This window comes from Aotus nancymaae, unplaced genomic scaffold (genome assembly GCF_030222135.1).
Source record: "Aotus nancymaae isolate 86718 unplaced genomic scaffold, 86718_ANA_hifiasm-v0.15.2.pri h1tg000006l, whole genome shotgun sequence".
Classification (NCBI taxonomy): domain Eukaryota; kingdom Metazoa; phylum Chordata; class Mammalia; order Primates; family Aotidae; genus Aotus; species Aotus nancymaae.
The window spans coordinates 69,928,501-70,058,007 of NW_026988417.1; the positions used below are offsets into that span (position 1 = coordinate 69,928,501).

At 40.8% G+C, this 129,507-nt stretch overlaps 1 protein-coding gene across 7 annotated transcripts; it reads left to right on the plus strand.

Annotated features, from left to right (window-relative positions):
• The first annotated feature begins 22,664 nt into the window (after positions 1-22,664).
• On the plus strand, positions 22,665-121,615 carry SEPTIN11 (septin 11). Of its 7 annotated transcripts, XM_064368154.1 has the most exons (12): positions 22,665-22,825; positions 23,200-23,277; positions 28,216-28,303; positions 78,216-78,330; positions 87,765-87,960; positions 93,721-93,907; positions 97,807-97,968; positions 101,627-101,723; positions 102,897-103,065; positions 111,590-111,722; positions 113,709-113,896; positions 117,477-121,615. In XM_064368154.1, exons 1-12 carry the CDS (start codon positions 22,740-22,742, stop codon positions 117,490-117,492), a joined length of 1,515 nt encoding a protein of 504 aa, XP_064224224.1. In that variant the 5' UTR covers positions 22,665-22,739; the 3' UTR covers positions 117,493-121,615. The 7 variants fall into 7 exon arrangements, with proteins under 7 accessions (XP_064224224.1, XP_012302347.1, XP_012302342.1 ...); XM_012446924.2 differs by lacking the exons at positions 22,665-22,825; positions 23,200-23,277; positions 28,216-28,303 and adding an exon at positions 33,436-33,614; XM_012446919.2 differs by lacking the exons at positions 22,665-22,825; positions 23,200-23,277; positions 28,216-28,303 and adding an exon at positions 33,550-33,614 and having other exon boundaries at positions 119,752-121,615.
• Positions 121,616-129,507: the final 7,892 nt, after the last annotated feature.

Here is a 129,507-nt window from a genome sequence, read left to right on the forward strand (position 1 = left end):
AAAAGCCAATAGTGCTCCAGCTGATAAACTCAGTTCTGTAATAATAAACTCCCCATTTTTTAGTTGGCCATATGTCTATCCAAAATAAAGATTTTATTTCCTAGTCTCCCTTTGCAGCCAGATGTGGCAGTGCGATTAAGTTCTGGTCAATGGAATGTAAGCAGAAGCGTTGTGTGCAACTTTTCACAGGAATTCCTGGAGAGAGAGGTTGTGCCCTTTTTTTCACCTTTCTTCCCCCCAACCCCTACCACTAGCTGGAATGCAGATATGACGGTTGGTGCTGGAATAGTCATCTAGATTATGAATGAAAACTCCAGTTTCAGAAATAGTGGAACAACAAGATGGGAGGAATCTGGATATATGATGATTGCAGTCATACCAACTTTGAGCTGTCCCTGGTTAGGTGTGAAACAAACTTCTATTTTAATAAGGCACTATTTGGCTTCTGTCACTCTTAGCTGAATCAAATTCTAACAAATCTAACCATATACTATGTGCCAGGCACTTTCTCAACTGTCCTACTTGTATTCTCATTTACCAATAATACTTTCCCTGTGAGCCTCCCCCCCGCCCCCGTAAACCACAATGCATACAGATCTGCCTGTTTACAAGCCACAGTGCCCTTGATGCAAATATGTATTGCAACAAATAACATTTATTGAGCCCTTACTATATGCCAAGTACTGTCCTATGAAAGCATTTTACATGCATTAACTCAATGATTTCCCATCAAACCAATAAAATAAGTACTCTTACCCCCACCCCATTTTGAGATGAAAAAACTGAGGCTTAGAAAAATTAAATAACTAACCTGAGTTCACCTAGATTGTACATGGGAGACACTGCCTCCAGAGCCCCTTTCTGTAACTGTGCTGCCCAGATAGCAACAAATTAACAAAACCCAGAATGAATTAATAATGATAAAACTAAAGTGACTGTAATTTACAATAAATATGCAAGAAGAACTGAAATAAGAACCTACATTACCTCAGTATAACAGTGACGATGATGATGATGCATGATAAGAAAGTGGCCTTTTGAAATTTGGAGAAAATCCAACTATCAGCACCTGTGCATTTGCCAAGCATTTTTCTGGCTGCCAGACTTTTTAGTAGAGTGTGAAATTAGAATTCTAAAATGTGTGCCAATTATAGTATATACGGATCAAATTTCAATAACTTACTAATAAATACCCCTTAGCTACATGAAAAAAGGAAGGTCTGTGGAATCACACATTGTTCACATGTATGAATAAAGATGTGCATTTGTTGAAATTAATGTACAGTCTGTCAGGAGGGTCTATGGACCATACCTTGAGAATCATATTTATAAAATGCTTTATGCGAAATGAAGAATCTTATGTTAAAGCCATAGCCCTCTGTTTCTACTTATATATGAGATATATATCACACTAATATTAGGCAGGGATTAGTCAGGGTTCTCTAGAAGGACAGAACTAATAGGAAATATATAAAGGGGAGTTTATTAAGTATTAACTTATACAATCACAAAGTCCCGCAGTAGGCCGTCTGCAAGCTTAAGGAGAAAGGAGAGCCAGTCCAAGTCTCAAAACTGAAGAACTTGGGAGTCCAATGTTCAAGGGCAGGAAGCATCCAGCACAGGAGAAAGATGCAGGCTGGGAGGCTAGGCCAGTCTCACATTTTCACGTTTTTCTGCCTGCTTTATATTTGCTGGAAGCTGATTAGATGGTGCCCACCAGGTTAAGGGTTGGTCTGCCTTTTCCAGCCCACTGACGCAAATGTTCATCTCCTTTGGCAACACCCTCACAGACACACCCAATCCAATCAAGTTGACACTCAGTATTAACCATCACAATACCTGTTTGAAGCTTAGGGCATTAAATGTTCTGAGATGATTAAATTCAATGAACACTTATTGTATGCCCACTACTTGTGACTGCATGGCATCAGGGATAAAATGATGACTAAAAGTGATCCTTGCCCTCTAGAAACTTGTAATCTACTAGAAGAGGCATTAATAAGACAAGTATAACCCAAGGGCAGATGTGCCATAATAGAGGTATGTTCTAAAGGAAGAGTGAGGAGAGTGATTATTGGTTCCTCTGGATGTTGGGGAAGACTTGAACTATCATTAGGATTCTGCCAAACGGAGAAGAGAAACCAGACTGAGAGAAAAATAGCAACAAAAGCACAAAGTTGGCCAGGTGTGGTGGCTCATGCCTGTAATCCCAGCACTTTGGGAGGCTGAGGTGGGCGGGATCACCTGAGGTCAGGAGTTTGAGACCAGCCTAGCCAACATGGCAAAACCCCATCTCTAGTAAAAATACAAAAATTAGCTGGGCATGGTGGCGGGTGTCTGTAATCCCAGCTACTTGGGAGGCTGAAGCAGGGAGAACTGCTTGAACCCAGGAGGCAGAGGTTGCAGTGAGCCGAGATCATGCCACTGCACCCAGCCTAGGCGACAGAGTGAGCCTCTATCTCAAAAAAAAAAAAAAAAAAAAGGACAGTTACGGAAAATGTGTAATAGGCTTAAGGAGTGCCAAGTAGTTGAGGGCAATTTATTTACAGGCATACCTCAGAGATATTGCATGTTCAGTTCCAGGACATTGTAATAAGCAAGTCGCACAAATATTTTGGTTTTCCAGTGCTTATAAATGTTATATTTACAATATACTGTAGTCTATTAGGCATGTGATAGCATTATGTCTAAAAAAAGTATGTATCTTAACTGAACAATGCTTGCTAAAAAGATGCTAATAATAATACGAGCTTTCAGAGAGTCAAGATCTTTTTGCTGGTGGAGGTTCTTTCCTCAGTGCTGAAGCTGCTGACTGATCAAGGTGGTGGTTGCTGAAGGCTGAGGTGGCTATGGCAATTTCTTAAAATAAGGCAACAGTGAAGTTAGCCACATTGATTGACTCTTCCTGTCATGAAAGATTTCTCTGTAGCATGTGACGCTGTTTGGTAGCATTTTACCCAGAGTAGAATGTGTTTCAGAATTAGAATTGATCTTCTCAAAGTCTACCAATGCTTTATTAACTAAGTTCATGTAATGTTCTACATCCTTTGTTGTCATTTCACCAATGTTCACAGCATCTTCATCAGGAGCAGATTCCATGTCAAGAAACCACTTTCTTTGCTCATCTGTAAGAAAAAACTCCTCATCTGGTCAGCTTTTATCACAAGATTGCAACAATTTAGTCACATTTTCAGGCTCTACTTCTGGTTCTCTTGCTATTTCATCACATATGCAGTTACTTCTGGATCAAATCAAAATTACTCCTGGATCCATGGGCTGTGCAATAGATATTGTGTTAATAGGCAAGAAAACAACATTAATCTCCTTGTATATCTCCATTAGAGCTCTTGGGTGACCAGGTGCACTGTCAATTAAGTCATATTTTAAAAGGAATCCTTTTTTCCTAAGTGGTAAGTCGCAACAGGGGACTCAAAACATTCAGTAAAGCGTGCTGTAAATGGATGTGCTGTCGTCTCGGCTTTGTTGTTCCATTTATAGAGGACAGACAGAGTTAGCATATTTCTAAGGGCCCTAGGATTTTTCGGATGGTAAATGAACATTGGCTTCAACTTCAAATCACCAGCTACGTTAGCCCCTAACAAGAATCAGCTTGTTCTTTGAAGCTTTGAAGCCAGGCATTGATTCCTCTCTAGCTGTGAAAGTCCTAGATGGCATCTTCTTCCAACAGAAGGCTGTTTCATGTACATTAAAAAATTAGATTTTTTGTGTCACCACCTTCAATGATGTAAAGTAGATCTTCTGAATAACCTGCTACAGCTTCTATATCAGCACTTGCTGTTTCACCTTACATTTGCATGTTATGAAGACAACTTCTTTGCTTCGGCCTCATGAACCAACCTCTGTTAGCTTCAAACTTTTCTTCTGCGGCTTCTTCACTTCTCTCAGTCTTCATATAATTGAAGAGAGTTAGGGCTGTGTTGTGGATTAGGCTTTGACTTAAGGAAATGTTATGGCTGCTTTTATCTTCTATCTAGACCACTAAAACCTTTTCCATATCAGCAATAAGATTGTTTGTCTTTCTTATCATTTGTGTGTTCAGTAGAGTAGCACTTTGAATTTTCTTCAAGAACTCTTCATTTACATTCACAACCTGGCTGTTTGACACAAGAGGCCCAACTGTCAGCTTGGCTTGCGCTCGATCTCTCTCTGTCTCTATCTCGCTCTCGCTCTTGCTCTTGCTTTCTCTCTCTCCTCTCCCCTCTTTCTTTCTTGCTTCTTACAGACAAGGTTTCTCTCTGTCACCCAGGCTGGAGTGCAGTGGCACTATCATAGATAGCTCACAACAGCCTCAAACTCCTGGGCTCAAGGAATCCTCCCACATTGGCCTCCTGAGTAGCTGGGATTGTAGGGATGTGCCACTACCCCCAGCTAATGTTTTATTTTTTTTACAGAGATGAGGTCTCACTTTGTTGCTCAGGCTGTTCTTGAACTCCTGGCTTCAAGCAATCCTGCCACCTCAACCTCCCAAAGTGCTGAGGTTACAGGCATGATCCATTGTACCTTAGCTTTCTACATGCCTTTCCACTAAGCTTAATCATTTCTAGCTTTTGATTTAAAATGAGACATGAGACTCTTCCTTTCTCTGGAACACTCAGAGGCTACTGTAGGGTTATTATATGGCCTGATTTTAATACTGTTGTATCTCACAGCATAGGGAGATCTGAGAAGAGAAAGAGAGATGGAGGAACAGCTGGTCAGAACACACATAACATTGATCAATTTCACCATCGTATAAGGGTGTGGTTTGTTGTACCCTAAGATAATTACGATAGTAACATCAAAGATCACTGGGCCAGGCGCAGTAGCTCACGCCTGTAATCCCAGCACTTTGGGAGGCTGAGGCAGGTGGATCACCTGAGGTCAGGAGTTTGAGACCAGCCTGGCCAACGTGGTGAAACCCCATCTCCACTAAAAATACCAAAATTAGCTGGGTGTGGTGGCAAACACCTGTAATCCCAACTACTCAGGAGGCTGAGGCATGAGAATCACTTGAACCCGGGAGGCAGAGGTTCCAGTTGGCAGAGGTCACACCACTGCACTCCAGGCTGGTCAGCAGAGTAAGACTCTGTCAAAACAAAACTAAACGAAAAACACAAAGATCACTGATAACATCACCATTACAGATATAATAATAATGAAAAAGTTTGAGAAATTGTGAGAATTACCAAAATGTGACATAGAGACACAAATGAGCACAAGCTATTGGAAAAATAACACCAATAGACTTGTTCAATGCATGATTGCCTGCCAAAAACCTTCAATTTGTAGAATATGCAATATCTGTGAAGTGCAATAAAGCAAAGCTCAATAAAATGAGGTATGGGCCAGACATGGAGCTCATCCCTGTAATTCCAGCACTTTGGGAGGCTGAGGAAGGAAGATTGTTTAAGCCCAGGAGTTTGAGACCAGCCTGGACAACATAGGAAGACCTCATCTCTACAAAAAATTAACATTTAAGAATTAGTCACACATGTCTTACATCTGTGGGTCCAGCTACTCAAGAGGCTGAGATGGGAGAACCACTTGAGCTGGGAGTTTGAGCCTGTAGTAAGCTGTGGTCACAATGCTGCACTCTGCCTGGGTGACAGAGTGAGACCCTGTCTCAGGAAAAAAAAAAAAACATCAGCATGCCTGAACTTTAAATTACACGCTTGCACTACTCTTCTAATGTTATATACATTATCAAAGCAAACATATATAGAAATTATACAAGGAAATAAGGGAAAAAACAATTGTAAAGATATTGCTAATCATGATGACTTCTCCCACTATAACCAGCTAATATACCGAGCCATAGTGGGGTGTGTTTGTTTATTTGTTTTTAGACTGTCACCCAGGCTGGAGTGCAGTGGCGCGATCTTGGCTTGCTGTAATCTCCGCCTTCTGAGTTCAAGCTATTCTCCTGCCTTAGCCTCCCAAGTAGCTGGGATTACAGGCACACACCACCAAGCCCAGCTAATTTTTGTATTTTTAGTAGAGATGGGTTTTCACCATGTTGGCCAGGCTAGTCTTGAACTCCTGACCTCAAGTGATCCACCTGCCTTGGCCTCCAAAGTGCTGGGATTACAGGCATGTGTCACTGTGCCCAGCCCCTTAGTGGGGTTTTGCTATGGCTTAGTAATGTTGTAGCTATTGTAATGTTCTAGCACAACTCGTTACTCATGTGTTTGTGATGATGCTGGAGTTAAAAAAAAAAACAAAACACCTGTGCTGTGAGTTGTATAAAAGTCTAGCACATACAATTATGTATAGTACATATGCCTGTTATTGGTAATAATAATAATTAATCAGTTACTGGTTTATGTATTTATTATACTATACTTTTAGCATTATTTTAGAGTATATTTCTTCTACTTACATGTAAAAAATGTTTACTGTAAACAGCCTTTAGCCGGTCTTTCAAGAGATATTCCAGAAGAAGGCATGGTTATCATAGGAGATAACAGCTCCATGCATGTTATTGCCACCGAAGACCTTCCAGTGGGATGAGATGTGGAGGTGGAAGACAGAGACACTGATCATTCTGACCCTGTGTAGGCCTAGGCTAATATGTGTGTTTCTGTCTTAGTTTTTAACAAAAACATTTAAGAAGTTAAAAAAATGTAATAGAAAAACTTATAGAATAAGGATATAAAGAAAAAGACTTTTGTACAGATGTATAATTTGTATTTTAAGCTAAGTGTTATTACAAGAGTCAAAAAGTTTTTTAAAATTTAAAAGTTTATAAAGTAAAAAAGTTACAGTAAGTAAGGTTAATTTATTATTGAAGAAAGAAAAATTTAAAAATAAATGTAGTGTAGCCTAAGGGTATAGCATTTATAAAGTCTACCATAGATAACATGTTGTATACGGTAATGTCCTGGGCCTTCACATTCACTCACCACTCACTCACTAACTCACTCAGAGCAACTTCCAGTCCTGCAAGCTCCATTTATGGTAAGTGCCCTATACAGATGTGCCATTTATCTTTGATAGAGTGTTTTATTATACCTTTTCTATGGCTAGATATGTTTAGATACACAAATATTTGCCATTGTGCTACAGTCACCTGCAGTAATCAGTACAGTCACATGCTATGCAGGTTTATAACCTAGGAGCAACAGGCTATACCACATAGCTTAAGTATTTAGTAGGCTGTACATACCATCTAGGTTTGTGTAAATACACCATGCTCTGTGATGTTCACACAATGACAAAATTGTCTAACAACGCATTTCTCAGAATTGTCCCTGTTGTTAAGCAATGTGTGACTATATTACTGCTATACTGCTAGTGTTTCACCTTGAGAACAAGTGACTTACGACTGTACACTTGATCTTTCTCCCTGGTTCCTTCTAAAACCTTTGGAATTTCCGGAGGGATAGGAGTTTTTTTTTGTACTCATAATAAGCTCCTTTTACATAGACCTGAATTTACGCTAAGGAGATGAGTCAAGATAGACTTTTACATAGTTTCAAGGGAGGGGCTGGTTATGTCAGGAAGACCTGGCACATGATTAGAGGGTTGAAGCTTTCAGTCCATCCTTCCATATCTGGGGAGCGTAGAGGGGCTAGAGATTGAGACCAATCACAATGGCTTAATCAATCAATGGTTTAATCAATGGTCAGTGGTTTACTCATAATGGTTACCTAATGAAACCTTGAAGAAAACTCTAAGGAGGTTCAAAGAACTTCCTGGTTGGTAAACAGACAATAGAAGTAGGGATTAGGGACATGGCACACCCCCACTCCATGGGACCAAAGCTGCCACCTCCTCTCCCCCAGACCTTACCCTTTGCATGTCTTCCATTTAGTTGTTTTTGAGCTGTTTCTTTTATAATAAAATGGTACTTGTAAGTATAGCCTTTCCTGAGTTCTGTGAATCATTCTAACAAATTATCAAACCTGGAAGGAAGTTGTGAGAATCCCTGAATTCGTAGCCAAGCCAATTGGGAAGATGTGTGGGTGACCCATGGAACTGCATCTAGCATCTGAAGTGGGGGCAGTCTTGTGAGATTGAGTCCTTTAACCTCCAGAGTCTGCACTACCTCTGGGTAGTTAGTATCAGAATTGAATGGAACTGTTGGACATCCAGTTGGTATTTGAGAATTGTGGGAGTGTATAGGAAAAGTACTTAGCATTTGCAAAGTGGGTCATTACTTAAAACATTTGAGACACTACAGGAAAGTACTCAGTACAGAAACGCTAGTCCTTGAAAATAGATAGAGGGTAGCAGTTATGCTACTTTGAGGCATTTCTTCAAATGAGAGATAAAAATGTCCCAGCTACTTGGGAGGCTGCGGCAGGAGAATCTCTTGAACCCAGGAGGCAGAGGTTGCAGTGAGCTAAGGTCATGCCACTGTACTCCAGCCTGGCAACAGAGTGAAACTCCATCTCAAAAAAAAATTGACATTTTTAGAGTTGAGTTGTACTAGACTATACAAATGTTTCCTTGGCATACTTTTCAAAAGACGCTTTCTCTTCTTAGTAACTTTATCAAAGATAATGAGGCCTGTTTACCCAAAATTATTTGAGGGCAAATCTGTCTGAAGGCTCTCTTTTACCATATGGCAGATATATCTCCATCAGGAGAAAGTTTGCAAGGATCTTGAAACAAGCAGCTGCTGCTATCTGAGTAAGTGTGAATGCTGGTATAAATGTGACACATTATATTTCCTTCCACAGATATTTTTATTACATTGATTCTTTTGAAAGAGTTCATTATTTCTATACTTTCTCTGCACCTTCCTTTGGCCTCCTCCTTTTTTACCCTCCACCCCCAGATAGAAAGAAGGACATTCTTAGAAATTCTCATATACAGTGGCAGAAATACTCAAGACTTAAAAGGAATGAGAAACAGTCTTTTATGGAAAAAATTACATCATTTCAAGAAGATGGGAATAAAAGATATTATTTCCTGATGTTTAGGGCAATGAGTGGGGAAAACACAGACCATACTTTTAGATTTGGACAAGAATGAAACTCAGAGTAATTCATGTGGCATGTATAACCTAGATATTTGTAAAATGAGTATAAATAAAGAGTTTTTTTTAAGCAGCAGCAAAAATAACGAAGAAATGAGCTAGTCAATGTGTGTGGATATAGGGTCTTCCTTCTGAGGAGTAATATCATTTAGGAAATTGTGACTTTGATCTTACTAGGTCAGAATCCCCACATATAACATTAATTTACAAGTTAAATTTGTAATAAAAGATTTATTTCACTCCTAGATGCAACTGGTGAAAGCAGTGTTTTTAGTGTTATTTCAAATGAGAATATTTACTGTACTTCATTGAATTAGTTCATTAAATCATGGTAAAAACTGTATGATTTTTTTTTCTTCATTTTAAAAGATTGCAATTATAGTCTTATGGTAGGTTTTATAGACTGCCTTTTGTGCTATAGAAAACATGTAATGTCACCTTCTTAATATTTTTAAATGACAGGAATCTCAGTTCATATCACCTTCAAGAAGCTGTGAACATGAGTAACAGTATGTAGGTAATTTTTAGTTTGCTAATTGAATAACACTTTAATCCATCCAAAGTAGTTCCTAGACTATAACAATAAGTAGTTCATTTATTTTTAATTGCTAATTTAATTTTAGCTGTAAGACTTTTATTTAGGGGATGACTTCATAGAAGAAAGTATTTGGCAGCAAGAAGGGAATCAAATATGTAACAATCTTCTAGATTCCATGAGGCGCAGGGCTTATGACATTATCTATAAGAAACGAGGCCATTCTGTAACTTTAATTTTCAAAATGTAACATATATTACACTGATAATAAAATAAATATGTATCCTTTCCTTTTTTTTTTTGAGATAGAGTCTCATTCTGTTGCCCAGGCTGGAGTGCAGTGGCTCGATCTTGGCTCACTGCAACCTCCGCCGCCAGGTTCAAGCAATGCTCCTGCCTCAGCCTCCCAAGTACCTTGGATTACAGGCACGCGCCACTACGCCCAGCTAATTTTTTGTATTTTTAGTAGAAACAGGGTTTCACTGTGTTAGCCAGGATGGTCTCAATCTCCTGCCCTTGTGATCCACCCATCTTGGCCTCCCAAAGTGCTGGGATTACAGGCATGAGCCACCGCGCCCGGCTGTATCTTGTTTTCTTAACGGGTTAAACATATTTATATAAAGGGCTGTGCTCTGTAGTTGAAGGAGTATGCTATGGAACTTTTGGGGTTTGATTCTATGCCCTGCTGTGAAACCATCTAGCTCTGTGATCTCAGTCTTACAAGTTAGTGTAACATTTCTGGATTTCAGTTTCCTATCCTAGGGAACAAACTCAGGAATCCCTAATGCACCTCCCAGCTCCAGATGTCTGTGATTCATTCCATAACCTTCAGAGATGCCTACAACGTTAATATGTTTTAGTGGTTGTAATGAGCACGGATTGTAGTCACACCAGATGGATCTCCAGTTCTGCCGTTTACTTCGCTGTAACCTTTGGCAGGTAATTTTTCTGAATTCCAGTTTATTCAACTTTAAAACAGGATTAATAATAGGAGAGCAGACACCGTTGATGTCCTGCTGCAGAGCCCCTCGCCCCGCTGCGGCTGTAGGGGACAGCTCCATGCCCTGTCATCGGATCAGCGCTGCATCTGCGGTAATCTCCTCCCCTGCCCCTGGGCTTTTTCAGGTGTCACAGGAACTTGTACAGCCCAGAAACACCAAAGATGTAATGCTCTCAGGTGAAACCCTCCACCAGTAAGAGACAGAAACTTTCTCTCTCAATGGGACAATTCAGAGTCACAGTTCACACAGTTCCTCAGTGGGTCCTCAGCAGGATTGAGGCCCAGATGTACACAGCAGTAATCTGCTCATTACCACTCTGTGTTGGTGAATTAATTTCTCACTCCCCTGTCTCATGTTACCTTCTACATCACTGTACTTCCTGGGATCACCTCCCAAATAAACTACTTATATACAATTCCTTTCTTGGGTTTTGCTTTTTGGAAACCCCATTTGACAATTGCTGTGATGATCAATTGAGAACATAAAGCACCTACTAGGTCCTATAATAAGGCCCCAACAAAATATGATTATTATATCTGACAAATTGTGTTTCTATAGTTAAGTGATGCTTACATCCTGCTAAAGCATATTTCGTAATGTTTTGAGGTATATCAGATGCAAAGAAAATTTTGTAAGTGGGGAAACTTTAGGTATGATTAAAATTTTGGTATAGAAAAATATTTGCTAAGGATTTTTTCTTTTTTCAAGTTCCTCCCTTCTCCTTTTTGTTGTTTCATACTGAAGTCATGATTCTAGTTCTATCTGAAGCATTAATTGAATACTATTTATGGAAGTAACAAGAAGAGTATTAGTAATATAAGAGACAACCTGTGCTGGCCACAGTGGCTCACACCTGCAGTCCCAGCACTTTGGGAGGCTGAGGCAGGTGGATCATTTGAGGTCAGGAGCTTGAGAACAGCCTGGACAACATAGTGAAACCCCATTTCTACTAAGAATTACGAAAAAAAAATTAGCCAGTCATGGTGGCGCATGCCTGTAATCCCAGCTACTCGGGAGGCTGCGGTATGAGAATCATTTGAACCTGGGAGGTAGAGGTTGCAGTGAGCCAAGATAAAGCCAATGCACTCTAGCCCAATGAGTGAGATTCTGTCAAAAAAAAGAAAAAGAAAAAGAAAAACAAAGACAACTTGTGTGTCATTGACTACTGCTCAGTGATTCTACAATTGCTCAGTCATGAATGGGTCATTTATTTGAGGTTCTCTAACATGATAATTCTAAAAGGAGAATATTATATACTTTGTATTTTCTTCAGTGCTGGGATTGAATTCTTATCATCATTTCTTAATCTATACCTTTCCTAGGCAAATGCATTTTGAAAGTATGTTGTTGTTTGTTAATATGTCACTACTTGTTTAAAATGCATTCTTGGCTTGTAAGAAATTCCATGTATAAGCACATGGCTTATCTGAAAGATCTTTGAAAATGATGAAATGGAACAGAATGAATCTTGCAGCAACCAGCGGTAGGTATGTCAATACTATCCCTTCTTAACTGTACATACTAACAGAAAAGACCACTCTAGCATTTTGTTATTTATGGACATGGCCTTAACTCCTCAGCTTGCTCCCAAGCCAGGAAAGCATCTCCTGGTGGTGCCAGGTACATGCAAGGGGAATTATTTTTCTTGATGAAAGTGTGGTGACCTTGGAACTCCAATATATTGATGGTGGAAAGAAATATTGTTGGTTCTTTCCGGAAAATAACTCTATGTGTTAAGAGTGTTAAAATATTTATACCTTTGATTCAGTAATATCACTTTCAGAAACTTTTTAAAAAAATGATTAGAATGGCCAGGTTCAGTGGCTCATGCCTATAATCTCAGCACTTTTGGAGGCCAAGGTGGGCGGATCTCTTGAGGTCAGGAGTTTGAGAGCAGCCTGGCCAACATGGTGAAACCCCGTCTCCACTAAAAATACACAAAAATTATTCAGGCCTGGTAGCACGTGCCTGTTGTCCCAGCCACTCAGGAGGCTGAGGCAAATGAATCACTTCAGACCCAGTAGGTGGAGGCTGCAATGAGCCGAGATCACACCACTACACTCCAACCTGGGTGACAGAGCAGGATTCTGTCTCAAAAAAAAAAAAAGAAAAGAAATTTAGACATATATGTGTAAAAATGTTTATCGTGTTATTTGTAATAGCAGGTGGGAAGAATGAAAAGGGGGAAAGAAGAAAGAAAAGAAGAAAGGAAGGGGGAGAGGGAGGAAGGAGAGAGAGAGAAAAATGAAAAATAAAATTAGAATCAATGTAATATTAAATAACTAGGTAATAATAATTCATTAAGTTTTGATGCCCTCATATGATGGACAATTTTGTAGCCATGAAGATAATTTTATCTATAGTTACAGTTGACATTTTTCATGCATAAAAACGTTTATTGCTCAAAAAAAAAGTTAAATACTGCCTATGGAAACAATAGGCAAATAATATCAACAAGAAATTTACAAAGAAAGAGAGAAAAGAAAATGGCCAGTAAGCATTTTAAAAGTTTAATCACGCCTGGGTGCGGTGGCTCACGCCTGTGATCCCAGCACTTTGGAAGGCCAAGGTGGGCGGATCACTAGGTCAGGAGTTCAAGACCAGCCTGGCCAACATAGTGAAACCCCACCTCTACTAAAAATACAAAAATTAGCTGGGCATTGTGGCATGTGCCTGTGGTCCCAGCTTCTGAGGAGGCTGAGGCAGGAGAATTGCTTGTACCTGGGAGGTGTAGGTGGCAGTGAGCCGAGATTGCACCACTGCACTCCAGTCTGGGCGATAGAGCGAGACTCTGTCTCAAAAAAAATAAATAATAATAAAAAATTATCACTAATTGTCAAATAAATTTAAATTTTTAAAATTATAAACTATCATTTTTTACTGTGAAATGGCAAAGATTTTTTAAAAATATATCCAGTGCTGCCAAGAGGGCAGAGGCCTTTCTGGAAAACAGCAATATGTATCGAAAGCTTTAAAATGTGCATATGTTCCTATGTAGTGTATTGGTTTGAAAAAAATAAATCATAGGCTAATTAAAATTTCTTGGCTGGGCACAGTGGCTCATGCCTGTAATCCCAATGCTTTGCCTAACCAAGCTGCACTTCAGGAGGTAGAGGTGGAAGGATTGCTTGAGGCCAGGAGTTTGGGGCCAGCCTAGCAACATAGCGAAACCTCATTCTCTACAAAAAAAAAAAATTAGCACATCCTGTGTTCCTAGCTACTCAGGAGGCTGAGGCAGGAGGATCTCTTGAGTCCAGAAGTTTGAGGTTGGAGAGAGCTATGATCATGCTAGTGGATACTCCAGCCTGGGCAATAGAGTAAGACCCTATCTCTTAGAATAAATTCTGAAAATTTTCTATGAAGCAATGTTTCTATCCCAAGTTAGATACTGAAGGATAAAAGGTAAGTGTGGTGCACATTGCTATGTGAAAGAAGCCATTTTTAAAGGTTTCATAATGTATAATTCCATTTCTATGACATCCTGGAGAATGCAACACTACAAAATCTGTAAGGAGATCAGTGATTGCAAGGGGTTTAGGGAGGACTGAATAGAATTATGGGGGATTTTTTAGGATCATAAAACTGCTCTGTATATACCATAATGGATAATATAAGTAATGGATCATGGCATGATGCATTTGTCAAAACTCATAGCACTTTAGACCACAAAGAGTGAACTTTAATGTATGCAAATTAAAAAATAAAGTAGAGAGTTGAGGATCACAGGATGGAATACAGACTATGACAAAAGAATCTACGATCTTACAAGTATATGAAATAACTTCACTGAAAGGGATGGGAGGAAAGGGTGCTGAGCTAAGTAACTTTGGAAATGAATGTAGTCTGTACATTAAAGGCAAAAAACCTGTACATAATGAAGAGCATATAGATACTGTGCCCTAATTGATAAAGTCATTTCTTATTGGGTATATGTTAATTCTGAAACTACTATACATGCATACTAAAACTGAAGAATTAAGAACATGAATGGTGGATAGTGAGAGCCAGATTTCTCACTATTGGACTCAGAGGTTACAGACAGGAAGGCTAGATTGATCTATGTGGTAATGTATTTGAGCTGGGGACATCAGTATGAACTTATAGATACAAATGGTGATAGAGCCATCCCTGGATATCCAGAGGGGATTGGTTCCTGAACCCCTGCCCCATCCCAAGGATATGAAAATTCACAGATGCTCAAGTCGCTGATATAAAATGGTATAGTATTTGCATATAACTCACGCACATCCTTCTGTATACTTTAAATCATCCCAAATTACTTATAATACCTAACACAATGTAAATGCTATGTAAATAGTTGTCATACTGTATTGTTTAGGGAATAATGACAAGAAAAATGTCTACATGTTCAGCACAGACACATCATTCTTTTTATTCTTTCTGAACATTTTCTCTTTCTTTTTTTCTTTCTCTTTCTTTCCTTCTCTCTCTCTCTCTCTTTCTTTCTTTCCTTTTCTTTCTCTCTTTTTTTGTTTGTTTTGAGATAGGATCTCACTTTGTTGCCCAGGCTGGGATGCAATGGCATGATTATGGCTCACTGCAGCCTCAACTGCTTGGGTTCAAGCAATTCCCTCACCTCAACCTTCCAAGTACCTAGAACGACAGACATGTACCACTGTGCTCAGCTAATTAAAAAAAAAAAAAAAGTGTTTGTAGAGAAGAGGTCATGCTGTGTTGCCCAGGCTGGTCTCAAACTCCTGAGCTCAAGGGATCCTTCTGCCTCTGCCTTCCAAAGTGCTGGGATTACTGTGAGTCACTGTGCCCAACTTCCTTCTGAATATTTTTGATCCATGCTTGGTTGAATCAACACATGTGGAACCCAGCGATATGAAAGGTTAATGTACATAGAAATATTTATAGATAAATGCTTATACACAGGTTGGTATACACATATATTTTCTTCCTCTGACAGCTGAGAAGGCCTAGAAGCAACCACATCCCTGTAGCAATGAGCACACTTAGTGCCCAGATCTTGGTTTCTAATACCAATCTTCAATAAAATTAACTAGAGAGCCTGAGAGAAATGGCAGGACTGAGACAGGGGATGTACAGAATAAACCTGGAGCATTTTGCAGTGCTAGAAAGTAATCAAGTGCTCAAAACAAGTGAACAAGCAAACCCACAGTGATGGTGGTATGTCAAAGGGACGACAGGGCCAACTGAAAGAGCTTCCAAGGGCCAAAGGTGGAATAATTTGAGCAACAAAGTAAGTAAAGTGGTATTGGATCATAGCCCAAAGCAGAAAATAAATATCCATGAGTCTATACTGATATAAATAAATGATTGAACAGTTCTTAATAAATAAGTGGGAAGAATGGACAAATCTCCCATGATACAGGAGAATACCAAGTAATTTATATATATGCTCCACTTTCAAAAAGGTGGAGCACAATTCCTATTCATTTAGTGTAGGCTGGTCGTTGTGTCCTCTTCTAGGGAGCACTGTATGGAAATGAGTAAACTTTACAGGGGAGAAACCTGACACACATTAGTTGAGCCAGGTCATCAAAGTTAACATCCACAGTGATGAGTCATGTTGATAGCATATACCCTTGATATGATGTGGTGACAATGTCACATTGCCTCTATGATCTTCCTACCACACACCCAATAAACTTAGTCTAATTATGAGGAAACATCAGACAAATCCAAAGTGAGAGACATTCTACAAATACCTGACCAGTACTCTTCAAAACTCTCAAGGGCATCAAAAGCAAAGAAAACCTGAGAAACTGTCTTAGCTAGGAGGGGCCCAAGGAGACATGACAACTAAACATTACAGGCTCCCCTGTATATGGCATTCTAGAAATGGAAAAGGACATTAGGCTAAAAATGAAAGAAATCTCAACAGTTATTGTTAATAATAATATATCAACATTGGTTCATTAATTGTAATAAATGTACCATACTAATTTTAGATGTTAATAATAGGGAAAATGGAGTATGGGTTATATGGAAACTGTATATACCATCTTTAAAACTTTTCTGTAAATCTAAAATTTTTAAGTATAAAAAGTTATTTAAAATGATAGTCAATTTTAGGACAGGCACAGTGGCTCACGCCTGTAATCAAAGCACTTTGGGAGGCTGAGGTGGGTGGATCACCTGAAGTCAGGAGTTCAAGACCAGCCTGGCCAACATGGCGAAACCCTGTTTCTACTAAAAACAGAAAAATCAGCCAGGTGTGGTGGCACATGCCTGTAATACCAACTACTAGGGAGACTGAGGCAGGAGAATCACTTGAACCTGGGAGACAGTGGTTGCAGTGAGCCGAGGTCGTGCCACTGTACTCCAGCCTGGGAGACAGAGTGAGACTCCATTTCAAAAAAACAAAAACGATAGTCAATTTTTAAAAAGCTTTGAAAGAGGAAAAATATGAAAAGGACCTGTGGCTTATAGAAAACAGATATCTGCAGTATAAATCCCCTTCAAAGTAGAATTTACTACCCAGTTGCTGGGAGTGCAGTGAGCACAGTCTCAGCTGTCAGCTTTTACAGGGTCTGCCCCAACTGTAAAGAGATGCCCCTCATCAAATCACAGCTTTCAGAAGTAGCCCACATCCAGTGACTGAGCCAAGGTGCAATGATGTGGCCATTTCTGCTAGAAGGGGACAACTGATGATGGGCAATATTTGCTCCAGAGCTCCCCATTGGGTTGGCTCAAGCTTTACTGGGTCCGCATCATGGTTCATGTTTTCTCTCTGCTCAGCCCTTCCTTTCACAGGTTTGATGCCTAATATTTTGTACCCCAAACTCCATTTTCGCATTAGCTTCTAGAGAACCAGACCTGCAACTTGGCTTGTTAGAGAGCTCTCCTGCTATCCACTGGACTCTAAAACATGAAGGATAGGGGGAGAAAAGGAAGAAGAGAATATGGCCCTTGCATGGCAATGAAAGAAGGAGTTCTAAGGATGGCAGATGAAGGTAGATATAAATGAATGGATGGCAGAGAGGATATCCTTTGTGGAATACCAAGTGGAGAGTTCTCTGAACTACCATCCTGGACTGGCTTGCCCAGGGTTTTGATTCACTGTAGCCTTAACATAGAACCTTGGCAGCTGGAAATTTGAGCTATCTGTTTATTTTAGCTGCTGGCCTTTTACCCAGGTGGGGATCCTATCCTCCACATCTGCTCCATGGAACCATATAGCAGGTAACTGATTCTGGGCCCCCTGTTTTAACAGAAGACTTTTACTTAGTTTTAAAGATAATTTCCCTCTGAGCCTTATCTGAGCCCAACTTACGCTTTAATATTGAAACATTTACCAAATGTCTTCTCTGTCATCATTTAAATCAGCTTACAGACAACAATTTATAACCTTATTTTATACTCATATTCTATTAAGTTGGTACAAAATTAATGGCATAACCACAATTACTTTTGCACCAACCTAATAATACAAATAGCATCCTGGTAGTACTCACAATGGCTTTTGCCTATTGCAGTGGACGAATGCTAGTGACCTCTCCCTCTCAAATTCATATATTTAAATGCTAATTTCAATGTGGTGGTATTTGGAGATGAGGCCTTTGGGGCATCATTAGGTCACGAGGATGGAGCCCTTATAAGAAGCCAGAGAGCTAGCTATCCCTCTTTCAGCCATGGGAACGTACATGGAGAAGTTGGCAGTCTACAGCCTGGAAGAGGACCCTTACCAGAGCCCAACCATACTGGTACCTTGATCTCAAACTTCCAGCCTCTGGAACCGTGACAAATAAATTTCTGTTGTCTATAAGCCACCAGTTTATGGTATTTTGTTATGGTAGCCTGAGCTAAGACTCTTATCCCTTTTGGAAATTAAGTATGTTTGTGCCTTGGGATTTTGGTGGGATCAGTCAAGGTGCACACACACACTAGCCAGAAGGTGGGTACACAATCCAAGCCAGGCCAACCAGACTTTGCCACAGAGTGTCAGTAAGCTGGGAAACAAAGCTGACTTCTGCTATTGGTAATGCCTGAAGGGGTGGTTCTTCTATCTGTGGCCTGATTGTTCAGCTCTTCCTATGTAAGCTTCTCAGACCCTTGCAATGAATATCTGTTTTACTGGCTTTAGCCAGTATCTATGTCTGTCACTTGACTCCAAAACAAAACAATAACAACAAAAAGACCCTAATAGATATATTTCTACTTTATAATCTTCACACATAGCAATCCACACACATAGAAAGAATTTCTATAACACTCCCAAAATGTAGAGGGAATTATTATGAAGTACTGAGGAAACTTAGGGGGAAGGAGCCGAAAAATGAAGATTTGTCTCAAATTCCTGTGACATCCACCAATCCCATTTCCAGGAATTTATTCTAAGGAAATAAACAAGCAGTGAAAGATGTATGTGCTAGGTCATTGGCCACAGAGTTGTTTATAAAAATAAAATGTAGAAATAATCTAGATATTATGGGTAGTAACAGTCATTAAAAATGTAATGAAGGCTTGTATGCATTAATACAGAAAGATGTTCTGATATACTTTTAAGTAAACAGGTGATTATAAAACAACCTACCACTTTCGTTTTTTCAAAAAATCTCTATATATGTAAGTACACATACAAAAAATCTAGAAGTGAATATACAAAAATATTGGTAGTTGCTATCTGAATGGTGAGTTTATAAGTGATTTTTATTTTTCTCATTATATTTCTCAGAAATTTCCAAATTCTTTGCAAAGAGGTCTTAGTAATATGTAATCAGAAATAGTCAGTGAATCAAGTAATGTTCTTGAAGGATTTTCAATAATGTAAAAATGTTAAGCTGTAAAAAAGAATAAAGTTCTATTTTTAGCACCATCTTAATTATATAAATATATTCAGTGTTTTGTTTGAGAAGAAAATACATCAGTTTATTAATGTGTTTTTCTCTGAGATTGGCTTATTAAAGATTCTAAGATTTGTATAAATAAATAGTGTGCCTATATTATATATGATTTATCTAAATATTAACAAATTAAAAGAAATAATATTTAAATCCAGATACCAATATGAACCCTGTTATTGCATAGGACCAGAGAATGAATTAATAATACATTTAAATTCAACCCCTTTCTATTAGGAAATTTCATCTGATTGAGGAGGATGACAATAAGAAGAATCAGAGAGAAAGGTGATCAGATCCAGTTTGGGATCCAATTTGGGGTTAACTCTAAAAAGAATTGACGAAACTGGCCTCTTTTTTTCTCCCCAACCCTCCTGCTAGGGCCAATCTGATTCATGTCGTTATCCTTCTAGCTCCCTTAATTATTATTATCATGAATTTGCTCCTACTGAAACTAGAATATCATTGGACAACGGTAGCCATGTCAAACCTTTATAAGGGTGTCAACCCTTCCATTTTTCTAAGTTAACTTATTGGGTAGAAATAACTGTTTACTGAATGTCTACCATATGCACAGCCTTGTAAGAAAAATGAAAAATTATAAAATATGGTTAGGCAAAAAAACTAAATAATAGTTTAACGTGACATAACAATTCAAAGTCATTCCAGGATAGTACCCTCCACACCAGAGGCAGGATGACAGTAGCAAGTGTATGGGTTTAAGAGTCAGATTAGCCTCTACCACTGTTTTGTTGATGTGTGACTTTGACATGTGTTACAGACCCAATGAGCATCAGTTTTCTCATATGTAAAATGGAGATAATAATAACTATCTGTGATGGTCAGCCTCCATGATAGTTTCTACTGATCTTGCCTTCTGGTATTCACACACCCCACCCCAGCCACCTCCTGCGTTGAATGAAGCTAATACGATAACCAACAGGCTATTGTAGAAATGATACAATATGATTTTCTAGGGTGAGGTCATGAAAGATCTTGTGTTTTCTACCTTGCTCTTTGCTGTGTCTTGGATCACTTGTTTTGGGAAAGTCAGCTGCCATGTCATAAGGACACTCACTTAGCCTTATGGTGAAAACTACATGGCAAACAACTGGAATCTGTCACCAACATCCAGTGCCAACTTGCCATTCATGTGAGTGAGCCATCTTGGAAGCAGATCTTTAGCCCCTTCCGCACATTCAGATGACTGCAGCCTTAGCCAGCATCATGACTGCCATGCCATCAACCCTGAGTGAGAACCACGTAGGTAAGCCACTTCTGATTTCCTGACCCACAGAAACTGGGATAATCACTGGTTATTGTTTTAAGCCACTACATTTTGGGGGTAATTTGTCATGTACCAATAGCTAACGAATACTCTACATTATGATATATTAGTGTTTTTTATTTCCTTTATCTGCTGCTCCAACATCAGACAATTGAGAGGGCAGGGTATGGGACAGCATCTTTGGGAAAGAGGAGGGATGCTGAGAGTTAGAGACAGAGGTGCAGTTTGTATATGATGGGGCATAAGGATATCCTTGGTGGGAAGATTTGGTTTTCTCTGGAAGCAGGAAGCATGAAATAGCAAATAGAGGAAATGACAGGTAATAGAGGAAACAAAAACAGGGTTAGACAGCATGAATGTACAGTGATCTGACCTGCAGGGTTCCTATCTTTCTCCATCAATGCTCTGCAATCTAGAGGTAAAAAGGATTAAAATAAACTGCAATTGGGGAAAAACCAACGGAAAAGTTCAGTGGCCAAGAGCACTGGCAGGGAGGACCGCTGCCCACGGTTGTAACATGTGAATTTCTTCTACCTGAACACAATGATAGTGATTTATATTGTGAAATTACCAATATTTGGTATAAAAAATGGCAATTTCATATAGTTCAACCCATATTCATTTTAAAGAGTAAATGTACATCTTCCTGAAGGAGTTTGTGATGGTTGAGATCACTGATGAGAAAGAAGCAAGTTTCTTAAGAAAGCGTATCTTGAGAAAAACCCCTACAGATTAAAGGGGATTTTTCTTAAATAGTCTCTATTTTCCCAATACCTGGAACACGAAACTCTTGTTTTCTTTTTTTTTCTTTTTTTTTTTTTGAGACAGAGTCTCTCACTCTGTCACCGAACTGGAGTACAGTGGCGTGATCTTGGCTCACTACAACCTCCACCTCCGGGGTTCAAGTGATTCCCCTGCCTCAGCCTCCCGAGCAGCTGGGACTACAGGCACGCACCACCATGCCTGGCTTATTTTTGTATTTTAATAGAGATGGGTTTTTGCCATGTTGGCCAGTATGGTCTCTATCTCCTGACCTTGTGATCTGCCTGCCTCAGCCTCCCAAAGTGCTGGGATTACAGGCATGAGACACCATGCTCAGCCCACATAAACTCTTAAAATCTTTTGAAAATAGGTATACATGCACATAATTTTAAAAGGAAGATACAGAAACATAAAAGGAGAAAAGCAAGTCTCCATCTGCACTAATTGTTTTCAGCAGCAAATAACAGAAACCTGACACCTGACTTGTAGGGAAATGTATTCGTTCACTTACCAGAGATGAGAGATGGGGTTCAGAGTTAGTCAATTTAGCAGCTTCACAGTATTATCAAGAACACAGATTCTTTCTGTGTCTCTGCTCTCTACTGCCTGGGCTTCAGCCTAAGGCTAATTTATTTCATAGTTGTAAAATGGAAACAGCTGGGCTTCATCCTTCCTTATTTGTGTCCAACAGGAGAGACAAAAACTGACTTTCTGTGAATTTCTCCTTAGAGTGAGAAATCAAATTCTAGAAGCTTCCAGCAAACCTCTCCTCTGCTCTCCTCTCATTTCACTGGACAGAATTGGGTCACATATCTATCTGTTCTTTAACAAATCACTGTCAGGGGAAAGGAATCATACTTATAACAATCAGAGCCATTCCGGGATAAAAAGTCCATTTTCCAAATGCATTTGTGTAAAATGGTTGTGGTTGAGTCATTCACAATGTTCATCACCTTGACCCACACTGTCCCACGTGCTCCTTCACAAAGGCAAACACTATTCCCCATCTCCTGTGCTTCCTTCTGAAGATGCATGTTCATTTAGATGACTTTGTCTTTCTCTCACCTATTTACAGAAATGGTAGAGCAGCATACATGTTGTCTTACACATTGCCTTTTTTTCCCCATAGGACACTATTAGTAAATGTTTAATGAACAAATGCTAAATTCAGAAGCATATATTTTGTAAGCCAGATGGGTTTTATCCTAATTATGCATTTTCGTGTTTGCCTTTTGTACTCCTAGCTAAGCATTAAGGTTTTTTTGTTTGTTTGTTTGTTTGTTTTTTAAGTTCCAGCAATTTCAGTTTTGCTAAGGGGAAAATAAGGAAGAGTCTTTCTATGGACCAAGGCCAGAGCATTAACGGAGATCAGCAGACCCTAGGTGCCAATATAGTAGTGGTAGCAGACAGAAGAGAATCCTGGGGGTAGGTAAAATAATAAAACAACAACAACAGTGTCTCCTATGTACCAGATTGGGCTAAACATATATTCAGTGAGAACCAAGTTGGGTCTCCTTGGTCAGCTGTCTTTTCACAACTAAATTCTCCTTCAAATGCTAGACTTTATGATTTTTAGTGTTTTAACAATGGAGGTGATTCTCTCAGACTTTGTGAGTGGAACTCCAAGAGCTATATTAAGAAAGATAAGAGTGCTAAGGAGGCAACATAGCATGTTGATGAGAGATGTGGGTGGTGGAGTGCAGCAAACTTATGCTTGAATCCTAGCTCTACCACTTGTTAATATCACAGTGCTAATTAGACATTGGATAATGTGGATAATTTTGTTTTGTTTTTTGTAGAGTTGGGTCCTTGCTATGTTGTCCAGGCTGGTCTCAAATACCTGGCCTCAAGTCATCCTCCCGCCTGGACCTCCCAAAGTGGGTAATACTCTTATTGTCTCTGTGCTTCAGTCTCCTCATCATAAAATGGAGAAATACCAGAGGATTGTTGTGATGATTAAATGAGAGTTGCATACAAAATACTTTGCATGGCACCTGACACAGAATAAGCATTCAACAAATCCAAGCAAAAGTTTGATGGCATGTGATAACTTCTAAAGAAAGAGGTCCACTCTTACAGGTTTTGATATAACAAAAACAATATTGGTACAGCAATTTAAGATTTTTTATTGATTTATAAGTTGTATACAACAATGCATACCCATTTTAAGTGTACAGACAAATGAATTTTGACAAATTCATTCACTCATATAACCATCACTATAACCATAATACAGAACATGTTTATCACTCCAAAAGTCCTTCTTGTGCTCTTTTCAAGTCAGTACTCCTTATCTGACACCACAAGGCACCACTGTTTTGCTTTCTATAACTATGGTTTTGTGTTTTTAGAATTTCATGTAAGTTGAATCATACCATTTATAATTTGGGGGTCTGACTTCTTTCACTAGAATAATGTATTTGAGATTTAGCTACATTTTTTGGGTATGAAAATGTACTGATCTTACATATATTTTGATAAACTTATCTTTATTTTCATGGTTTATTTTATAGGAAAGTAGTGTTCAATTATGTAAATAAAGGTACCACAATTTGTTTATCCGTTAACCTGTTGTTGAACTCTTGGGTTGTTTCATTTTTTGGCTACTATGCATAAAGCTGCTATGAATATTTTTTGTGGACTCATTATTTCTGTGGTGTAATTCTTTTTTAGTGTAACTGTAGAGTCATATGGTAAATATATGTTTAACTATATAAGAAACTGCCGATCTGTTTTCCAAAGTGCTTGTACATTTTACGTTTCCACCAACTGCAATGGTTTGGATGTGGTTTGTCCCCACCGAAATGCATGTTGAGATTTTATTCCCAATGTGGTGGTGGTAGGAGGTAGCCTAGTGGAAGGCATTGGGTGATGGAGATGGATCCCTCATGAATAGAGTAATGCCCTCCTAAGAGGTGATGGAATTCTTGCTCTGAGAGAATGGATTAGTTCCCATGAGAGCAAGTTGTTAAAAATGAGTTTGGCTTCCTCGGTTTCTCTCTTTTATCCTCTCTCACAATGTGATCTTTGCACACACCCTCTCTTTCTGCTTCCCATCATGAGTAGAAGCAACATGAGGCCTTCACCAGATGCAGCTGCCCAATCTTGAATCTTCTAGCTACCACAATCATAAGCCAAGTAAACCTCTTTTTAAAGTAAATACTCAGCCTCAGGTATTCTATTATAGCAACACTAAACAAAGACAGCAACAAGGCATGAGAGTTCCAGTTCCACATCTTCCCATACAACTGGAATCATCAGTCTTTCTAATGTTCACCATTCTACTAGGAGGCATACAATTGTGCTTTAATTGCATTTCTCTGATGACTAATGATGTTGAGCACCATTTCATGCACATTTGGTCAAACATATATCTTCCTTTATTACGTGTATGTTCATATATTTTGACCATTACTATTTTTTGCAAATAGCACAGGTATTTTTCCCCAGTCTGTGGCTTACCTTTTTACATTCTTAATAGAAACTAAATTTTGCTTCTCTTTTGTGGAGCAAAAATTTGAATTTTGATAATGTCCAGTTGGTTAGTGCTTTCTGTGTCTCCTCTATGAAATTGTTGCCTAACCCACAGTCATGAAGACTTTTTCTTTGTTTTCTTCTAAACAAAGTTTTACTGCTTACATTTAGGTTTATGATCCATTGGATTCAATCTTGTGTATCAGTGAAATAAGATTTGAGGTTCTTTTTTTCTATATGGATATCCAATAGTCCCAGCATAACTAGTTGAAAAGACTATTCTTTCCCATAGAATTATCTTGGCACTTGTGCCAACAATCAATTGACCTATATGTGTCTATATGTAGACTTTCCATATGCTCTTCCATTGTACTATATGATTGTACATTGGCCAATTCCATCATGTCTTGATTATTGTAAATTTTTAGTTAAGTATTGAAATTGTATAGTGTAAGTTATCCACCTTTGGTCTTTTTCAAAATTGTCTTAGCTAGTGTAGATCTTTTGTGTTTTCATATACATTTTACAATCAGGTTGTTACTTTCTATTTTTAAAAAGGTTTGCTTGGATGTTCTCACTTATAAGTGGGAGTTGAACAATGAGAACACATGGACACAGGGAGGGGAACATCACACACCAGGGCCTATTGTGGGGTGGGGGACTAGGGGAAGGATAGCATTAGGAGAAATATCTAATGTAGATGACAGGTTGATGGGTGCAGCAACCATCATGGCATGCATATATCTATGTAACAAACCTGCGTGTTCTGCATGTGTATTCCAGAACTTAAAGTATAATAAAAAAAAATTTTTTTTTTAATATTGGAAAGGAAGAAGTAAAACTGTAAAAAAAAAAAAAGCGTGCTTGGATTTCAATTGGGATTATATTGAATCTGTAGATCGATTTGGGGAGAATTACATCTTAACAATATTGAGTCTTTCAATCTGTGATCATGTTATATTTCTTCATTACTTTAGGCTTTCTTTAATTTCTCTCAAAAGAGTTTTATAGGTTTTTAGAGTACTGATCTTACATATATTTTGATAAACATCTTTATTTTTTGATATTGTTGTACAATAATTCTTTATCTGGTTATTTCATTATCATAATGAACCTATGAGGTAAATATGAGCTTCATTTTATGAGTTAAAAAATGGGGCTCAAAGAGATAAAAAAGTTGGCTTAATATCATATGATTGGCGAATCTCATTTCTGGAAATGTGTCTTGTAGATATACTTTCACATGTTCAAAATGACTAGCACAAGGTTATTATTGCAGCATGGTTTATAATGATAAGAGATTGGAAAAACCTTGAGTTTATCAATAAGAGGTTATCAATGATACATCCTTAGAAACAGTAGGCAACTGTATAAAAGAATGAAGAAGATAACTATATATCTATATAAAAGGAACTACAAAATATATTAAGTAAAAAAGGGTACAGAATGTTATATGTAGTGTATTTTTCTTTTGTGTACAATATGGGGTAAGGTAGGAAATAAGGATACATATTTATATCTGCTGCAAGTTGCTTAGAAAAACTCTGGAAAGATACATGAGGCACTAATAAAGTATTACCTCTTGGGAGGCATGAGGACTGGACAGACGGTGAATAGGGTGGAAACTGCATTCTACACCATTTTATGTTTTTTTAAAAACTGTGTAAGTATATTACCTCTGAGACTGCTGATTTCCTCCTAGTGTCCATTCTTCATTTCTTCCTTTTACAAGTAGGACTTCCCCCCTGAGTTTTTGGAGGGCATATCCTAGCCTCCCCTGAAGCTAAATACATTCATGTGATTGAGTTTTTGCCAGTGGAATATGAACACAGGTGAATTATGTTATTTCTATGTTACTTCCTTCAATAGAAACTAGTATCTTCTACTTTCTTTTCTTCACCCTTTCCATGGGCTAGAATGTGGATATGGTGCTGGTGAGACTGTTTTGATCAGAGTAGATGAAGTAACAATCAGAAATAATCATCTAGGCTGGGTGCAGTGGCTGATATCTGCAATCCTAGCACTTTGGGAGGCTGAGGCAGGCGGATCACCTGAGGTCAGGAGTTCAAGACCAGTCTGGCCAACATGGTGAAACCCCATCTCTACTAAAAATACACAAAAATTATCCGGGCATAGTGGCTTGCACCTGTAGTCCCATCTATTTGGGAGCCTGGGACAGGAGAATCACTTGAACCTGGAAGGTGGAGGTTACAATGAGCTGAGATCGTGCCACTGCACTCCAGCCTGGGTGACAGAGCAAGACTGTCTCAAAAACAAAACAAAACCCATCTATTGTTCTTTAACCAATGATTCTTGGGATATTCCTATTATAACAGCTTAGCCTATACCCAAACAAATACATCAACTTAAAAATTTTGCATAGTCCATGAGGTTTGGCAGTGTAGGAACATGAACACAAGTGTCCCGACTCCCAAGCCCATGTTTTTCTCTGCTGATGAGTAGGGAGGCAGCCTTGCAATGGCTGGTTCATTATCTTTCTAAAGGGTGGAATGATGATGCATGAAGCATAATCTGCCAAAATTCATGATACCAACCAACCTACTGGCACTTCTGCTGATTCAGGTGGGACTAAATAAAACAGAAAGAAGTATGGTGAAATATAATGCTAATAACTTTTGAAATCTTAGCCTGGAAAGGGATAATTAGTGGCAAAGCAAATTGAACTTGGGAAAATTAATAAAATGAACATAATCCAATAGGTACATGAGATAGCAAGGAAATTATGACTGCAATATTATAAGTCAAGGAAGTTTTACCTCATTCAGAAGGAACAAGTCTACAGTAAGGGAGATGAGGGTGCAGAGTAACCCCTGCATCAGAGAGTTATTCAGCTGGTAGAAATGGACAATAGTAGAAAGGTAGATAGCAAATAGGATGAGACAAAAGGTGAGAAGGTGTAAGTGACATTGCTGTCAGAATATACAAGTGCGTATGATTCTCTTCTAATTCAGTGGCAGTATCTAGTATTCGGAGGGACTTCCACCACATAAATTTTCTAGGCTCATGAAAAAGAATAATAGCTGTCACCACAATGACTGGCCACAGGGAGAAAGGAATTATCTGAGAAGGAGTGATGCCAGAGCCAGGGGAACTGACCCAGCTCCAGGGCTGGCTGCCAGAGAGTGGCCAGCAGGACAAGTCATCTTACTCTAAGGTGCATGTCACTTCATAGGACGTACTTATTGCAATCAGATTTTTAAAGAGCATGCTTTAAAGAGTAGCACAGCCTATGAGAATGGAAATGTCCTTGCAGGCTTAATTTTTGTCTTTAAAAAGAATACCAAGACTTTTTTTTTAAATTTATTTTTTTGTTTTTCAAGTAATACTTGCCACAGGAGGAGGAACAAGAAAGGAGGGAGGCTACTGCTTGGTGCTGATGACATAATGCTATCAAATGGGAAAGAAAAGGTAAAACTTGAGTTTTAATTTATTTGTCTCCTCTCCCAAGGAGACTAATGTTTTAATGAAAAAAGGTATTATAAACATGATTTAAAGGCTCCTAAAATCCAACATGGTAAATAGGCAATCGATTGCTTTAAATAAGTTTCCAGGCATAAATGAATTATCCATGAAAGGTATTACATAAGTGATCATAAAGGTGATTAGTCACCTTCGGGAAGCCAGAGTAAAATAAGAAATGCCTACCTCTAATGATTTTTTAGTGGATTCCTTAGGATTTTCTGTATGTTTGTGTTATCTATGAATATAGCTTTACTTCTTCCTCTCAAATGTAGATGTGTTTTACAATGTTTTGTTGAACAGTTTTACATATCATGTTGCAGAAGAAGTTCAGGATCTGTTGTCAGTTAAACTGTCCAAAATTAAAGTGGCAATAGCTAACTTATCCCCTGTTTTGTGTGTGTGTGTTTGTGTGTGTTTAAAACTCCATCTTGGTCTATTGCCCAGGCTGGAGTGCAACAGCACAATCTTGGCTCACTGCAACCTCTGCCTCCCCATTCAAGTGATTCTCATGCTTCAGCCTCCCAAATAGCTGGAATTACAGGCACATACTACCAGGCCCAGCTAATTTTTGCATTTTTAGTAGAGATGGGGTTTCACCATATTGGCCAGCTGGTCTTGAACTTCTGACCTCAAGTGATCCGCCCACCTCGGCCTCCCAAAGTGCTGGGATTACAGGTATGAGCCACCGCACCCAGCCCTGTTTTTATTGTATCCCTTATAATTAATCATTTTTATGGTAGTCAGCGTGATCTGGTCTTGGGGTTCTTTGATCATAAACCACAGAAACAAAACCTAGATAACTTAAGCCAGAAAATAAAAAAATGATAGACCTCATAAACTGTAACAATTTGCCAAAAAGTAAAAAATAATTTATGGGCTACATAAACTGTAACAATTTGTATTGTCTTTGTGTCACTTGATTCAAGATTTAAATGTAACAGTATCTAATTGGCCAGGCTTAGATCACATACTTAGAGTGTATGTACTATGGTGATGAAAGGAAGGGTATGATGGAAAGTCTCTTCAGGAGCCTCTTATTAAAAATTAATATTTTGGGGCACGAGATCTTGCTATGTTGCCCAGGTTGGAGTGCAGTGGCTGTTCCCAGGCTCAGTCATAACACACTACAGCCTTAAACTCCTGGCTTCAAGTGATCCCGCCTCAGCCTCTTGAGTAGCTGGGACTACACCATGCCATCACAGCCGGCAAGGTTCTTTTTTTAAATTTTTTAATTTTTGAGATGGAGTCAGGCTTTGTAACCCAGGCTGAAGTGTAGTAGTGTGATCTCGGCTCACTGCAATTTCCACCTTGCAGGTTCAAGTGATTCTCCTGCCTTGGCCTCCTGAGTAGTTGGGATTACAGGCATGCGCCAGACATCCCACTAATTTTTGTACTTTTAGTAGAAATGGGGTTTCACCATGTTGGCCAGGCTGGTCTCAAACTCCTGACCTCAGGTGATCCGCCTACATTGGCCTTCCAAAGTGCTGGGATTATAGGCGTGAACCACCACGCCCAGCCTGGAACCTCTTTTTAAACAGGCATTTACTTTTTACTCAGTTGGAACATTCATTGGAAGAGCTCTCCAAATAAATTGGGGTTCAATTAAAAAGGGAATAGACCCTGCATTACTATCAATGTCAAATATTCACTATAAAATGCAAATTTTCTTTGCTTAAAGACTTCCTTGACTCTTCATTACCTTAGTATGGCAATAAAAATTACTCATTTCCTAGCCTTTACCCTTATCTCCAACTCAAAATTTATTGAATATACCAGACCATGTGATAGAAACTAATAGAGAAATAAGCACTCTTAACCTTGAGACATTCAGTCTAGTGACAGAGGCATGATCGTATGACCACTTCTTGATTGCTCAACGTGTCTAAAGCAGAGTTTACTGGCAATAGCTGGGGTGGCCATAAGTCCTTGTTTTTCTTATTGTCCTAGAATCATTACTATCAGCACAAACCCTCTTTTTCAGTCTCAAAAGTTTCTCAGTTTGGACATAAATTATAGGTCATTCTAATAATAATAATAATACAGTGTTTTCTCAGTTAACTCTCAAAACAATTCTGTGAAGGAATGAGATGTTACATTCCTATTAGATAATGTGAGTAGAGCTTAATAAAAAGACTATTTGCAAAGGTATGTGCAAAATGAAGGGAAACCATAGAGGTTTACTCTGGGTCACCCTAGGGAAGGATACTGGCTGCATCCTTTGGTTGAGGGATGCAGCCAGTCTGCCATGGTGCCATAGCAAAGCAGGGGATAAATAACGGTACTCCTTCCTCTTTGTTCCATCACTGTTGCTTCGCATTGCCTTAATTCAACTGGAAGCTAGAGGGAAAGAAAGTCCATTGAGTTAAGGCTCCAAAGGACAGAGAGCAGGATGGAGAGTGGATCTGCCTAACAGAACATGTCCTCCACCAGGACTCACTGTTACTACCTGTTTTACAATAGGAAAAAAAAAATGAGATGAAAAAAGTTTAACTTACTGAATATAACAAAGCTAAGAAGTGATCATCTGTAGCTGAAGTGCCAGGTTCTCCCCACTCTACCACTCTCTCTCTAAGGACTCTACATTCTAGCAATGCCAGAACACCCGCCCTCCCCATAGCTTCCTCACATCCCAAATGAGATGATGGAATATGTAACATTAAGTTTTGCTGATTAGAATAAACTAACCTACCCACCCAGGTAGGGCATTCATATTCTTATAATCTAAGCAGATGAGTTTACAGCATGCACATTCACAAAATAAATAAGTAAAAAATAAAAATTTAATAAATTCTACAGTCTGTTCTGGTCAATATAACACACAGTTCCTTTGCAATTGCCCTTACATCCAGTTGGCAGTGTGTGGCGCTCTCTTTTCCCAGGCCTCACCTGAGGCCTCTGGTCCATGGACAGTGCGGCTGCTGTCTGATCCCCCTTACGGAGAAAGAACAAAATGTCCACATATCAGAGCTGCAGAAGTATTTGTATTTGTCTTCTCCCTCTCTTTGCACAGCACCCATCTGTGTGTAATCTTATTATTATATATTTTTTGACACAGGGTCGTCTCACTCTGTCACCCAGGCTGGAGTGCAGTGGCGCAATCTTGGCTCACTGCAACCTTCGCCTCCCAGGTTCAAGCGATTCTCCCACCTCAGCCTCCATAGTAACTGCTGGGACTCAGGCAAGCGCCACCATGCCTGGCTAATTTTTGTTATTTTTTCTACAGACGAAGTTTCAACATGTTGGCCTGTCTCAGCCTCCCAAAGTGCTGGGATTACAGGCGTGAGCCACAGCGCCCGGCCCATCTATGTGAAATCTTAATTCAACACTTATTGAGCGCCTACTGTATGTTTGGCATAAAATTATGGTCCCTAACGTCAAAAGATTTGTAGTCTAGAAGGCAGAAATTGTCCAAAACTGAGGAGGATGGTGCTCTGCACGTCTGAGTCCGCCCACACACTGAACAAACAGGCTCTGTGTCGCCGCCCCTCACCCTTTTTTCACGGCCAGACTCTTTTCTGGCGGTTCCACGGCTGTCCTGCCAGTGGAATTCAGTCGGGGTGGCCGAGCCCCTGGCCCACCTACTGGAGCAACCCAGCATCAGTTCCACGGCAGCCCCACCGGAGACAACTCACCCTTAGGCCACGGCTGAGCGGGTGTAGGAGTCTTGAGGCCCACCTGAGGCGGGGCTAGCGGGATGGCGAGACTCAAGGACCCGGGGGGAATCAGGGTGTATGAAGATTCAGGTCAGACTCTGAGGCGCCCCAGTCTAAAGAGGCAGTTTGTCTTTTCCCTAATTCAGGAGGCCAGGCTGTCCCTGAGGGCGTCGTCCGGAGGGCAGGTCACAGCCCTTTGCCTACTCACCACACTTTCCCTGTGCTTCCACCTAGCTGATTCCCCATCCTGTCCATCACTGTCCTGTCACCTTGTTGCCGTGGGCCCCCTCTCCCGCCCACGAGGGGCCGCGGGGATCCATAGCTCATCTGGCACACCTTGTCCCCCGCCCGCACGCACTGGGACCCCGCCATTCCGCAGGCCACTCAGACATGCAGGAACACCCCAACATTCGCTGGAAAAAAATTCTTCCCCACGGCGGCGGAGTCCCCAGTCCCACACTACCAGAGTCGCACCCACTCGAGCCACCTGCCTGGCGCCGTCGCCGCGCCCTCCAGCCTCAGCCCTAGCGCGCACGCCTCGGGGTCGCCGGGTCTGTCGCCAGCCGAATGAAGTAGGCTGATCCCCCATGTGTGACCACTCCAGTGACACCCGGAGAACGCCTCGGTCCCCATGCTCTAGAGCAACCAATGGCTGCCTTAATTCTTCAGCGGAGGCGTTTTTTCTTCCTCCCAAGCAGGCGGCGGTTGGGTCGCCCGCAGGCAGCAGCGACTACTACGGCCACTTCCTCTCCAATGCGATCCCCTGTCGGGCCCCGCGCCACAGTGACAGCTTCCAGCTGCCTGTCCTTGAGTCTCTCTTCTCAGCGGGAGCGGTGGGCGACCGAGGTGCGGTCGGGCGGGCCCCCGCGTGGGAAGGAAAGACTTGTGGAAGGGCAACTCTTCCCTCGCGGGGGCGTGGGGGGCGCTTGGCCGCACCTCGCTCGCCCACTGCTCCGCCAGGCGGTCCGCAGCCCCCTCCAGGCCGGCTCCTCCGAGTGGGGCGTGGTAGACCCGGGTTAACTTTCCGCCCGGTGCTGTCTCTGCGACCCGTCTTCCCCTAGCCGCCCGTCGTTCTCCCGGCGGCCTCAGTAGCTGCCTGCTTGGCAAAGCGCGTGGCGGCCCCCGGGGCTGGGAGCTCGCGCCCAGGTTTTTACTCGGATTCCAGCACCTGCTGGAGCGGGGGGTGGCGGCCAGCGCCCAGGCTGGGGGCATCTCCTGGCCAGTGGAGAGGGTCTTATGGAGGCGGGAGAGCGAGACCTGAGGGCGGGCCCCGTGGAGCCAGGCTAGGAGCCCGCCCACCATCCTCCCGCCCACCACCGCGGCCCGGCGCGCAGGCTCACACCCCTTCCTGGGGAAGCGAATGGTCCCTTCCAGGCGGGTGGCCATGTTGCTCTAATAAAGCGGGAGGGGCGGCGGCGTGGGGGGGAGCAGATGCCGCTGGCTGAGAGCGGGACTTTGGCGAGCAGAGCGCAGCCGCGAGGGAGGCGCGAGGGAGGCGAGCCAGAGCCCGAGCGCTAGCAGCAGTCTGAGTCGGCGGAGAGCACCCGCGCGCAGCCGAAGCCGGTGCCGCAGCCGCGATGGCCGTGGCCGTGGGGAGACCGTCTGTGAGTGCCGGGGCCTCGCCTCCCTCGCCTGCTGGCGCCGGGTGGTCTGTTCTGGGGCTGGTGCGGTGGGGACCACAGGGGAGCAGGGCGGGGGCTCGGCCCCGCGGCGGCGGCGGCGACTGTGGGTGTGTGCATGAATTTGGGCGCGCGTCTGGGGTCGGGGGGAGGAACCCAGGGGCTCAGCTACGTGATGCCACAGTGAATCGCCTCGTAGCGCCCCGCTCTCTGGGGATGCGAAAGAAAAAGGACCCCTCTCCTCTGTTCCCTTTAAAAGGATTGTTTGAGGGGCGGCATGTCTCAGCCGCCTCCCTCTGCCCTCGCACTTCTTCCCTCGTGACAGCCAGAAGGGCGCGAGGTTCGGGGCTTTCCTCCCGACTCCCCCGCGCCGAAGGGCGCTCAGGGCATGGGAATTGCAAGCTGAAGCGCTGCGTGTGGCATGGCAGTAGAAGCGGGTCAGAGGGGTGGGATTTCCGTGGTGGCCTCCCCAGCGCATTGTGAGATCGCAGACAGCCTCGGGCATCCACCCGGGTGAGTGGGCCCTGCCCAGGATGTGGACAAAGCCCCGGATAACACACACAAAGTTTTCAAGAGGCTCCCTTGTGGTGTGGGTGGAAGGACTGAAATGTTCTGCGGCTGAAAGGCTGGGGGCGGCTGTCCGAGGAGGCGAGTACGCGAGGAAGAGGAAGGGCGGGCGGGTGCGTGGAGAATCGAGTGCCCCACAGTGGGAGGGAGGGGATACCCTTGCCCAGAGTGTGTGGGCCAGGGCGCCCCGCCTACTGGGGTACAAGATTCGGTCCGCGCCTCGGGGCCAGCCCGGAGGGTAGCCGGACTCCGAGGGTGCGGTTCAGTGGCCGCTCCGCATCCCTGTGTGAAAGGCGGAGGAAGGGGCGGCGGCGGCCTTTGCTTTTAATTGAAAGGAGCCGAGCTGGGTGGGAAAGGCGGAGTCCTGTTTTCCCTTTCCCCTTTTCTTCGTCGGTGTTCACAGTCCACTCTCGCCTTACTGGCTTTGGGGGAGCTTCGGGCGAGGTCCTTCCCCGTCTACCACCTCCTCTTTATTCCCTTTCTCTTCTTCCCTTTCCCACAACTGTGCAGCTGCAGGTGGTGGCTCGGGAGATTTTGTAGTTACAGAGGAAAGACTTACTGAGATACTGGAAGCTCCGAAACCCCAGAAATGCAAGGATGTGCTCTCAGGCTCTCGACTCTTCCCACTCTCCCCGACTAACTCCTCTCTAGATATGCGCCTTTTGCACCCTACCCCCTCGAGAGAAGTTCATGGGTCTCCTTGCTGATTCTAATTGGATTTGGTGGCTGGGCTTCCCGCGGTGCTTTCAAAGCCGTTTTTGGCAGTCAGAAAACACAGTGGTAGTATCGAATCTTAACTGTCTTTTTAGGCCTTTTCAACTCTACGATTTAATGACATGCTCTTTTAAGAATTCTGATCTCTTGCACATAAATTGTGCTCTTGATAATTAGTGATCACACGTAGATTATTGTTACTGAGGGAATTTGCATAGTCTCTGGGCTAGTCCTTTTATTTTTGGTGAGAAAATTGAAGTCTATAGAGGTCAAGTTTATCTGATTAAATTGTTCTCCCCCGTGCACCCCATTATGCTTGTTACCAAGGCATTGATTCAGACAACTAAAATAGTAATACCTGCTTTAGATACATTGACAAGCGTTTAGGAATGCAAATATTCTGTGGAGGGGGGGTGCCTTTTTCAGTAATATCTATTGTTGCTGGTGTATTCTTGAGGGATGGAGGAGGTGGAAAAAACAATCAGCTGCACATTTTCTACAAATTAGTTAATATATGTCAATTAAATGGAAACAATATGTGGAGTTAAGCTTTAGTTGTGTGGCTGTAATCATATCCAGCACCAAGTCGGCCAACCATATGTGAGCTTAATCCCACAGAATTCTTATGTTAGACCTCCCTCTTCAGATAATAGAGGAGTTTTTTTTTTTTAAGTTATGTGTACAGAGGGAGTGACTTCTTTCTGCGCACTCCCTGTTGTCACTAGAATTAAAATTAAATTACTTACAGTCCAGAGACAGAAGCCTTTTCTTTTGGAAACCGAACGTATGGGTGGTCAGGAATTGACTATAAATTTGAAAAGTCTACAGAAAATGTGTGATCACGTTTCACAGAGAACTGTTGAATCCTTTAACTTTGTTCATTGGGTTACTGTCTTAAGTGTGGTCTCTTAAGTGTGGTCTCTTTTAAAGCAGTTATGGCTTTAAAACAAAGTCAGTGAATGGGGAAGATGCTTCAGACACAGCTCCAGGGAATCTGCACTGCATCTTTAGTGTTCTCTGCCTCCCGCATTTCTTTACTTATTCTGTGATTTCCCCAAAAGAAAGGAAGGGTGCCCTGAGGGAAAAGAACCACTCCAAAGTTGATTTATGTGTGAATGGAGTTTCCCTAGTTACTCTTTTAATTAGATTTTTTTTAAAAAGTTGTTTAGGACAACAGGGGCATATCTCCTTTCCCTATAAACTAACTACCTCTCCCCTCCAGACTAAAGAAAACTGTAATCTGAATAACTTATCCGAAATTTTTGATATTCTTGAAATGGGAACATCTGAGTGTGATATCCCAGGTAAATATGACATTTTAGTGGGAAAAAAAAAATGCTTACATGTTAAATGCACTATTTTCTGTCTTATGAAATGGTTATATTCTGTTACAAACCATTCAGATGTCAAGGCTGAATTCAGATATGTTTCTTAAGTGGATTTGTTGTTGGCTGCAAAACAAAAGCTATGATTTAGTGTGATACTGTTTATTTCAGTTTTAATTTTGATCCCTAGCTTCTCCATTTCCCCACTGATGGTTTTTGGGCTTAGTCCTAAGGACCCTGAAGCACATCTGCTGTTTGCCTAGTATAACTGATGATTAGCAGGAACATTTTACCCCCAAGGGATGTGTCTGCATTTTGGATGAATTAGTATTTTTGCGTCCAAGTCCCGGGACAGCTATTATCTTTATTTTAAACAGAGCATGGCAATTTACTTTACTTGGGAATCAGGCTTTATGTAGCTGATCGACTGTCTTAAGCTGTGGTGGTCATCAGTTTATAGATTCTAGGAGCTGAAAGGAACTTTAGAGGTCGCTTGGGTTAGCCTGCTCCCCAGTGCAGAAATATTTCTTACTTTATCCCTAACAAAAAGTATGTGTTTAAACTTTTCTGGTGGTGCAGATTTCCCTATGATATTCTTCAGTAAATGCACTTAATTGCTCTTTTATCTGTTGAGCTGAAGGAAATGGAAAACCAAGTTTCCAGTTGCTCATTTAACACAATTTATTAAGCACCTGCTATGTGTCAGGTACCGTTCTAGGTGTTGGGGATATAGCAGTGGACAAGACATTTTCTTCTTACCTGGAGCTTTATTATTTGAGGGATTTGGTGTATTAAAGTGACCAACTTCAATGTAAATGTTTAAATCATTTGGGAGACAAGGAATTATATGCCTATTGCTGACTCAGCAAATGTGATTCAGGTGAAGGATCATATCTGTCTGGAAATAACTATAGATGATTCCCAAAGATGAGGTCCATTTTCAAGGGCAGGGAGTGTGGGAAGGGGAGGAGTACTGCCAATAAAATGTTATTTTCTCAAGTTATAAAATTGCCATTTTTGTGACTTGAAGATGTGGCCCCAGATGGATGTCTGTGGTTAGTGTGCCTGGAGAAGCATGAATGGAGCCAAGAAAGGTTCTGGGGAGGGGAAGGCACCTAAACAGTAAAGAGGTTGTCTTCTCAGGTTGGTTTTCAGAAATTAGAACTCTTTAGTCAGTGATATAAATTATACACACTGAGGCTCTATAAGCAATTATTAAGGAATGCAAGAAGTGTCTGAGGTACAATAATCTCTCCTTTTTAAATATTTTGAAAGCTGTAGATTAATTTTATCTTTTAAATTGTCTTCTTTAAAAATTATGTGTCTACATTACAGTGAAAAGTAAAGCCAAGGAATTGATTAAAAGAACAAAACTGCCTGTATCCCACAATCTTGATATAACAGCTCTTAGGTGGTTGGTCTATTTCATCACTTTTTTTGCGCAAACCCATCATGTATAAACTGCTACCTAGAAACCAAACTGTGTGCCTAAATGAGTCCTGTGTGACTATTTGAATACTGTTAGAATGAAGGAAATGGATGCTTAGTGTTTGGGCATGAGCCATCCTATGTCTGTGAAAGGAACAAATGATTGTAGGACTCTGCTGTTCCCTTGATTTGGATGGCCTACTTGATTGATTGCCAAAAGACCAAGTGTTTATAGTCTACCCAATGACGATGTCACACTGATCATGATCATCTTATTTAGACTGTAGAGCAGGCCACAGAGTTTCCTGTGCCTGTGTTTCTCTTTATAGGACTCTAAACTTGGTTGGGGTTAGATGCCGCTTTTGGATTTTATTGTTTTATTGGGATCCATCTTTCATAGTCTTAGCTAGACCTGTCTCAAATGGGGTCAGCAAAGCTGAACCATTATTTAAATGAAACCCAACAGATCGAAAGCTTCTTTCCTTTTTCCCAAGGAGATATACTTTACAATAAAATTGATACCCTCCCCCTTCCCCTTTTTAAATCTAGATTGACAGAAAGCTCCCAACTAAACAGTACTTCCCCTGACCCACTCATGCCTGCTGGCAGCCCATCAATGCAGCTACTGTTGAACATAAAAACAGTATTTGGGCTAAGGTGATACAGACTTCTAAAAGGAATTTGCTGGGCGATCTAAAATAAAATTCACATTGTCTGAGGCCTGGCCTGAGATAAAAATCAGGAGTCTGTTCCCTGATATGACAAAACCAAGGCACTAGAGCCACCTCTTTTTAGGATCAATGCCAGTGAATGTGAGCACGTCGCTCAAGGCAAATGGCACAGGAAGTCCATTTGTGTGGACACATTCTGCCCACCTGCTGGACTGTGACTGGGTGGGATGGAGTGTGAAACATTGAGAGAGGGGCAGGCTGTGGTGGAGAGGTAGGAAAGAAACCATATTCTAAAAGCAACATCTTTGGTATCTGACAAGTAGGAGCTTTGTTCTTGTCTGTATGTGATTTTTTTTTTGCATTTTTATTGTGCAAAAAGGAAATGAAAATATATATAGCATAACACTAAAATTTACCTGCTTGTTTTTGGTAGTTTTTGATAAGTAACATTCCTTTGGGGAGAACTGATTTTTTTTTCTTTTTTAGTATTTCTCTTACAGAAGTGGAAGCACAATAATAAGATAAGTTAGAAATTGAAAAACAATAACATCCTGAACAACCTAACACATCAGTACTCTTTCTTGGCTTTTCAACCCACTGTTTTACCAGACATTTCTTGTGTACCTTCTGTATACAGGTGCTGAAATTATGATGGTGACTACTTGAGTGCAGCCCTTGCTGCTCTCATGAAATATCTCTAAAGGCTGAGTAAGCAACAGGATTTAGCAAGGAAAGGAAGATGGGGAGGTGGCTGTGGAAGTGTTCCAAGCCCAGGGAACAGCATGTACCAAACTCTGGAAGTGAGGGGAGAGACTCTTAAAGAAATCCAATGTAGCTGGTACTTCAGCGTTAGGGTCGGGTAGGGAGAGTGGACAGACAAGAGGCTGAGGGTGTGGGAAGAGACTAAATTGTGTGCTGCATTCTTATAGGCATGCATTTTCTGTGTAGCTCTTTAAATGGTTTATATTCCATCCACCCTTTGCCCGCAACTTAAGATATCTCAGATCCTTGAAGTTGATTGAAGGAAGACAAGGAAAATCTGCAGGAAAAACTAATTCTTTAGGATTCAGTAGGAGACATGAGAAAAGATCAGGGGAGTTGATTCCTTTCATGCCCAAATTGAGCTCTTAAAGAATAGAGGAAACGAAGACTGATGGAGGACACAGATAAGGAGGGTCCAGTGACAACATATGACAGTGACAATGCTGGATCTTCCTCTGCCTAGTTTTGTGCATTCAGCCTTTCCTCAGGATACACAACTAGAAGTTATTTTCCTCATTGAATTTTATGAGAACAGGAGAAATGCCTGTTAAAAGCCAGGGTTTCCTTAAGATTTCATACTGTTTTCATTCATCTAATCTCCTTGAGTACTGTCTTCATACCAATATAAATTTTGTGAATCTCATTAAGGTACTTGTTAAATTTACTCCGACTTGCTGTTGCGGGGCAAAAGGCTTGGCCAAAAATTTCTATGCACAGGAAGCTTGTTCAGCATCTTGATTTTAAAATTTATTCTATTCAAATTACTGTCAAGACAATTCTCACTTCATACTCACAAAATACATGAGAAGTAATATAGAGAAGGAAAATGAGGCAGGAACAAGTTGTCAATTAATCTGGTACAGAGATTTTTGTGGGAGAGCTAGACTTTGGAACCAAAGGCTCTTAGACCAACAACCATACAGAAGACCTCTCATCTGATTCAGTCAGTTAGGCTAAATTATGTTGCAGTAACAAATTGGTCCCTTGTTTTGGTGGCTTACATAGCAATGGTTTATTTCTCATGCCGGGTTCTTGTCTGTTCCATCCTCTGAAGTCTGCTGCATGCTGCATTGCCTCCAGGACCCAGGCTGAGGGAGTGTCCTCTATTTGGGCATTGACAGCCAGGTGGCAGAGGACAAAGAGACATGCTGAACCCTGAGCTGGCTTCTCAAGCTCTTAGATGGGTCACTTCTATGCAGATTGTATTGGCCAAAGTAAATGGTCATTCCTAAATTCAAAAGGATGAGGATAGAGAATCCTCCTGCAAAGGATGGCTCTGAAAAACACTTGGCTAGGCTTCAGGGCCATGGGCTGGGGAAGTAAATCTTCCTCTAGGGAGGGCAGTGAATATTTTGAATAATAACAGTTGGCTAGATTCCTAGTTAAGGAATCTACTATGAAGCCGAGTCTTTATTTTTAAAATTGTATCCCTGTCTGTAAGGATTTTTCTCCCTCTGTTTGGCCTGCTATGATTCTAGCTGGGCGTAGTAGACTGGTGTGTGTGTGTGTGTGTGTGTGTGGTGTGTGAGAGCGAGGGAGACAGAATGAGAGTGAGTGAGTGAAGAGATAGGCAGCCACAGTGAATTGACAGTGAATTGAAGGCAGAGTGTGATTGCTCCTACTCGGTGATGAGCTTCCAGGGATGGCACCATCAAGTAAGTGATGGCTAGTAACCTTCTGAAAGGCCTTCTGTGCTGCTCTCTGGTGGCCTCAGCAGTGGAACTGTACTCTCTGGGAAGTAGTTGAGGCCATTAGGACGTCCAGCTGCTTGACAGAATGATTTCCCTTGGGACCTTGGCCCTTTGGACCTTTCCCAGCCATCTGTCCCTAAACGCAGATGAATCAGATGGCACCCTTCTTTCCCTTGCTCTGTTTTTCTCTCTACTGAGAGGCCATAGTGTGTAGCATTTGGGTGAAGAATGTGGACTCTGGAACCAGGCTGCTCTGGTTCTAGAGTATCAGTTTTACCACTCAGCAAGCTTTGTGTCCTTAGGCAAGTTCCTTCCCTCATCTGTAAAACTGTAACAGTACTTCCCTCAAAGAGTTACAGATTAAACCGGTTAGTAGGCACATAGTGCTTACGCTGCTGCCTGGAACATTTGTCCTCAATAAAAGTTATCTCTGGGAAATGGTGCTGAACTAGTAATGGTTTTATACTGAAGACCAGGCTCAAACCAGAACTGCCACCCCACCCCACCCCAGTAGGAGCTGAGCAATTGCCCCTTCTCTTGCACCCCTGAACCACACAGGCTTCCCATTCTCTAATCAGAGCACACCTTAGAGGCACAGATCAAGCATACCCTCCATGATGCCTCCACCCATGAATCACCAAAATTTTGGTGATTTTTATTTATTTGAATTGCTGGCAATACTTATGTGTCATCCACATAGTGCTCTGGAGTCCCCACTCCACATTTCCTTAAGTTCCTTTTAAAAAAAGTAACTATCAAATATAATTGTGAACGTAAAAAACAAAACAAAACAAACAAAAAACTTTATTACCTACCATAAGCAATATGTTCTGCTAACCCTTGGCCACATTCATGTATTTTTAGTCTATGTAGCCAGACTTAAGGGAAAAGACTATATGTCATGTACCCTCCATCAATAAACATTTGACTTCAGATAAATTGGACAAGACCTATTGGCTAAGACATGTGTCTGCCTGGCTGTTGCTGTGTCAACCTCCAGTAGGTGTAGACCTCACACCTCCACTTTCTGTCCCAGGCTTCTCTGCCATCGCCACTTGGGTTCTGCGTAACTATACAGACCTATGTGCACATCTGGATGTCCAAAGAAGTTGCCATCCCGGGGGGCAACCCCCATGATTGTTGGAGCATAGAAGGTGGTGGGGTCTACATGGCTCCTCAGTCGACTCTCATAATCTCTCAGGGTGGCACTGCTTGCTTCTGAATCTGTAGTGTCTACTTTGTTCTATCATTGGTTTAATTTACCCATTTCAAGTCAATTGCATTTTTATATTCTAGGACCTAGATACAGAGTGAGTGGGGGAAATTATGGTTTTGGTACATGAACTGTGAACTTAGGACAAAGCTTAACACTGTTTTGAAAAAATATCAGAAAGTTTTGGGCTTATACTGTCTGTATAGATTGGAAAAATGGGGTAATAAGAAACAACTTTAATTAGCTAATATTGAACAGTTTTAAGGATAGGAATTAACCTAAGTATTTCCCTAAGAGTGATTATTTTATTTTATTTTAAATTTTTTATTTTTGTGGGCCCATAGTAGGTGTATGTGTTTATTGGTTACAGTAGATATTTTGATGCAGGCATGCCTGTGTAATAATCACCTCAGGGTAAATGGGGTGTCCATCACCTCAAACATTTATCTTTTGTGTTTCCAACAATCTAATTATACTCTTAGTTATTTTTAAATGTACCCCAAGAGTTTTTAAGAGAATTGTTCAAATAATCACTGCACTTTGTGTAAGCCTAGCCCAGAGGCAGTTTCTGAGAATGTCGTGGAAACTGCATAAACCAAGCTGATTCATTTTTAGATTCCCCTTACATTTGTCACCTTTGCTTTCATTCTTCGAGGTGTTTGGTTTGACTTACATAGGTAGGTAGTCTAAGACTAGTACTTTGGCCTGATAGAATAATTTGATAGTTTGTCTGTTATATGCCTCTTTGTTTTCAAAGCCTTTTCCAATCCTTAGTCAACTTCTTAACCACTAGGGAATGTTGGATTGTCTGAAGTTGAAGCACAGTTTTCTCTCTGAGCCCTCTAAAGAATTTAGTCTTTTAGTTGTTGATAATCAAATTTGCTCCTTCAGAAACTAAAATTCCAAGGTATTTTATGAAATCAAGGCACATAATTAAGATGAGGTCCCAGGTATCAAAATTACTAATAATTAATTTGCCACCACTAGCTGCTGCTCCAAAGCTGACATTTAAACTATGTGAAAAGGACCAAGTCTAAATTGGATTTTATAACCCAGTCAAAGCTGAGGGTGATGAAGACTTTCATTGATTTTGTGTAATGGGATTTATATAAGGATATTGGAGAGTTGGGGATACGGCTGAATATTGCTAAATCCCCTCTTTCTTGAAGAACTTACATTTTTATTCCTCAATGGCTTTTCCTATTTCCTGTTCATTAAGTCAACAAATATTGAGCTCCAGCCAACACCATGCATGAGTGACGATGTGAAAACCATATCCTTCCACTCTCCCACCAAACTAAACCAGAACCAAAATTTGTCTTTGGAGAATGGATCTCCTTGTCACTAAGGTTCAAACTCTTGGAATAAGGTTTGAATTCAGGGGCCAGTTATCAGGATGTCATTCCCACCTCCTCTCTCAAATCATTTGTGATGGTGTACCATCAACCAGTTGGATATTTGAGGACCTTCTCTGTTTCTTGCCCTGTACTTTATGTTGTTGGAAAGCCTACAATGTAGCTGGGGAGGGAAGGCTGAGACTGGGATCATGCTGAACCTCCATGACTGGGAGGATCTTGTCAGACTCTTTTAACCAGTATTCAGCCCAGTGCTTTTTCTTAGTAAACATGAGGAACTTGGCTTAGCATTCAGAAAGAATAAGGCCCACTTTATTTCCCTTCTCTTTCCATTTTATAATGTGATTCGAGGACCCTTGAAAGGTAACTTCCAGCTTTTTTTCTTCCCAGGCTATCTTTCAAAATTTATTTTTTTAGTTTAAGGCAAGGATAAAAAAGACACACCAAAGGGAATTGGGAAGTTTTATTAGAATCCTGATGGAATGTTTTCAGGCTCACTGACAGATTAATTTGTGCCCTCTATTTCCGCTACAAAACATTCTGACTGCCCACAACATTCCACACGGTTTTGACTAGTAGACTAGTACAGATGCTCCTCAGCTTACAGTGGGGTTATGTCCTGATAAACACATTATACTGAAAATATCTAAGTTTAAAACGCATTTAATACACCTCACTTACTGAACATCAGAGCTTATTCTAGCCTACTTAAATGTGTAGAACACTTACATTAGCCTACAATTGTGCAGAATCATTTAACACAAGCCTGTTTTATAATAAAGCGTTGAATATCTCAGAATAATTTACCAAATACTGTATGGAAAATGAAAAATAGAACAGTCGTATGGGTACTTGAAGTATGGTTTTTACTGAATGCGTATCACTTTTGTACAGAAAGTCAAAATCGTAAGTTGAACCATCCTAAGTGGGAACTGTCTGTACTGTCTGTGTTCTATTTAGAGCTTCACATGCATTTCTGCACCTGCCAACTGAGTTGTATGCTTACTGGGTCAGTTGTTTGTTTTCAAACCTACTTATACTAGTTGTAATCATCATGATCACCTAATTTAATTTAATGCTTTATGAATCTATGAAATATAAGGGCAAAAATTGAATTGCTTCTAAATGAGATGCTTTGGAAAGTTTTAGCAAAGGTAAAAATTTTGCTGAAATAAAGCTGCTGTGAATTAAATATATGTAAGACAATTACAAAAAGGTGGAGAAAAAAATATAAGAATCTAAAAAGAGCCTGCATTCAGATTGCATTGAAAACACTTTTAAATTCTGTCTCTACATTAAATAAACAAACTGGAAATTATAGTTGACGCCTGTGGGTTTGTGCTGGAAAGACAGCCTTATTGAAATTACTGTGATCTATTATGATGAAAAAGCCTTGGCCTTTTGTCAAAAAATTGGTGAAAGAATGTATGTTTAGATATTTTAAGGTGAAATTAAATGTTTCGGCTATAACTAGTGTTTTAAAAATCTCAATCTTTAAATGCCTTTTAAGATAAAATGTCCAACTCCTGCTTCTAATAGTCTTAGATTAAGGGAGTTGTATTTAACAAAACTCTCCTGTATTCTAACACATGTGCCCCCTGGTCGAGGATCACTGTGTGTATGGAATTATCCCCACATGGGAAAACGGAAAAAAGGTTGAGGAGAATTACTGGTTTGTCCTGGGTTGAGGTGCACATATCTCACTTGGCATTACCTATATTTAATTCCTTTTGCACCCTGATGTAACTGGTTATCAGTTTTTTTTCTTCTGATACCAGCTTTAGAGATAAAAGGACATTAGAAATGTTGCCTGTTTAATCAGTTTCTCTTATGTTAGTCTAGAATAAGGGGAAATACGATTTTGGAAGCAAAATAATTTCATTTTGGAAAGGCAAAGTTATTTTAGTGATCTCTTAAATTATTTCTTTAAGGTGCACATACAGACACCGCCCCCCCCCACCCATCCCCGCCCCACACCAGATAATGGATAACTCAAAGATGTACTCAATCTGTCTGGGAAGGAGAAATTCTCTCATTATGTGTAGAGAAAAGCTGGGACCACTTGGTTCCTGGGTCTTTGCATTTATTCAGGTGCATTGGCTTTTTGGCCCACGTGGTGCATTCCAGCTATCCTTTGCTAATCTTCCATCAGCAATTTGATTTAATTTTTAATCCCAACCATGAAAAAAATTATGTGTTAAAAAAGCAAGTAGAAAGTTGTTTTTCTATTCCAAAATAGAGGGAGTGGGAGGAGAAAACTTAACAAATTTGAGGTTGAAATGTGTGATTTCAGGGGTTTGTTTTTTTTTTTTTTTTGGTCTTTAAATATACTTCTGGAATGTTTTCACTTGCACATTGGTTTTGGCACTAAACCCATTGCACACACTGCTGTGGTTTCCTAATTGAAATTGTGCAATTCCACATATTTTTCTGTGATTGCATTTCAGTGGGTAAAAGTTGATCTTCACAACAACTTTTGAGGTGCATTGGTTGGATATTATTCTTGACCCAACACCTTCACCTCCTTTTTGATGGATCAAGACTCAGACTTCCTCAAAGTAACCACTGATGATCTTAAGGCCAAGTCTTCTCTGACTGTTGTTTCCATCCTCTTCTGCCATGTGGAAATACCACTCCAGGCTGCAGAATACTGCTGTCAGATAGAACTTTCATGATGATGGAACATATTCTACTATTGCATAGTGGCCACCACAGGAGCCAAATACAGCTTTTAAACACTTGAAATGTGGCTGGGTTAGCTGTACAACTAAAATTTTTATTTTTTTTAATTTTAATTAATTTACACTTAAACAGCCACATGTGGCAAGTGGCTACCATATCGTACAGGGCAGCTTAGGAATATAGTGCAGAAGTAGTTATAGTCTGATCTTTCTCTTTTTTCTAAGAAAAACTTTTGTTGATTTAATGAAAATTCCAAACATACACAGAAGTAGAGAGAATGGTATAATGAATCCTTCTGTCCCATCACCCAACCCAGTTATCAATTCCTGGCCAATTTTTTTTTTGCATTTCCCCCTCCCATTTAAATTCATGGCCAATCTTATATCATCTATTTACCATTCTCTCTAGCCTCTTCCCTCCCCTCTCTAACCTATTCCCTCACTTCTCCCAAATTATTTTGAAGTGACTTTCAGGCACTGTATGATCTCCTTTTGCCAAGCTGTTGGCATCAGGCGGAGATACTTGAGGATCTTCAAATATATCTGTGATTTAAAAAGAAAAGATGAAGTATATGGATGGTAAAAGTTATGATTTGACAAAGATGAAGTCATGAGTATACAGATAGGTGATACTCCGTATGCATGAGCTGTTTCATCACCATCATCATCATCATCATAAAAAAATCCAAGTTTGAATTCAGATGGAAGTTACTGTGCCAGCCCTCACTTACCTGTTCTTATCTTGAACTTTGGGTTTATGCATAATTTAAAACACTTAAAACATTATTTCTGTACAATATTTATCATTGAGCTTTATTGACTGCCAGCAGTGCTGTAGAGTCATGGGACGTTTAAAAGCTCAAAAGAAACCTAAGGATCATTTTAGTCTAGTCTCCTCAGAAAGCTTAGCTCCAGAGAGAAGTGACTTGATTTGAGCTCATATCAAGTGGCCCAGTGCTTCCCGTCATTTACCATACTTGCCAGAACGACTGACCCACTGAGGTAAAACTTGGCATTGCTAAGTCATTTCTACCTAGCTTTTAGAATGATAGATTCTTATGACCTCTTTGAGAGCAGAGATATTATGCCTAAGTCTGCTTGCTTGGTATTGCAGATACCCTTGTTAGAGAGAAATGTTTTTGTCATTAATAGTATAAAGGACATTTATCAGGCGGGGTGTGGTAGCTCACGCCTGTGATCCCAACACTTTGGGAGGCTGAGGCCGGCAGATCACCTGAGGTCAGGAGTTTGAGACCAGCCTGGCCAACATGGTGAAACACATTGAAGGAAATAATGCTTGCACCAATGATATTTAAAAGTGCGTTTTTTTTTTTTTCCCCCACAACATAAAGCAAGAATTGTTGCTATGCTTTTGTGGTTTAATTTAGGAGTGAATAATGATTTTCTCTCATGATAGAGTGCAGAATATGTATATTCTAAATTTGGAGCCCTATACATGGGATCTTAGGATTTAAAGGGAATGGTTTTGTGATGGTAAAAGGATCTTATATCATCAGAAATGCTCTCAGGGCTTGGCTCAGCTGTCTATTGATAGAAAAAGATAATGTGCTTTAGAAAAAGAGCTATGTTGAAATTTTTACCAACATTCTGATGAACAACTGCAAGCCTTCAGCTATAAGAGGATGCCATTTCTTCTACATGGTTCTGTCTTTAGTAGAGTCTGCCCTTTGTGTTCCCTTAGGCTTTTGTTAGCCATGTTCCTGGGAGAGAGGGAAAGTTCGTTTTTCATCCCATCATCTGTGTTGCAGTTTAGTCCAGTTTGCTTTATTCCATGGTGAGTAGAGAGAGTAAGTAGTTGGTTAGCGCCCTACATTTTAATGTTACCACAACTCAAGGTTTATGCTAGTTTTGCAAATAATTCTCTCATGAAATCAATCTTTTCTCCACTTGACAAGAGACAGTTGAATCCACAGTAGGGCTAAGAAGATGATTTAGGAAGATATTTGGTCAAATCAGTTACCCTGTGTTTTCCATGTAGGATAGAGACAGGAAACTATTAAGGCTTTTAAAATGACAGTGACCTGATTAGGCAAATACAGCAACTATTTTCAGCAAAGAGGCCACAAGACGAGTATAGCTGAATTTTTTTTTAGTGTATAAAGTTTACAGATTTTGCAATGATTTTATAATAGACCAAATTTAAATCTAACAATAATACATCCTGAAAAAGAAAATTAAAAATTCATGTAATCAGCCAGGCATGGTGGCTCACACCTGTAATTCCCAGCAGTTTGGGAGGCCAAGGCAGATAGATCACTTGAGCCCAGGACTTTGAGACCAGCTGAAGCAACATGCCGAAACCCCATTCTACAAAAGGATACAAGAATTAGCTGGGTGGTGGTGCTCACCTGTTGTACCAGCTACTCTGGTTGCTGAGGTGGGAGGATCGCTTGAGTCTGGGAGTTTCAGGTTGCAGTGAGCTGAGATTACGCCACTGTACTCCAGCCTGGGTGACAGAGGGAGACCCTGTCTCAAAAAAAGTTTTGTAATCTAGATCTCAATTAATGATTACACTTTATTATAGTGAGAAAAGTACTTAACCTGGCCTGTAATCCCAGTGGTTTGGGAGGCCGAGGCAGGTGGATCACTTGAGGTCAGGAGTTCAAGACCAGCCTGGCCAGCGTGGCAAAACCCCGTCTCTACTAAAAATACAAAAATTAGCCAGGCATGGTGGCTTGTGCCTGTAATCCCAGCTACTTGGGAGGCTGAGGCACAAGAATTGCTTGAGCCCAGGAGGCAGAGGTTTCAGTGAGCCGAGATTATAGCACTTTACTGCAGCCTGGGTGACAGAGTGAACTCCATCACAAAAAAAAAAGAAAGAAAAAAAGAAGTGCTTAACGTGATATAGCTATGACATTAATAATAGAAATTTCCCTAGCTTTTTCTCTAGTTAATGGCCAGTGGTTTATATACAGTTTTGGTAAGCTTCAATTAGGTTCTGTTTGAATTGTTGATGGCATGTTAAGATGGTAGTAAGGGAAGCAAATATGTAAGGTATCTATGGATGAACTTCATTATTTAGTTCATTTATTTGAGGGAGAAAAAGTACCAAAAAGGCAACTCACATTCTTTAGTTAAACTGCTGGAAAAACACGTGCCACCTCTTGGCTCTGACTAGGAAATGGGGGCCTGCTGCTTCTACAGTCTTCAGTTTTTCAAAGAGAGACGGACATTTGGAATTTGATGTGAAATTTCCACATCTGATAATGTTGGCAGCTAAATGTTTTAAAAATACTGTGTGGGTCACATAAACACATTTGTAGGTTGAGTCTGCCAATTTGCGATCTGATTTCCATTGGAAATAAATTTATTTGTTTTTCTTGTATTTGAATAAAGGAACCATTAATAGGTTTTTTGGTATGCCTTTTAGAATGATTTAACATTTGAACAATTTAAGCTTTTTTGTATTTGTGTGGAAAATGTGCCTGCTTTTAAAATACAAGCAAAGCAAGTGCTTGAACTCTGATATTAACACGTATAGATTGGTTGAAGACAACATCAAAACTTTTGAATTGTTTTTGTAAGAGGATCTCTCCAGCACCGGTCTAGCCATAAGGGAGCAAACTGGGAGAACCAAAAGTTGATGTGTGGTGTGGGCAGGCCCACGGCTGAGGGAGTGGGAGGGATTCTAGAGTGTGTGGTAGCCAAGCAAATGTGGCTCCGCAAAAACGTGCTATATATAGTGAATGGGGTTGGATTTTCTATTTTTGGTTGAGTTCCAATGACAGTTAGTGGCTGTTCCTACAGGCCATGAAATTATTTATGAATTTGGCAGTGGGATGATAAAGAATGCAAGTGGTTATAGGTAGAATAAAGTCTGTTACCAAATTCCAATACATGATTCGTGCTAGAGCCAGAAGGGCCTTCAAAGGTCACCTAATCAAGGACCTTCCTTTAAGATGAGGAAACTGAGGCCTGGGGAATTGAGGCTTAAATTTCCCATTAATCCTTATTGAGGCCTAAGGACTTAAGTTTCTTGTTAATCCTTCCCTGTACAGCTGAAACCCAGCATCCTCCTTTCTTTTTCTCTCTTCTTCCTGCCTACACAAAAATGCATTTTCCAGGAACTATTAGTGACAATTAGAGTCTTAGAAAAACAAAAAAAGGCACATGTTTTATAAGCACACTGTTTAGAAAACATCTTTTTAAAAGGTGAATTTAGCCTGTGTTTCCAATTATTGGAACATTTTTATTGATAGAATTAATGTTGTTTTGTATGAGTTTTGAGACTCTTCAGAAGTCTACTCTTTCATAACCTTTTTAAGAAGCAAAAAGCCAGTGAGATCATTAACAGTAAAAGAAGAAAGTATGGCAAAATTGCTCTTAATTTTACAGAATGTCCTAGTGGTGGGTTGAACCACATGAAAGTTGATATCCAGCCATTTCTCAACTACAAAAATGGTAGCTTCATGTGATTCAAGATGGTAGCTTGAACAAAATGGTAATAAAGAGTATTGAGGTATCTTCCTATTCTTAAAGAAATCCATGGCATTTTACATGATCATTGCATATTCCACCCCTCTCAATTTATTCTGCTCAAATACTCTTATGCTGGAGCATTTTTACTGAGGAATGTTGAATTGGAAGTTAAAGGTTCCATGTGTACATGTGGAATAGTCTTCTTCCTACATGTTATGTTTGGCTTGAAACATAGTCTTCTTGCCTTGAAGAAAAGACTCCCTAGCTAAAGTCAGATGCTGGATTTGTCTCTAATTTTTCAGGCCAACAGAAGCAAGCTGGCAGTGGAAGTGCTTTCATGCTCAGTCTTGGTCAAGAGCACAATAGTTTCATATGTAGTTCTTAATATTACGACTTGCACTGAGGATCTGGGACTCTTGAAAACATTGCCTTATTATAATTATATCCTAATTCTGATTTGGGAGACAGGGTGAATGAGCTTACAGAGAGCAGTATTGAACTTTAGACCTTTTATTTTGCTGGTTTTCTAAATTGAATCCACAGAATATTTGTTTGGCCAAACCAATTTTTAAAAGAAGTGGCATTTTAGCATTTTGGATATTATAAAAATAAGTATAAAATATGAGCCATTTGAACCTCACTTTGAAAGTTACAGAGAAATTTGAGAAAATGTTGGGAACTCTGAATCATATTTCAGGCTCCTAACCAAATGATTTAAATCTTTGACTTAGGGCATCAAGGGAATAAGAAATGTATCCATGCTAATTTTTCTTAAGAAATTAGAAAAAAGAAATTCACACAATCCATTTGATAGGAGTAGGGTAAACTCTACCAACTTCATGGTACGTAAAGATTAGAGTGTATCACAGCTGAATAAACACAACCAAGGAGCCATCACAAACAGCAACATAGTAATGGGATTTGTCTCTACTACTTTAAACCAGAGGGTTAGTTAAAAATTCACTTCTGACATTTCTAGCCCTTTTCTGACTATTAGTTAAAAATTCAAATGCTTTACTCCAGTTCTTAAAAAGCATTTCATGATACTTATTTATGAACTGTAGTTCTAAAGGGCCCTTTTGTTGGGTTTTCCAAAAGAAAAAAGGTATCGGAGAGACTCAATCTATTTTTTCTCTCTTATTTCTGCAAAAATCCTCTTCCATCCTTCTGTTCCCTTTAGAATAAATAACGGCTCAGCTCCCAGCATGGCATGCATGCCCTTCCGAGACTTCATGCTTCTCTTCCTACAGGCTCCATTAGGCTCCCTGCTGGGCCCTGTGTATGTCCCCTTCCTTTACCTCTCTGCTTCTGCATTTCACCTAAATGCCTTTCTCTTTGGCCTGTTTCCAGTCTCTCTACCTAGTCATCCTTCAGGACTCAACCAGGCAGAGTTAGGAGGACTAGTTTTCTAAATACTCACTTACCTTAGGCTTCTGTAATCCGCAGATATCATGTTGTACCATAATAGTTTTCACGCCTTATTAATTTTTGTATCTTAAACACAGCATAGAGTAGTGGCTAGCACAAAGGAAGTTATTCAGTAAATACTTCAAAAGTAATTGTGCACTTAACAGGCTCAGGTCTCTTGCTATGGAGAAAGACTTAGTCAGAAAACATTACTGTGGCAAAACATCCTAGGAGATTGCAGAAGAGAGAATTTAACAATCTCCTAAATTTTCTCCAGGAATTCTTTTTTTTTTTTTTTTTTTAAGATGGGGTTTCACCATGTTGGTCAGGCTGGTCTTGAACTCCTGACCTCAGGTGATCCGCCTGCCTTGGCCTCCAAAGTGCTTGGATTACAGGCGTGAGCCACCACGCCCGGCCTCAGGAATTCTTATAGTTATCAGTATTTAGTGGTTGAGCATCTGACAACAGGAGGCTTTGAAGGGCTGAGAAATGAAGACATGGAATGAATTGACTTAAGATTTTAATTTTCATTTCACCTGTTTTCTAGTCTCAGTCCAATTTTTCTCAACCCTGGGTTGCTCAGACCATACCAGTTGTATTGGACAGAGTGTAATATAATTTACTCCTATCAATCAGAAAATACTGCAGTGACTGGTGATGCTGCAAATGGTGTAGGTAGTTCTCTTTGATGCTATATTCAGGATCTTCCCCGGGCTTATTTTTGTTAGTAATTGAAATTATGTGTATAGCAATGACTCCTGAAGCTGTTTTGTATGGAAATTAGTGGGTTTCTTTCAGCATTTTCATTTTCATTACTAGCTTCCAGAAAACTACCAACATGCTTGATGAAAGTTCTAGAAATAATAATGTGAGAGGTGGTTATTCATTAGATATCTTTGTCTTGTGGAAGTGGGGAAACAGGAATCATAGGAAGAATAAGTATTTACATTTTAAAAGTTTATATATGATATCTCTATGTATGTCTTATATAAACATATATAAATGCCCAGCAGAATTGACATTGAATTGATAGAGGATAACATTTTAAATATTTTCTACTATGGAATTGCTTAATATGGGAAAGACTATACTAGGTGCTTACATATTATCTCAGTTGAAACCATTAAAAACCTACGATATATTAATATACCAAACCTATGAGATGTTAATATTACATACATTTTACAAATAAAGATAGCGTCTCAGAAGTAACTTGCCCCAAAGTCATTCCCCTAAAATGTGGCAGAGCTGGAGTCTTTACTTCTGACTCCCAACCAGTGTTTATCACACTAGTCCATGCTGCTTTATTTTTAATATTAATTATGGAGAGGCTTTTTTTTTTCTTTGAGCCTATCACCTAAAATATTGAGATTTGAGTACTAAGTTTAAGAATAGCACATAGACTTCATGCAGACATGTCTGCAATGTATATTGGTGAAAGCAAACACTGATTTTTAACATTTATATCTTTCTATACGTTGTGGAACAGAATATTGAGGAGGTTGCTTTAGCTAAGTACTTTTGAATTGCGACCTTTGAATCTTGTTTTAAGCACAACACTTATGAAGATGCCAAGACTTTATAAACTTCTAAGAAGGGTAGTATTCACTTGAGAAAGCAGGAAAAAGGAAACCACTTTAAAATTAAAACAACTTTGGGGCTATTCATCGATACACTGTTCATCTTTAAGGAACATGGTGAAGGTCTAGGTATAAAATGCCACGTGGATGTCACAAATGCCCCATACAGCTCTGCGTGGTCTTCTTAAAAACAGACCTTTTAAAATATGAGGATGTTAGTTACTTTTTAAAAAGCACTTGTTAACTAAAGATGGCCAGTGGTTCCACCAGATACCGTAAGCTCCAGGTTATTATGATCCCCAACTACCATGAGTTAGTGAGGGTGAACATCTTTTTATATGGTTTTTGGCCATTTATGTTTATTTCTCTGCAAATAACCTATTCAAATCCTTACCTTCCTCCACTACCCACTCCCCACCCCACCAATTGGGCTATTTCTCTTTATCTTGTTGAGGTTCATCCTTTATTGTATATGCAGATATCTTCTCCTAGCCAGTCATGTATCTATGCTTTTGTTTTTGGTGTCTTGTTATACAGAAGTTCTAACTGTGTCATCTTTTCTCTTTGGTTTGTACTTTCGGTGTCTTGTTTTAGAAATCTAGATCACTCTTGACTGAAATTCACTTAATTATATTTAACTACTAATTTGTCTTTTGCTTGGTGGTTTAGAGGGGGCAAAGAACATAGCAACTGTTAAGAAACACAGTTCATTCACTCAGTCGGAGAGGTCCTGAACTAGTAAATTAGAAGCAACTCAAAGCAAAGAGCTTGGAACCCAAGGCATGAAAAGAACACTTAGGAATCCAGCCTTTTTAGTTGGGACAGGCAAATAATGCTCTGTGATTTGCAGAAATGTTTATGAGATAATTAACACCTAACTTGTAATTAGCAATTGAGTACAAACTGAGCTAGATGAGAAACAAGCAAGGGAACCCTTAAGTTAGTGATAGGGTCGTTAACTAAGGTTGTTCATGTTTGCTGTTTTGAGGGAGATATCCCATTTTAATACTCCTTTCACTGGGTTATTTTCTGATTTATAGATTAAAATTCTCTTATCAAGACAATAATAAGTAATAATACTGGGCAATCACTCTGCAAGGCACTGTGTCTAAACACTTCTTATACATGATCTCATTCCGTCAACAGTCTTAGGAGTAGATGCCATAATTAATGCCATTTTGCAGATGAGAAAACAGGCTCAGAAGGGCTAATTAATTCTCCCAAAGTCCACAACTGGCAAGTAAATGGTTCCAGGATTGAAGTCAATTCTTTCTTATCTCACAGCTGCCCAAATGTGATTGTTAACACATTTAAAAAAATAGAAAGCAGATGAGAAGAAACCGAGTGGTGAGTAGTTGAAGTCAGTGATGGGGCCTGTTCTGCTTTAAATCAAGTATTGTTGGCACGCCCTGGGAGAGTTAGTTGCTCTTAAAGTTTCTGTAGGACTTTATCACTTAAACCCTGTGGGGGCCGGGCGCGGTGGTTCAAGCCTGTAATCCCAGCACTTTGGGAGGCCGAGGCGGGTGGAACACGAGGTCAAGAGATCGAGACCATCCTGGCCAATATGGTGAAACCTCATCTCTACTAAAAATACAAAAATTAGCTGGGTATGGTGGTGTGCACCTGTAGTCCCAGATACTTGGGAGGCTGAGGCAGGAGAATTGCTTGAACCTGGGAGGCGGAGGTTGCAGTGAGCCGAGATTGTGCCACTGCACTCCAGCCTGGCACCTGGCGACAAAGTGAGACTCTGTCTCAAAAAAAAACCCTGTGGGGGAAAAGAAAAAAGCCAAAGTGCCATCTCTCCTGGGGTCCCTGCTTTTCTACATTCACTTTGCTGCTTTCTGCCAGGGTGACAGAGGGGTTTGCCTCTTTCCCAGCCCCAGCCTTGTTCCACAGCATCCCTTCAGTCAGTCAGGTCCAGAGAAACGCACTTGTTACTGTGTGTGGTGCGAGGAGACTGGGTGTGGCTTGCAGCGCATGTGTGCATGATCCAGCATATGTGTGTGTGGAGCATCCGCACAGCGCAGGACGCGGGAGCCAGCTCAGCCACTGATACCCAGAGGAGGGCCCTCTCCCAGGGCTCTTCATCAGTCTTTCATCTCTCCACACAGTTCAGCATGGATTTCCTCAGGCCATCCCAAACACAACCTTCCATTTTGGTGAAAATTTGTCTCCTGCTTTTTGTGTGACGCAAATTAAGCAAACAGCACAGAAACCAAAATCTGTTTATTTGGAAATAATCTGAAGTGATTCGCAGGTATAATTTCATAGTGTTAAAGTGGGTTAAAATCCAGGCCTTGTTACTTACTTGCTCTGAGACCTTGGGTGAATTTCTTTGTATCTCTGTGACTTCGTTTCCACATCTGTGAGAATGTACACTTTAATACATTTTATGCACCTTAGACCAGTGCCTGGCATATCAATAATACCTTCTGAATATTAGCTAGTTTTAGAGATGTAAAGCAGTAATCCACTATTTCCAGAGTGGTGGTCCTGGTACTATTTCAATACACTTCACTGACATTTTATATTCTTATCTCTAATAGTTTTGGTGATTTGATAGCACTTTTACCTTTCCTCGTAAGTCAAGGCATTTTGTGGTCTGTAGAGAAGTAGGCTTTATTTGAGCCCCAGAATACTGCTTCTGGCTTTGGATCTGTGCTTTTCCAGCAATCTTTTGATCACTCAGATGTCGTCCCTAATTTGAGCCTAAAGAATTGGGTTCTCTCCCCTCTCGTATAGGTGGTGTTCATGAGTTCTACCCACTAGCAGCTGAAATTGGGATTAAAAACATCCCAGATGTCCTGTGTTGACTTCCTAATTCCTTTTCCTGTTGACCTCTTTCCTTCTTAAGATTACCCCCTTTGCCACGGTACTGGTCTGCTGTTTAAAGGTTGGTGACTCATGTTGAGCCTCAACACTCTGCCAATCCCTGTACCGGATGCTGGGGAGGCAAAGGGAAAACCACTTCAAGTTTTTGTCACTAGACATTTCGTAGAGTGTTAGAGCAGGAGAGACTTACAAAGAAACAATCTCATCTAGCCCTTTCATTTTATAGAAAAAGAAGCCAAGACCCAGGAGAGTGAGTGACCTGCTTAAGACCCATAGGCTTAGAACTAGAGCCAAATCCCTTGACACTTGCTCACACTACAAATCCAAGGACAGTAGAACCAGGCGTTCTAGATAGGTCATTTGTAGGCAAATTCTTCAGTCATTTCCCACTGGCCAGTGGAGAAAACCCAAACTGCCCTTCTGGTTACCGATCTTGTGTTTAGGACCCTGGACATTGGTTAATTTATCGTGAAAAGAATCTTGCCGTTGGAGCTAGGCTGCAGGTGGAATAAATCAAGTTTATCTTAGGTCCTCAGTGCAGTTGGATATTTTATGGTGAGCCACCATTTGTAAGAAATGTGAGTGCTTGGTCGGGTGTGGTGGCTCACGCCTGTAATCCCAACACTTTGGGAGGCTGAGGCAGGCAGATCACTTGAGACCAGGAGTTCAAGACCAGTCTAGCCAAACTGGCAAAACCCCATCTCTACTAAAAATACAAAAATTAGCCAGGCATGATGACACATGCCTATAATCCCAGCCACTCAGAAGGCTGAGCCATGAGAATTGCTTGAACCCAGGACATGGAGGTTGCAGTGAGCAGAGTTCACGCCATTTCACTCTAGCCTGGGTGACAGAGCAAGACTCTGTCTCAAAAAAAACAATGTAAGCCCTTTTAAAAGGCTTATGGAACACAGCTTAGGTTACTGTTGGTGCCTCTTGTGTGTGTATCTCTAGGACTAAAGAGTAACTAAGGCCTTACAGACAACATAGAAGATGGTTGGAAAACTCTCTACCATCCCAAAGTGTTTCTGCTTGGAGCATTTTTGGTTAATTGGTATACTTTCTACAAAAATGAAGTACTTCCCAAAGCCATTCCCACAGGTTTTTGTTGCAACTTCAGTCTACTTCTATTATTATTGCTTCAGGTTTTCAATATATTTACTTATTAATTCAATTAAAATAATACAAACTTATTACATGTTAACATAAATAACATTGTTTTATGAAAAATAACTACATTTTTCAAGTCAGAAAATTAGTGAGCTGAGATGCATTGTTGTACTTTGTGCAAATCTCTTTAATGTCTGACTTAATAGACAGCTGGGTCGTCAGATCTGTATTTCATTCACTCTGATGCAACGTATTCTTTTGGTTGAAGTACATGAAGAGCCAACCTCACATAGATAGTGGTTTGAAAAGGAGGAACTTGTATACCCCTAAAAGGTTCTTGGGGAGGCCCCCACGGATCCTCTTACCAAATTTTGAGAACCACTCTCTTTAAAGTAACTCTTCTGCCCCCTGTATCTTCTATCTTCAGTCTTCTCTTAGAAGGAGTTCTGAATTTCCTACACATAACTTGGAGAACGAAGGATAACTTTTGTTATTTTGAAGTCAGGACTTTTAGTGACTGTGTCCTAATAGTATTGTGTAAGGTAACACTATAAAGGAAAACAAAAAAGGGATTTAAGGCAAATTCAGGATAGTGTTTGTACAGAGGGAGAGCGATGCCATCTCACAGGGTGCTCTGGGGCTTCAAAGCTTTTGGTAATGTGTTGTTTTTTGGGCTGGGTGTTGGGTATGTGAGTGTTTGTTCTATTTTCTTTACATGGTAAGGACATGTTGTAAAAGATAATGAGGTATCCACTTACATACTTAAACCTCTGGTTTTTAGTACTTGAAACAACAATGAATACAATATTTTGTATTCAACATTTTCTGCTTATTTGGTGTGTATCTCTTGTGTCTTTCTTTCTTTCTTTTTTTGAGATGGAGTTTCACTCTTTTGTTTCCCAGGCTGAAGTGCAGTGGCGCAATCTCAGCTCACTACAACCTCCACCTCCCGTGTTTAAGCGATTTTCCTGCCTTAGCCTCCCTAGTAGCTGGGATTATAGGCATACACTATCATACCAGGCTAATTTTGTATTTTTAGTAGAGACAGGGTTTCTCCATGTTGGTCAGGCTGGTCTCGGAATACCTGACCTCAGGTGATCTGCCTGCCTCAGCTTCCCAAAGTGCTGAGATTACAGGCGTGAGCTCGGATTACACACCTGGCCTGTATCGCTTGCATCTTTAGAGGTCCGATTTAAAAAAAATACTCCTTTTGATACCTGGCTCACCCATCAGAGTTATTTTTCACTTCCTGTACTTGTGTTAACATAAGATCTAAGGCTTGTGATTCCCTAATTGTTCCATGAATACACTGAACTGGAGACTCACAAACTCAACTATGGGGCTAGAGTGATGAGATTTTTTGGTGTCTAAATGTCAGGTGACAATGGCTTTCCACCGTTTTAAGCCTCCTGTGTCACATTGATCCTGGCCCTTAAGGACTAGCTGGTTGTTCTGCTTTCCTATAGAAAATAGGCTGATTTTGTGGTATCTAAACAAACATAAAGTTGCACTTCTTGGAAAGGGTAGTCCGCTATTTGACTTACGTTGGGAGCCATCCCACTCTGTTGTATCTTCTTGTTTGGCGTCAGCATTTTAGACTTTTGTTCTGATGACCCAGTACCTCTAATGAGGTTTTATTTGAAGTCTGATACTCACTCCAACATAGGCTTTGGCAACCTTTAATCTTTTACCCCATTGCAAATGTTAGAATCCCATAATTTAACAACTAGAGTTTATGTACCTTTCCTCAATGACCCTTCTCCACCCATCTATATTATAGATAATCACACTGAAAATCAGAGAAGTGATGGTCCCTGTCACTTATAGCCAGCCTAGCTGGAATAGGATTGGAAGCCCTGGTGGATGTTTAGCTATGGAATATAATGGTTAAAGTAGTTTTTTATGTGTATGTGCTTATTTGCCTTGAGGTAGATAAGCCCAGCTACACAATATAATATGGAATGAGGTAGAGAAAGAAGAGGATAGTGTTCTAAAGAAAGCATTTTTGGTGGGAGAGAAATTTAAACCATAGTAAAAAGCTGGAGAGAGAGAGAATATGGCAGTAAATAATATGTGACTTTGAATTTTTCATAGTTTGATTTTAGAATGCTCTGCCCTTTGTTACACTTACAGAAATATTGTTGCTTAAGTAGATGACATCTGAATATGGTTTCCAAGGGCCTGAGTAAACTATTTGTAATTACCTCATGGGTTGTTAGGAAATCAGAAAAACAGGTATTTTATATTGGTGCCATGGTGGCTAGTGGTTGAACATGTGTTCCAAATTGCAAGTTGCAGAGAAGTACATGTAAAGGAATGTGAGTGTAATTAAAATGCCTTCAGAAATGGGGGTCTAAGTAAATATTGTATTTATTAAGTGAAACAACATAAGTGAAATTACCAACTAATGCCTAGCTCAGGGTAGGCTTTAAAATAATGAATATTAGTTTCCCTGAGAGCAAAAATATTGCTAGTTGTAAAAGACTTATTTTTAAATATAAGCTCAGAAGTGGATAGTGGAGTTTCATCAGTAAGTCAATATTTTTTTATTAGTCTAATTTTAATATCTGGGTAATGAGCATTTTTAGCCTTCTCTAAAAAGGATGAAGGAGTGAATCTGGAGATGTCCTCTTATCCCAAAAGGTTGGTCTTTTTTTTTTTTTTTAGGATAATTAAGTTGGTAAAATGGCTTATCAGTTCCTTGCACATAGTAGGCAGAGATACAGAAAAGATTTCTTCTTTAGCCTATACTACTGAAAGGTTGTTTTTTGTTTGTTTTTGGTAATACAAGGGTATGTGTGTTTACTCCTCAGTGGTCCATAAGAAGCCAAGGAGGAAGTGGTAGGAATATCTGGTATGTTAGTCATGTGGTTTTAGTCAGTCAGGACTGCTAACTGCATCCTTTTTTGTTTTTCTTTGCATCTTCTATGTAAGCTTTGATTGATTTTTCTCTTTAACTGTTTCTTATAGCTGTGCCAGAGAAGATTAAGGAAGGAGACTTGATAACCCTTGCTCTTAGATGAGTGAGAGAGAGTAAGAGTGATTGCTGTAGGCTGCCTGACCTTAACCTGCACTCTCTGGGTTAGACTTGCTCTGCGTCTTTTCTGTGAGAAACATAAGACATCCATTCCAGCAGTTGTTGGTGGAAGTCTCTTCTTGGATTCTTCCTTCTCTTGTTTCCTGCTGTTTCCACTTCCTGTAGTTCCCACGTTGCTTTCCTCGTGTGCTCTTACTTGGTGGAATAGGGCCTGTGCACCGTGACAACCTACGTCTCCAGCTGTTTCTCAACTTGGAAGTTGGTGACTTCTGTAGTGTGATGTGCTTGGACGGGCCATGCATGTCCCTTGATGGCCAACACACGCATCACTCTCTGGTTTATAAAAGGTTGACCAGAGGTAACTTTTCTAGGCTCCCAGGCTCTACTAATGTAGTGGCCGGAGCTTTGGAGGTAGCCTACTTGACTTTGACTCCTGGCCCCACCACTTACTTACTGCATGACCCTGAGCATCTTAATCTCTTTAAGCTTCATTGACCTCCACTGTAAAATGGAAATAATAATGGCACACACCTCAGAGGCGATTGTGAGAAGTAAACGAGACCTATGTAAAGTACCCAGCTAGTGCCTGCCATATATATATATATATATATATATAATATATAAATTTATATTATATTATATATTATATATATTTTTATTATATATATTATATATATTTATATATTATATAAATATGTAATATACTTATATAATATATATTTATGTTACATATATATTATATATAATTATATATTTATATTATATATTTATATAGTATATAAAATATATATTTATATTATATATTTATATATTATATATAATATATATTTATATGTTATATATTTGTATTATATATTTATATATTATATATAATATATATTTATATTATATATTTATATATTATATATAATATATATTTATATTATATATTTATATATTATATATAATATATATTTATATTATATATATAATTCTGCTATATATATAATTCTGCCAAAGTTCACAAGTATAAAGCTCTTATTATATATATATGATGAGCTTTATACTTGTGAACTTTAGCAGAATAGTTATTTCCTGAGAGCAAACACACCTACAGCGTTTGACCTCTGCACTACCGTGTCTCTCCCTCCCCACAGCTGATTATGGCTACGTGTAGGGAAAGGTTCATACTGAAGCATGTGGCTGGTGCGCTGACATCTCTTCTCTCCATTTTCCAAGGGCCCTCTTAAACTTCACCTCTTCCATCAAACGTACCATGGGCATTCCAGCCCATGATGAATGCTCCCTCCCATGACTCTCTCTCACTGTGCTGCTGCTCCATAGCAGTTGTTTTTGGTTGGGGAAGTCAGGTTATATAGACTTTGTGAGAAATAAGTTGCTACATTCATTCATCCTAAACATACGGCCCTGGCTACTTGTGATGTTGTGGTATATAAAGTTCAAAGTAAGATCAATAAGACAGGGTTCCTGTCCTCAGAAAACAGACATTCTTTTGTGGTCCTGAAAGTGTACTGCTAGATGCAAGATGTGACCAAGGACCCAAATACAGCAGACCTTTATAAAATAAAAAGCAATGGTGTCTAATTCAGGGAGCCAGGGAAGGCTTAGTTAAGAAGGTGGCATTTTGCCTGGAACTTTGAGGATGAGTAGGATTTGACAAGTGGAGTTGAAGGTGGAGGCATGCTGTGTGCGGAGGTTGGTGTGCTTTGCAAAGAGTCAGTTGTCCGGTTTAGGGTATGGGCGGTGGTGGACTTGGAATCTGGAAAAACTGGTTTGAATGCTGGTTCTGCCATGAATTGAACTTTTAGTTTCCTCCTCTGTAAAATGGAGCTAATAATATCTACTTCACAAGTTATAAGGATTAAATGGGAAGGTTTTTTAAAGGGCAAACAAAGGGCTGGATGTGGAGTTCAGGAGTTCAAGACCAGCCTAGCCAAAGTGGCAAAACCACATCTCTACAAAAAAATACAAAAATTAGCCACGTATGGTGGTGGGCACCTGTAATCCCAGCTACTTGGGAGGCTGAGGCTGGAGAATCACTTAAACCTGGGAAGCAGAGGTTGCAATAAGCTGAGATCGCGCGATGGCATTCCAGCCTGGGAGAGTGAGAGAAACTCCATCTCAAAAAAAAAAAAAAAAAAAAGAGCAAACAAGCACCCAGTAAACATTATTTTCCTGATGGTTGTGGTGGAAGGAGAGACATATTGAGAAGCTTGAAGGGCAAACCAAGCATGGTGGCCTTGGATTGGAGTGCCTTGTTTGTTTTTGCTAAACCATACTTAGTATTGTGGTATTTTCATAAATGTTTGATAAAATTGTTTTTTGATTGATTGATCAAGGGAAATGGCAGACCCCTCTTTTTTTTTTTTTTTTTTTTATTCTATGGATAAAATAGTGGTAGAGCCTGTTACCTTTTTATCGTTTTCTGGGTATATTAACCTTCATCATATAGGTACTTCTAGCGACTTTAAACTGATATGTTGAAAAGGTATTGATCTACTTTTCCACCTTGATCCCAGAATATGAGGTGAAGTATGAGGTGCATTTATTGGTGCTGTGCTCTCCATGGGGATTAAAGCCTCACAAATTTGTCTGTCCAAATACATCTGGTTTTGCATGTGTTTGATTAGTGTTCATGCATGTGAGTTGCGGCTGTCACACTGTCTTCTGAATTATTAATATCTGGGCTAAAGGGTGGCTAGGAAGTGGAACTGAGAAGGAATCCTGGGGGATTCCTGCCAAGCCTTGTTTCCTTATATCGGTGGCTGCAGCTGCCACATTGCGCTAAACCCACTCCCGGTAATAAGCAACCTAAGTGTGTACATTTGGTGTAGTTGTGGCAAAAGAGGTTTAACTCTGTGTAGCCATGATTACAGTGAGATACATGGTCTGACCCTCTCTATGTGGGAAGGGATTTGAGGCTTGGATTTTTCTCAAATTCAAATGGGAAAGTAGTTCTTGTTTTCGCTTGTGTAAGCATCACTTATTTCCCTTAGCCTGCCATTCACTTTATGTGAATAATAATTATTCAAATTGACCATTAGGCTTTGGGAGTGTTTAATGGCAGCCACCTGGATCAGTGCCTAAGACTTTGCTAATTCTGGTCTTTCTTTTACCCTCAGTCTCATTTAACTTTTTCAGTTTTTCCTTCCTACAGATTGCATGGATTACAGCAAGGATCTCTTGCCAAGCTATAATTTTTCAAGTTTTGATTTTAGCTTAATGCTTCCCAGTAATCATGCTATCAAGACTGTCAGAAACATATTCTCATATCCCATAACTCTTAATATATTGATCTAGGAGCATTGATGTGGAACTGGACCCCATCTTGATGAGAAGTCTGGGCTGCTGACCCAAACCTTTTGTGCTTTGTGGTAACAACATGAGTGAAAATGTAACCTCGGCTGTTGCACATATTTTATCATCTCTTTTTGAGAGCTGATGGGGTGTATAACAGATCGTTGTGTGCAGTCGCGTTTTCCCAATGTTCTACTTGGGCCCTACTTGGTTATTCAGACATATCAACATGATAATAATGATAATGAACATGCCTCTTTAAGAGACATTTTTAGTGGACAATGGAGAGGGTGGAGAGGACTGTGGGAACATTCTTGTGAGCAGCAGCATGTGAAAAGGTTTGTTTAACGCAAGAAATCCAGCATATAAAATCACCTATCAATAGGATAACTTTGAGAGAAGAGGAAAATTGTAATACAGCTTCTTGGGCCTGCTTTCCTAAGCACAACTATGTGTGAAAAAACTGTAAACCAACTTTCTCTTACTCCTAGATGGATGCTTTCACAATGTGCAGTTAACTTTTGGTAAGGCAGAAAGTTGTCTCTGCTAGTGGGAGTTATTTATTTTTTAGGGGTTAATTGGTCCTATTTTTTGAGAAGGAGAACAGAGTAAGGAAGGAATAAGAAAGCTTTAGCTTGATTAGAATGGCTGAAATTGTAGCCATAACAAATGGAGTCCATTTATTAGCTTCTCTACAAGAGGTGTACTTTTTTTTTTTTAATGCTCCGAAGGAAGTTTGCATCAAATAGCTTATCATTTGGATGGTTGCCCCGGCTAGTAATCTGGGTTAAAACCTTGGCTGAGGCAATTCTATACTTATGATCCCTTGGTCTGCTGGTCTGGTGGGAAGATATGTTTGTAAGTACACTAGGGAGTAGGAAACAGAAAATTCTTTCATGACGTGGCTGCTCAGTGATTGTTTCTAGATCTCTCCTCCATGTGACACTTGAATACTCAGTAACAGATTTTGGGCATAATGCTTCCCTTTAGGGAATATTTCCAGTAAACTGAAAAAGAATCAGTTTTAAAGTCTTATATCCTCTACTCTTAGTTTTCCTTTAGCTTTTCTAGTTCATTGATTTTCATGCCCTTTGGGCCTCTTTCATTTTCCTGTTGCCTTCCTTGATAGATTATACTTCTTTCTCTCCTCCATCTCCACTCCTTTTCTGCAACTATTCAAATCTTTTTTTTTTTTTTGAGACAGTCTCACTCCGTCACCAGGGGCGCGACCTCGGCTCACTGCAACCTCCGCCTCCCGGGTTCAAGCAATTCTTCTGCCTCAGCCTCCCGAGTAGTTGGGACTACAGGTGCGCGCCACCATGCCCAGCTACTTTTTTTGTACTTTTAGTAGAGACGTGGTTTCACCATGTTGGCCAGGGTGGTCTCGATCTCTTGACCTCATGATCCGCCCGCCTTGGCCTCCCAAAGTGCTGGGATTACAGGTGTGAGCCACTGTGCCTGGCCTTTTTTTTTTTTTCTTAATTGAGATGGAGTTCTGCTGTTGCCCAGGCTGGAGTGCAGTGGTGCGATCTCAGCTCGCTGTAACCTCCACCTCCCGGGTTCAAACAATTCTCCCACCTCAGCCTCCTGAATAGCTGGGATTACAGGTGGGTGCCACCCCGCTTGGCTAATTTTTGTATTTTTAGTGGAGATGGGGTTTCATCATGTTTACCAGGCTGATCTGGAACTCCTGTTCTCAAGTGATCGCCTTCCTCAGCCTCCCAAAGTGCTGGGATTACAGGCGTGAGCCACCGTGCCCGGCCCAGATTTTATTTCATCTTACCATGACCTAGGGCAAAACTGACCCCCTTTAAGGAAGTTTTACGTTTTTGCTCTGGTCCACTTTCATCTCCATTGTCTAACCCTGTAACTTTTGTAGTATATTTCATCATGAAACATTTCAAAATCATCTTCTGTTTTACTCAATGACTTATGTCCCTGATAAGACTCAAATTCCATAAGAATTTTTGGCAGTTCCTAGAATTCTTGTTACAAACACAGCACCTAAATATTTGTAGTTTACTTTCGTTATTGGAAGACTTCCTCCAAAGGCAAAGGGACTCTAGCTTGTTGTGGTTAGCTGCCCTTATCAGATTCAGTGTAAAGGTTTGCCTTGATAGCCTGAGAGGGATCTAGTTTACTATGCTTTTACTAAGATCTGCCTTTTTCTTCTGGAGACAGTTGTGCGTTTTTTTGTTTTTTGAGCTGGGGAAATTCGAACATTCATTATTATGTCTTATCCTAAATTTACACGGAGAAATATGGATCTTGTAATAATGTATACTTTGGTAGGCAGAATCCTAAAATGGCCCCAAGATCCCAGTCCCCTGCTGTACATGCTCTGCCTAATCCCCTGAATTTGTGACTATCACTCCCACAGGTAGGTTATGTTATAATGGCACAGCTGTCGTTTAGAAAGGAAGATTGACCGGGTGGACCTTATCTCATTAAGCAGTCCATTTAAAGGGATCAGACTCTTCCTGAAGAAGGATATTTGAAATGTGAGAGGAATACAAGGGAGGTTTTTCATTGCTGACTCTGAAGACAGGTGACCTCGTGGCTTGGAACTGTCAGTGAGCTTTCGGGGCAGAGCACAGCCTGACAGTGAATAAGGATAGAAGGCCCCCAGTCCTACAGCTGCAAGGAGTTGAATCTGCCCACATCTGGAATGAGCTTGAAAGAGGGTGTTTCCCCAGAGCCTTGAGAGGAGACCCTCCTTAGCTTGGCCCACACCTTGATTTCAGCCTTGTGATAACCCAGGCAGAAAGTCCAGCTACACGATGCCCAGACTTGTGACCTATGGAACTGACTGCTAATAAATGGATGTTGTTTCAAGCCACTAAAGTTGCAATAATTTGTTATATGGCAGTAGGAAACTAGCACATGCCCCACAAGCTCTATTCCGTCCTGTAAACAAGCTCTGTTCCATCCTGATAGTGTTTCATTCAGGGCTGAGATTAAGACACAGTAGAAATCTTAGGAAGACTTGAGGATCTTGGTTATAATTGTTTAGTAGTATTTGTAGAGCGAGACCAGATGTTAATTGGTATGTTTATTTCCTCAGTATGTGTCATGGCTTCAGTCATTTTTGGTATAATGCCTCAATTTTCAGGTGCTGGAAATGTACTACTGGACTCAGATGTTCTAGGTCTGCCTGGATTAGGAACTGAACATGCTTTAGGAGGAGAAAGCAGCCAGGTTGTGACTGGAGGAAACAGCTCTGGCGCTTTTGTTCATGACTTGGTTAGAACTGGATTAGATTTTTTTTTTTTCTTCTCTCACAGAGACTACCATCATATGGTCATTACTATAACTGAAAATCCCCTGCCTTTTCAGAAAGGGACAGAAATAAATGGTGTCTTTCAGAAAGGAAGTGGCTAATATATATCCGGTGATAGAAATGGTGGCATCAGGAAGGAAGCGTCCCATCTATATTTCATTATTTGCTGATGAATGCATTCAGTGAATAGAAATAGATGAACTGAGACACAATATTTCTCAAACAGGAAATACTGAGGAATAGATGTGTGAATATGAGTAGCATCGGACATAAAAAGTTGAGTAAAAAACTTCCAACTGCTTTGAGCCTCTTGATTCTGTTTGACTTCCTATTCATCACTGTTTTGAAGATATTCCATAGGGTAAAGACAGGGTGGGAGGGACAAAAATGACCCAAATAAACAACTGTGGGACACGTGGGTGATTTTGTGCTCTGCAAGAGAAGTGATATGTCTTAAATGGAACCAGGTTATTTGGGACCCACTGGACAGCAAGAGGGTTTTGAAATGGTTTGTGACCTCTCCCCCACCTCCCGGCTTGCTCTGTTCATTAGCATTCCTATCATCATCGCTGTGATGTGGGCCGGTGGGAGAGAACAGCTGCAGCATCTGTTTCTAATCGGGTCGTGCCTTTATAAATACTTCTTGCCTATTTGTCACGTTGCTTCCCTCCCACCCCGTCTTCCTTGGAGTACTGCGGAATCTGTAAGTGTCCCTGGAATGCACACGTGGACCTTGTCATTCCCAAACAGACTTTCTGCTGGTCAGCACTTTGTAACATTCGGCTGTTACAGGCATTAGTCACTTGGGCTCATAGAGAGACTGTGGTCTTTGAAAATTTAAGAAAATGTCTTTGTTGTTGTTGTTGTTGTTAATTCTTGGCATCCAGTTAGATTTAACTTCTCAAGAGTTTACACAGACTTTTAGAAAAACATTCTGTCTCTAAGAAAAAAAGTGCTCCCGCTTGGTACAGTTTTTGGATTGTCACACTAGGTGGGTGGTTGCTGAAATGCTGTTTTGCTAGTGACTCCTCTCTTCCCCCTCCGGGGTTGTGAGCAGCCTCTGGGGCTCTGTTCGCTTCAGATATTTGTTTCTGGGGACTGCTTTTCAACAGAGTTTTTCATAACAACAGTTTTTCCTAATAGGCATGTGACAAATCTAATTTCTGATGGAATGAAGGTGAAACTCTAGTCCCAGGCAAACCCGCCAGATCTCAGAGTAAATGTGGGCAGTTACCATTTTATCTGAAGGTAGGATGTAGAGACAGAAAAGGGGCTGGAGGCCCAGGTGGAAGAATGAGAACGAATGCAGCATGGTTATTTCCAGGCCTTTTAGAGTTGGCTTCATCTGCGACCAATGTGAGCTCTTATCTGCAAAGTGGGCCTAAAAACTTAATTTTTCTAGTAGTAGAAGCAAGTCATGTTGAAAGTGACAGGAGGAATCAGAAAAGTGGAAAAGTGAGCTGAGGAAAGAGACATATTTAATTAATTCTTACAACAGCCCTGTGAGATAATGTATCTTAAAGCTGACAAAACTGAGGCAAAGTTAAATAACAGTACCCTAGGTGACACAGCTAAACTGTGACCAGAAGTGCTCTTGTCTTGACTTCACGTGCCGGGCACCTTCCACTACACTTTCCCACTTTTCCGATTCCTCCTGTCACTTTCAACATGACGTGGTTCTACTATGAGAAAAATTAAGTTCTCCTATTTTACCCTATTAACCTACCTATTAGCTACAATAAATATTGTGGGCTTACCACCTTGAAAAACATCTTTACTAATTTAGTATTATTGTTATTGATGTTCCTGGATTTTTTAAATCTTATATATTTTCTATTATAAAAATAGTTTTTTTTCTTTTATGATAATTCACATGTTACAGACACAAAACAATTAAAAGGTAACATTTCCCTAAAATCTTATCAGCCCCAGAGAAAACCCCTACGTGGCATTAATTTTGCAAGGATCTGGAAAAGCAAAATGTGTTCCTCTACTGGGAGTCTTTTGGAGAAAGTCCTTAAAGATAGCGCTTGGAATTGGGACAATTATTCAGTATGAATCAAGTGCTTTTTTGGTTATGTGGTGTGTTTTCCAGGGTGGCTCCCTGGGTTTGGCACTCAGCGCTCACCTGCTTGGCTTTGTGACCTAGAGACTGGCCCCTGATGCTCCTCCTTAGTCCCAGCGTCCGGCTGGGCTGCACTGAGAAGTTCTTCTTTCCTTACATTACCATATGGTTTTTCTCCTAACAGTTCCCCACTTCTGCCTGGCGCTCTCTCTTCTGTTGCTTGTGTGAGACAATTTCCTTGGGGGTTTTCTTGGCTCTAGGCTTGGGATTTCATGGTATAGATGACAGGCAGAGTAGCAAATGTTGTTCAAATCATCTTTAAAGAATGCAGTCCTCATTGGTAATGAGATGGTCCAGACATTTTATATTATGAAAGTTACCCCAGCAATGCTTTGAAAACATCCCGATGCAGGCTTCATAACTGTGGTTTGGGTCGAAACTTTCATTCCAGTGTTTTCCCTTTTGTATGAGAACTAAGGGCGTTTCCCATCTTCCCACTAACTTATTTTCTTTAAAAGAGAATAGGAAAAGTCAGATAAGAGTGTGTATCTACAGAAATGATTAATTAGGGTACTTGGGTAAAACATACTTTGAGGACAGTTCGTGAGGCCAGAATGTCTCCAAATACTGGGAGGTGGCTGGTGGTCAATCAGGGATTTTATGTGTGAGATAGCATGTTCTTTTCTTTTCCTCTCTTCGGCTCAGTGGCATCTGTACTACTGAAGTAGGACCTCAGAAAAAGACATGACCTAAGATGAAGAAGGGGTATGTACCTCTTCTCTTTTCCAAGTAGGTATTCTTAAAGGAGAAAAGAATAATTCATTTATTCTTTTCTCAAGGAGCTCAAAGGAGTGTACTGTGCACGTCGCCTCTGCCCTCTGCTGCCCCATGGTTTCATCTCAGCTCTCTTTAAAATTGGACATCTGTTCCCTTGAAACCTGAGTCCTGATCATTTCTACCTTCTCCCGTCATGCAGTGCCGCTCAGAAAGACTCTTTGTTTTCATCTGAATATATGAAACCTGCACATCAGCTGTACATAGGAGCCACCTATTAAACTAATATCCAACAGTGCTTTGGACTAATACAAATTTTTATATACTATAGGCTGGTGAATTTACTTGAAGACTGAGTAATCACATGAGTTATAAGTTGCACAGCATCTTGTCCTTTGGATAGCTTGATTGTTAGGCATTTGTGACTATTTGATTGACATCTGTGTGCCTCATTACACTATAGGCCCCATGAGTTGTGGAGGCTTTGTTTTTTCATCATGGTATCCTTAGCATTTAACACAACGTTCTGCCCGCATTGGTACTTGATAAATATTTGCTGAATGAATGAAAGCATGAATAAAAATGTACTTTTGTTTTTGAGAACAGATGACTAAGTTATATGGAGAAGTTACTTCCTAGGTTTTTTGTTTGTTTTTTGTTTTTGAGACAAAGTATATCACTCTATCACCCTGGCTGGAGTGAAGTGGTACAATCCTGGCTCATTGCAGCCTCCAACTCCTGAGCTCAAGCAATCCTCCTGCCTCAGCCTCCCAAGTAGCTGGGATTACAGGCGTGAGCCATTGCACCCAGCCCTAGGTGCCCTAAAACTGCACCCAGTTTTACTTTGAGGATATAAATCCACTTTTCAAAAATCTTGTGGATGACTGCAGATATAGCCAAACAAAAAGAAATTGCTTTTAAGCAGGGCATTTGTAAAGACTGAGCACATAACCTTTTGTCTTAGCTAATTCATATATATTGTAGTTAAGCAGAAATGAAAAGTTGAGGTAGAAAACACAGAGGTTATGCACACGGATTTCCATGTGGTTTGGAGTTTCCCAGCATAACTGATAGAAACTCTCTTTCATGGATCAATAAAAAATTGAGCCGTCTTGATCTGGCGAAAGCAAATTTTCACTCTGTGTGTTGGCTTTCCTTAAGCAAAATGACAGAATTGGATTTATGCATCTCTGACATCCAGACTCAAGAAACCTTAGAATTAGAAAAAAACCAAAGAACCGGAGACTTTGTTTAGAGGCCATTTGGTTAAATCTTCTCCCTTTACAGAGGAGGTACCATAAACCCAAGAATTAGGTGACTTGGATCAATATACTTTATTTATCCATAATGTGAGGCTTTGAGAAAAATGTAATCACCATGTCTTGTTAATAAAAATCTCCAACTCTCAACCTGAATTCATAAATGTTATCTCTTAAATTAAAAAAAGAGAAAAATCTTTCTAAACTTAAATTGTAATACCTGATTTTAAAGGTAAAAACTAAATATTGCTTTCAAATGGAAATGTAATTTTAATTTGTTTGAATTAAGCAATTAAAACATCACCTTGGTAACATGCTCTCTTGCTTCCGCCTGCTGATAAGGATCAGAGGCTCTGGGTTACCTAACCACATCTACCGAAAAACTTCAGTTTTAAAAGTAAAGAAAAGGGATATCACTTCAGTTTAAGTATGGTGAATAGAATCCATCTGGGCACACCCAGTTTGTTAATTTCAGTAGCCCCTGGGCTGGATTAAAATACAGTCATATACTGCTTCACAAACTCTCAACAATGGACCACATATACAGCAGTGGTTCTGTCAGATTAGAAAACTGTACTTTTACTGTACCATTTCTATGTTTAGATATGTTTAGATACACAGACATTTACTGTTGTGTTACAGTTGCCTACAGTACTCAAGTACAGTAACATTCTGTGCAGGTTTATAGCCAAGGAACAATAGGCTTTTCCATATATTCTAAGGGTGTAGTAGGCGATACCATCTAGGTTCATGTAAGTACACTGTAGGATGGGATCCCCAGCCCCTAGGCTGCCAGTCTGTGGTCTGTCCGGAACCGGGGCCTCCCAGCAGGAGGCAAGTGATGGGCTAGTGAGCAATATCGCCTGAGTTCTGCCTCCTGTCAGATCAGCTTCAGCCATTAAATTCTCATAGGAGCCTGAGCCCTGTTACGAACTGTGCATGAGAAGGGTCTAGGTTGTGTGTTCCTTATGAGAATCTTATGCCAAAGGATCTGAGGTGGAGCAGTTTCATCCCCAAATCAACCCCCACCCCAAACCTGTCCCTGGAAAAATTGTCTTCCACAAACTGGTCCCTGGTGCTACGAAGGTTGGAGACCGCTGCTCTAGGATGTTCACACAAGAACAAAATCACCTACTGGCATGTGTCTCAATGTTTCCTCATTGCAAAGTGTTGCATGCTGCAGAAGCAAAAGTGATGGGGAATCCGGAATGCTTCCTAGCTGGGGAGGATGTGGATTCTGCTAACTGCTGATTCTGCAAACAGGAATGTGATTCTGTGGCTCTTCCTCCAGCTTTGTAAATGAGTTTTCTCTTTAGGAATGGATTTTCTTCGTGCTAGAATCGTCATTCTCTTTTCTAATTTCTTTCTGTTCACTTTTATTGTGATTTTACCTTCTTTGTATGTCAGAGAGCTTTGCTGACCAGCAGCTTCTCCTGGAACACCTAGCAGCAGTAATAGATAGACCTCCTAATTAATTTCAGATTTATAAATGATAGTTTCCTCTTCGTCCCAGCTAATGTAGGGAAAGGAAGTCCAAGTTTCAGAAGACCTATGAACTGCTAGGCAGTCTCATCCATATCTGCTTAACTCCCCCTGTTACCCTGCCAAGGAGGTATGTATGAGAGTGCCTAGAACCTCTTCCCGCTTTTACTGATGGCAGAACAGAGACTAAAGCAAGTAGAAAGCAAAGCTGGGATTCAAACCCATGTCCGTCTGACTCTAAGCCTTTTGCTGCCCTTCTCTGGTGAAGCAAGATTTGGAATTGTAGAACATATTTTACAGCAGCTCTTAGAATGTAGGTGGTAGCATACATTCTTACATAATTGGTTTTATAATTATCTCAAAAATAAAGTCAGCTGGGGATTTTCTGAAAAACTACCAGTTATTAACTTCAGGTATACATTCATAATAAAGTGACCTTTTGGGCCTAGATAACATTTATCCAGAAGGGTTCTGCAAGCTGGGCTTTTGTTTCACTGGTAGATTTGGGGAACTTTAGCCTTCATAAAAGGTACCCTCTGAATTTCTCTAGCCAAAAGCTGCTTCTCCTCCATGCCTTCCCATAGTTGAGGCCATGGTATTGATGATGTTTATCCTCTGCAGTACTACATTTATGCCTGTCCTAGCTCTACTGCTACATTATAAAACCTCTCAAGGGCAGGAACAGCAGTGTTCATCAATGAATAATAAAAATAACATATTTTAGCTTTCTTAGTGCTTTGAGCAGTGGGTATTTTTGAATGAACAAATAATTGTATCTAATGAAAATGCCAAGTGAAAAACGAGTTTATTTTATACCATGAAGGTTACTCATAATCCATTTCAAGATGGAGTGGGCTGTAGAAATTATCTAATTACAAATCCTCACTAGGTAGATTAGCAAATGGAGGGCTAAATCAATTAAGGTCTTATAGTTAGTTATTTAGTGGTTCTGTGTTGGCCCTTTCTTTTCAAAAATGGTTAAAATTAAGCATTATATTACGGGTTTCATGTGCCATTGCTGCAAAAATCAAAGTCTGGCCTTGACATTGCCAGGATCAGTGAAAATATACTTGGAGCTACTTTGCCAGTTCTAATTCTCAATTTCCACCTCTTATGGTTGCCAAAGAATCATGGTTTTAGAGAGTATTTTTTTTTTCCTTTTATTTTAATGTATTGGGTGTATGTAACAGCTGAGATCATTGTACTGTCTGGGGCTACCTGGGAACTTGATAAATCATCCTGAGATAGCAATGACTGTGTTCGACAACTCCAGAACCTGACTTCCTGGGTTCAAATTTCAGCACCTTGACTTTACTAGTTGGGAAACCTTGGGCAAGTTACTAAATGGTGCCTCATTTATAAATTGAGTTTGGGTAATAACAACTAATTTATAGAATTGTTAAGAGAGAGAAATTAGGGCTTTTCTGGAGCATTGGAAATGGTCGATAAATGTTCGCTGTTATGATCTTTATGGAATTCCAAATAGCTTGAGCTGTTTTTCAATCAGTATTTTCCTTTTATTGGTCAGGAGAATGTTTAGTGAAATTTTCTCCAAGATTTCATAATAAAGACAATGATGGAGGTAGAATTTTATTGGGATCTGGAAGATTTGGATATGTAAACATTGGCTATGAGGAAATAATGTGAATAAATTCCGATGGGCAGAAAACCTGGGTTTATCCCGAGAACAGTGGTCATTTAATTTAACTGCAGTGTAAATTGCTCCCTGGGGGAGAAGTGGGAGATTCAGTAGGAATGGAGATTTGGAGTTAGCCCATGGGGACCTGAAATGGCAGGCCAAGGAGTGTGGATTGGGGACCTGTGAGTACCGAGATCCCCTTGACAGCAAGGTGGAGGGAGGAAGTATTAGAGAGGGTGAGATCAAGTCAGGGAGACCAGTCGGGAGGCTGTTGAATTAGTAGGAATAGAAATGTGGAGAGAGGATGTATTGATAAGACTTCAGAGTTGATAGTGGGAGGGGAGGTGGTCTCAAGCATGGGTAAGTATTATTAACAGAAATAGGGCACTCTGGAGAAGGGGCGAGTTTGGGGTAGAGGAATATGATTTCAGTTTCATGAACATCAAGTTTGAAGTACAGACAGGACAACCCAAGAGAACTATTCCTCTAATAAAAATTCAGAACTGGATGCCAAGCAGAGTTTAGTATTAGAGATAAATTCAGTGAGCCATTTTCAGATGTGTTAGTGTTAATGACATCGGAGTATATGCAGTTCCCTGAGACTGGGCCTGGACACTCAAAAAAGACCCCACAATCCTTGGCTTGTGGCAGCCAAGGCAAGGGCTATAAAATGCTGGACAGGAGGAATGCGGTTCAGCTACTGTGCTGGAGGCACTGGCTAAGGTGCCGAGAGTGGCCCTGGGCACATCCTCCAGTGCCATTCTCTCCAGTTCTAAGCCTGTTCATAAACCAGAGGAAGAACTTCTTTTTCCCTTTCCCTCGTCACATACTGATGGGCAGTGACTCTCAGGTTTCCTTTAATACTGGACAGAGAATTAGGCTCAAATTATGAAATGTAAAGACTGAATTCTAAAATTTACATATTCTATATTACAGTGTTAGAAGACACACTCTAAAGATAAAACTTTAAATTTCAAAAATGTCAAGACCAAACTGTTTTATAACCCTTCATTTTGTATGTGGTTTTCAATGGGTATAAAAATACTTAGTGGGTGTGTGGGTGGCTTCTCGTGTTTTGGAAATGGTGAGAATATGAGATGCTGAGCTTTGGGTTCTGGGACGAGAGCTATAATTACTAACTCTGATTCTTTCCCAGGATTGGTTTATAGGTGGATAGCTGGTATCTAAAAACCCAGCGATCCAGAATCCAGAGCAATAAACCATTCTCCTCTCCCCCTGAAATTAAAAAAAAACACTGTGGCAGAGGAGAGAGGGAATGTAGGAGGGTGGCTCTGCCCTGCCTTGTCTCTTTCATGCCATTCACGGATGGTTGATGTCAGTGACACAACAGAAGGGTGCTAGGTGCTGCAGGGTGGAGAGGGGGAAGAAGACTCAAGAAATCATAAAACTGGCCAGGTGCGGTGGCTCAAGCCTGTGATCCCAGCACTTTGGGAGGCCGAGGCGGGCGGATCACGAGGTCAAGAGATCGAGACCATCCTGGCCAACACGGTGAAACCCCGTCTCCACTAAAAATACAAAAATTAGCTGGGCGTGGTGGTGCATGCCTGTAGTTCCAGCTACTCAGGAGGCTGAGGCAGGAGAATTGCTTGAACCCGGGAGGCGGAGGTTGCAGTGAGCCGAGATTTTGCCACTACACTCCAACCTGGTGCCTGGCGACAGAGTAAGACACTGTCTCCAAAAAAAAAAAGAAATCCGTAAAACTAATGGAGGAGAGGAAACCAGCTCATGTGCTGAGAAGTTTTAAATATTTTGCATTTATGGTGAGTAGAACCATGGCTTCTCCTAGTCTGATACAACAGCTACTGCACAGCTTGATGGAAAGAGTTCTAAAAATAACCCAGGACTCATTTCAAACCCTCCTCCCTCAAGTCTTGGCGGATGTGGTAAACACCCTAAAAATACCTGCTGTCTGAACCTTTGAGGTATCTAAAGAGGAAGGGGCAGGTATGAGAACTGGGGCTGGAAGAAGTACAGTATTGTTGGAAGGCTTGCCCAGCTACAAAGACCGCTGCCCATGGGGGCCTGCCCTCAAAGCTGTTTGGTGAGCTGCCTACCATGCCATCCTGTTCACGGATAAGTGCCTACTCTTGAGTCTCATATTCACTGTTGGCAGGTTTCAAGGAAACTATTCATAGACTAGACATCTGTTGTCTGTCCCATTGACCTCAAACTGCAGCTGCCACCATGGTATTCAGGCAGTGTGGTGGCTTTTAGTCTTATTTCACAGAATTAGAATTTTAGAGTTGATATGGACTTTAGACATTTTATTATTTTTAAAACTATTGAAGTCCATTTCTGGAGTTACATTTCTGTGCCCATATAGTGACCACAGACAAATGAAATGGAGTTTTAGTCCTTGCTTATTAAAAGAAATCACCCTCTTGATTATGTAACGTAAAAATAGGATAATGAAAACCAGTCTTTTGAAAACATTGACTAAGTGATCCTGTGCAAAGCCTTTTTTTTTTTTGGAGACAGAGTCTCACTCTGGTATCCAGGCTGGAGTACAGTGGCATGATCTTGGCTCACTGCAACCTTCACCTCCCGGGTTCAAGCAATTCTTCTGCCTCAGCCTCCTGAGTAGCTGGGATTACAGGTGCTCGCCACCATGCTTGACTAATTTTTGTATTTTTAGTAGAGATGGAGTTTCACCATGTTGGTCAGGCTGGTCTCAAACTCCTGACCTAATGATCCTCCCGCCTTGGCCTCCCAAAGTGCTGGAATTATAGGTGTGAGCCACCACGCCCAGCCTTTTTTTCTTTTTTTTAATAAAATGGAACTTTGAAGCTGGGCGTGGTGGCACATGCCTGTAGTCACAGCTACTTGGGAGGATGAAGCTGGAAGAATCACTTGAACCCAGGAGTTTGAGGCTGCAGTGAGATATGATCACGCCACTGCACTCCAGCCTGAGTGACAGTGCAGCCCTTTCTCCAAAACAAAAATTAAAATAAAAATGGAGCTTTGAGGATCATTTTCTCATCTGGACTCCAATATTTTTAATATGAAGTTCATTGACAACACAGCCAGAACACCAGGAGTCCTGTCTTCAAGGAGAAGACTTTCAGTATCTAATTTCTGAAATTACAAACTGTAACCATGATATTATAACTGAGGGACTGTAGCTGATTTCTGCATCTTGAGGAAAAATTTCACAGATTATCTCCAGTACCCACAAGATGCATTCAAAGTTGTGGGGGCCGTCAGTACCATTTTATATAACAGGATAAATCACCCAATGATTTTATTTTCACTTCCAACCATATCCTGTATGATTTTTAAATGTATAACTCCCTTACCCCAGTCTCAATCAATAAACTTTGCAAAAGTCCAGCAGTTACAGAGCCTCTGCTAGGAGCTGCAGGGTGGAGAGGGGGAAGAAGACTCAAGAAATCCATAAAACTAATGGAGGAGAGGAAACGAGCTTATGTGCTGAAAAGTTGTAAATATGTTGCATTTATGGTGGGTAAAACATTGTCATAATTGTAAGGAGTGTGTATCTTCCACTGTGAGCTTTCAAAGCTCTTTTATTTATCTGGAAGAGTGTTAAGTATTATTTCACTATGAGTTGACAGTAAATTGAAAGTTTTTCTTGAGCAATGAAAGTGATCAAGATGGCTGGAGGTTTTTGTGTTTTTTTTGTTTTTTTTTTTTGGTCACTTAATGAGTATCTGAAATTGTCACCTCTAGAAGCTCAAATTTCCCTGGACCAGTACACTTGTAACAAGGAATGAGATATCCAGGGAGATGGTGTGCTTTGGGAGACTGTGATTTTGCAGAAAGAGCATGGCTTTGGAGTCGTTAGTGCCCTCGGATGTGTAGAAGCCAAGGCAGCTGTGGGGGCCTCCTTTTTCCATGCATGCCAAGGGAAGAAGAAGAGAGAACGTAATGTTTGTGATATGTGATATCCAAATGGCATGTTTCATAGACACCCAGATCTTTCTCCTCTGAAATTCCAGAATGAAGAGCTTCGAAACTTGTCTTTGTCTGGCCATGTGGGATTTGACAGCCTCCCTGACCAGCTGGTCAACAAGTCTACTTCTCAAGGATTCTGTTTCAACATCCTTTGTGTTGGTAAGTTATTCATCACCTGCACAGCAAGAATTTTGATCCTTAGATATTGACAGGTGACTGTTGGAGAGACATGCTTCAGTGAAATCAGAATGACTCATTTATTCTCTTTTTTTCATCAGTAAAGCAAGGCAAAATATCTGTCTTACACATGTCACAAGTTGTAAAGACTGAGAGCTGTATTTAGGTAAATGCATTGTACATTTTGTCATGTTACTCAAATTACTACTAGTATTTCTGTCACACAGTCAAACAACTGATCAGTACAATATTGTTAAGATCCCTTAAACATTTTACTCTGGACTAGGCCTCTGCCTTGGTATTTTTCTTTACCCCTCTAGCCGTATCCTTTTTTGTTTGTTTGTTTGTTTGTTTGTTTGTTTTGAGAAGGAGTCTTGCCCTGTTTCCCAGGCTGGAGTGCAGCGGGGTGATCTTGGCTCACTGCAACCTCTGTCTCCCAGGTTCAAGCAATTCTCCTGCCTCAGCTTCCTGAGTAGCTGGGATTACAGGCATCCACCAACACGCCTGGCTAATTTTTTGTATGCCTTATTTTTTTTTGAACCAAGAAGAGAAAGGTAGAAAAGAAGGGGGATAAAGAAAATCAAAATATAAATCTTCTGTTAGTTTGAAGGAGAAATGTGTGTGGACCAGATAATGACCATTTTACTCTCTCCCCATCAAGCCTGATGAATGGTAGGTTAAACAGCAGTGAAGTGGTTTGGGGTGTATTGCATTGGCATTGTCCTCTGGGAATATTCCTATGAGACATCACTTTGAGACAGACCAAAGAATTCTGTATGTAGCCAAGTGGACCATCTTTTCCCTAAGCTTGGCAGAATGTGTCAGACTTACTTTTCTTGTCCAAGTAAAGCGAATAGAATTTAGAAAAGGTGTGTGTTCAATGTGAGAACCACCATTTACTTATTTGTCATTTATGGAAGTTAGGGGGAGTGCAGATATTTTTCTTTTTAAAAAACTTCTTGAACTTCTTGATGACTCTACTGCATGTAGCCTCTGCACTGGGCATTCATTAGGAGAAAGCCACAATTGGCAGGCACGCTAGACCAACTTGCTCCCTGGCATTATATCTTAAGCACTGGATACGAGAAGGACTGGAGAGAAACATGACCACAGCAGCCAACTTTCATCTCATGCTTTCCCCTTTTCCCTACATGAAGCCTTTTAAAATTCAGCAGGAGATCTCCCGAATGGCAGCTAGTTCTACAGAGTGGTATGAATGGGTTGTCCTTTCTCTCATGATAAATGTTCATTTCAGAGTAGAGCAATTCTTCATTAGCATAGCAATTTGTTGGCGATTTGTTGGTTTTCTATTGACAAGTATGCTAAGTTGTAATACCAGGCCAGTTACTATTCTGGCTTTTCTTCTGTGCCTCCCCAGCCCTGTCTCCAAAATCAGCTTTAAGAATATAGCTGAGAGTTCTGTCCTGGCTTCTGCAGGGGACAGTAGGGGAAAGCCTTCCGGTGGGATCCTAGTTTAATTGGGTACGTGGTGTGCAGTGGGGTGTGCTGGCTAAGGGGCTGGCTCCTTGTGTTAAATAGGACAGTTTGGATGCTGAATTCCTCAGAAGTCAAATCGATACTGCCATGTTAGACGTGTAAAACAGCCCTATTTGGAGTCTCCTGGGTAGGTTCCAATACCTGTGATTCTTAGATGTTTCTTCAGGTTCTATTCTTAAACATGTTTAAAATTAGTTTTTCAAACTAATGAACATAATAAGCATTTGTTGTTTAAAATGTTATAAAATGCTTCCCTTTCATCTCCCACCCCCATTTCCATTTCACGGAGATAACACTGTGGGATCTTTCTAGAGACTTTCGACATCTTTCTGTATTAGGAAATTGCTTTTGGTGGTTTATGGTTCTGTAGGTAGGAGTCCAGGATGAGTCCGCAGGGCTGCATTCCTTCCTGGAACCTTTAGGGAGAGTGCGTGCCTTCTCCACCTTCCGGAGGCTGCCTGCATTCCTTGGCTCTTGGCTCCTTTCATCCATTCTCAAAGCCAATCATGTTGCATCACCCTCCTAGTATTCTTGTTTTAGGAAATTTTCCACAGAGAATTGCAGAAATCCAGCTTAAATACAGCTAAGATTCTCCCCCACCCTCCAACACACTGAAGAGGTAATATCGTGAATTGGGTAATTAAGAGCAGCTGGCTCCAGGGGTTCCAAGAGCCCCGTCAGGCCTCTGTCTCTGGTTCTTGATCCTGCTTGTTTCACATTCAGGCATTTTTCTCACGACGGCAGCCTGGCTCTATCAGCATCACCAACCGAGCAACCCCAGGGGAAGGAGCAAGGCATTCCTGACATGTCTCACCCAACAGTGAGGATTTCACCGATTGTCCAGGACTCAGTCACGCACTCAGCCTGGGGGGAAGATGGGGTCCATTCAATCCAAAACACACAAGGTTCCCCATAGGCAAGAAGACAGTGTCAGAAAGGAGATTGGGCTTGGGAGAGAGACACGTAAAAACAGCTTTCTCACAGTTATGTAGGTGTTTTTTTTTTGTTTTGCTTTTACACAAATGAGATCATGCTGTTCATCTTGTGCATTTTCTTTTTTTCACTCCACAGGAAGTCCTGGATACCCTTCGTTATCAGTATATCTAATGCTCCAGGTCTTTTTCCATAACCCTTTGCAGCCCTTTGGTTGGGGCCAGCATGAGCTCTTTGGGAGATAGGAGTATCAGCATTAAATATCTTCCTCAGAGAGTTGAATATCAAATCCTTTTGCCACAGATAATTTATGGCATAATATCTGTATAAGAAAAAACTTACTGTCGATCAATGGTCTATCTATTTTTAAAGAGTCTATAAAAAGTCGATCGAAATATTTGGACAGCCATATAGAGGAGTAGGTGTTATATTTAACTTAAGAGCATCCATGGTGATTTTTCCTCCTTACTCACTCCTTTCCTCTTACTGCCCATTTGTATTTTTTGCACAGTATGCACATGTGTGATATTTATAGCATGAATTTATGTTCTTGTGATAAAATATGGGAGGGAATTAAGGATGAAAAATAGTTATGATCCCAGTAAGGAAAATTTTTACCAAAAAGATCTCAGAATTGTAATTTTGTTTTGTGGCATGAACCTGTAGGTTGAAAGAAAGCAGAGGAAATAAACAGGGGCAGAAAATGGTCCTGCGATGAGCTTTGTCTAGTTTCATAGATACTGAATTAAATGTCTGCTGCTAGAACCCATCTCTGTTGGTCCTGGGAAGAAATGTAATAGAGGAAGAGTAGTTTTCATTTCACTGGGAAGAGAATTCTGATGCTAAATGAGATAAAAGAAGACCCAGGAGTTCATCATTTCCCTACTCTCTGTTTTGCCACAACACACCCAAATCATCCCTCAAGCTACATTTTAGTTTAAATAAAGCCTTTCATATTTTACCCGTACTGTATTTCTCCAGAGAATCTAAATTAGATCTAAATTGACATTTAGCCCTTTTCCGTAATTTTAAATATGTATGTCTTTCTCATCCATTTTCCAAAATGATATGAACTCTATGAAAAAAACATCATCAACATTGATCCAGCTGTCTGTCCATTCCTTGTGAACATACAAAGGTGAATAAGATACGGTAACATCTCTGCTTCTGAAGAAGAGCCAGTTTGATAGTAGAGTCAAAGTAAATTAATAATACATTTTGAAATAGAAAATTTTTCCACAATTCAACCTTAATTGTTTTGAGGGGATGAGAGAACAGGAATTGAAAACAGGTAAGTTGAAGGCCATTTTAGCCAAGGCTATAGTGTCAACAATTTTGTGGAATTTTATAATCAAATCTTAAACATTTTTATCCCATCTTGTTTTTCCAGGAAAGGATGTAAATGGGTTACAGGATAAAAATGAATGAAGATGAAATTAACCCCAGAAAATAAAGGTGAAGTCAGGGATAGAGTCAGAATGCAAAGCCTGCCATCCGGCCTGCCTATAGCAATTAATTGATGCAGTATTAAATTTTTCTCTCAGTTTAGTGGTCAGAGCATTGAGAAAATTTATTGATTCACTCATTCATTTAACAGATATTAAGTGAGCATGTGTTATATGCTAAACACAAGTAAAGAGTTTAACACATGACAGATTTATAGTATCTATAAAGTAAAAACAAAGTGATTGCTCCAGATGAAACACAGTTTTACATGGAAAAATTTTTCCATGGATTTTCAGAAAAGAGATTTGGTAGATGTAGTGGTCTGGGTTCCTGGGCATCCTCTAAGTCAGTGCAGTTGTTTAATGAAATGCCAGGTGTCAAACGCTGGCTCATCTTATGATAGAGTATGTTTCATCAAAGGTGATTCTATGAGAAACAATAACAACGCATCTTAGATATGTAGGTTTCTGATTCTCTGATTCAATCCAAGAGTAAAATCTAGAATATTTAGGGAAGGCAGGCAGATCCCCATGCACAATTACTTACCCAAGTAGTCAGTCTTGGCAATTAGAGTAAAAGATGCAGAATGACAGATCAACAATTTGTTCAATCTACAGTTACCTTCTAATTAATAATATAGTCCTTCTGTCCCCGCCCCTACTTTGTTCACCTTAGATCTCATGGGTTAAATAAGCCTGAGAACAGAATGGAAAAGGGAGGACCGCTTTCCCCTGTGATGTGGGCATCAGGTTCACTAGCATTGGCAGGAGCAGGAAAAACAGAAGCCCCAGAAAGCACTCAATCAAGTCTCTAATTACTCTAACAATAAGAGTGTTTAGGCAGATGAATTTATGATAGACTAAACAACAGACTCTGAAAAAGTCTACCACAGTAGCCGATCTCTGTATAAATTATCACCATGTTCATTTTTGTCAATTAACTTTTTTTTTTGAGATGGAGTCTCACTCTGTCACCCAGGCTTGAGTACAGTGGTACAATTTCCCCGCTCACTGCAGTCTCCACCTCCCAGGTTCAAGTGATTCTTCTGCCTCAGCCTTCTGAGTAGCTGGGACTACAGGTGCCTGCCACCATGCCCGGCTAATTTTTGTATTTTTAGTAGAGATGGGGTTTCACCATGTTGCCCAGGCTGGTCTCGAACTCCTAACCTCAGATGATCTGTCTGCCTCAGCCTCCCAAAGTGCTGGTATTACAGGCATGAGCCACCAACCATGCCCAGCCCTCAATTTACTTTTAATAAATGTCTCCTTTGTGCCAGGTACTCTGCTAGGGAGTTTTGAAATACTTTAATGTTAGTCATTGATTTTTCTGAAAATACTGTTATGGTTGTTTGATTTGAATTGGAACCTATGCCTAGTAGGCTTTTAGTTATTCAGTTAGAAAGAAATTTTTGTCTTATGGGTCCTCAAAAGCATAGATGAGATCCTGCTTACAGAGGTTTGAGATAAGCCTCAAAAACTAATCCCAGTGCTTCAGGAGGCCACGGTGGGAGAATTGCTTGAGTCCTGGAGTCTGAGACCAGCATGGGGAACACAATGAGACCCTGTCTGTTAAAAAGAAAAGCTAATGCATTGAAAAACTTCCTTAGATCTTCTAGAGTTCCTTTTATTCCAAAAGCTGTCATTTCCTGCTGAACTGCTTTTGGTGAATCACACTGCTGCTGAAGTTGCCTTGTCTAATTACAGCTCTTAAAAGCACAGAGCATAGAAATGGAAAGCAAAGCACACCGAAATTTAGAGAACAGTGGTTTTTTTCAACCCATTGATTAACCTTCTGCTATAAGTAGGGCCTGGTATGCTAATTGTTTGTAATTTCTACCTTAATGTAAATGATAATTAAAATTACCATGCCTTTAAAAAAAAGTATGGTGTTCCTGATTCACATGGGTGCTTAAGTAATTTTTAACCTAGTAAAATGAGATTATAATTTCAGTCCTGTCCAGGTAACCTAGAATCCTTGCCATGTAATTGAAGTCTTTATTGCTATTCTTAGGGAAGGAGATGAAAGTTAAGTAGGTCACTTTCTACTGACAGAGCCTTTCCCATAAAGGAGAAACTTTTATAGGCAGATCTGCTTTTGTGCCTTTTGTGTTCTAAAAATAGGTAAATCCTGAAAAGAAGTTGGCCCTGCTTGAGAATGTTACACTTGTTGCATGTACTTAAAGTGACTCAAGTACCTGCAGTATTGACTACCAGTGAGAACCCTGTTTTATTTCTGTATCCACTACACAGTGACTTTGTTTTGCTCAAAGTTAATTTATTAAGCCATGAATGGTGAGTGTGAACTTGTTACACTCTTTCAGGTTAGGGAGCAGAGACTGGTTTTATATTACCTTTATGGAGGGTTTTTTTTGTAAGACTAATCAGGAAAGTAAAGAAGACAGGAAACAGTCTCAACTGCTGCACAAGCAGACCCCATAGAGATCTGGAATGACATTCAGGATGTTACAGAAGTGCAAACAGTGTCCGTTGTCTGTTTTTATTCATTACTTCATCCCTGCACCTAAGCTTGTCGCACAGTGAGCACCCAAGCGTTAATTTCATGATGGATTTCTAATACTCTACCCAATCTATCTGCTCTGTCTCCTGTATTCCCAGCCTACATTCTGTCTGCAGCATGGCTTCTGTTTACTTACAGCCTTTACTGCCTCATGGCTTCTGCTTACTTACCTCTCTTTGCACATCGTTTCTTTGTCATGCCATCACCCTGTATGGGGATTACATCTATCTCATTCAAATGCCCAAAGAGAAAAGTTGTGATTAGATAGACAGGCCACTCTCCAATGTGGAGCCCCAGCTCATAGCAAAATGCCTGGGCTTCTGTGGTTACGTTTAGGTCAGGGACCTAGCCAGGGTCTAGTTGTCTATGGTCACCTAGCAGGGTCATGGGTGTAAAGGATGGTCTTGCTTATAAGAGGAAAGTGGTTATGGTAAACACTTAGAATGTTCTTCCCATAATAAAAAGTTAGATCCTAAGTGGTATTACTTGGTCACGTTCTAGACCAGATTCAAAGATGTGGGATAACACCACATCAGGGTAGTTCCTTGAATTCCCAGAACTTGGCACAGAACTTGTACATAGTAGGCACTGAAAAAATACTGGCTGAATGAAGGCTGACTAAAGAGGAAATTCTGTGATCTTAGATGTTCGGGGTATAACAGGAAAGGTTAAAGAGTAAGGTGACTGTACTTGACCAGCTTTTATCCTGTAAGTGAATCATCATAGTTAGAGGCAAGCCATATAAGGATTTTCTAATCAGAAGAAGCTCAAATCCAGAAAAACTTCATTCTCCTTCACTTTTGCATTGTGTTGGAAGCAGCGAGTACACAATAGGGAATTTGTAACTAGTAAGTAGATTTTGTCATTATAGTGAGAGGGTTGCCCAGAGCTTTTCTTTTCTCCATGGAACACCATCATCCTTAAAGTCATGGAAATCCTTAGAGGAGGGGATGCTCCTAGGGACACATTGGGATTAGGAGTTGTTGAAAGGGCTGTTCTATATTGGCAAGTTTGAATTGAGCTAGAAATCTAATTGAGAAATTTTCCAGGTTAAGAAAGAAAAAAGGCATCCCTAGGGCTAATGTTTCGGGATTTCTACTTCCTTTTCTCCATCATCATATGCTCAGTCACCACCACCACAAACAAAAGGCTGGGTTTTTTCTCATTGCCAGCTGTCTGTGACTCAAGATAAGAATTAGAATTAAGATAGAATTTTGTCTGGTGTTATTTTGAGGGTTGGGCTGCAGTTCTTCATAGCTCCACATTTGCGTGTCACCAAGTGATTGGTATAGTGGTTCCAGATACCTGCCCCTCTGCTTTGCACATATGAGGCCTCAGTAAACACTTACTGACTTGAATTATCAGTGTAAATGATAATTATCAGTGTAAATAAGGCTATTGTTTCAGGTCATTTAACATAATTTACTTTTATTGTCACAGACTTCACTCTGAAGCTGGAAAAACTATCACTCTGAAGCTGGAAAAACTAACATGTTTGGCATCTTGACTCCTTCTGGATAAAGAAAAATAAAAAACAATATAGAGGGATTAACATAACCATAACTGGAAATGTTGGGTAGTCAGTTTTCTCTGTAATAGTAAAGTCAGGCTGTTGTGTTGGTTGAGTGCAGGTGTTGGAACCATATAGACTTGGATTAGAACCCTGGTTTCACCACTTAGCAGTGACTTTAGGCAAGTTCCTCATAAATCTTATCTAAGCCTAGTGTCCCATCTTGAACATGGAGGAAACAGTAGTGCCTATGTCATGGGAGTAGTAGTAGGGTTTAAATGAGGTGATGTGGCTGGGCAAGGTGGGTAACGCCTGTAGTCCCAGCACTTTCGGGACCGAGGCAGGTGGATCATTTGAGGTCAGGAGTTTGAGACCAGCTTGGCTAACATGGCAAAACCCCGTTTCTACTAAAAATACAAAAATTAGCCAGGCGTGGTGGCAGGTGCCTGTAATCCCAGCTTCTCGGGAGGCTAAGGCAGGAGAATTGCTTGAACCTGGGAGGCGGATGTTGCAGTGAGCTGAGATCTCACCACTGGACTCTAGCCTGGATAACAGAGCGAGACTCTGTCTCAAAAATAAATTAATAAATAAATAAAGGAGATAATGCACTAGAAGCTCTTGCGACAGGGCCTGGCACAAAGTGAGCACTCAGTGACGTTAGTTATTATTGTCATCAAGAGTGTTATTTTGAATAACGTAATTCTTTTCTATGACATGGTATCATATTGATGTTGAATTAACTGATCTTTTAGGTAATTCAGTGTAAATGGAATCACTTGTTTCAAGCAACAGAAATTCAACAGTATAGTCCTTTGTCCCTTAAGTAATGTGGTTTTATACTCTAATATTTAGGAGAGAAAGAGGTAAAGTTCATGTTCTTGTAATATACAAATTGAGCACAGGCAAACTTATAATACTATTTTTCTTTTCTTTTTCTTTTTTTTTTTTTTGGAGATGGAGTCTCACTCTGTCACCCAGGCTGGAGTGCAGTGGTGCAATATTGGTTCACTACAACCTCCGCCTCCTGGGTTCAAGCGATTCTCCTGCCTCAGCCTCCTGAGTAGCTGGGACTATAGATGCATGCCACCATACCTGGCTAATTTTTATATTTTTAGTAGAGACAGGGTTTCACCATGTTTGCCAGGATGGTCTTGATCTCCTGACCTCATGATCCACCTGCCTCCACCTTCCAGAGTGCTGGGATTACAGGCGTGAGCCACCATGCCTGGCCTACAAGTACTGTTTTTTTATCCAGAGGTAAAGAAGAATCTCTTGATCTGTAAACTTGAGATCCTCTCTGCTAAATAGTTTCTGAAATTCATTGAGGCATTTTTAGGAAAATATTCCATAGATGACACATAGAAAGAACTAATTATCTCTTCACAGTAGTATTTCTGGTGATGTATTTTTTTTAACTTTGTAATCATGACTAATGAAAAACATACTGAGGAATTGAAGTGATGTTTGAGAAACATTGACACATTCTCTTGACTTTTCTTTTGTGGTTGTGTAGGTGAGACAGGCATTGGCAAATCCACATTAATGGACACTTTGTTCAACACCAAATTTGAAAGTGACCCAGCTACTCACAATGAACCAGGTGTCCGGTTAAAAGCCAGAAGTTACGAGCTCCAGGAAAGCAACGTACGGCTGAAGTTAACCATCGTTGACACTGTGGGATTTGGAGACCAGATAAATAAAGATGACAGGTACATCTTGGGATTTTGTGGGGACATAAATGGATGAGGAGATAGCAGGATCCATTCCAGGTAAATTTAAAGGCCAAATGTTTCGGGGGTTCCTTAGTTGTGGGGCTTGGTCCTCTATTGCCTTAAAGATGTGACATTATTGTCCTCTGAGAATTTTTCTGAGAATGTTCTTCCTTGAGGTGAGAATCAGATATCAAAATTGATCCCAGCTAGTAGGAGCAGAAAAGGGATTTATTAGAGGGACTAAATTAGCTTACAGCATTTTTCGAGAAAGGCCATGAAACCAAGTTTGGGGCTTTTCTACCAGGAAAAGCAATCTAGAGAAACACCCAGCCACCCCACAGAACAGTTTTAGCAGAAACCCCAGCCGTCAACCACTTCATGCTGCTTGGGGAGCCAGGACACTGGAGGGGAGGTCTCTAGAAGCTCCACCAAATCTGCCCCAGGTAACCAAATGCCTTCATCTTTGCTTGCTATATAATGATAAAATAGTGCACCGAGTTTTTATAATGTACCCCATTTATAAAGCCAAGTAAGTTTGGGTCTTTACCATGAGTTGCTGTTTGCCCTTATCTGAGGGAAGTTTCTAATTCTTAAAATTTCCCGGCATATAACCCATGTTAGTCTTAGTGTCAAGATTTTGTTCACATTCCTTCTCAAGAGCACCAATTCTGTTTATCAGTCTCAACCTCACATGTCTTATGACTATTTTAAATAGTACATTCATTCTAAAAAAAAGTTTGAGAAAGTTAAAATAAAACTGTCCCAGGCTCAAAGGTGATTGTAGAATGGGGCTTCCAGAAATGTATATTGCCTAGATACATTTTAACTATTCCTGATATAAATATGAGCACCACAGTAATGATAGAGAAATGTTTAATTCATTCGTTAGCTGAGCACCAAACTCTTTATTTTATCTATAGAGCACTTCAAATGCTCTTCAGTAGACATTGTCCTGTGATAACAGGAACAATTGTTAGATAGAGTGAGAAAGATATTACTTTGCATCTGGCCAAAATAGACTATCTGTATATTGTGTTGGGGCAGGGGACAAGTTCGGCTCTGACACTGCAGCTGAGCAGTTGCTCTTAATATATGATAGCAATGACAAGGAATGATGGAGAGGCCCCTGCCTGAAGGCTGCTTGTTATGCCAAGGGCAGTAAATGAAGAGAAAGCCCTGGTCATAAGGAAAGGGGCACAGGTGCATTATGGGAGCTGGGAAGAGAGCCAGGGGGTTCCAATCGTTGCATAGTCACAGAATACTCAGAGCAAGGCCTGTTCTCCACCTCTCAGACTGGTATGGATTTTCTCCCTGGGGTTAGGAAAAATCTTGCTTGTGCATTCCTTGATTGGAAGAAGGCAACTGTACTTTTTCAGGATCCCTCCCCCCAGGAGTGAGAGCCATCCTCCAGGTAGCCTCTTGCTGAGATTCCCTGTGCTCTTCCAGCTCGCTGTGGTTGCCTCAGTGCTGGCACTCAATTTTTGCCTCTCCCCTGAGCTGGGACTTTCCTTCGGGCTGCTGGTGGGTTTTCACTCCCCAATCAGCACTCGGCAGCAAACAGCTAGGACAGTGCATATCCTCATATTCACAGCTGGAGCCCTCCTTAAGAAATGATCTGACTCATTTGGGTCAAATAATAGTTTCCAAGGAGATTTAGAAGAGAGGAAGTGTGATATTAACCTAACCTAGATACCAAATATTTTTTTTCCTCTGAAATTTCTTGAAAGCTATTGCATAACCTCTTTAAATGGCACTTAAAACTCTCTGTTACCCTGTACCTCAGAAGGTATTGTTGACACTGTTCACTGTGAAGCCAGATGACTTGTTCACAAATCATTATTTGGACAGGTTCTGCTTCCCTCAAGAAATTGGAAGTGGAATATTCATTTCTGCGTCAGTGTGTTAACTGTATGGGAAGGGGTATGCTATTTCTCTATGCTCATGTTGATTTTTACCTAGGTTGGGGATTAGGCAAGCCTTTCTGCCATAGAGGCAAGACTTCAAGAATGTCCCAGTTTGTTTACGTAGGCTTTGGACATGTCAGCATTCCTGCATTATTATCTGCCTCAGACCAGGCTAGCTAGAAGGAGGCAGGAAGAGAGATCTAGTAAGGTTTCCTGTTATGTTTAAAAGCACATTTCACTCTTTGTTATTTAAGGGCTTCCTTGTTTTGGCTGTTTGTACTCTTTAGTGGAGAAAGAAAGTGGTCTGGAGAAGAAGGGAAACCAAGTTTTGTTGTTCAACTGGAAATAGAATAGTTTGACCCACATTGGGGAGATGGGAGGTGGGCTGACCATGGCATATCACTAGCTGTAATGATAGTCAGCCCTTGAAGGCAGAGATGATTGAAATCCCCTGAGACAGAATCTTAACCTCACCAAATCTTTATCAGAGTTATAAAACAGTAGTGAGATAGACTGTTTGGCCTTTAAATTTTAAGTTTAATCACACTTTCTGGGGGAGGTAGTCAAGGGATAAGGAAAATTGGCTACAGACAGCAAGATAAGAAAAAAACATGGTAAGTGTTTGGTCATATATAAAGTGAAGAGTCAGTCCCTGAATGATGTCATTGGCCATTTCACAAGAATGATCAGTGGGTAGGTTGGATGGATGAAAAACGTTGTCTGAAGTATGTTTTTCCATCGGTTTTAGGGTTAGTCTCCGTCATTTTAGTGTGTGTGTTTTATGGCTGGAGGTATATGAAAAAAAATGAGTGCTATGTAACAAGGAATATCTCCATGCCTTAAGAAAATTATATGAGAACATAAGGACTAGATTGGATCTGTCCTCCTGTCTTTCCTCTGATTGATATGGCTACAATCCAGGGAAGTTTTAATTGGCCAAAAAGAATATAAATAAGTGTCAGTAGGAATGGAGGTAGCAAAAGGCAAAGATGGAATTAAGCTTCCTATCTTTCTGACTTTAGATGCAGATGGGGAAAGGTTTTGGAGGAAGAGGCAGACAATTCATCTCATCTACAGGATGATGATGAGAACTATAAAACCACTTGGCTGGCTTGAGTCTCAGCAAGAATAAGCTATTTCATCAGCATAATTAAATCTTTGACATAGGGAATAGTCATTTTGGTAAATTATTCTCCAGGAATATATTTTCTTTTTATTGATTAATAATGGTATGGAAGGTAAAGTAGATGGGATTTTGTATTGATTATGTGTGTGAGGTAAGAGAAGGAGGCTCCAGGTTGAATCCCAGGTTTCTGACTTGGCCAGTGGTGTGGGTGGTGGCCCATTCACCCTGCTGAGGAATACGGGGAAAGTGTGGGTTTGAGGGCAGGATGAATAGATCCGTTTTTGACATTTAGTTGGAAGAGCGATTGAAAATATAGGATAAGCAATTGGGTGGATGGGTCTGAAGCTCAGAGGAAAGATCGGGGCTAGAGGTAGAGATTTATGATTTGTCATCAGATAGATGATGAGTGGAACACAGAAATGAGTGTGATTTTCCAGAGGGAACACAGATTGAAAGGAAGAGAGATTGAATGATTGGCCAGGACTCTCTAATAGGAACAGGCAGAAGGAAGCCTGAGATATTAGAGAACAAAGGATGTCTTGAATCCAGTGTGGAAAGCATTCCTCACTGCAAAATGAGCGATGTCATGCCTCTCATTATCTTTGGAGGATCAGAATCAAAACCAGAGGCAAGAAGGGAAATTAATAGAAAGCAGAACCAGATTTGGACTACTACTGAGAGAAGGAGGTGCTAAGAGCTAAAAATCAGACACTTGGGAGGCAGGGTAGCAATTGCTGTGAGCTGCTTCTCTTACCCTTGGGGTTAAGAGGGTGCTATGGAAGAGCCCTAATCCCCAAATACCTGCCTCAGCGTCAGGAGACTGAAGGATCAGCCCCAGACTGAAAGGGCAAAGGGCATGGGTGGATCTCATTGGAGTGGCCTGCTTCACTTCCCTACTGGGCATGAGCCCAGTAGCAGAACAGATACCAGCAGAGAAGTGGGTGAATGTAAAGTTCGGTTTTTTTTTTTCTTTTTTAGTTTGTTCTAAAAAGTTTTCTAAAAAGTCAGGCTTGCTTCTATGGTATAGTATACTTCTATACTATAATATTCTATTTTATTATATTATTATGAAATAGTTGTATTTTACTTTTACGTGCCAGCCCTTTACATATACTACATGTATTGGCTCATCTATTTGTCACAGTAGCTCTCTGATAAAACTACTATTTTTGTCCCTGATTTACCTGTGAGGAAATTGAGACACAGAGAGGTTTACTAACTTGCTTAAGTAAACCTTAAGCAGCTAGTAAGTTGTGCAGCTGTATTACGGTTTTAGGCAGTTTGGACTGAATCCATGTTTCTAACCACCATCCTCTATAACTATCTCATTAAATATTATTATTATGTAATACATGCCTATATTTCAAGATTAGAAAATATAGAAGAATCTTATTGCTCATTCATTCTTTTTATTGGAATTTTGCCTGTTGTGATTTGGAACTTCATTATTGCTGAGGTACATTCTACCTTTTTTTTTAAAGCCTCTAGAGATTTTGTCTACTCAAATTGAACCAGTAGATTGGGATAAAATCACCAAGGAAAAATATCAAAAAGCTTTTTATGACTGCTTTCAGGTTTGCTCATAAGTTTGTTGTTATTGTTTATTTTGGTGATGTTTGTTTTTCTTAGGATGTCTGCTGTTATTTTTGTTACAAAAGATTTGTGGTTCCCTTTCAGGGGTTTCAGTTTAACTTATGGGTATGGGGTTTGGGTGTTGAAAGGTTTTTCTTTTTCTTAAAACTTAAATCTTCAGAAAGGCAGTAAGTTTGGGAGAATTAACTCTTCGTATTCCTAATAGAACAGTCTGTTTGTTGCTAAAACAAACTTCTTCTGAGTAGTCCCTTTGGAGACCAGAAAGAATTAGTGGGTTTCCCACAATGACATACTACTTACTTTCTGGACATGTGGTTTATGGAATGTGTATTCCCAATATGCTATTAGTCATTGTATTTATGGTCAGTTAATAGAATCACACATCATTATCCAAAACAGATTTGAATGATTTGGTGAGAAGAGAGGGTTACAACGTTTACCTTTAAATCATAAAGATTTTGAGTTGAAAGGAATCTTAGGGATATAATAGTCTAGGCACGTCAGTTCCTAGATGAAGTTATGGATCATGCACAGGGATATGGGAGCACAGAGAGCTCCTGTCTCTGGAGAAATAGGGCAGAAGACCAGGGAATAGCTCCCAGTAGGTGGTAGTGTCATATCCTGAACCACACACCAGTTTCATTTTGTGCACTGATGCCAATCAGTAGGGAGAGGCTGTCACAGTCACTTTTCTCAGATGGATTTTTGAGGCCCAGTTTTGGCCCAGCAGGAAAGAATGCCACAATCTCTTAGCAGTATCTGCCATGGATGCCCCTTGGGGGAGTGGCAGCCTGCTCCACTAAAACAAGCTCTGTTTTAGAGGATGAATGTTAGCCAGGAGAAGAGTAGGAAGAAGACAGGTCCCAGCAGAGGGGCCAGTGTGAGCAAAGACACAGAGGAAATAAGGGCTTGACACGTGGGGGCTGCTACAAATGGTTGTATGTGGCTGGGACAGGAGGGTGAGCCTGGAGCGCTATTCAGGGATCAGGTGATGGAAGGCCTTGGACACCAAGGTAAGGGCTTGGGCTTTAGCCTTTAGGAAAGAGGAAGCCATTGTGACGTTGAATGGAGGATTGTCTACACCAAACTGTGAAAGAGGTTTGAGACTAGAAACATGCTATTTCTGCATTCTAGCTATAAGCCGATAGTAGAATATATTGACGCCCAGTTCGAGGCCTACCTGCAAGAGGAACTGAAGATTAAACGATCTCTGTTCAACTACCATGACACGAGGATCCATGCCTGCCTCTACTTTATTGCCCCTACTGGACATTCACTAAAGTCCCTGGATCTGGTCACCATGAAAAAGCTGGACAGTAAGGTACTTGCTGCCACTCTGGTTATCATCTGCTCTCCTTTCAGATCTTCTTTATCCTAATGCCCCAATTTATTCTCTGCTTTCAGTGTGGTTTTTTTTTTCCTGGATTACAGAAACATAGTGTTTGCCAGTATGAGAAAAATGCTTCAAAACCTCTTGCCTGTTGGACAAAAATAAAATAAAACAAAACTAGCAAACAAACAAACAAAAAAAGCATCAAGTCACTTTCCAGGAGGTATTTTTAATTCTTAAATGGGAGGTGGAAATATAACTTCCAGGTTTGTTTTTTCTTTTAAAAAAAAAAATATTTCTCTAAAAGGTTTTTAGAGGTTTGGTTTTAATTCAAAGTTTAGAATGGAATAAAAGGTTAAATTTTTGTCTCTGTGATGATAATGGTCCAGCTTCTTAGATTTCAAAACTGAACTGCACACGCGTGTTCAAGTAAAGCAAAGTCTTCATTTCAGTGTGATCCCTGAGCTTGCCACATTTATACCGTCTCTTTTTCACAACACGTGAAGGCTAAGAGACTGGTAAGTTTGATAAAATTTGGCACCTTACTATATAATTAATTAGACTTTCTATTTTAAAATAACAGAAGACAATACATTCTGAAACAAGGATCTACCAAATGGCAATAAGAACAAGGACAAAACCAAGCCGCGGATAGTTAGATTCAAAACCCCTTTTGCATTCACAAAAAAGTCTTATCAGATGATAAAGCTCTTTAGAGGGCTTTGCTGGCTGTTGTTACTATGATTTTGTCTAAACAACAACACTGATAAAGATGCTTTCTCTCCAGAGGGATAAAACAGCGAGAGAGTGCTCAGAAGATCACTCTGTCCCCAAGGCCTCTGTCTAAACTGGCCTTTAAACGGCTGGAGAGGCTGAAGCCAAGCCAGACTCCTTCAGCTTCCGGTATGCACAGACACAGTGGTTTACAGAAAAATCTAATGGCCTGGAAGGATCCTTGCAGCTAGAGTACTCTTCAGAAAATAAATAGAAACTCTCCTTCATCCCATTTGATTCCTCTGCAATTCAACCCCTGGGAGCTGTGCTGTTAGCCATGATAGTGGAGAGAGTGTAATATTGGGGTTCAGGGTGCCCTCAGCTCCCCTGAGAGGACGTTTCTCCAGGTTCTTGGCCACCTGCCCTCTCAAGAATGAGAGAGGGGACCATGGCGCAGTGTGCAGTAAATGCCAGACTCAAAAAGTGTTTGTAGAAAGTGATTTATTTAAAGAGAGAAACAGGAGAAGGAGAGAGAAAGAAACTGCTAACTCTCACACTGAGTGAGAGAATCCAGAAAGATGGAATCCAGGAGAGGAAAGCAGCTTCCATGAGAGTGTTAGGGAATAGAGAGAGATGGAGTTTAGGAGGAGAAGACAGGCTTCCACGAGAGTGCGGAAGGGGACCCCAGAGGGAAATCCAGAAGAGAGACAGCGTCCATGAAGGGAGTGTTTGTTGAAGGGGACCCAAACATGGAGTCTGAAGGGGTGTGGAAGAAGGGGACTTTTAACCTGGGAAGAACCTTCACCTCCTCTGAGACCCCAGGCCAACGAAAGGAGTTCCTTAGAACTTCCGCTGGAGTGATTGACTCTTAATTTATTCCCGTGCCCGAGAAATTTAAACATAAACCGTTAAATCTCCCAGTTGGCCGGGCGCGGTGGCTCAAGCCTGTAATCCCAGCACTTTGGGAGGCCGAGGCGGGTGGATCACGAGGTCAAGAGATCGAGACCATCCTGGTCAACATGGTGAAACCCCGTCTCTACTAATACAAAAAATTAGCTGGGCATGGTGGTGCGTGCCTGTAATCCCAGCTACTCAGGAGGCTGAGGCAGGAAAATTGCCTGAACCCAGGAGGCGGAGGTTGCGGTGAGCCGAGATCGCGCCATTGCACTCCAGCCTGGGTAACGAGCGAAACTCCGTCTCAAAAAAAAAAAAAAAAAAAAAAAAAAAAATCTCCCAGTTGGAGAGAGAAGGGAGAAGGGCATGGCGCTGGGAAATTCTTGCCCTTAAAACTATGCCTCCCTGTGTTCCCAGAAAGAGAACACATTCCCTCAAGATCACAGGCAGTGAGGGCCGTTTCTGGGCCTGTTGTGTCCTTGGAAGCAGGGGCAGCCCCCCACCCCACCTCCGGTCTCAAGAGTGCCTCATCCTTCATAGACATTCTGAAGGAAGTAGAGTGAGGAGGATTCCTAACCGAGGCCTGAGTATGCAGACACAGCTGGGTAATATCCAACACTATGATTATGTTTAGTAGAGTTCATTGAAAAAGGAAAAGAAAAAGGGAAAACAGGCACAACTAATGAAAGCAAACAACCAACCATAAAGCAGGTTAAACTTTCAAAGGAGTGACATTGTTGGCGAGTTGGAGAGCTAGCTAGCGTCTGAAAATGATAATATCAAAGTTTTATTTATACAAGTTAAAGGGAAGGGTTAAGCAAATTTATGGTCATTTCAGAAAAGACTTTCAAGCTCCGGCCAATGAGGAAAAAGAGATTTTAAAACTAAATTGCTTGATTTCTCTATCTCCTCTGATCAATTTGGCTGAGAAAGAGTGAATCTCTGCCATTTTGTCTGTGTTGACATTAATTAAATACTAAATGTGTATAGAAGATAGCCAATAAGATCAATAGGAAGTTTCTTATTCCTCCAGTCCTGATCCAAACATTGCCCCCACCATCAATGATGTTTTTCTTAGTCTGCAGCTTGCTGGAGGAAATCCAGGCATAGTGAGCTTAGGAGCAGGTTGAGGAATAGGTTGAAGAATAGGTCTTTCTGTCAGCATGTCATCTCATTCTGGTTTATCAGAATTTATAATTTGGCCTTTGGATAAAAGGAGATGCAAAGGCATGAAGATGTGGCCTGACCACATCCCTAAAGACTCTGTTCACTGGCTAGAACAGCTTCCTTGCCAAGTCTGTTCTCTCTCACCTGCGCTGGATAAAGAGCATTGTTACGGATGTCAGTAACGTCTTATTGAAACCTCTTTTTCTACAGGGAGTAGGGGGAAGTTAATCTTAAAATGTGAATTTAAGAGATGTGTCCTGTGCACAGGGCTGGGGGCAGCCGGGAAAAGAACGTCCACATTGGGGTTTGGAACTTGTGCTCTGGGGTATCCTTTCTGGGCTTTCTGCCACAAATGTGAAATTCGGAGTTCTCCCCTGTTCTTTGGAACCGATGCTGTGAAAGTGAGCCTTGCCTTTGGCGCTCAGTTTTATTCTGGCATGAAGGAGTAATTTGATAGAAGCTGATTTTCAAAAGAATTAGTTGGTGCGATTTTGAAAATTTTTACAGTGGGTGAAACCATTTTGTTTTGGTTAATACTTAGGTTCTCCTCTCCTAGCAATTTTCAGGTCAACAGAAGAAAGAAAGAATGTTGCACTGCATAGAACTGAATACTCCACTGCTCTAACAAAAACTGTTATTGCACTGTTAGGGTGTGCAAGAATCAAGAGCCTAAAGTAGATAGGAGGGTCTAAAAGGAGTGTTTCGTCATTCAAAGAATAGGCTCTTTTGTTATCACTATTTGTCATAGAATAGTAACACTTCCTTTATTCTGTAAAGAAAAATGAGGCAGCATAGGAGAGGAAATTACAAGCATACTTTCAGTGCAAGATGGGAGAAGTAAAAGTGTGTGAATATGGAAATACAGTATCTCAGGTCTTAATTTTTCATCTAAGTGGAAAGTCTGATTTTCATTATCATCTCTACTTTAAAAAAAATTGGAGGTTCATAGTATGTTTGTATATTTATGGGGTACATGAGATGTTTTGATACAGGCATGAAACATCTTTGTTTTGTATGGTGAGGTTATGCACATTTTATTTGTTTATTGTGTTTTATTCACTTGTCTGTTTTTCTTACGTTGGAATAGTGTAAAAATGGACACGTCTGTTTTACAGGTGAACATCATCCCAATAATTGCGAAAGCTGACACCATTGCCAAGAACGAGCTGCACAAATTCAAGAGCAAGATCATGAGTGAACTAGTCAGCAATGGGGTCCAGATATATCAGTTCCCCACTGATGAGGAAACAGTGGCAGAGATTAACGCAACAATGAGTGTAAGTCCTCAAGTCAAATGGGAACAGGCGTTCGCCTGTCTTACTAGCAGCTTTGTAGAGTGGCTGGAGCACTGGACTGACTAGGAACCTGATGACTTCAGGTGTAGTCCAGCTTTGCCACCACTTCAAGTCATTTAACCAGTCTGCTCTTCAGTTTCTCCATCTGTCAAATGGGAGTGTTAGACAAGATGATCTCAGATTTCCTTCCCACTCGAACAATTATGATTTCTACAGCAAATCTTGTGAGAAGGAAATGCCATCCCAGCACCAATTCACAAAAAGCAGCTCAAAGGAAATAGATCTGTGCTTGTTTCCACCAATCTTGGCAGAAATATGTCGGCTTGTCCCAATTTTGTTTTGGTGATTGGATCCTGCCCTTCCCTCCTATTTTTCCTACCCTTTCCTGAATCATTAGGTAACTGGCAATTGAGGATACAGTTTCCACATCACAGAGAGGAACTAGTCAGGAGATAAATGATTAAAGCAACAGTGGTTATCTGTGTGTTTGTCATCTAATCCCTCCTGGTGAGTCTCCATCCTGCCGGTAGATGCTCAAGTCTGTTTCACTGCTCTTTTGTGTGTCTCTCAGCCTATAGCTCAGCTGTGAGCTGCAGTGATTCTACACATCTTTTTTTCTTTTGGGAGTGCATAACATCCATGAAAGCCGCATGCTTTGCATATAGTGGATGCCCAGTGATGATTGTTGGAATTCAAAGTAGTAAAGGCTCTGGAATCCCTGAAAGAATCTGAAAAGCAGGTTCTTCCCAGGAAATAGGCATGATGACGTATGAAAGGAAGGTTGCCACAAGGGGGAATGACTAGACTTGTGCAGAAGAATCAAAATGAATGGGCAAAAGATCAACAGGGGGTTTCGGTCCCATTACGAAGTGAATGTTTAACTAGGAGAGCCACTGAGATAAAAGACACACCTTACTTCTTGGGAAGCAGTGAGTTTCCGTCATCAGTGGTTGGTAGACATCAGACCCTGTTTCAGTCCACTTGGAAGAGATACTGTAGCAGGAATTCTTAAGCAGGATTGAACTGTATAATAGGCAAGATCTCTTCCACCTCTAAAATTCTTTGGTTGTGGGTATTGAGAGCTGTATAATAATAATACCACCTGCCATTTTTCACATTTCTGGAGCATTTACTATGCACCAGCCACTGTTCAAGACTTTCCATTTAATCCTCACAACAGTTGCATAGGTAGGTACTGTTTTTATTCCTTCCTCATATGTGAGGAGACTGCAGGATAGCACCTAAGATTGCACAGGTGTCGGTAGTGGAGGTAGGATATGAACCCAGGCTTTGGCTGTCAGGCTTACACTCTCACCCTGTATACTACCACCCATGCAGAGCAGTGTACAGTCAGCCCTCTGCATCCATCGATCTGACCAACCGTGGATCAAAGATATTTGGGAAAAAATAATTTTAAAAAACCACGCAACAATAAAAACAATAATACAATAAATAAAAGGCCAGGCAGAGTGGCTCACACCTATAATCCCAGCACTTTGGGAGGCTGAGGAGGGAGGATCACTTGAGATCAGGAGCTCGAGACCAGCCTGTTTAACATAGCAAGAAAAATAAAAAATAAAAATAAATTCTACAGAAAAATTAAAAATATAGTATGATAACTATTTATATAGCATTTACATTGTCTGAGATATTATAAGTAATCTGGAGATGATTTAAAGTATACAGGAGGATGTGCATAGGTTATCTGCAAATACTGTACCATTTTATATCAGAGATTTGAGCACGTATAGATTTCAGTGTCCATGGACAGTCCTAGAACGAGTACCCTGTGGATACTGTGGGAGGTCTGTAATTTTTTTATAGCAAGGTCAAAATCTCAAACTGAAATGGCACTCCTTTATTTTGCTGTAGAACTGTAATTTGGGATGTCAGTGTGGGATTCAGGAAGTATGAATGAATGCTATGTAATTTTTCTTTATATTCCTAAATAATTTTCATTATTTTATAGTCATGGAACTATATCTGTGTTAAACTTATTGGAAAGAAAATACCCAAGAATTTTCACTTTTTCTCTCTTTATCACATTCATAGAACTAAATCTCTGACATTCCAAATTAATCCTGCTTTTAAAAGAAATTTTCTTTTAGGCTCTTCATTACAAACACTTGTTGCTGATGAAATTCCATATGATGTGTAGAAATATGAAGAAAACAGATTCTGCTGGCAGCCCTTTTGTTACATTTGCGTGGAGAAGTTTCCTTGGTCATTACACCAAAATATTGTCCAGAAAGGTCCTGTTGCTCCTCAACTTCAGGGGACACAATAGTGTTCAAGTCTGAAACTCAGACTTGTTTGAGAAAGAGAATGTGCTTTCTTTCCTTCTTCCAGAGTGTGAGATGAACTAGCAGATGTCAATATCTTGAGTACCTGACAAAATGCTACATGGGCAACTTGAGCCAATGATTATGTCAAGTTCTCTGTAGGAGAGGAATTGGTTTGAAAATATTCTCTTCTTTCACACTGTATCTGTTGTGGAAGAACACTGGATCAAGGAACTCTAAATAATAATTATTGGAGCAGCTATTTCAAATCTTATTCTTACATGCTGTTAGAAAAAAGGTAGGATTATTATTTCCTCTCCCACTCAGAATGCAGCCATAACTATGAAATAAACTGATGTGAAAGAGTCAGTTGTCTTGGACACCATCTCTACTTCAGATGAATCTGGGTGCTAGCTTGAGCCAATAATTTGGGCTAAAGTGTGTTTCTGACTTGGAATTTGTGCAGTCCACTGCCTAAAGCAGTGCTGTTCAAATATAACTACAATGTGAGATATACAAGTATTTAAAATTTTTCTAGTAGCCCACTTAAAAAAGTAAAAATAATTGTGAAATTAATTTTAAGGACTTAACGCAATATGTTTCAAAATAAAATTTCAACATGTAATCAATATAAAAATTATTAGAATTTTTAATAGTAGATCTTTGAGATCCAATCTGTATTTTACAATGACAGCATATCTCATTTTGGACTGAATTTTCACCAAAAATACTTTATCTGTATTTACATTTTATACAATTCACAGCTAAAAAGGTAAATTTGCATACCCAGGTTTCTCCTAACATACCTTAAGGTTTTTCAATATGAAATAAGTACCAAAAAGATACTTTATCTTTTAATCTTTGCACCTACTTTGCCATCTTCCTTGGTCTTCTTTTTCAGAAGATTCGAGTTTGAAGCAAAGTGAAATGCAGTTTTACCAAAACAATAAAGTCATATTTAGTGAAAAAATATTTTATATGGCTTCCATTTTAAATTTAGATGTAAACTAATTAAAAGTTAGACATTCAGTTTCTTGGTCCTATAAGCTGTATTTCAAGTGCTCAGCAGCCACATATAGTTAGCAGCTACTGCATCGGCTAGCAGAAGTCTAAAGCTTACTTTGTAGTTGCAAAGACTCATAGTTTTCTCTGAATTGCTTACTCAGTGTTTGGTTGTAAGTGGGGGTGAGATATGTGACACTCACCCACCAAACCGCAGCCTGCCTGTTCCAGCACTCCCTACCTTTTCCCTTGCTACCAAGTAGAGGCCTGCAGAAGGAGGAAGACAGTAGAGACTGGTGGAAACCAGTCTGTCAGAGCAGGGGAAGGTAACTATTCTCTGTCCTTTTGCTTGGCAGGTCCATCTCCCATTTGCAGTGGTTGGCAGCACCGAAGAGGTGAAGATTGGCAACAAGATGGCAAAGGCCAGGCAGTACCCTTGGGGTGTGGTGCAGGGTATGTGCACAGCATGGGAGATGGAGTCTTCACATTTAGCCCCTATATGAATGGTCGTGTTTCTTCATTTCCCATCTTGTTTAGGGAGGTCCTCAACAGTGGGCGGGCAGCGGGAGGCAGTAGTGGGGAAGAAAGAAAAGTAATCAGGTAGATGGGCAAATGAGAGAAGTGGCTGCCAAGCCGTTGAGGTAGCCGCTCAAGGATGCTGGGTTGTGTAGAGAATTTATATGAAGTCCTGATTGAAAAATAGTTCTTTCCTAGGAGTTGGAACTCATTTCACCAGCTAAGTATTAAAAAGTGGCAAAAAGTTTCTTGCAAACAGGAGGGTACTTTTTTCTCCATTATCTAGGAAAAAAATGTCTTCTAATAAAATGTTACTTTAGTAAACCTGAGACTTACGAGAATATTTGACCTATATTTGGCACTCTGGGACGTGACCACAGTCTAACCTGAAAGCTTGTCAGTGTGTCACTTTGAAGGGCAAGGACTCTGTGACCTACCCTTGTGTTGTCAAGGAGGACATCTACTGCTGTGGATTAAGCAGGTGGCACAGAAAGTTCTTCATTGGTTTAAGTTGTATCAGTCCTTCTTTTCCTCTGTTTTAAATAAAGGCAGTAAGAAAGAGTACCTTCGAGATCCCTGGGAAAAATACAATTTTTCTTACTCTTAGCAATTTCTCTACAATAAGAAAACTCCTTTCTTCTCAGTGTTGTTGATAAAATTAAATGAAATGGTATGTAAAAGTGCCCTTGCACAGTTGTAGCCAGCATGGAGTGGAACAAATACATCTGGCTTTTGAATCTAGATTCTGCTACCTCCCTTTGGGAGGTCATCTTGCTCACCAAGCTTCTGCATCTGCAAAGCAAGAGTCATGACGTCTACTTGGCAGAGTTATGAGGGGTAAAGACTATATTTGTTTTCAAGCTCCTCCCCATGTGCGCTGCGCTGAGTAGGCACTCGGCAGTCAGCGTTGTCATCAGTGTTATGGTCAGTGTTGTCAGAAATCTTGTCTTTGTCATGAACGTAAGGTGAATCCAGTAAAGGATTTTCAGATGGCCTTGATACCCGAGAGATTTCAGGAGTGATGGTAATAACATCTTGGAAGCATCACTCCAGATATTTCAGTGACATCATTGCTGATCCCACTTCCTCGATTTCCCCCATCTCTTGTAGTTGAGAATGAAAACCATTGTGATTTTGTGAAACTTCGAGAGATGCTGATCCGGGTGAACATGGAGGACTTGCGAGAGCAGACTCACACCCGCCACTACGAACTGTACCGACGCTGTAAGCTTGAAGAGATGGGGTTCAAGGACACTGACCCTGACAGCAAACCCTTCAGGTATGAGGGCACCTGGCAATCAGGTGTCTCCCAGACAGTGGTGAGAGTGGCATGTTGGTACATCACAGAAATGCTTGCTGGATTGAGATGGTGATGATGGAAGGATACGGTGGGTAAAGATTAATAGCATTGCGATAACTGCTTTATTTGCATGATCTCAACTAACTTATCTAGTTGGTGTCATTATTATCATCCACATTTTATAGATGAGGAAACTAAAGCACTGAAAGTGTAAACAAAGTGCCCACGGTCCTCCAGGTAGTAAACGATGGTGTGGTGTTGAGCTCTTGCCATCTGGGTCCTGAGCCCAGGTTTCTACCTATTCTGTTGCAGAGGTACAGAGCCTGGTCGATGCATTTACAAAGGTGTGGCTGCTGATTACAGTTTACCCCATTCATTTTTGCCAAACAGCTTTAACTCCTAAGGCTTTTCCTTTTTCAGACACCTTTACTGATAGCTTTCAGTGGTTCAATAAAATTCTAACAACAAAGAATCAGTAGGAAAGGGAATAGCTTTTAGGAGATTTATGTATTTTCTTGTATCACTGACGGATGGAGATGCAAAATGTGAAGGGGAAAAGTGGATGTAGAATCAAGTATTTTAGGTTCTGCAGGCCAAATGGTCTCTGTCACAGCTATTCAGTTCTTCCGTGTCAAAAGCCAGTGGTAGGGGTAGGGTTGGCAGGGCCAGGGTGCTGTTGCCCACACTGTGGTGAGTTGTGGGGATGGTTCTGGGTACAGGTTGGGGGTGACGCTGCCAGGTCAGGTTCACCACCTTCTGGTCGAGGAGAGGATTGTCCACATGGTGCCCGAGCAGTTTCTTTTTTTTTTTAATTGTACTTTAGGTTCTGAGGTACATGTGCAGATCATGCAGGATTGTTGCATGGGTATATACATGGCAATGTGGTTTGCTGCCTCCATCCCCCTGAGCAGTTTCTTAATGAGGATTTGAATTGAGGTGGTGTGAGGTGTGTCTGGACTCTGTGCCTTTACAAATAAAACCTGTTTTTCTCCTCTTTGGTGGCTAGCCCTACAACACACTCTGATGTCTAGCAGCTGGCTGACTGTGGAACCCGAGGCAGTCTGTGCACAGCAGATTCTGTCCCTGTGGGTCTGTAGGAGGGAGTTTATTTTCCTGTAATTGCTTTAGGGATAGTTTAGGAATGCCTGGGCTGGTCACCTGGCACTGTGCTACTGAGTTCCAGGAACATGTGTGTGCAGTTAGAACAAATGCAGAACCCAGACAAGGGGCTTCTGACCAAGAAGTTAACTTCTAGCTAACATTGCATCATTCATTTCTGCCCTAGGGGCTTGCAAAACTGACCATCTCCAGCCATGCAAAAGTCACTTTCTGAGACAAGGTGTAGGATACCTTTTTGTGTACACAGGTTTAGCTAATTGAACCTTGAAATGCATTTACCAGAAAATAGTCCTTACAAAGTCAAGTCCACTTTATGGTTACTAAACCTGTGGGATAGGCTGTCTTCAGTTTTACATTAAGTATTTGCGTTCATGGAAAGAGATAGGGAACAAAAGGAACTGCCATAAAATTGAATTCATTTTCCCCTCGCCTTCATTCAAATTCAGACAGAGTACTGGACTAGGAACCAGGAGTTTGAGTTCGGTTCTTGGTCCTGCTACGTTACAAATCCTTAACTCATCTGGGCCTGAGTTTCTTCATCTGTGACATGAGGAGCTGAGCCAGATCAGGGAATAATCAGATCTAGTAAAAAAAAAAAAAATTTCTATAATGGGTGAGATAGTAATTATTTTAGGTTCTGCAGGCCAAGTGGTCTCTGTCACAACGATTCAGTTTTGCCCTTGTCGTTTGAATGCAGTCATAGACCATACGTAAATGAATGGGCATGGCTGTGTTCCAGTAAAACTTCATTTACAAAAACAGATGGGGGGCCAGATTTGGTCCTCAGGCTGTAGTTTGCCAACCCCTAGACAAGATTATAACTTGGAGCCTGTGAACTGCCTGCAAAAGTTAGAATGCGTGTTACTGTTTCTTGAGTTTGTTAGAGGTCATTTACCTTTCAAAATGTTTTACTTCTCAAAATGTTAAGAGCCTTTGGATAGTTGTGTTTCTTTCAACTCAGGAATGTGTGGAATCTGAAGTCTGCGATGCTGCCCTTAGCTATCTAAACCACGAGGAAGGGCCCAGCGGCCTAAGTCTGCCTACTGGGACAGGCAAGACCAAGTCCTTCCACCATCTTGACTGGGTTCCTTAGTTCTCTGGGATGGAGAGGATTTCCTGCTGCCACAGACATGCAGCCCACTAGGTTGTCTGTGTAGCTGGCATTTTAATTAAGGCATCTCCTGCAAGCCTAGAGTAACTGCCTACCAGGAGGAGGTGGAGCTGGGTAGGTCCAGCAGGGCTTCTGCAAGGGAGAGCAGCTGGGCCAGATTACTACTTTGGCCTTCCTGCTTCAGGGGCTTCAGGATTGGTGGGGGATGTCACTGAGGCTGCCTGATGCTTAGAGAGCATGCTTTATCCATATCTCCTCTCCCCATTTGGATCCATTTCCACTGGCCTGAGTTTTACTTTTTGATGATGGAAAGGGAAAATGCGTATATATATAAAAATATATTACCAAGGCCTTTACTTATTTTTGTATTAAGAAATTCAGAAAAAAAGTTGACCTTCTAAAAATAAATACCTTCTAACATCTTGATAACTGGGACCAGGTTTTCCATTTCAACTGGAAACAGTTTCTCCTCTTAGACCACTTGATGTCCTTCCTGGTTTAGGGAAGATTACCTGGTAGCAAAAGTTGGCTTTGAAGCACACGTCTTGGTAAATAGTGATATGAAATGAATTTGATTTTCCTTTTCTTGAAAACTACTACCTTTCAAAGGGCTTGCAGCCTTTCCCTTTGAAGGATTTTGGGTGCCCTCAGCACTTCCTATGCACCTGAGACCACACTGAGGGAAGGATGGAGTGAGGTGACTGTGTTTGGAGGATGACAGAATTAAGGAAAAGCAGAAGCCACAATTGATTTAAGTGATTTTCCAGAATTTCATCTGCAAAGTCGCCATTCCTGGATGTGCTCGGAAGATGGTTCTTCCATGTGAATTGAGGCTGAGCTTGGAGGATTGTAAGTCAAGGGCTTAAGGCTTTATTATATTCTCAAAGCACAGCATTTCTGCATGGTGGACAGTGAAGTTCATCCTTCCCGGTGAGCACTCTTGTTCACCATTTGTCCTCTAGGCCCCACTGTGTTTACAGTACATGTTTGTAAAACAGAGAGTGACCTCTAAGGCCAAGTCTAGTAAGAGGCAGCTGCCACTGTGTATGTTACACAGTGTGAGGCAAAAGAAGGAGCAGGGCGTGCACAGAGATGCTGTATTCAAGCCTTGGCAGCACACCATGGCAGTAAAGCTAGTGGAGCCGTCCCTGGTTTGCCTTTAAACCTGCCTGCATTCAGACTTGTGTCTTTATTGTCTCGTGGCAGAATACGTATGTAGCCAGGCATTCATCTGCTCTGTCCCAACCCATCTTTCCTATCTGTCCCCTGCACATGCCCAGCTGATGCCCTGAAGCCTTGAAACTCATGCTTCTAGCACCCAGAGCACCCATGCCTTCCCTGGACCCAGGCCTCTCCTTCCTCCAGACCCCAGCCCCTTTCTGGCTGGCGTTACAGGGTAGAAGAGGAGACGTCACGTGCCTCCCATGAACCACTCCCTGCTTCCTTTCTCCTGAGATGGTACAGTGCTTTTCCTAATAGTACCTGCCCAAGCTGCTCCCTTCTCACCTCAGACCACCACCATCTCCTTGCTTTGCCCCTGTTCATCTCACACGAAGCACTCAGTTACCACCATTTTCTCCGAGGCCAACAAAGTCCAGGTTTCACTGTGGAGACTCATTTGTTTGTAGGAGTGGCTGGGCCTCCGTGCACCAGCCATGCAGTGCAGAGGGTAGAGTTCTGATCTGAGCAAGGCAGCCCGGGCTCAGTCCTAGCTCTGTCACTTCTTTGTGGTGTGACCTGGTCAGATTACCTGTGTGTCCAGGTTTCTCCATCTCTAAAGTGGGAAGTGATGGTAACACCTACCGTATTGGGTTGTTGTAAAGATTAAATGAATTCACACGTGTATTGCTTCATAAATGCGGGTAGTGATGATCATACTCTGGCATGCCCTCTGCTAAATGGTTTTAGATGAGAACAGAGAGAGAATCGTGCTGTGTGAATCACTAGAATGAAGGATGAACTGAAGTGTCTGTGTTTATTCTCTCTTCCCTTCACTTCCACAAGCAAAACCTGCCTCTCCCAAGAGCTGTTAAGAGGAAATTACAAGATAAAATCCTCAATTTCAAATCAGCCTAAAACCTTGTGAAAAAAGGTATAGATTTCTTACTTAGAAAAAGGTGTTAATAACTGTAGTTAAAAATTAAGTTTGAAGGGCTAAAAGTTGCAAAAGATAGACGAGCTTAGTGGCTCAACCTGAAATCCCAGCACTCTGGGAGGCTGAGGTAGGAGAATCGGTTGAGCTCAGGAATTTAAAACCAGCCCAGGCAACATAGGGAGGTTTCATCTCAACAACAACAATTAGCTGAGCCTGGTGGCACGTTCCTGTGGTTGGTCCCAGCTACTTGAAAAGCTCAAGTAGGAGGAGCACTTGAGCCCAGGAGTTTGAGGGCATGGTGAGCTGTGACCCTGCTCCTGCACTCCAGCCCGAGTGAGACGGTAGGAGCCTGTCTCAAAAAAAAAAAAAAAAATTATACGTATGCCTGCCTGAGTGGCTCCTTAGGCTTTGTATAAAGAGATATAATCACTTTGGATATCTTTACTGGATATGAGCCAGTTAGGTAGAGCCAGTTCCTTCTGAGCTGGTGTTCAGTGACTGGAAATACTAGTGAGGGTTTCTGGGATCTCTAGTGGACAACTCGACTGGCAGAGGTGTCTGGGAATATGATTCTGTGGATGCTGTGGTTATTCTAAGTTGTTCGTAAGTAACTAATTACAGTTATGATTTCTTGGGGTAAAGTTTGATGGCTTCTTTCATATCCTGATCATTGTTTACAGTGTCAGAGTTCAAAAGCTGGCTCATGGGGCTGGGGGTGCTGTGGCTCACGCCTGTAATCCCAGCACTTTGGGAGGCCAAGGCAGGTGGATCACGAGGTCAAGAGATCGGGATCATCCTAGCCAACACAGTGAAACCCTGTCTCTACTAAAAGTACAAAAATTAGGTGGGTGTGGTGGCACTCGCCTGTAGTCCCAGCTACTCAGGAGGCTGAGACAGGAGAATCGCTTAAAAAACTGGGAGGCGGAGGTTGCAGTGAGCTGAATTCAGGCCACTACACTCCAGCCTGGTGACAGAGTGAGAATCTGTCTCAAAAAAAAAAAAAAAAAAAAAAAGCTAGCGGCAAGCTGGCTCACATCCTAGGACACAATGATACAAGAAGTGGCATTTGTTGAGCCCATTTGCCTGCTCTGGCCCAGGGTGTCAAAATTGCTTCCAGACTCATGTCTGAAGCTAATCTTGTCAATGGCACTGTTGCTCCTTAGGCTTTCTCTGGAACTAGGCTTTCCAGCCTTAAACTGCAAGCTTTACTATAAAAAGTATTTTCCATTATGATCCAGCATACACATTTCATGTAGTAATGCCTACTCTTAAACTTTTTAACACACTGATTAAGACCCACAATTGAGTCGTGATTCATACTTTCAAAATACATCTCCAGAAACTGGAGCATAAGATAGCTCGTGGTTGGGACTGGATAAGGCAGAGTCATTTAGTGAATTCTCAGCATTTAGGGTAGCATTACCCAAAGCACATTCTGTCAGTAAATTGCTTAGTTTCCGTGATCAGACAAATTTGGAGAGCTCTAAGACAATCAAGTTAAACAGGTTCTTTTACTGAAGGGCTTCTCAGAGCATTTAAGATAAGCAGTAGTTAGCAAACTAGTTAAATCAAATCACCTGGGAAGCATTTAAAACTAGACCATTTTGCCTTACCAGACATCCTGAATCAGCCTCTCTGGGACTGAGCTTAGGACTCTGTATTTAAGAAAGTATATGCAACAAAACGTGCACAGTGCCCCTGCTGTGCGGCCAGGGTTGAGATCCATGCACTGTGAATCTCCTAAAAGGAGAGTAGGGGCAGCGTTTTCCCTTCCATCTTTTGATTTTGGAGCCCCTCTTTTGGAGATCCTTTCCTGAAATCGGTGGTCTCTGGAATACATTTTGAGTAGTGATTCCATCAAAGTTTCCATTGTTTGTTAGAAAGAAGAGGGAGATGTATTCATTACCCTAAAATCAACAAAAATTGCGTTTTCTGTAAAATTTCATAGGATGGATAAGTCATCTTCTGCCTTTGGTAATTCTGACCCAGATAATAGTGATAAGTAGTTTATTATAAGCTAATACACAAAATAAAATTCATGAATTATTTTATAGTTCTGTTATCAAAACACTTCTATATCTCCATTGCTATAGATCTTAAAATCCAACTATTGCTATTAATAGTAGCCAGGACTAACGTTGGCCAAACATGTTTTTATCTTGTAAGATAATATGAAAGCTAAATGTAACTCTGATTGTTCATAAACAGGTACCATTGACAGTGGTGAGGGCAAGAGAACTTATTTTTAATAAACCAATAGCCATGTTAATTACTGAAATATAAACTGGCCTAATTAATATGTTTTCTTTTTTTGAGACAGAGTCTCTGTCACCCAGGACGGAGTGCAATGGCACGGTCTCAGCTCACTGCAACCTCCACCTCCTGGGTTCAAGTGATCCTCCTGCCTCAGCCTCCCAAGTAACTGGGATTACAGGTGCCTACCACCACACCCAGCTAATTTTTGTATTTTTAGTAGAGATGGGGTTTCACCGTATTGGCCAGGCTGGTCTCAAACTCTTGACCTCAGGGGATCTGCCTGCCTTGGCCTCCCAGAGTGCTGGCATTAAAGGCGTGAGCCACCATGCCTGGCCTAATAAGTTTTCTAATACTAAACTAGTTGTGTGGTTCGTTATAGATGTCTATATCTACATGCACGTATGCTCCTATCACCTGAATTTCCTTTTTCTCCTTCTAAATGGACAGATATCAATGATGTGGGGTGGTCTGCATGGTGCCAGGGGTCATCCAGAGTTGCTATCCCGTTTGTAGCCTACACTTTGGATGAATTTGGTCCATGGGAAAGGCAGATATACTGCAGACAGTTACTATACAATAGTTGTAGGGAAACTACGAGAGAGAGAGAGAGAGAAAGAGAGAGAGAGAGAGAGAGAGAGAAATAGCACCTTATAAAATATCAGCAAATGTTTCTATGTGTATTTGGGGGTGGCAGTGGTGGTGTATTTTCTTAAGCTGTGTTACCAAAGTGATTTCTCTGTAAATATATTTGTTTTGACTTAGAGATAAAGCTGAGCTGTAGCATTGAATGTAGAATATTGGGCTCTAACTTCCGAGACAGAAGGAGGATAGAATTGAAAACAGAAATTAGACTTCTCCCTGCTCTATTTACAACTGATAATCTCACTTGAAAAGTAGCAATTTTCTACAATAGCTTTGGAGATAATGTTGTCTCTTTAGTTTGCTTGCTGTGTCTATTTTCCACATTGGGGGCTGGAGGGAGATGAGAGGGGAGGGTACCATTACTGGGCACTGCTTATATGCCCGATGTTTTACTCCCTTCCCCTCATTTCATTCTCAGGGTCGTAGCCCTAAAAGGTAAGTGTCACTGTATCCACATCTAGACTTCGGAGGCCGAGGGAGGTTGTGCTCTTTTCTTTTCTTTTCTTTTCCTTTCTTTCTTTTCTTTCTTTCTTTCTTTCTTTTTCTCTTTTCTTTTCTTTTCTTTTTTCTTTTCTTTCTTTGGCGGAATCTCGCTCTGTCGCCAGGCTGGAGTACAGTGGCGTGATCTCAGCTCACTGCAACCTCTGCCTCCCAGGTTCAAGCAATTCTCCTGCCTCAGCCTCCCAAGTAGCTGGGATTACAGGCATGCGCCACCATGCCTGGCTAAATTTTGTATTTTTAGCAGATACGGGGTTTCACCATGTTGGCCAGGATGGTCTCAATCTCTTGACCTTGTGATCCACCTGCCTCAGCCTCCCAAAGTGCTGGGATTACAGGTTTGAGGCACTGTATCCAGCCAACGTGCTTTTCTAAGAACAGCTGGTCAGTTGGTACGGCCTGAATTCAAAACCTGGTCTGTGGGACTCCAGTGCCTTTTCATTTCTCCCCCTATACCAGGCCTCCTCCATCTTCTCAAATTCTAAACCACCTCCTCAGCCCAGGCTTTCCCTGTATGAATATATGTAAGATAAAACTTGGCTAGTCAGAGATACGCCTTTAGTGCTGTGTCATGCTTACTGACTGATTTCTCGTTCTTGATGCACTTGACTTTCCAACCACAGCATAACTAAAAGCAGAATGGTGCCATTCTACTTGTGCTTTAATATGGCAAGCAGCAGCTTTATCTGTGTTTTGGAAGTAGATGGGTAGAAATTATGTGAACTGAAATTTCTTAGTATACAATTTAATGGTGCTGTCCTTGGTTTGTGGATTTTGAATAGTCTTCAGGAGACATATGAAGCAAAAAGGAATGAATTCCTGGGAGAACTGCAGAAGAAAGAAGAAGAAATGAGACAAATGTTTGTTATGAGAGTGAAGGAGAAAGAAGCTGAACTTAAAGAGGCAGAGAAAGAGGTAAGCCATCTGTCTTGCTTTAAGAGAAAGATTTGTAAGAAAGAGATTTTCGTAATACTTCCCACTTCAGAGGACTTCATGATGGTCTAAGTATTTTCTACATGCATTTTGTCACGAGTGACCTACAAAACTGGCCAGAAAAATGAGTCAGATCGTCTCAACCCCATCTTACAGATGATAAACAGGTTATAAAACTGTTTTTGCAGTCACATACCTAGTTAGCAGCAAAATCGAGACTAAAACTAGATCTTAGGTCTCCAGATCTGATCACCTGGACTGTGTATCTCTGTGTTTCTTCAATTTACAAGTCTTAAAACACGAGATTTGGCATTCTGGGACTATTGTTATCATCTTAGTCTATCTTTGGCACTGCCTTGGGGACAGTGATCTGACACTTGTTCTCGAAAGCTTGTACTCCATGTCTGTGCCCTTGCTTCTCCCCTCACGGGGCTCACACTCCCTGCTCCAACCTTACCTTAGTCCCCCTCCCCTGGCCAGATTAACTGCTTCCTAGAGGTTAACATAGATTATTAGTACCATAACACTCATTTCATTGTGTTTGAGTGTGTGTGCATGTGTGCTTATGCACATAATGTCTATTTCTGCTGCTAGATGAGTATCTGAAGTGTTTGACCTATATCTCTATACATTCGTAAGTGAAATCATCTAAGTAATTTCCTCATTTTCTTGTTTTAATTTATTTTGCTTAAAAACTACTGAAATTTACAGGCTATTTAAATAGTTAAGCACCCAAGATGGTTTTACTGCAGAGAAAGTTGAGCCTTATTTGCTGTTGGCTTTAAGAACTAAAGGGATACTGGGTAAAAAAGTCTAGAATTATCTAGTAAGAATTCCTTCCTTCCCCTTCCCCTTCCCTGTCCCTTTCCCTTTCCTTTCCCTTCTTCTTCCTTTCCTTTCCTTCTTCCCCTTCCTCCCCTCAAAGGCCAGAAATTTCCCAACACATTATTTAAGTAGCAGATACATAATGCATCTCTCTCTCTCTCTCTCTCTCTCTCTCTAAGTAAATGTTTTTTATACATTTTGAAAAAGGACCAGAGGTAAAGAACCACTTTTACCACTAGGGTGAATTTTTTGTTAGGATCATAGATAATTTTGTCCAGGTGTGGTGGCTCACACCTGTAATCCCAGCACTTTGGGAGGCCAAGACAGGAGGATCACAAGGTTAGGTGTTCAAGACCGGCCTGGCCAACGTGGTGAAACCCCATCTCTACTATAAATACAAAAATTAGCCAGGTGTGTTGGTGCACTCCTGTAATCCCAGCTACTCAGGAGGCTGAGGCAGGAGAATTGCTTGAACCTGGGAGGCAGAAGTTGCAGTGAGTCGAGATTGCGCCACTGCACTCTAGCCTGGATAACAGAGCAAGACCCCATCTCAAAAAAAAAAAAAGGATTGTAAATATTTTTTATCTTCTTCAATATGCCTTTTAAAATAAATACGTATCTTCATGTCAGAAAAGTGTTGAAGCTGGCCATGGTGGCTCACGCCTGTAATCTTAGCACTTTAGCAGGCCGAGGCAGGCAGATCACTTGAGGTCAGGAGTCTGAGACCAGCCTGGCCAATATGATGAAACCCCATCTCTACTAAAGATACAAAAACTAGCTGGGTGTGGTGGCACGTGTCCATAATCCCAGCTACTTGGGAGGCTGAGGCAGGAGAATTGCTTGAACCTGGGAGATGGAGGTTGCAGTGAGCTGAGATTGTGTCATTGCACTCCAGCCTGGGCAACAGAACAAAGGACTTTTTGGTCCCAAGGAGTTCAAGTGTCACTGGAGTCTAGGACTCTGAGGGATGCTCTTCAGCATTATAGCCCAGCTCCTCCAGAAAGTCAGCAAAATGGTACTTTACACCTGTAGTTAAAGCCAGTGCAGCCACCTGACACATACTTTGTCTTTTGAACAGATCCAAAGAACTTTACATCAAAAGAATTTTCATTCTGTTCACGAAGCCTGTCTTTTTCTCTCCAGCTTCACGAGAAGTTTGACCTTCTAAAGCGGACACACCAAGAAGAAAAGAAGAAAGTGGAAGACAAGAAGAAGGAGCTTGAGGAGGAGGTGAACAACTTCCAGAAGAAGAAAGCAGCGGCTCAGTTACTACAGTCCCAGGCCCAGCAATCTGGGGCCCAGCAAACCAAGAAAGACAAGGATAAGAAAAAGTAAGCAGGTGTCACCCCCACACGTGGGGGACCTCTAACAATTTATTCCTCTTGCATGTCTCTACTTTTCCCATTTACAGACTGGAAACTGGTCTTTTACCAGAAAGATAAAAGCAAGTATTTTCTCTACAGTGCAGGGAAGATGATGAAGGTTTTAAAAATATTTTTAAAAGGTACACAAAGATTAACTTATAAAACTTGACCACACTGACCAAGCAATCAGGCCTGCAGGAACTTGCTGTCTCCAGTAGCATCTTCCACACCAACACTAGGAGTCTCGAAGAAGACAGGTTGATTTCTCTTCCGCACCTTCTGAAGCCAATTCTGATGACTCTTGATAGAGAGAATCCTAAAATCACAATTGTTAAAATTATTTTCCTATTCTGTGTTGTAAGACTTTGTAAGCCAGTCAATGAAAGTCCAGCCAGTCACTGAAAGTCTTGTTCCCAAAATGAAACATTTGGAAGAGCTGCTAGTGGCCACTAGTTTCCTCTAAATTCAGTATGATGAATTGTTTTATTGTGAAATGGGATCAGAATGCCTATCCAGTTGACACCTCTGCCAACCCTCAAGCCAAACCTAAACCCACTCATAAAAGGCTTTTTAAGTAAGGTCTTAATGTCATGTGCTAAGGGTCAGATTCTGCTCTTGAGTTGGTCACTTCCTATTCAGGCAGCTCCAGTAGCAGCTGCCTGAATCTAGTGGGAGATTTAGGCCTGCCCTGACATTCTCCTGTGATTTGAAGCTCTCCTTTGAATGATCGTAAAGCCTAGTTTGACGTCAATAACTATCAGTTTTGACAGGAAGCATGATGATAAGGATACCACTGAGGAAAACCTTTGTGGTATTTCGATGGCAGATAAGCAGATGCTGCCCTCCTTTGTCTAATGGGTGGTGCTTTTAGGGCAGCTATTTAATATAAAGCAACTCAGAACTTGTTTCAGAAAGTCTTGCTCTTTTGCCTTACATGCCAAGGTTCTAGGGAAAAAACTGACCATAAGTAAACAAAAACATTGATACTTAAGCACATAAAGAATTACATTCTTTAAATATAGAGCACATAGGCTCAAGTCTCTGCATGATCATTGAGATGCGTCATAGGGAAGAGGGAGCACAGTGCTCTTGTCCACTTAGTCTTGGTGAACATGCAGTAGGCTCACCCCTAAGGAATCTCATTATGTTGCCTGCAGTAAAAATAAAAATGAACTGCTACAGTGACGCTCTGAGAGAGTTTTAAATCATGCTTTACAAACTTTAACTTTCTGAGCTCTGAGATAGCAGAAAATGTATCACCAGAGCAAGGGAGGAGGCAAATTTTCTGAACAATAACAGAAGTGGTTGTGATTTTATTTGGAGTTGGCACAGATCTAAGTGACCAAAGGCATTCAAGGGCCCAAAATTTAGTTATGCTGGATTAATTCTGAGAGTAGCAGCTGCATAGATTATAATCCAGTTTAAGAAAACCCTTTGTAGCTCTGCATGTCAGGAGAGCATCTAACACTAATGGTGATGTTCCTCATTAAGAGACTCAAGAGATTACAGTGACTCTTCCAGTGAAGACAGATGAAAGCCATTTGGCATTGTACCTTTGTTGCTCCAAATTAACCAAGGATATAGGGGGGTGTGTGTGTGTGTGTGTGTGTGTGTGTGTGTGTGTGTGTATACACATACATCTATAGGTATGAATGAGACAAAAAGCTGCTGACTTAATAGCTTAGGAAACCCAAAGTTTTTCTTTTCACCCTGAAGCACTAAAGTGCATAAAGGTTCAAGTTTTAAAACTAAGAATGTTTCTAAAAGACCAGCAATGTTAAAAGAGTATTTCGTGTATACTAGACGTGCCTTTAAGCAATAAAAATTCCAAGAGCTGATCATTATTGTGCCTCCATTTTAAAAAAGTTTATTTAGTAACAAACTTGCCAGTGTAGGGAGGATTTTCCTTGCCCTTTTGAACATGTTAGGTTATTTTCTTCCTATCCTGGGGCCTTACCAATGTATAATGCTTTCAAAGTTTCTATGAAGCCTGTGTGGATTCTATTTTAGCTTATTTATATATTCTCATTTATTTTGAAGGATATTTTACTTAATTTGGTTCAGAGTAGTCACCAGGTTTTGCACCTGGAAATGGCACATATTCTTCATGTAACTATTTCTAGGTCCTTACCCTTTTCCACACTTTCCATTTGTATAGTGAAAGCAATTGCCAGTGGAGGCCTGAAGTATCAAAGTTAAAAAAAAACAAAAATTACATCTCTTACTGCCAGTGGCAGCGGAGAGTTTTGGTTAGAGGGGGCTGCAGAAAGACAGTAGCCAGGCTAACCAGAGCAGCACTCTGAAAAGAGCTGCGAAGGTGCCTCCCAGCATAGCTGGAGCAGTTGCGGGAGTTGCTGTTTAGGAGCTGGCTTTGCTGTAGGTAGGAAATGAAAAGGCAGACGATTACTTACTTACCTGCTATGCTTCCACCTTAAAGCCTTAGTTTTTCTAATAGTTTTAAATTCTCTTTTTCCTACTCTAATGACACGCTCCTTTTTTCATGTAGGTAAGGCTTTATACTTCTTGACCTGTAGTGGCATGAGAGTGTATAACATTTCCTAAGATGACAGGCAAAGTAGAACTAACCCTGGCACTGCCATTAGCTGGACCCCACCTTCTGCCGTCTCTGGCCACCAAGTCACTTTCCTTGTTTGCGGCTATACCGCAGTGGTGAGACTGCCCAGGGGTAAGCTGGTCACTGGACAGTGTTCCTCTTTTCTGAAAACTGTCTGCACAATTGCCAGCAGGCATTTGCTGGTTAAGATATATCTATCCCAAAAGACAGTTCTAAAATTTGTCATTTTAAAACCATACCTGGCATCTAATAACTACACTTTACCCAACCATCCACTCATCTTTAAAAAAAAATTGCTTTGATTCTTGCTAAGGAATAAGGTTGCATGTTTTGCACTTTCCTAAAATTAGACACGTGGACCGTGGGTTTGGCATTGCTTTGTACCTAAAAGAGGGGGAAAGCTCCTGGCATTGCTATAGCTATAACCATTACGGTGATTGTCCTTTTTTCCCCCTACCCAACTAGATTAATAGCATGTCCTCCATTCACTATGTAATTTCAATCCCTAAACTGCTTTAGAGCTTTTCTTCAAGTCAGTTGTACAAAGGCATTTATTGTATATTTATTCTCTGACTCCTTCAGCAGCTCAGAAGTGGAAGATGAAGCTCCTATTCATTACTAATGGGACACCCAAACCTAATAGATAATGATTTTGTGTTATTTGAGAAAACAAAACAGTAAACAAACAGTAAACCTTCCACTAGAACATGCAGTGGTTTCAAGAAGTCACTTGTGAATTCTAAATTACATACAAATGGAAACTAACCGTATGTCTTTAATTCAGTATGAAATTTTGCTTTCGCTTGTCATGTAGAGTAGCCCTCTCAAATTTTTGGTTTTAATTTCTGTCAATTCCATAATCATTGCATGAGCATTCACCATCACTGAATGCTGGTGCTGTCGCTCCTAATTTTCCTTTCTTTTTAATTTATTATTATTTCTAACTTTTTTGTTTTGTTTTTTAACTTGCAGTGCAAGCTTCACATAAAGCCTGGCAAGCCAAGGATGTTCCCGCATTCACCTGCTTTTGCAGTAATATCGTATCTCTGCCATGTGTGTTCTTTAGTTTTATTTTATTTTTTTTACCCTTCCTCAAACACCAGTAACTATTATTAACTCGTTTTGCTGAATGTTGTTGGGTGGTAGAAAATATAGAACAAGGGAATAGCCGCAAAAGCGCTGTGCAGCTGGACTCTGTTTCCGGAAAGTAAATGATTTGCTTTTTATGCCTGTTCTGAATGGCAGCACGAAGCAGGCCTGTTACTTGTATGTCGCTTTGGACAGAGGAGAGTGGGGTAAAATGCTACCTGTACATCTGACATGAAAACTTCTCACCGCCTCAGCAGCTGAACTAAAAACCTGAATAGCCATGACAAGAGTTTGCATTTTCTTGATTATTCATCTCCATGAGTGCACAGTCCCTGAACTCACTGTCTTTTCTCCACACTTGTCCCAAGCCAAAGTAGATTTGTACGCAGACAGAATGGTGGGCAAGCATTATATTTTATTTTTACACTTGCATGACATTTTCATTTTAATCAGTAACATTATTTGGCCTGAGCTTGTGGGTCTGTTCAGACTGTCTCCTCTGATGGTTTGGAACTGTATCTGAATGCCTGCCTTCAAATCCTGGCCAATTTGGAGTAGACTGGTATGAGAAAACTATGATTATGTTCACATTTGCTGGTGCATCCTTTGTCCTCTCACAGACAGGGACCTTAAAGGTTGGATCATATAACATTGCTAAGTAGAAGAATCTTCTACTAAGGATGTTGGGCTTTCTACAACCTACTTACCACTAACAATAAGGAATCTTTCATAAACACACCTCAGTTTGTTCCCAATGGGCTTAGAGGGAGGACCTGATGACTGATTCCAAGATATTTGTACTTCTAATAAAATTTTTCACTAATCATGAGAAAATGTCCACAAATACTTCCCTTAGAAAATTTGTTATAAACTGTATCATTGGCAGCACAAATTTGAGGGGACCTTGCAAATTTTAAGGTGGAAATTGGAAGGACCACAACATGACCCATAAGTCAAGAAGGTAGATGTTTCCTATCCAGCTTCCTTGCTTAGTCTAATTCCAGTATTTGGCAGTAAAAAAAAGAAGAAATAGAACAGCTGAAGTCTCAAATCATCGTCTGGAATTTTCCTCACCATGGCTAGCTCCACCTGCTCTTTGTGTAAGTCCCTTGCCTTATCAGGGATTAGAACTGACCCATATGCCAGAACCTGTACTACATGCCTAATTTGCATGGAAAAGTGCATATTTAATCTTTTCTATACTGTTCTTTTCCGATGCTTATCCTTTCATCTCTGTGATTGTTTTTTCCCCCTCTCCTAACAAGAACCTCCCAGCTTTCTCTCTACATGTAGTCTCCTGTTCTTACTTGAAAGGATAACATTTCTCATCAACCCACTTCCCCTCTGCCTTTTCCTCTGGCCCTCACTAGTTATAGGTTAAGTAAAAATGATAAAATATGCTTCATCTCCCCTGACACACACTTTCTTTTTTGAATTTTAACAAGTCTCTATTTGATTTCAGCAAAGATTTTTTCCTTCTCTTTGTCCTCAACCATACTTAGAGGAAAGAAGGAATGGTCTTCCAGGAACTGATTATGCTTAATTAGGCAAAGTAAGGAAATCAGTTTCATTGAAGCCTAAATGAAGCTGGGATACAAACTATAAACTAAACGCAGCAGCATAGTCTTCACAGGTTTAGGAGCTACTGGACCAACATTCTTGTTCTTGCTTTTGTTTTTTTAAATGATTCTAGTCTAAAGCTAGCTGTGGAGCAGCCAAATAGTAGCTGGCATGTTGATGCGAACCATGGGCTGGATTTGCTCATAGGCTGTGCAGCAGACAAAAGCTTGAATATTTGTGTTGTATGCTTGTTCCAACCACTGCTTGTGTGAGCATTTTTGTGCCTTATACAGAAAGTATACTTTTAAATTGTTTCTTGCATCATTAAATTTTTTTAAAATGAGCTTAACAACGAAAGGCATCCAGCTGACTTTTTGATTCCAAGATTATTCACTGGATTGACTTTTTTGTGTTAAATTTTTCACAGCAAAATAAATCATATGGCGAGTCAGGGAATAAAAAGTCAAAAGAAACAAATAGAAGCTTTTTTTTTTAATGTGTTGCTTCTGAACTTTTTTCTGCCACTGCTCCCCAGCCCTGTTTAGTTTGTTATTGCTGCTCTTCTTTTTTCTTTCTGTATCTATACCTTTTTTCACAGTAGTCCTTGGCTCTGCACGGAATAAATGATACCCTCAAATCTAATTGGATGCGCTTTCGCCTTTGCATGTAAGTACGGTAGTAAGAAACCTTTGAGATCTTTCTGAGTTTTCAAAATTAGAGAAATTTTCAAAATTTCAAATGGGATGGATGGATTTTTTTTCTTTTCAAGGGGGGCAGGGAGGTAATGTTTGAGGTTGAGTAGCCTTTGTTTTTTTTTTTTTAAACTATTATTTAAAAGGCCACATTTATATTTTTTTCACAAAAACCACATAAATTCCACTTTGTGACCCAAATTTGGAAATCAGAAATTACTAATCCAGACCAGCTGTGGTGGCTCATGCCTGTAATCCCAGCACTTTGGAACGCTGAGGTGGGTGGATCACTTGAGGCCAGGAGTTTTAGACCAGCCTGGCCAACATAATGAAACCCTATCTCTACAAAAAATACAAAAATTAGCCAGGTGTGGTAGCACATGCCTGTAGTCCCAGCTACTTGAGTGACTATGGCTGGAGAATTGCTTGAACCTGGGAGGTGGAGGTAGCAGTGAGCTGAGATCATGCCACTGCATTCCAGCCTGGGTGATGGAGTGAGACACTGTCTCCAAAAGCAAAAGAAATTATTAATCCTTGCCTGTGCTGTACATAGCCTCATGGGCATCATTGGATAATTCAGAGGGGCCTTGATTCTGGCAATGCAAATAAAGCCAGAATGAGAAATTACCACCTTCTACTAGAGAAAACCAAGAGAAAAAATTTTATGCCTGGCTGCCTTTATGACCACTTAATTTTTTTTTTTATCTTAGTTTAATGGTCTCTTCCTGGTGTTAACCGCTGACAGTGGCTGCCTCTTTTTTGCGGGGAGAGGGACCTATATAACTCTAGCTGGCCTTCCCTACATCTTTTCTTCAAACATAATGACCATTTTTTTTGCTTATTCTGAGCTTTAAAGCTGCATAACACATGTGCTGTAGAATGTGATGGAAAAGGATTGATGAGAATTTATTGGCAATTCAGACTGTTTTCCCAACTTAGGCTCTTTATTAGTTGGTTAAGGTTTTCTCCAAAAAGGGCATTTCAACAAGGGAAATTATTTAATATAATACTGGGCACAGATTACTTATCTTCCTTCTCTGCCTTGTGACTCACCAGCAGTAACACACACTCTCCACATCTTGTGCACCTCAAATGAAGACTTGGTTTCCTTGCTTTCTTGAGATTTTCATGACTGTTTCACAAACAGACTGTTGAGTGAGGTTTTTCAGCTGTTACCGACCCACGTCCTACTGTCTCTGTGTGGTCCTACAAAAACTGTCCATTCCCACCCCTTTGCTTTGCCATTTGCAAGTGTCTGGAATTGTCAAGTCTCAGCTTCCAGAAGTCCTGGTTCCATTGCCAGGACTCATTCTTCAGTGGGATTTATGACCTACAAAGTCTAGTTTGTATGTAGGTATGAAGGGAATTTTTTAAATAAGTTGAAAAGCTGTGAACAGCATTGGAACTTTGTCTATTTCTTAATTTTAAAATATGCTGATATGCCTTAAACTGTAGTTGTAGATCCTTGTCATTTTGCTGTTTGGAAATAACCAACGTGTTTTCTAAAATTGTTGTGTAATCTACTTTCAGTGTTAATGCAGAATTGTCATGTATGTAAGCTGCATGTTAGACATTTGTCTTTTTTAAAAAACTAAAGTAATTGTATTGATGTGAAGCATATCATTTTTTCAAATATGAAAGTAATCACTTAGCAACATGCTTGGTAATTTGGCATCTGTTAAGGTAGGAGAGTGGTGGACAGGTAATCTATGCATATATCACTAGTGCCAAGACATAAAGCAGGGGAAAATATATTTTTACCCAAACGTTGTTTGTGTGCCCTTTTTTGTGAGTTCTTTTTAGTCGCTGCTTGATTTGCATATGTACACGTGCTTACTGGATAAAAGAAATAGGGATAAATAACAGTCTCATGCTTTTCTGCCTCGTGTGGTGGACTTCAAATGGCTGCCATCTGGGTTACACCAGTTTCTCAAAGATACTTGCCATGTGGTGTCCTGTACTTCACAAAGCATGTTATCACCCTTCTCCCCATTCCTGTCCCTGTCCACCCTGCCAGTTCGTTTACCTTGGCATCCAGCTGAGGCATCATCACCTTCACTGGCCTCCTCTTCCCTGCTGCTGCTCACCCTTCCGCCGAGCTCGAGGAAGTCACCCTGTTAACTGACACGCTGTTCTTTCACAGCTTGTTGTAGAGAAGCTCCTTTTTTTTTTCTTAAGCCATTAAGAATCAAATTTGAATCTGAACCTTTCTTTTTTCTCTTCTGTAGCTTCTTCTTTATGTAATCATCCTGTTGACAAGCCCTACTCTCTCCTAATGGACATAGAGCATTAGAAGAGCAGGAGCTGTCTGTTCACACGTGTTGGGGAAGAGTTACCTCATTTCCACCATCGCCTCCTGTTCTTTTAAAGTCTGGGTCAAATATTGCACTGCTGTTGGTATTTGTCAATGTCTGCCCATAGTGGATACTGAAGTGACTTATCACTACCAAAAAATAGTCATATTCAATAATATTAATTAAAAAGAAAAAAGGCAATTGAGTGACAGAAAACTTGGGCCAAGACCCAAGGTCTTGTGCTGGGATCTCCTTGCTTAGAACTATCATGTTCTTGAAGCTGCTGATCCAAGAACTGGTCGACTGAAGACTGCATGTACCTTAACCTGAGGGGACCACCACCTCCAGGGCACACAGACTTGATCTCTTGGTAACTCCTGTCCTTTCTGTCCTATGAGCCACATTCTGAACAGCCTGATCAGGATCCTGAACCATCAGGTCATAAGATCCAAGCAACATTTTCCTTCCTTTTGTTAGTTTTATGGGTCGTTTTGGTGTTTGGGATTTTTTTTAAAAAAAAAAAACATTTGATACTGCATGAACAGAGATGGCTGCAATTTTTTTTTCTTTGGAGTGTTCTATTGATACAATGTTTTTATTTTTCAGCTGACCATCTGCCTCTTGAGAGAGAGAGAAGTGGGCATCCTTCCTTTAAATTCAGGAACCACTGTTGTTTTATTTAACTTTTTCTGTTACTTGCATCCCTTATATATAAGTTGTTTTGGATTTGGGATTACATTTTAGGGGAGAAAAATTCCACTTAGTTCTGTTTTTTTGTATTGGTTATTCAGCTTACTTTTGGTATCAAAATTATGCCAGTTTTAAGCTCACTTGAGTGAAGTTTAAGTCACAAGATTCTGTTTAATATGCTTTGCTCATCTTGGAAACAACCAAAAACTTCCTTTTTTGTTATGGGGTTTTGACCTACAAGTCCTAATCATGTTTAAAATGTGCCGGTGTTGGGTAGATGACTTTTCTGCCTCTGGGGTTCAATTTATATTTAAAGATATCTTAAAATAACTTACTGGCCCATCCCTGCCTTTTTATTTGTTGTGAAGCTCTGTACCTTGTGTCCACAGTTTTTTATCAGGACTCATATGTCTTGGACCATGGGAAATGAACCCCAAACAAGTACATACCTCTTCTCCCAGATAACAGCATCATTAATGATGGTTCTGATTCACATTGTCTTCTCAGAGTTACCTACTGGATTTCTCTACAACATCTGCAAAAAACCTGCTGAGAAAGCATTCAGACTGGATCACTTAAAATCACATCCATAACCAAACACATACTTCTGCCAGTTGAGTGAGCCTGTGATTTCTAATGCTGACCTGTTTGTGATGAATCAGATTCAGGGCTAGATTGCTTTAGTTAGCAGTCACTTCTTAGGGAGAGTTTTCTAGCCAAGGGACAATTTTCAAATTCATATGTATTGTAGAGCATGGACATATATTTTGTTATCTTTCTATTTCATTACTTGTCTATAGATGTGCTTATTCCCATCTTTACTTTTCAGCTCCATAGTAGGTAGATCATAAAAATACTGTTGGTGGCATGAGTTGCATTTAATCAAGATTCTTAGTGGTGTTCTCCTCTGAATAAGAATGGTAACATACGGTTCCTTTAGACAGTGAAATGATGAAGCAACAGCCCCTGCCTCTTGAATCACTTGATTCTTGGAAAGACATTATTTAGAGCAACTGGATGAACAAGTTGGCAAGCTGCTTTCTTTACTTAGAAAGAAACCAAGTAAAAGTAATAAAGTCAGAATCATGTGAGCCATTAAATGATCAAAATATCAGCATCAAAAGCCATCCCCTTCATACTACACTTCAGTCTATAAGGACAGAAATCTGCTAGTAGTGTGACCAATGGAGTGGGAAGGGAATAGCAGCTCCTTACCAACTGATGCCAGAGCATGACATCAGTTTTGCAAGTTAAACATGTAGATCCTGTTGTGTGAGACCACTGTCATCACCAAGTATAAGCGGCTTTATTCTTAAACTCCCTATTTTGATACTCTAAATTTATTCTATCATTTTAAAAACAAAGTCTGTATCAGACTGTAAATTTATTTTAGCAATATTTAAAAATCAAATTAGTATTTTTTTCAGTAAGGAAACTATGTCTATTGTTGCTATTTCCTTTTTTATTGTTTTAGCTCCCAGATTAGAGGACATATAATAACCATCTTAATGGGAGGAGGGTGGGGGAACAGAGGGTATTATCAGTAGGTTAGCCTCAGTCCGGTTACCTAGGGGAACCTGATCATGTACACCTCTGGCCAGCCAAGTGCCTTGCCGTTTCTCTTCCCCTAAGATACACTGCCATTGATTGGGCATTTTACCCTAGGCAGTTCTTTTTCTCCAGTGTTGATAAAGCTGGTAGTTTTTCTCCTGGATGACCAAGTAAGGGGTGTGAAGCCATCCTGGGTATAAAATTATTAGCAATAAAAAAAAAAATTTATTTTATTTATTTATTTTAAAAATGGGGTTTCACCATGATGGCCAGGCTGGTCTTGAACTCCTGACCTCAGGTGATCCATCCACCTTGGCCTCCCAAAGTGCTAGGATTACAGGCATGAGCCACCACGCCCGGCCCCTAGCAATAAAAATTATTGGCTTATCTCAAGATTGTGGAAAAGCAAAGCAGGGAGAAGTGAGCCATCTAAACCTGTATTTCCACTGGTAATAAAATAGTTCTTTTTGTTCTTCATTCAATCTTAAACATTAGTTCTTTTCAGATATAGACTCTGCCTTGATACAAGCATGGTCTAGATGGTCTCCTTGACATTAGCCCAGCACATGTATAAAGGAGAGATCCAGTTTTCTCAATCGTTATGCACTGAGCTGGACAGATAGAAACAAGTCCTCACCCCCAATGACTGACCAAACTTCTTTTCCCCATCAACAGTACTTATCAAATGAAACTTCCTTCTTAGTTATTTTGGTTATTTTTATTTTTATTTGCCTGCTATTGGCCCAGATTATGGGTAAACATTTCTGGTATCTAACAAACAAATACATAGCCAGGTACAGTGGCTCTTGCCTGCAATCCCAGCACTTTGGGAGGCTGAGGCGGGTGGATTGCTTGAGGTCAGGAATTGGAAAACAGCCTGACCAACATGGTGAAACCCTGTCTCTACTAAAAATACACAAATTAGCTAGGCATGGTGGCATGTGCCTGTAATTCCAGCTACTCAGGAAACAGGCAGGAGAATCACTTGAACACAGGAGGTGGAGGTTGCAGTGAGGCAAGATTGCCCACTGCACTCCAGCCTGGGTGACAAAGCACAACTCTGTCTAAAAAAAAAAAAAAAAAAAAAAAAAAAAAAATTAAAAGAAACATACAAAAGACTATTAGAGTTTTTTTAAGCCACCTTTGAAAGCTTTTGTTTCACAACTGACTTACCTTTCCACCTGGAGACTGACAGTGATGGCAGTGTGGCTCACTTCAGAGTTCCTAGTGCTTGAATTTTTAAGACCAAGATACCTAGTTTTGTGTTTCAGGTCAGTCTCTAGCAAGCAACTGGCATACCCAGGGCTGGTGAAGGGATTGATTTAGTAACTTTTTTTCTTTGGCGGCATCTCACTCTGTTGCTTAGGCTGAAGTACAGGGGCACAATCATGGCTCACTGCAGCCTCGACCTCTTTGGTTCAGGCAATCCTCCCACCTCAGCTTCCTGAGTAGGTAGGACTATAGGCACCAGCAACTATGCCTGGCTAATTTTTTTTGGTAGAGATGGGGGTCTCATTTTGCCCAAGCTGGTCTCAAACTCCTGACCTCAAGCATTCCTCCCACCTCAGCTGCCCAAAATGCTGAGATTACAAGTATCATCTATTGTACCCAGGTTGCACATGCTAATTTGAGAAGACTAATTGGGAGCCTAGGTGTCTACTTATCTCCCTTTCCTACCTTGTTATTCCTGATTAGCAGCTATATACAAATGAGACCTTTTGGTTGTCAGTGGAACATCTCATGAGGTACAAAAGAAGATTTCACATCTGCCTCAGATCAGTTACTTGTAGGGATGTGAGATGAACAGTCTTTCAGTCCACTGTGGGAAGTTTCTTCCAAAGTTATGGAACCTAGATCAGGGGAGGCAGAGGCTATTACAAGATTTTGCTGGTCCCTGTCCCACAAAAGAACAAATAAATACGTGTGTTTGAGGGTGGGGAACAGGGAGCAGAATAACATTCCATAAAGATCTGGGCTTGGCCTGGTGTGGTGGCTCAACATCTGTAATCCCAGCACTTTGGAAGGCAGAAGCGGAAAGATCACTTGAGGCATGGAGTTTGAAACGAGCCTAGGAAACAGCGAGACTCCATCTCTAAGAAATTTTTTAAAGTTAGCTGGGTATGTTGGTGCGTGCCTATAGTCCTAGCTACTCAGGAGGCTGAGGTAGGAGGATTGCTTGAACCCAGGAGTTTAAGGCTGCAGTGAGGTAGGATGATGCCACTGCACTCTACCCTGGCCAACAGACCTAGACCCTGTCTGTTATATAAACAAAAGAGCTGGGCTTAACTGTGCACAATGTGTTTAGAACTCTGGAGACCTGCAGTTCTTGCTTTCCTTATTTTTTTTTTTTTCCATCTTCCCCCAACCCCTCCTTCCCTCTTTCCAAATACTTTATTGTATGTACTGCACCAGGTCTATGTTAGGTACTGGAGATTTAGCCATATACTATGAATTGAACTTGAGTAACTCTGATGAGCGCAGCAATGTTGAGGGTGAAAGAAAAGGCAAGCCCTTTCTATGCTGTTTGCAGAAGACAGATCATATCCTGAAAAGCAAAAAGGACTCTACTCCCCACCAATCACTTTTCAGTGTCTGCTTGCCTAAAGCTGGCCTTCATTCTAGAGTGTCCCATTGCCTAACAAAATAAGCTATTTCTGCAAATGAGAGACCAGTTCACTAGGCCTAGGGCTATTCAAACTGCCTTTCTGCTACCTTATTGTTGTATAACACAATAAGGTCAACAGTTCTGGCATATGATCTGCTATGAAGGCTATACTTTGAGTTATGAGGTTCTCATTTCATCCTTAACTCCAGAAGCTCCTGGGAACTAAAAAAGCAAGTTCTCAAATTTCTCTGATAAGACATTCTTGGTTACCTTATTACATCTTTTCAAGTAAAAAGTGGTACAAGGGAGAGTTATGTCTCTATTTGTCTTACATACTAGTACATCATAAAAGCCACTAAATATGGTGATTTAATTCCTTGATGCAAGCTGTGCTAAATAAGTGTGCGCTTCATCTTTTCTCTCCTAATGATTGGCCAAATCCAACTCAAACAGAAAGCAGCAAGGTTTGGGGACTTGGCTATATTCAAGCTTTCTCAATTGTATTTCTAGGCCCTTTTGCAGAACTACACAATTCACTAATTGAGATTTGTAAGATTGGTTCTGGTTTTTCTTGGTCTGAACTTGGTATCCAGTCACCATCTTCCCCTTAAGCCTGGCTGATCTTGCCAAGGTTCCCTCAGTCTCTCACACACACAGGCCTCCTGTACCTTAAGTAATGTGAACTTGTAACTAAGCCAACACAGTTGGCTTAGCAACCAGACGAGTATTCAACTGCTTACTACCGTACATTAAATCCAAACAACTCGAATTCTCCCAGAAATTTAAAAAGATGCTGTCTTTTTCTAGGAGCACCATCTAGTGGCCAAAGCTCATAACATCTGATAACAGATAAAGGAGACATTCTCAACATAATTTAAAGACAAAGAGTTTGGGAGGCTTTAGAAGTTAACATTTACACATTAGACAAAACTTCATGATGTCAAATAGAAAGGGTAAAGGTTTGAGATGAGTTAGAAGTTGAATTCTGTTAAAAACGTTTTAGCTATGTAAACTGGGGATGCATCTGCCAGGATGATGTGAGAACATGTGACATAGTATCTTCACTTTCCAGTTGAAAATCTGCAGACTATGTAAAGATAAGCTCCTCATCATATTGGCTGTGCATCAGTAGCTTAACCACATTTTCTTCTCAAGTGAAAGGCCACCGTGCTGCTTTGGGCATTAATGCTTGTGTAACTTGCTTTAGGAAACCTAGGAGTAGGGCCAGACGCGGTGGCTCACACCTGTAATCCCAGCACTTTGGGAGGCCGAGGCTGTTGGATCACCTGAGGTCAGGAGTTCGAGACCAGCCTGCCCAACATGAAACCCATCTCTAAAAAAAAAAAAAAGAAAGAAATCTAGGAATAAATTTAAAAGCTTGAAAATTCACTTATGTAAAGAGCACAGAAGTGGTTGGCTCTAACAACACAGGAGAAAATAAATAGTACTTCTTGGGAGCACAAACACCAGTGTCTTACTTCTCATCAACTTGGCTGAGGACTACGTTCTACCTTCCTCCACAGCCAAAGGCAGTGTCAGGAACATTTATGACCAATTATATTCGACCTTTTTCTTTTTTTTAGATGGAGTCTCTGTCACCAGGTTGGATTGCAGTGGCATGATCTTGGCTCATTGCAACCTGTACCTCCTGGGTTCAAGCGATTCTCTTGCCTCAGCCTCCCTAGGAGCTGGGACTACAGGCACCCACCACTACACCTGGCTAATTGTATTTTTAGTAGAGACAGGTTTCACCATATTGGCCAGGCCGGTCTTAAACTCCTGACCTTGTGATCTGCCCTCCTTGGCCTCCCAAAGTGCTGGGAGCCAGCCTATAGTTGACCTTTTACTGACATTTGGGGGCACTCTGCCTTCCCAGCTTTCCCTCCCCCGACAAACTAATACATCATCTACCTGTAGAGAAAACTTCTAGTTCTCCATATAACTACTTGTATCTATCTCATAGAGAATGAAGTAAAATATTTAGCTTGTAATCTGCGAGGGCTAGAACATGTTCGCCCATCAAGTATATTCCCTTGCATTTCCAGAGGCTTCACGGAGTGACAGGTTTTTTAACCACCAGGAGGCACCAGACAATTATGATGCATAATGACGTAGTGCTCAAGTTTCCAGATCTTGAGTTTGTGATGTGATGCCAAAGTTTAACACAAGTAACTTGGGAGAGGCTGAGAATCGTTTCAGATAAAAAGGGCAGCAGGAACATTCTTTTTTTGGAGACAGAGTCTCGCTCCATTGCCACGCACCAGGCTGGAGTGCAGTGGCGTGATCTCAGCTCACTACAACCTTCGCTTCCCAGGTTCAAGCAATGCTCCTACCTCAGCCTCCCGAGTAGCTGGGACTACAGGTGCACGCTACCACGCCCAGCTAATTTTTGTATTTTTAGTAGAGACGGGGTTTCACCATGTTGGCCAGGATGGTCTTGATCTCTTGACCTCATGATCCGCCCGCCTCGGCCTCCCAAAGTGCTGGGATTACAGGCGTGAGCCACCGCACCCGGCCCAGGA

What these genes read in the sequence shown, in the direction of transcription:
- SEPTIN11 (XM_064368154.1), top strand. Translation starts at nt 22,740, where the DNA reads ATGGACCAAGGCCAGAGCATTAACGGAGATCAGCAGACCCTAGGTGCC. An exon ending in CAGATAAATAAAGATGACAG is followed by an intron (nt 87,961 to 93,720) that starts GTACATCTTGGG and finishes TCTGCATTCTAG; the next exon opens with CTATAAGCCGATAGTAGAAT. An exon ending in TTAAAGAGGCAGAGAAAGAG is followed by an intron (nt 111,723 to 113,708) that starts GTAAGCCATCTG and finishes TTTTCTCTCCAG; the next exon opens with CTTCACGAGAAGTTTGACCT.